Source organism: Solanum lycopersicum, chromosome 10 (assembly GCF_036512215.1).
Source record: "Solanum lycopersicum chromosome 10, SLM_r2.1".
In the NCBI taxonomy this organism is placed as follows: Eukaryota; Viridiplantae; Streptophyta; class Magnoliopsida; order Solanales; family Solanaceae; genus Solanum; species Solanum lycopersicum.
Genome location: NC_090809.1, coordinates 60,851,535 through 60,993,721, shown reverse-complemented (window position 1 = coordinate 60,993,721; position 142,187 = coordinate 60,851,535). Strand labels below are relative to the sequence as shown.

Here is a 142,187-nt window from a genome sequence, read left to right as displayed (position 1 = left end):
GTGCAACCGGGTCAAACACTCGAGGGCAATGTCCTCGGGTAGACCCGGTAATAATTCAGTGAACTTATTTTGATTCATTTTTTGAAATTTTTTTCAATTGAAGAAGATGAAGTGATGCAGAAATTTGGGGATTTTACGTTGCTATTTATAGTTAAAAAAATTAAAAAAACAATCACCGATGAAATGCAGTAAGATTATTACACGTGGCAATTATCGATAAGATCATTGATACTGACATAAATATATAATGGGCTCGTCCACAGGATAAAAAAATTCCATTTGATGTTCATCGATATTAGCCACACAATAAATTATTATCCTTTTAAATTTGTTCGTATATTTTAATTTAATCAAACGCTAATATATAAGAATGATAATGAGGCGTGATAAATATAAAATGGGATGTGTTTAAGATTATAAGGAATGGAAGTGCAAATAAAAATAAAAATGAATTTTACAAGACAAAAATATGTATTTAATTAATTAAAAATTAAATATATTCGATCAAATTAGAATTTATCAAAGTGTGCTAGTTTTTGGTTTAATATAAGTCATTTTCTTTTAATTTGTTCGTTATTTTATTTAAATATTTAAATCAAATGGTAACTTTGATAAAATATTTGTTAATCATATAAAAATATATTATTTTAAAAAATTATGTTAATGGTCATTTTGAATCATGCTAGATAACTATAAGAGGACATCTGAATGTTATGATTACATTCGATGTTCGGATAACTGAGGTTCAATAAAATTTATAAATTTCATATTGAAGATTTCTAATAAAAGTAATTCTCTATCAAAATGATACAAACTCGAAATTTCTAATTAAAAATAAAAAAATATAATATTATGTTTGAGATTAAATTTATATTAAAACATAATTAACATAATATAACATTTTGTCAATACAAAACAAAAGCAAATTGGTGTTAGTTTCTTATTAGCCAAAAAATGTAAAAGTTTATAACCAAAAAGTAAAAAGTTGATTTTCAATTAACCGACTATTTAAACTTTATTGAAAATTCAATTTGAATTATTTGAACAATGTAATATATTATTTATGAAACATATATTATAAAACCCTATATTTAATTTTTATATTTTAAAATACATGCCACGTGGCAGATAAACTTTATATGTAATAATTCAAATTGGTACTTCCTAGTCATTACCTCTTTATCTCTAAGAGAATGTATGGCCCACGTGGGTTCCACTTTGTCTCTAAAATGGTATGTAGCGGGATGAATACATAATTAAATTTTATTCAAAAGAAAAAAATCGAAAAATTTATGATAGAAAAATATCTTCCTTATTAAAGGAGATACTAATCAAAAATGATTATTCATGTATGTGATTGAAAAATAAATATAGATTCAAAGTTAATTGAAAAATAGTTATTTTTTTCGTATTCATGGTATTGTTAATTTTTAAAGAGGTTCAACATTTATGATATCGTCATACGTTTCAAAATCTATCGATATTATTAACTTATTTCAATTCAAAGCTCATGTGGTTATCATGATATATTCACATATTACATTTTTGATAAATTCTTAAATATTAATAAAATTGAATTTAGTATGAATTTAAATTAATTGATTCAGTGAATTTCGAATCTCGAATTTTAGTAAAAGGGGGATACTGTTCCATGTTTTGCAATTATTGATATTAATAATCTATTTAAAAAAACGAACCTATACATACACATAATCAATGAATGGTTTCTCTATTTTTATGTTAGATGTTTCTAATATATGGCCCACAAATTGACAATACCATTAATTAAATTTACAGGTTCGATGTTTCTGTATTCAATATTTATTTTAAATTTTAATTAAGTTAAATTCATGTTTAAGAGTTTTATTTTAATAGATAAAGTGTTTTTCGTTAAGAATAATTAATTATTCGTTAAGGTTATATTTAGTACAGTAATAATGACATATTCAATTTAGAAAAAAAAATAGCGTTTACATACTTTAGTCATATCTTAAATATAGAGAAACTTTTTTCGAAAAATTTATCGACTAAAGAAAAAAGCATACAAAAAATAATGTAATAGAAAAGAAACCACATACACTATTTTTTTTTAATGCAATGTAGACGTTATGCCTATAGTACAATATAATTTATTGATTCATTTGAAGCAAGGTTGATTGATTTTGTATTTACTATTCTTTTGTAATAATGTGTGAGTTTGTATGTATTATATCTTCTCTATTTTGTTTTATGTATCATTATTTAGTAGAAAAAAAAAGATAAATATATCTTTAAATTAAATATATTTTGTCATATTTTTAGGATATTTTTGTTTTTATCGTTCAAAAATTATAGCATATATATCCTTTATATTGAAAAATTATTACATATATATCATTTATATAATGGTATACACATGTCATAATGTTATTCATCGATCGATATTTATTAAATATTGAATAGACCGATAAAATTGTGTCATGTATCTCTATTTGGTCTTCCCTTAGAGTGAAGGACATTTATGTTCTAGTTTTTCTATGACAGTGACACCAATATCCTAAAAGTATGACGGAGAGTATCTGCATACCATTTACGATAGTTCCGAGATATGTTTATCTTTTTCCCCTATTTTATTTAATACGAAATTTAAGAATTTTTTTAAAAAAAAATTCGTAATTTTTAAAATAATTGTTAAATATTTGCATAGTTAAGAGTCATTTCATTAACATAATAAAAGAAAAAAAATTAAAATGAAACTATTTCTCATTATGGTAATATGACTCTTTTTAGAGCAGTAACTTTGAACATAAACTCATAGTTCAAATAGCAATTTCTAATAATACCATAGTTATTAACTGCATTTAAATGGTTTGGGGATCAACAAAGTAGATAGATGCTAATAAGATTTAATTTTAAAAAATTTCAACATATGAAGTGATTTATTTCGTTTATTGATTTTACAAGATATGTTATTATTAATTTTTTTATCGTTGACCGATAGAATTTTGTGATAATATCACTTTTAGCAAAAATTTATGTGCTCTATTGTTGATTGACAAAATTATTTGATATCTATCTCACTTAAACAAAAACTTCTAGAAACATTTAGCATGTTTTTTTTAAAAAAGAAAATTATAACATTTAGACCTATAGTCAACTATCATATCTTTTTTTTTTTAATTAAAATGATATCTTACCTATGCTTTTTACTTGGATGTGATGTTAGGAGGAACCCACTTATTTACAACCTTATCACAACCATATATCATAAAATCATATTTATTGCTTTTACTTTTTAATTAAAATTTTAGGGCCCATTGTTTGGCAAAAAGACACACATTTTTCCTTTTTTTCTTTAATTTTTGGGGTATGGAATCTTAAGTGTCCAAGATTTGAAAAAATCAGAATTATTGAGGGTAAAATAGACCAAAAAAAATTATTTCAAATTCTAGTTTTTTTTTGTGAAACTATGTGTTATAATTTGGACAAACACTAGACAACTTGCAATGAGAAAGTAGCAACTTGTATGAAAAATCATTAAGGTCAATTTTCTGTTGAAAAATTATAATATTTGTATATCTCTAATATGTGATGGTATATATACTTATATTATATAATTATAATAAAAACTTCATATACGATACGAGATATTGTGAAATTATTGAGCGATTATATATCATTATTATTTATCATATAAATGTTAAAAGTACAAGTATCTAGACTAGAAAGACCCATAAGTACTAAGTCATTTTAAAAAGGATAAATGGTGAAATTTTTCTAAGATATAATTTTTATTTTTATTTTTATAAAAATTGATACAATTTATGAAATTGATTTCCTATTTCTATGAGAAAAACACCCTAAAATATATTACTTGATATTTCAAACGTTTGAAGATAAAATTTGATTGTTTATACTTTTTACGTTTCATATTAATTGATTATTTTATCTTTCACACGTATATTAAAAAATTATAAATAAAAAAATAATTTTATCAACTCATTTTTTAAGAATTGTTTTTGAATTTTACACACTAGTGTTAACACTTGAAAAAATTAATAAATGAAAAAAAATTAATTTAACATTTTTCAAATTTAATAAAATAATCGAAACAATTATTTTTTATATAGATCAAGTAATATGAAACCAGCGAAATATTTATTTCACCGAATGGTCTATTACATTAAAGCCTCTTTATTTTGGAGGATTAATTAAATCTCTAATGATGGAACCCCATGTGCTACTTAATTTTTTAAAATATAAATTATGTCTCTACTTGATTTTTCCACAAGATAAGACCCCAACAATTTTTAGTCCATAGTTTTATTTTTTTTTTAATACTAGATTTTTCATTCTTCTCCTTGCACTAATTTAAACTTTACTATTTTTAGTAAATAATTGTGGAATTTAAAAGATTTACTATGACAGGAAATTGTCAGACATTCGACATTTAAAGTTTATGAATTTATTTTAATAATTTTACATTAATAAATAATAATATACCAAAATAGATGTATATAGAATGTGAACAAAAATATCTTTCTATCTTAATTATAAACGTGAGGTCTGTATATATTTTATCTGTTTCAAACATCATGATTATACAATATATATTGTTTCATATCGAATTCAAACATAAGTTATTGAGTTTTCGTAAAATTAATAACAAATTTTACACGATAAAATTCAATCATACTCAAAAGAAGAGTTTTGATTCTGCGGAATCGATGCGTAGGCCCCACATTAAGGAGCAAGAAGGGATAAGACAATGACACGTTTGGCTACAATGTGATTCACTAATTGGACTAAACAATGGCCAGTTGAGTTGCTTTGTCGTTAAATTTGGGATATGACTTGGAAAGTTGCTGGATTTTTGTAACCAAGTCAAGCACTCAACTAGTTTTTTAAAACTCTTTTTTGAGTCATCCAATACCATGTAATTTTATGTCTCGATCTCTGATTTATTTATTCGTTAATTATAAATAAAGAACGTCTCAGATATTTTTGACATTATATCAGATTAAGATAAACACTCCACTAATTTTATAGAACTTTTTTGAGTTATTCAATACTATGTGGTTCCATGCTTGGATCGCGGACCTGTTTACTCGATAGTTCATTTAATGATTATGATTATTTGTAAAGAGTGTCTTGAATATTCTCAGTATATATTAGATTAAGACAAGCACTCAACTAGTTTTATAAAACTCTTTTGAGTTATTCAATACTATGTAGCTCTATGCTTGGATTGCTGATTTATTTATTTAACAGTTTATTTAATGACTATGATTATTATAAAGATAATCTTAGTTATTCTCAATACATATTATATCAAGACAAGCACGCTCAACTAGTTTTATAAAACTCTTCAGAGTTATTCAATACTATGTTGTTCTATGCTTGGATCGCTGACTTATTTATTCGATAATTCATTTGGTGATGATGATTATTATAAAGATAGTCTCAAATATCCAAAATATATATATCAGACTAAGTTAAGCAGTATTCAACTAGTTTTTAGAAACTCTTTTGAGTTATTCAATATTAAGTAGTTTCATGTCTAGATCGCTGATCTATTTACTCAACAATTCATTTGGTGACTATAATGAAAGAGTGTCACAAATATACCCAATATATATCACATTTAGTTTAGCAATGCTTATCTAGTTTTAAAAAACTCCTTTGAGTTATCCAATATTAAATAGTTTTATATCTAGATCACTGATCTATTTATCAACAATTAATTTGGTGATTGTAATGAAGAGTGTCGCAAATATTCTCAATATATATCACATTTAGTTAAGCAATGCTTAACTAGTTTTTAAAAACTCCTTTGAGCCATTCAATTAAATAGTTTCATGTCTAAATCACTAATCTATTTACCAACAATTAATTTGGTGACTGTAATGAAGAGTGTCGCAAATATTCCCAATATATATCACATTTAGTTAAGCAATGCTTAACTAATTTTTAAAAAATCTTTTGAATTATCCAATATTAGATATATAGTTCATGTCTAAATCTGAAAATGAGTCTCAAACACTCTTAAGATATATCATTTTACAATTAATCTCTAAGTTTCAATCTTAAGTAATTCTAATTTATTTTTTTAAAAGAAAAAAACATCACTTGAAAGGATTGTGTTTAGTAATTTCAAATTTGAAGATAGTTTGAGACTTCTAAATTGTGAGATTACACAACTACGATTTAATAATATAAAACGATTAGGATTAGGTACTTTTTTTTAATAGTATGGTACAATATAATTAGGATAAGGTACATACAATTTTTATAATTAGAAACCTCTTTATGCTTCGTTTAATATATTAAATTATTAATTACCTTTATAATTTATGATATTATACTTATTTGCTATAATTTGGATTCTATGTTTTTACTTTTTGCTTCTTTTCAAAATTATATATACGGTTTTATTAATTAGTTGCCAATTTTTAGTTTATATGCTTTTATTCAACGCTTTAAAATATATTACTTAAGTCCAAAATATATTGAAAATAATATCTTTATCTCCTTGAGATATAAATATAATAAGCTAAAATCGACGTATACTCTGATTTATTTTTTTCATATCTCACATTTTGACGAACTAAAAGAGCAGTACTCTAAATATACTATTATTGTTTATTGACTTGGAGTCTAAATCAATATAATTTTAAAATACGTAACTATTATTTAACTCTTAGCATATTATCCTTGATTTTCTAATATCCACAGACCATGGTTTTGTGATATTAGAAAAAAAAAATCATGGATCATCCCAGCCAAACTATAAAAGATAAATTTGAAAATACAACATCAAATCTAAATAAATAATAAAAAGACAAAAATAAATAGTACTAAAAAGACAAAAATTTTAGTCCTCATATAATGCTAGAGGACTAAAATTATTCATTAATATTTAAAAGGGAGATTTTTTTTTCCTATTTAATTATATCTTGAATTTATGGCAATATATATTTTACTAATATCTTTGGTTCTTTAATTTTCATCCGAACAGTCTCTATCCTTCTTAGCTGTCTCAGAACCTCAAATATAAATGGAGAAAAAAAAAACTATACTTATTTTATACAAAAAAAAAATCAAATAAAAGGGAGGAAAATCTATTAATAATAATATATCTATGTAATTTCGTAAGTGAAGTCAAACGAGGATAGAATATATATAGATCTTATTCATATTTTTGTGGAATTAGAAAAATTTCTGAGAAACTCTCGATTTAAAAGAAATATAATAAAAACAAAATTGAAAAAAGTATCGATAATAAATTAACAAGATAAGCGTAGAAAATAAAAGAATGGATAAAATTAAATATGAAGAGTGAGATGTTACATGAATACTTCTAAATAGAAAAAAATGAGAAGAGGAGGTTAGCCCTACTTGTTCCACATAAAAGTAGTATTATATTTGAATAGTTATCTACTAAATATCCTTTTACTATTATTTTTTTATTACATATTTTTTCTTATAAAATCATGTTTTTAATAAGCTAAACATATATTATGCTTGTCAAATATTTTTTTAATTTTCTTTTTGATCTGCATCTAGAAGTATCTCAAAATCTAGTATATTTGTGCACTTTTATCTTAATTTTTTTTTTCTCATATTGTCCATCGTGAAGGTCAATTCTCACCTTATCCTGTTAACTTTGTTCCTAATCAGTATTGCCTTTACATATCTTTATCATCCTCATCTTTTCTATATTTTTCTGTGTTTTTAACTGTCTAACTTTCTATTTACAACGATGTTGGTTTAATTAACCTTTAAGACTCGATGACACATTCTTAACACATAGTACCATGAATGTGAGCCTCCATTTACTAACCCTCTTCGGTATGATGTATGACATTGTCGATCTTTGCTTTCACCTCTACATTATATGTTACATTGTTGAACTTGCACTCTGAATACTATGTTTTTGCCCTGTTCAACATGAGAGGACGAAATTTTAGAGGTCAACTACTAATTCATCAAACTCCTCGTATATTGATCAATACTGTATCATTTACAAATAATAAACGAGCAAATTGGTCATTATGTGTGAAGTGTCTTATAAGTCAACTAGTCAATGAGATAAACTATACGAAGCTATATGTTATCTTTCTTCAAATTAGTAGTCAAATAAAAATTGCATTTTGCTTCTTTTGGATTTGGATGGATCATTTCATTTTCTTTTGAAATCATCAATAATATATTTGAATTTACCTCAAGTGCACTACAAATTAATAAAAATTTTATTAATTAAGTGCTAATTAATTAGACTATTGTGTTACTTGTGTTTGTGTCATTTTCTTCAATTAATTCCCTCTTCTTACCCATTTGTCCCAAATCTTTTGCCAATTGCCACTCTGTACATCTAAGTCTTCGACAAGTAACAAAGAAGCCCTACATTGGTCGATAATTGTATTTATGTCTTTTCATTTTACGTACATTTTCAAAACGAAAAGAAACTTATTTTTTTCGAGAAAAAAATATTAGATAAGAATTAAGATGAAAATATTAATTTCTTTCAAGTGTATGAAGAAGGGTGGGTACCAGAATATACTTTAGAGGTAACTATGATTTACGTTTTGATTTTAAAAAAAAATGAAATTCGATTTTTCTTGATCAAATACAATAGAGAAGCTACGTACTAAGAAGGGATATCAATTATCCCTACCCAAGAAATAATGAGATTAAAATCCAATTGAGTTAAGAGAAAAAAAAGATTATAAATTACAAAAATATACAAAACGTAAAAATTATGATTTTCGACTTTAATAAATCTAAAGGGGGTGTTGTCACATTCTTGGTCAACTCTAATAATATTAATTAGGATGCGTGAATCGAATTGAAATATGGATAACATCGTTATTATTTGATTTATTTATTTTATTAATATTATTTCATATAGTTTTGGACATGTCACAAATGACTACTAATATTATGAAAGCTAACTAGGGGCCCTATCGTTATCTTTGAGAGTCCGGAATTTAAAAGGTATAAAATATTAACAAAAAATTTAAAATAGTATATAAAATTTTATATTAACTAATTGCTGGAACAACAACAATTTACTCCACCGGAAAAATCAAAATCGCTGTTACTGCAGCAATTTTGCAAAATGTGATTTTTTTAAAAAAAAATTCAAATCGCTACCAAGGCAGCAACAATGATTTTGCTTTTTCTGATAGAGTAAATCGTTACTATTCCAGCAATTTTACCGTTTTTATTAATATAAATATTTTTTACCATTTAGACTTCGAACTCCTATTTTTTACGATGTTCATTATTAATTGAAGATGCATGAATAATCAACCTACATAGATATTATACTATTCAAATATTGAATGGTCCCATAAGTAGCATGGATTAATTTTTCTAAATATCATTTCATGCTTAGCCTCCAATTAAATGTGTGGCACACCAATAATACAAGAAATACCTATTGATATATTCAATTCGATACCGTCAGATAAGTAGGCAAAGTTAGATTACAATTCAATACTAATTTATTAGAATTCAGTAATTTTGACCTAAATTATATATTTATGCTAAAAAATTTAATGTAATTCATATTTATTTTTTTCAAAATAACTAAAATCATATAAAGTTTTTTCAAAATAATTAAATTTTATAAATTTTAAATTCTAACTATTTATATGTAAGCACCAAACTTAGGCCCCTAAGCATTATAAATTTTCAGGCCCTCCCTTCCCCACTCACAAAATGATCTTCATATATATATATATATAATTTTAATAACTTCCATTATTATACGTACTATATTTATATGTTATGTCCTTTTTTGGGTGAAGGAAATTAAATTCGTGTGAGGCCTAATATTAATATATTTGGGAAAATTTTAATAAAAATGTGAATATATTTAGAATGTGTTCTACTACATGTGCTTATATTGTTGTATTAATTAATAAAATGAAAAATAGACGTATAAGTATAGACTTCTTGTAAACGATTGGGGTCGAGTTTAGGGTAGTTCAAAATCGAATCGAAATTGATAATTATAATCGAAAAAAGTTATTGGTTCATCGATAATGGGTTATTTAATTGCAGGATTTTGATTTTTATTTTTAATTATTGAATTATCGGTTCTTAAAAAATTGAGGTTTATTCTTAATGCATTAATGGATAACAAATGGTAAAATAATAAAATTATATTTATTCCATTTGATATATAAAGTCTTTGACTTAAGATTTAGTTTCATATTTATTTATTTTTGACCGTCTTTAACTTTTGATTATTCTACAATATGTTAGTGTTGATTTTGGTTTATCACCATGTTTTCAAATAATTTTCAATCATTTATTTTTGTCAAATCTTAACTATCGATTTGATAACTGAATCAATAACAATCTAATAAGTTCTTAATCATTTAGCATGCCTACAAATCAATAACTAATAAATCAAATTGATAAATTTTAAAATTGAACTGAATCGATCAATACGCACCCGAAGTCGACCAGCCAGCCGCCCATAAATAAGGTTAAGTGCTAACGTCCATACTTTGGTCACTTTCATATTTAAACTTTTTGCGTGTTCGATTTGACACAATACATAATGAATTTGTCTTAAACTTTATGACAAATTGCATAGTTGAAAATTAGATGAAAATAAAATCCAAAACTTAGATGGATCATGAATCATGAAGAAGAAAATATATAATATTCCTTTAAATTGTGTTTCATGCCTCGTTGAAGTTTCACATTTACTTGTGAAGGGAAAGGATATATATAAAAGGATCGGGGCGGAGCTATGATTCTGATCGATAATAATAGTGTTATTTGATTTAGCGATTTGTTGTCAATGTTTCATTTGCTTCTTTAGCTTAGTAAGACTTCAAGTACGCTATTGTTATAATTTTTTAGGATTAGAACAATTTTTACTCCGTATTACTCACAAAAGCTTATAAATAACTTCAACTTATATTCATGTCAAGAAAACTCCTATTTTCAAATATTATTTTCAAGGTGAAAACAAGTATTCATATTTTTTCTTTCTTTCAAATTTCACAATTCTTATGTACATTTACTTATATACATAATTTTATTTTGATTTAATTCAGATCACAAATTTTAGAAGCTTTAATAAAATACCTTCGTATAAACGAAGACTTTGGAGAGTATTATATTTTAGTCTAGTATAGTTAGTTGACGTACCAAGTTAATTAAAGTTGTAAGAATTACGTATACTCAAAGTCCAAATAATGGTTATAATAAAATAAAGGTTCCTCAAACTTTGCCCCTTTTTTGGGGATAAAATGAACATGGACAATTGGGCTAATATGACAAATTATGTCAACTAATTATCTTTAGTATAAAAAAATTGTCAAAGTATCTATATATATATTTACCTAAAATGTTTTTAAATAAATTAAGTATCAAATAGAATTTAAGTGTTAATTGTGTGATTTGCATTTGTCTTTTGAATTTATCTAAGTTTTGTAATTTTAAGTGTTGCTACTATAAATATTTGAAATTTAAAGTGTTGCTAACTAATTTTTATGGGAAAAAAAAAATATAAGTCATAATGCATCCTTTTTTCTTCTTAGAAGAATTATTTGAACTTTTGACTTTATAATATATTACTTATATAATTAGTTAAGGTTGATATTTATATATGTTAATAAGTTCGATCAAAGCTGAATTCATTTGTATAGCTACGATTCAAGATTATCGCAAATAAAATTATAATCAAATTATTTTAAATTGCTTATTTTTATGTCATTTATTAATGATTATACAATTCAAACAATTTTAAATTTATCTCAAATGAAAATGAATAATGCCTTGTTTACAATAACCTTTCAATACTTATTTTATTTATTAGAAAATCATATATAGGCCAACAAAAAATAAAGGCTTCTAGAAGAATACAAATATTATAATTTATAGGACCACTTTTCTTTTGGCTCTTTTAGATAAATATCAAAACTTCACTTGTTCCAAAAGGTAACTATATATATACATTTATATTCTATTTTGTATATTATTATACACTTGCAACTATACCAAAAGATTATGTTACAACCCCACCCCCACCCCACACCCCCACACCCCCACCATATATATATATATATATATATATATTTGTATATATATAATATCTACTACTAGACTTGTGATACACTTGCACATGCCTCCATCAATTGTCAAATTGAAATTAGAGTGTCACACAAAATAATTATTGCCTTTTTCCGATCTCGATAAAATTAACTAATGAAAATATAATCAGTATAATTTATTTGAGTTTTAATTAAGTATTAATTCAAACGTCTATTTTAATTCATCCAATTTAGTTGATTTAAATATCAATGATAAAGAATAATTGTTATCTATTTAACTAAATTATAAATAAAGAAAATAAAATTAAATAGAAATTAAACGAATTGAATTATGCTATGTTTGTTAACTCATTATATTATTTTAATCCGTTTGAAATTTAAAGTAATAAAATCCGCCAAGTTGATGATATCTTACTTTTGATATTTATAGCTTTTGGTGCTATCTATTTATTATAAATAATATATGTCTCGTTAATTATTCTATTTTAAAAGAATGTAACTAATTATTAAAGAAAAAGTATTCCCACCATAATTTAAAAGCTCATGCCTTAGGCCTGCTTTTATAGGGTTTATGTTGCTTCATGCGTTTCTTCGTTTATTTTTAATTGTCATAATTTTATTTTTTAAATTCAAATAATAATAATAATTTTGATAAATATTTTACGATATCATCATATTAATACGCTAAATAATAGAATTTATTATACTTTTCATATATTTTTAGATATTTTTTTTTAAATAATAGAATTAATATAATTTAATTAAACTTTAAAAATTAATTAAATTAACTTTTGAAAAACACGATACAACAATTAAAATGGACTATGATAAAAAGAAAAAGTCCAATATTTCTAGCACAACTTGAAAATGATGTAAGGTTTATGAAAACTACTTTATTTTATTATCAAAACCTTCTAGACTCTTTCTTTTAGTTTATTGAAAAAATACTATTATTAGATTGGGTCCACCATAAGAGATTAGATTATATCAATCCATAAACCAATTAATTATTAATTAATTAGTACTCATCCTAAAACCCTAGTATATAAGATTAAAATCAATATGTGATTTAGTATTGATTCATATTCAAGATTACAACAATAAGAAATTGACCCAATAATTAATACAAATTAAATTTATTGTACATGAAGTAAGTTATATTTTTGAATGTTTGCCTACTAATAGGGATTTTCGCTATTGCGATAACTGTGATTCAAAATCAATCACACTATTTTAAGTCTCAATGGATAACTCTAAGGTTATATACTTCTTTTGTCTAATAATATTGAAGTATTTATATTTACTATTATTGTGTTATGTAGAAAAGTCACTTGTAACGTTACATCACCCAAAAATATTAAAATCTTAAGATTAAATTGACAAGCAAAATATAGGTCATTCTCCATACTTCTCTAGAAAAAAAACAAATGAATGACATACACTAAAGAAATGGACAAATTTTAAAAGAAAAATTTTATTGATAGAGACAACAAAGATATATAAATAGGGAAAATCATTACATGGGAAATGTATTTACTCATACTTAATTTTTTTTTTAAAAAAAAGGGACTAATAGCCTGCAAATCGCATAGAAAATATAAATTATACTGGACAAATTTTATGTGACAGATTCGAAAAAGAAGTCAAGTAAATCGAAGAACAATGTGTAAAAAATATTCATAGGATTATTTTATTCAATTCAATAATTAATCATATTTCTTTATTAGTGTCTTATTTCAACTCGAAATATGAATACAAGATTAATAAGAACTATATGTTTGAATAGTTTTTAAATAGTTTGCATTATTATCAAAATATGTTTCTTTTTTTTTTCTAGTCACAAGAATTATTGAACATTATATTGATTTTTTCCAATGAGCTCTAACCCCAATGTCAATGACCAGCAAAAAAGTGCACTGATTTTTCAACACTAATTAAAGCTATATATATATATATATATATATATATATATATATATATAAAGTCATTGATATTGATTTAAGTCCAATAATATTGGATATGTTTTTGTTGTGTAAATCTAAGTAAAACTTAAGTATTAGGGATATAAATGGTCGAATTTGCCCTTGAATTTTGCAAATCATCTAATCACATATGAAAATCTTTAACTCTATTCTAGAGATTACACATTTTTTAACAGACGATGAATTAAGTTAATTGCGTTATTTTATATAGTTCAAAAACAATTTTAATGTTTTACTTTAGTACGTATACCTATTAGATTTGAATCGAAAGATAATTTTTATTTTTTTAACGAATTAAAAGGAAAAATATATTTACATAAATTTAGACCAATGAAGTAATATTTTGTAAATATTAATGTTGTGCAATTTCAAGATTATCCAAAGAACAAAGAGCCAAATAAAAAATCCTATTAAAGTGACTTATGAAAGCAACCAAAAGTTGAATTGCTTGTTAAATGCAAATGGTAACAAAATGAGACATATTATTTAAAGAGTCAAAATTAAATGATTGGATTAAGATAAGATAAAAATGGTTTATGTGTCACATGTTTTAGTTATACCAGATTTACATCATGATGTTTTTTTACTTTGTTATCTAAAGCTACAAAAAAAAAAAAAAAGAATAAACAATTAAGTGATAGTAACATGTTTTATTAAAATGATTTCTTTAGTGCAATTTGACTATTTCCAGTAATAATAATATGACAAACATTATCGTTAACTGAGGTGGAATAATGATTCTGATTTATTTTGTTTGACATAACATAAGATTTTATCGAAACAAGTGAATTTTGCTAAACGGTAATAATAACATATTAAGTGTAATCGGAAATTGAAACATAACAAAGGCTTTTGAAAGGTAATTACAGGAAATTAATACGATATTTTGAAATATAAGAAACGATAGATATCAATAGAAATCAAAATATAATTATTAAAGCAATACTATGATAACTAGTACAAGACAATCGCCGGCCCACTGTAAAAGGCTTTATGAACCTAAAATTAATGGGCCAGATCCAGATCAATATTGGTCTTGGGCCCAATAAATAAAGATATGGGCTGCTCTGTGGACCCTTATCATTAGTTTAGTAGTAGTACTACAACCCAAATTCCTAATATTTCTAGCTACGGAATCAAAATATGTGGTGTCGTGGATGAAATTGTTCCACCTTTAACTAGAGATCTCGAGTTAAAACCCTGGATATGAAAAATGCTTGGAAGGGAGCCCTACGTGAAGAATCCAGATATAGTCAAGCTTTAATGTGAGTATCGGACGCTGGAAAAAAAAACATTTCTAGGAAACATGGTTGTTGATTAACAAATGATCAAGCATGTTATATTTGGTTACTAAGGCCAACACACTAAGGAAACCAAGATATATGCACAAGGATCGAGGATTATCTGGCTATCGATCAATGGTGGAGCTCTAACGAAATTCAAAATATAAAGAAGAATACACATATAAAAAAAAAACAAATAGATTTAACTTATAATATACGTGATCGAGAGCCGAGGACGCCAAAAACACTAAAAAAAATGCGTCTGCCGGGAGTCGAACCCGGGTCTATTGCTTGGAAGGCAATTATCCTAACCGTTGGACTACAAACGCTTGTTGATAAATTTCTCAACAAATCTTATTTAGTTATATAATATTTTTGCCTTGAAATCACATGGATAATATAATCCTTTAAATAGTATTAGAATTCCATTTTTGAAGAATCCGACAAGAGTATAATGACATCATTTTTGGATAGTCTGAGCAACACACTCACACTCGTAATCCCAAATGCTTCATAAGCTCAAATGCATCAAAACATTTCTGCAAGAGATTGTTTTCATAGCTTAAATCCGTGACCTCCTGATCACATGACAACAACTTTACCAGTTACGTCAATAAATGAATATCAGCTGCTCATGATCTATATTTACTTACCTATGGATACATAGAGGAAAAGGTTTGACTTATGGCATTGTTTTGCAAAATTCATTAAACGGCTTGGTCCACCGATGTTTATATCAAGTGCAACAACATACCTACAAGTTCATCAAATTTCACTATATATTTTTTTTCTGAAATATATGTGAGTATTGGTTTGATATAAGTGAGGAAATTTTGAAGAAAAATGAAAGTTTGGTTTATGTATATTTAAAGGAGACCAAAAGCTTTCTTTTTGCCACCAAAGATTTCTTTCACATTTAACCAATGGCTAAGATAGTGGCTAACTTTAAGGGTTGATCGGTACGATGTATTAGAAAAAATAATATATTTATGAGTTATTATGGTATTTTGAATTAGAATAACAGGGCCTTGTTCTCTACCTATCGTAACAATAACAAAAGTCCATATCGAAATTCATTATCTCATTTTTTAAACACTAAAATGGAGACTTTTAAGAAATCTATGTCCTAAACTTGCACGCTCTATGTTTTTCGTCAGCTTTCCTTCTAGTAAAAGATTAGCTTGTACCCTCCTCTAACTCCGTGTCTAGGGATTCCTGGCGTGTGAGTTGAGCATATTATTGATTGCTAAATGATATTATTTAATTCTTTGTTTGGTAGGATTTTCAGCTTATGGATAACTAATTCATATATTAGTTATGAATCTTATTCACTTTATAATGCATACAACTAATATTTCTTTCGTGTCATATTAGTTGATCATCTTATTAAAAATAGTTATCGATATTAGTTGATAATAAGCATGAATTAGATTTTTCCTACATTACTCTTGCAATTAATCCTTTTTTAAAGTGTTCACATTTGTTTATAAAATTCTCCAAAAATTTACAAGGGAGATTAATAGGCGTGTAAAGTAAGATGATCAACTAATATGAAACCGAGAGTATATAGTAAAACACATTATTCTTTACAAATAGCTCATTACAACTTTTATTAATATATGAATTAGTATGGAAAAAGATACCATTGTCCTTGATATATTCCACCAAATAGAAGATAAGAAACAATTACAATATAATATAACTAGTCTCAATTTTACTAATCTCAACATAACTAATATATTTTATTCGATACTATTCTTAAACATCTATTCTAAGCGACCCCTTATTTTTTGTTCTTAATATAATTATCCACTTGTGTATAACAAAGTCAATAAATATAATGTACAGGAAGAAGAGTGTGACAATGTTGGGCAGAAATATATGCTAAAAACTACCCAAGTGCTAGAGGGTTAAACTAAAAATTATATTGCAACCTTGAATAAGAAATAATTTAACTATGAAGTTTTGTACTCTTTTTTTTTTTATGAATTTTTTTTAATGAATAAACTAGAAATATAAACAATGAAATTGCCAACAAGATTAATGAAGTTAGACTTTTCGATTAATTCCACAAAATACATGTCATTTCTCACAATTAATATGTACACGATAATTCTGAACAAATGAAGAAAACACTTAGTGAAAATTGAATCTAAAATCTATTAAAAAGAGGTATAAAGTGTCAATATTTTTCAAAGTAACTTACTATTCCTTCCGTCCAACAATAGTTATTCACTATACTATTTTGGGATGTTTAACAATATTATCCATTTTATGAAATCAATCGATCATTTTACACTTACTTCTAATTTACCCTTATTAATAATTATTGTAATTTCTCTATTAGATTTTTCAAGACATTATATTTGTATATTCAAAGAATGATATAGTAAAATTATTCTTATATTTATAATTTCTAAAGAACTATACGAATCAATAGTGAACAAATATTTTTAGACAGAGGAAGCATGAATTTATTTTGTCTTAAAACCATTATTGTTTTAAGGAAGATTATTATTATATAATTGAACAAGATTTGTTGAGAAGTTTATCAACAAGCGTTTGTAGTCCAACGGTTAGGATAATTGCCTTCCAAGCAATAGACCCGGGTTCGACTCCCGGCAGACGCATTGCTCTTTTTATATGCCATTTATGTCTCGAAAAACTATATATTCCCTCGGTCTCATTTTATGTGACACTTTTTGAATTTTGAGATTCAAACAAGTCTGTCTTTATTACCTTTTTATGCCTTTTTCCTTAAAGATTGTCGTTACGACTTACGTTCCGGCGACGCATTGCTCCTTTTATATGCCATTTACGTCCCGAAAAACTATATACTCCCTCAGTCTCATATTATGTGACACTTTTTGAATTTCAAGATTCAAACAAGTCTATCTTTATTAGCTTTTTATGCCATTTTTCCTTAAAGAATGTCGTTACGACTTACGTCCCGAAAAACAATATACTCCCTTTGTCCCATTTTATGTGAAACTTTTCAGATTTCGAGATTCAAACAAGTCTATCTTTGACCGTAATTTTTCATAGATCTTTTAAATATCAAACAATATACTACTCCCTCCAACCTATTTTATGTGGCGCTTTTTAAATTTGGAGATTTAAACAAGTCCATCTTCGATAATAAGTTTTCATTAACTTTATAAACTTTTTGAATTATTTATTATTGTGACTTATAATAATTTTTTACGTAATTTATAAATATATAAATTTCATTTTAAAAAATTAAAAAATTCATATTTAATTTTCAATCAAACATATTTGACTGTTGAAAAATTACTTTTAGTGATTCTTTTCCTACTTAATTCTACTTAATTTTTTTTTTTGTGTGTGTAGGAGACATTAATTGCAACAAGATCAATGATTAGTCTCCTTGGAATATATGATTAGCAAATTATACAACTAATGCAGTACACTTTCATGTTTATGGCAAATATTCACCTCATAATCTATATGCTACTCATACCCTACAATTTAACGGTAAATATATTATTACTATTATTATTACTGTTGTTGGTGTGCAATGAACCTCTTGTGCCTTTTTCACGGGTGGTTGAACGTGATAGGGAGCCTAAAACAAAATTTTAATTTGAGGCCTAAAATATAAAAAAACTTTATATATATATTTATTTAAAATTTATTTTTCTTACTTAGGTAAAAATTATTAGTACATAAATATTATTTTTTCAGTTATTAGTTTTAGGTAAAATTTTATCAACTCAACATTGAAAAAAATCCTTTTAGTGAGACAATTATTATATGAATTGTTAACATAATTGTATAAGTAATAAATTAGCAAATATTAAATAAAGATAAAAGTCAGAACCATATAATTTGATGCAAGAAACTGATGACTTTTTATACCCCATTTTAATATGCTTGTAGCAATGCTTGAAACTAAAATTTAAGAAGAATTTGTAATTCATTTTGTTCAACACTTTTCACTGTTAATCTTTATTTTTAATAAAGTACAAAAGATGTTAAAGTGAATAAAATGATATATCTTTTAAAAAATTATACTTTTTATTCTAAATAATTATTTTTTATATAAAAATTTTAACACATAATTTATTTATCGCACTTTCTGGCCCCAAACATAGATAGAAGTTTTGCAATGGAAAGGTTGTGAATAGTTCTATATATAAATAGTCCTTAACTTCTGAGACATAACATGAGTCTTTTATGTTATACAATAATTATCCTTAAGCATTTAATAATGCAACTACAATCCAAGGACCCCTTAGCCTACTTATGATGATTATGAACAAGGATAAAGACACCTTAACCACCATTGAACATTTGAAAAAAAATAAATATATAAATAGCAATGAATACAAAATTCTCATACATTAAAAACATAGTGTACTACTCTTTTAACTCCTCCGATCGTTATATTTTGCTTATTGAAAGTTAATTTACATTTAATTTATTTAATATTTTTAAAATTTAAATACCTAAAATTTATACTATGATACTATAAATTACAATTCTTCTTATATTTATATGATTTAATATTATATCTAAAATAAAAAATTTATAGAGTTTGTCTATTGAAAAAATGAAATATGACTAGTATATATTATATTGAAAAGCAAGGGAGCACAAGTGAAGACTAAATTAAAAGATTGTACTTTTTGTTACCAAACTTTGTTGTCTTATTTATAGTTTTGGCTTCAATCATATTGTACTTTTGTCACCATCTTTATGAACCCTCCAAATTCATTTTATTAAGGGGACCTCCACCTTATTATAAAGAACAAGTCAAGAGTTCAATATGTGGAGGAAGTGAATTGTAAAAAAAGAAAAGATATATAAAAAATCAATAATAATATTAATGGATTCAAATTATAGTAAAAACAATAATATATTATTAGTGATATAATTTAATATTTGAGATTTTTTTTCTCTTATGATGGTGATTGACTTATATACCCATATATTACATTTAAGACCGAACTGATAAACAGATTCGTAAACTTGTTGTATTTTCCCCTCGGGTACCTCAACTATGTCATTTTCCTATTGAATTATTGAACCATACATAATTTATTCCTTTTAAACACTGTTGGTTGATTTTGATAAGTTTTTCTATTGTAAATGTCTTCAATTATGTTCGTATTGTAATGATTTTGATTGAAGGAATGAAGACAAACTGTACGAATCTCATTTCTTTTCTAATATGTTCAAACGGCTTGAAGTAAAACACAATTATTCTGAAATATTTTCACTAACAATTGGACTAATGAGTTTTGGACAACATGCGTATCCTCTATCAGTACCCCTCACAAAAATCTGATTCCACATCAACCAACGGTGTTTGTTTAAAAGGAACAAATTATGGATGGTTCAATGATTCAATAGAAAAATAGCATAATTAAGGTACTTGAGGGAAAAAAACCAACAAGTTTAGTGATCTGTTTATGTATTTGGCCTACATTTAACATTTAGATATTATTTGATTGTTAAGACAAAAAAAAAAGTTAGAATTTTTTGTTTTACGCTCCTATAAGTTAAAAGAAAATCATTTAATTTTTAAGATCTCAAAATATATATTCAAGTTCATAAGAGCTAGACTATTTTTAATCGAGAAACCATTTACCGTATATATATTTTCGCGATCTATTCCATATATTTACTTTAGATATTCACTTAATATGCATATGATATAAAATTTTGAATCGAACTTTGATGTTATTGATTACTCGTTTTTATAAAAGTCAATATTTTGAGCTAGAATTTTGTACATATATATATATATTCAGAAGTGGGGGACGGAAAAATAAATTAAATTTATCATCTACCATATGTTTATATATACTCTCTTAAGTCAACATCTAATATTAAAATCAAAGAAAAAAAGAGGACCACTTTAACAGTGACATGAAGTGAAATTAATTAAATAGGGGAATATATAATTCATGTGATCGTCCTTTAAACTTGCAACTACCATAAGTTTTTTACTATATATATTGTATACCAAATGCTTTTATTAGATAACGATATTTAACATCAAACTGTATATATCATAAAATTCTCAAGAGTTTTCAAAGTTTGATCTTTTTTTAGACTGTAATAATTCCTAGTAATGCTTTTCTTATATATATATATATATAATATGTTTGGATATTGATAATTTTGATTCGTTAATTTTGTAAGTGCAATCATACGAGATCATTTCCTTGTTGTTCGATCGCTTATATATTATTAAAATGGGATGATATATAGCATGTTGCATTTTTCTTGCGTGGGAAATTATCATATAGTCTATATAATCTTGTTTTTTTTTTAAAAAAAAAATTATTATTATTTATGGGACCATGCATTTTGGTGAAAAGAACACAAGAAAGTAGACAATAGTAGTAAAGAAGCATCACCAACTATAAGTACATGGTCCTGGCTATACATATAGATTATAGACCCACACAAGAAAAATATATATATATATATATATATATATATATATATATATATATATATATATATATATATATATATATATATATATATATATATATATATATATATGCAGGTTGCATAATTAATTCAACCCAAAGTTTGGTCCCAAGAAATTATTAAATTATTTGAAATGAAAAAAACACTTAAATTTATTCTTAAATATCAATATGCGATTCACACAAAAAATTAGAAATAGACCTAATTAGATGAGTACTTGATTAACGTTACTAGTCAATTATGTAAATATTAGCTCATGAGATGAAAATTGGTTAAGACAGTATAAAGTGTCACATGGAGGATTGAATATCGAGAAAATGGAATTAAATAAATATTTATCATCTCGATAAAAATTATTATAACTGAGTAAGTAATTAAGAGTCCACCTTTGTGGGTTTTGTGATCATTTAACATTACTTAACATAATGAATTAAAATAATTTCGATTGAAATTATTGACAAAAAAATATCCGATATATATACAAATCCACTTGTCACTAGCTTTTTAATGGGAAACCCTAACATCAATAAATAACAATTGTATAGAATAAGATTTCCACAAGATATGTGATTGGCATATTGTCTGGTTACCATGAATATACAAATTAATGTATTGAAAAGTCAGTTCCCAAATTAATACATCTGACTACTTCCTTCATATATCAGTCCCACCCCCAAAAATATACACTAACATGTAATATATACACCTAACACACAAATAAATATGTCATTTAACTGTGTACAACTAGACACTTCAACATTTATAAAGTTAAACAATTACAAACAGAGGATAGATCTAGGTGGATGTTGGTGGGTTCGGACGAATCAGTATCTTTTTCATAGATTCTATATTTGTACTAGAAAATTAAAGAAATATATATGTATATTAACTCGTGAACTCCTAACAAAATTGACCGATAGTTTAGTTGTAAGAAAGGGATTGTGAAAATGTCTTCCACGCTAGAGTTGCGGATTCGAATCCCACTATCAACAAAAAGTTTTACGAAATTTACAATCTCCAAACTCCACCCTGCGTGCACGACATAATACAGGTTGAACGCATGTGTCTACTCATGTTTAACTTTATACAAATTTAAATATCTCATTGTACATGCATACTAGTGTTAAGTTCATAGATATCAGTTGAAGTCAAGTTATCTATATATTATATACTTCTCTAGTTGTGCTTCAACTTTATATATTCTCTCTTCTAAACCCTTTCTTCTTTATCCTTTCTCTCTCAATATACTGTATCTTCTTTTACACATGGAGAAAACCAAAGATAAAGAAACTCAAGATTTCATGAATGTTGAATCTTTTTCTCAACTTCCTTTCATGAGACCAACGAAAGAAAAAGCCGCGATTAGGCTTTTTGGTAAAGAATTACTAGGTACTACTATTCGTCATGAAGATCAATCAATTGAGATTCATGATAGTGTTGGAGATACTACAGAAATCAACAATAACAACAGAAAATTTGAATGCCAATATTGTTGTAGGAACTTCCCAACATCACAAGCCCTAGGAGGACATCAAAACGCACATAAAAGAGAACGTCAACATGCTAAGAGAGCTCAATATGCAAAATATCAGTACAACGCTTATTTTAATTCAGCGTTGTACAATACTAGTAGTACAAGTAGTACTACTAGTGGTGGTTTGTATGTGAATAATAACGGCCATAGCCATTATTATTCACAACAAATTAATCGCGATATAAATGAAAATCACCGTTCATTGTCAGCGTTATGGAGAGTACCTCATGTTCATCATAGTAGTATTAGTAGTAGTAGTAATTCTTACTCTCCTAATAATGTTTCTAATTTTGTTAGGCCAATAGTTTATAATAATGTTAATGGAGATTTGAAGAAGATTAACACAAAGAGTAGCTCAATTTCTTTAACCAGATTTGGGTATGAATTGAAGGAAGGAGTACATCAAGATCATGTAAGTTTAGATCTACACTTGTAAAGAGTACAATCCAAGCTATAGTATCGACTCTGTTTCAATTTGTTCGTCAATTTTGTTCATCTTATTTATTTATTTTTGGACCTCTTTAATTTAGACTAAAGGCGTTTTGATACATTATATTATACGTATTTTAGTTTAAGATTATAATAAGATTTCATTATCTTATTTAGTTTCTTAAACTTCATACTGTTAAATTAAACTAAGATTATATTAAGTATCTTAACTTGTTCTTAAATTTCTTTTTTAGCACTTCAGCATAACCTTGTTTTGTTTTAATCCTTTTTAACTCCACTTCTAATGTACCATTTTAATTAAAAATATTTATGATAAGTACGAGGTATCCATGGATTAGTTTGTACATTGCAATTACTATTTGTTAATTATCTTCAATCAATTAATAAAGTGGAATTCCACCATTAAAGTTTTGGAATAATTCATTTGGGATACATACACTTAATTTTTAGTTAAAATCTCTATAAGATGTGAATTCAAATTCAATCGTTTTCAATATGATATCAAATATCGAAGAAAAAAAAAAGTACTTTGGTAGCATAAAAGAATAATGTTTATAGAAATTCACATAAATTTTAAGCCATATATCTATTCCAAGTCTCTCTCAGCTTCTATTGTCCTTGTTCTGTATACAGGGTGGATCCAATGTTATGATATTGAGGTTTATCTGAACACAATACACTTGACATTGGAGTTGAGTATGTAGTGTGAATTCATGACTTTAAAAATATAAAACTATTCCCTTTCGCGATGTCTCGATTTATGTAATGTGCTTTTTTCTTTAGTTTGTCTTAGGGCCCGTTTGGATGGGCTTAATAAAAGCAGCTTTAAAAAAGTACTTTTAAAAGTGCTGAAACTTATTTTTAAAATAAGCAGTTATGCGTTTGGATAAAAGTGCTGAAGTTGTTATGTCAAACGTGAAAAGGGAAAAATGGAAGAAAGAAATGTTAGGGTTATATGGGTAATTTGGAGATTGTATAAAAATATTAAGCACAAAAAGATAAAAATGTGGTCAACTTAAAACAGCTTATAAGCTAAAAAAAAAAAACACCCCTACCCCAGCTTTTAACTTTTGGCTTAAAATAAGTTTTTTTAAACTTAAAATAAGCTATTTTGAGTATTGCCAAACAACTAAATAAATCAAAAACCAGCTTTTAAGTCAGTTTGACCAGCTTTTAAGCTGAGCTAAACAGGCTCTTAAAATGAATATTCTATTTCTATATTTAGAAATAGTCCAATTTTAATTAAATTCTTACTTATCTTTAATGAGATAATTTATAGTCAGACAAATATTTCAAATTCGATAAGTATTGGTAAATCTTCTATATATTTCATTATAATTTCTATGATTCAGATTAATATTTACTTTTAATCAAAGTTAAAATACAGAATTCCTAGTCCTCATAGATTAAAGGTGAACACTCACTGTTTATGATATGAATAATATATCATAATTTTTAATCTTGTTTGCTCTTCATACTTTTACACCTTAACATCAATATATTTCTTTTTTAAAGTACTTCGACTTAGTCAAACAATACCACATGAATCGAAATGAATAATATACTCTACATGAAGGGGAATGTTTTCCCCTTCCTCATAGAGAATTTTAGAATATAATATATATATATATATAATTTTGTGTCCTTCAACTCATGTAGGCAATAGTCTAAGAAATTGTTTGCTACTCTATATTAGGAGAGGAATGGAACACCACTTTAGTTCTGCATTTTTCATAAGAGGTATGAAAAGGGAAACAACAAGGAAAAAGCATAATTGGTTGAGATTTAGGACAACCTAGCTAGAGCATTGATGAAAGTGAACTCATTTGAAGACATTGTACCTACATATTCTTATTCTTTTTAGTTTCTGGTGTTCAATATTTATATTAAAATTTGATTAAATTATCTGAATTCATCGTTTTCGGAGGTGATGCTTTCAATAAGTTTTTTTTTTTTCTCAAAAGCTCGATGGAATCCGAAATATATGATTAAAGATGAAGAAATCTGAATCACTCTGTCACAGCCCGTAAATCGTACCTACATGTTGCTTTCAAGTTTCAATACAATCAATGCATGTACATCAAATAATTGATGACACCTCTCTCATGCTTTGGACCAGCTCTTTGAGTCTTCCATTACATTTTTATCAAATCTCAAATTTTCAATTTTCTTTCTATTGAGCTATAGATAATGTAAAAATATTTTATGTTATACCATATTGAAAATAAATTTTGGGTATATTATGACATTGAAGTTCAATCTATAATTACCATAACCACCACAACTATCCAATGGGTCCACTAGTAAATGCAACGTGTTAGGACATTGAAAATTGAAATATACATATAAGGACATAGATCTATGTAGACAAGATGATTAAAAGGGAACAAATGAACAAATAATTTGAATTTTGAATTTAGGACCACACACTACACCATAGAACAAAAAAACTTAAATGTATAGAGACATGAGTTTTAAACATTATTTTTTTTAGTAAATGATTTTCTCTTTTGAGATTTTTTTCTCAATCCCAACCTCAGACTAGTCAATCGAATATTGATTAATATGTAATCGGTTGAACACTATTTAAAAACAACTCTTCTGCTTCAAAATGAACTGTTCCAAATAACTTATAGATCTTTTAGATCATATTAGTTCAATGTTTGTTAGTAATGCTCAAAAATACATAATTAAATAAATATTAGACTCGAGTCTAACAATTTTCAAAAAAAGTAGTTTCTCTAGAGCTATATTTGCACTACTTATAAAAATAAAGCAACAATCTAAATGGCCATTCTCACAAATGCCCCCATTCAAATTTGTGGTATTTTCATATCATAATATCTCATAAGTTATGTCTTAAAAGGTAAAATGCCCTTGACACCAAAATAACAAACAACTCTTTCGCGACGTAAGTACTTTATATGCTCATATCATAATATTCCACAAATTATGTCGTGAAAGACACAACAAGTTATGTCTTTATTCAAGATACATTATATTCAAGATACATTATAGGGCAAAAGACAGAAATCACATACTTTTAAGATAAAATTACTATTTGTCCCTTATAAGTTTATAATTACAAAAATTCCTCAAACTGATACAATAATATAAGCGTTGATATATTAATTTGATGCGCGAGATACATTAATCGTTAAGTAAGATACATTACATTTTATACATAATACACAAATCTGATCTACGAGATACATTAATCTGATGCGCGAAAATGAGAGATTTTGGAGATTTGTAAAACTAATAGGAGATAATGCTAATAAGAAGAGCTTAAATGTGGGATTTTTGTCTTTTTTCCTATATTAGGATTATATCCAAGTGGACTCGTATTAATGTGAGATATCGGGCTGAAAGTTCTGAGGGCAACCCATTCACAGAGATGAAGCCCAATTAGTGAAAGAATAATTGGGCTAAACTACTAAAGCCCATATATAATCCGGCCCAACCCATTAAAAGCCCTATATACATTCGTCTCTTCATTTTGATTTTTAGGGTTTCAGTCGCTTCCTTCCCGCATACACAGTCACACACTGCACTCACCGGAGAAAGGCGGAGGAAAATGCCGGCCGGCCATGGATTGAGGTCTCGTACGAGAGATTCATTCTCTCGTGCATTTAGAAAGAAAGGTACAATTCACCTTTCAACCTACCTGAGAATCTTCAAAATCGGTGATTATGTTGATATCAAAGTGAACGGTGCAATTCACAAGGGAATGCCGCACAAATTCTATCATGGCCGTACCGGACGTGTCTGGAACGTCACCAAACGCGCCGTCGGTGTCGAAGTTAACAAGCAGGTCATCTCTCTCTTTTTACATACCTGATTATTTTTAGCTGCGTTTATATGAAATTGAATGAATCAATCAATGCATTTGCTCTTCAATTGTTGATTTGTAGCTTAAATTAGCCATCCGTTCGTATCAATTTGTGTTAAACTATCATGATCTCAAACAGATTGAAGTAACAGTATTTTCCGGAACAATGTCCAATTATATTGGTAACTCAGTTGAATTACAAGCTAAGCTGATGACAGAAATAACAGTAGAAGATAATTATAGAATAGGCAAATTCGTATGAATGAATTGAACTTCAGCTATTAAGAGCTTTCAGAGCCTTGAAGTGAAGCATTTTAATTTCCAAGTAAAATCAATGAATGGAGCTGTGTAGTAATGCACACTTACAGAAAGCCTCGAGCTTTGTTTATCGAATGTTTACATGGATATCAAATGCTGAATTGCATTTACAATGGTGAATATAAGGTTTTCTGATTCATTCATATTTAAGAAATCTCATTTTATTTTGTAAGTATCCACAAAGCCAGAGTGAATTTTTTTAAAAAAATGGAATAGTAAAATGTGAAGCTTGTGAACTCATAGAGCAAAAGGTTATCAATGTATGTATCAAATTGTCGAGATATATAGGTTATAATTATGTCTTGAGACATGAAATCTTCGTAGTTTCTACTTAACTGGAGCTTTTCTGTATATAACCGAGTCATTAGAAGACCACCTGCAGATGTTTTTTTGTTGAAATGATGAATTTTCATCATGTCTTTTCTGTTACGTAGTTTCGAGTATATCTTTATGTAGAAGTGTAATGGATTGTTAGTTGAATTGGATATTTGTTATTTGGTCCTCTAACATTAATGCATGGGATGCCTGTCTAACGGTTTTCTTTCTTGTTCTGGATCTCAGGTTCGTGATCGTATCCTAAGGAAGAGGATCCACGTTAGGATTGAACATGTTCAAGCTTCTCGATGCACCGAAGAAGTCAGAGAAAGGATCAAGAAGAATGACCAGATTAAGGCTGAGGCCAAGGCTAGAGGAGAGATTGTCAGCACAAAAAGACAACCCGCAGGACCCAAACCAGGATTCATGGTTGAGGGCGCTACGTTGGAGACAGTTACCCCCATACCATATGATGTGGTTAACGATTTGAAGGGAGGCTATTGATTTTACTCTGTTTATGCGCTGGTGATCGTTTACGATCTTTTATGAAATTGAAAGACAAGATTAGTTTTTTTTTTTGGTGTCACCTCAGACTCCGCATTTTATTTATAAATTTTGTTTACAATATGAATTGAAGCGTTCGTTGAACTTGATGCAAGTGCAGAAGTATCTATAAGTACTTGATTCTGTGCATTAATCCATAGAGTTTCCAGTTGAGCTATTATATTTCCTGTTATTATTTCATAACTTATAGAATGAAACTTCGTCGATCGACTTACATTTGTGTTAAATACATTGCTCTCAACATGTAAACTTCCAACATGTAAAATCGTTGGTATTCATAGCCACATATCACAAATAATCCAGTATTGGTGCAATTCTTCCATCTGTTGAAGCAGATTTGATTCAGAGTGCATAACCTTAGTGCTTCTTTTACAATTTAAGTGGCCTGGTTGATACTCCAAAGTATAATTTTTGTATTGCCTATGTATTAGACTCAGGTCCTGCTGGTTTTGCAGTGAGAAGTGGTTGCAGTGCCTTGACGACTATCGTCATATTTGGTCGAAAATCTGCCTCATATTGTACACAGAGTGCTGCAACAGCTGCCATCTGAGAGGAAAATATACCGTTAAGAGTTACATTGTCAGTGTAAATAAGTTAAATCTGTTTACAAAATACTAGCAGCAAAGATGAGTAAGAAAACCTTAGCAATTGCTTTTGCTGGATAGTCATTGTTTAGCTTTGGATCGACACATTGCTTCACTTTGTCTTCACTCAATCTTGGAGTTGCCTGCAGAAAATTCGAGTATGAATCAGCCGACGGATGGTATAGATAGGTTCGATGACAAAGAGGTAAAGGTAAGAACCTACCCAAGTGACAAGACTCTGTTGTCCTTTGGGCATTGTATGATCTACTGGCTTTCTTCCCGTCAGGAGTTCCAAAAGAACGACTCCAAAACTATAGACATCGCTTTTCTGTGTTATCTGTCCTGTCATTGCATACCTGCACAAAAGCTTGATCTTTATATTTGTTATATCTACTTGTGTTTTATGTTGTTATCATGGTTCTTGTCAGTACTAAATATCCTTTTTGTGTATGTCTAGTATATCTAACGGAAACAGCCTTTCTACTTCTGAGGTACGTGTAAGGTATATTACACTCTACCCTTGATCCCCAGAACTCACATTGTCGGACTATACTGGATATGTTGTTGTTGTTAATGCAAACTCAGAATGCAGCAGGACTTACTCTGGAGCATGATAGCCAAATGTCCCCAAAACTCTAGTGGAATGAAGACGAGCTGCTGTATCGGAAGTCTGGTTTGTCAAGTTGAAATCAGCAACCTTAGCTGTAAAATCATCAAAGAGAAGCACATTGCTGGATCTGACATCGCGATGAACAATAGCTGGCTGAATTTTTTCATGTAAGTATTCGAGGCCTTTTGCTGCACCAAAAGCAACTTTAACTCTCTGATTCCAGGTAAGAACTGGACCAGGCTCCGCGCCTTGGACACCTTTTCTACCTACAACAAAAACATCCAACATTCAACTAAATTGCCTCAACAAGTCATGCATTCATAATTATTTTTACTTGACGGAACGATTTCACATACCATGTAATACATCATGTAGAGATCCCATGGCTGCAAATTCATATATCAAGATTCTATTGTTTGCTTCTAAACAATACCCCATAAGATTCACAAAATGCTCATGCTTAAGCCTTGAAACCATTGATAACTGCAACAGTCGACGAAAAAACAATCAGATTTCAGGTATACTGAACATCCTTCCTCGGAAAATTATACTGTATATGTTACTTTTTACACATATACATCAAACTTTGAACATCTCTTATTGAAATTTCTGGCTTCGTCACTTCACCTGTGCTGTAAAGTCGGAATCTGGTTCTGGTGAAGAACTAGTATCCAACTTTTTGATTGCTGCTTCCTGTCCATTGCTTAATTTAGCAAAAAATACGCGTCCATATGATCCCTCTCCGATCAAAGCCTTCTGACCAAAGTTTCCGGTCAGTTTATTCAGTTCGTCCAAGGGTAAAACCGGTATTTCGATAGGTAAAACTTTCTGTGGAGTTCCATTTCTTGTACCACCCCTTGGCTCTGCTCTATCACTAGCTACGATACCAAAAAAATGAACTTAAATTTAATCCATCATATTCTTATAGTCAGACAAATGTATAATATATGTATACATAGTGTATATCAGCTCGTTTGTAAATATTTTTGACTGAGTGAACAAATGTGTAACTTCCCCTAACAACCACCTAATGCTCTAACTTTCTAAAAAAGCAAGTAATATATAAGACGGCGTGTCTTTTTGTATATATTGATTTGGTGTAAACATCGAGTACAGATAAAAAATATTTCGAGTAAAAACGTACCACCACCAGCGTAGGGATTTCCAGCTCTAGGAGGTACTGTATTTTGGTTAGACGGCGGACCGCCGCTGTAAACGTCTTCTTCTCTACCTCCACAGCAAGACATTTTTTTTGTTCAATTATGGAAGGTTCAATATCTCTTCCAAAAATGTTGGTTTTATATATCAATCCATATAAATTTCAACAATGTAATTGAATTTTATATGATGCACAAAAGAATTTCCTAGGAAAAAATTAGAAAATATTAATTAAAACACTTTCAACAAAAAAAAAAAATTGAAACAATACACAACTATTTTGTCTATCATGAAAATGAGGACAATATCGTATAGATACCTATCCACCAATTCATCGTCAATGGCGTAGTCAGAAATTTAGATAACGATATTTCACACGTAATTATAACTCGATGAAACACAATATTTTATATTGATAAATATGAGAGATGTTACATACCAAAAATCTTAGGGAAAAGAAGAGCAATTAATGATCACATGGAAGAATTAAGAGATTTGTTTCATTGCTGCATTTCTCTTTTCTTTTTCTTTTTTTGGTTTTTGTAATTTTGATAATTTTCTTTTCTTTTTCTTTGTGTTGATGGGGAAAAAAAAATTAATTTTCTATGTTTAAAACGGGAAAGTCGCATGAAGTCTTTAAACCATTAAAACCAACACATTTTTACGTATTAAATAAAATAATTATAGTACGTGATTCCCTTCTCTTTGCACGTCCTATATTTTCAATTATTATCATGCACTTTCGTTTATCGGTATAATTTCATAGGTAAAGTAGTATGCAAAGATTTTACCCTTGTGTTCAACTATATCAAATATCTGAATCGTTAAATCTCTTTATAACAACGTACAAATATTCCTGGTTGCTATCACAAAATGCTATTATAAAAAACATATACTTCATCCGTCCACTTTTAATTGTTGTGGTTTCTATTTTTAGAGTCAAACTATAAAAACGTCGACATTTTATGATGTATTTTATCATATTGATATGCAAAAAATTGCAATTTATAGTATTTTCATTGACTTTCAAAAGACGCAACATGACAAATAAAAGCGAACAGAGAGAGTAGTATAATATAACATGAAAAATAGTTCCAACTAAAATGATCATTTTAGTAAAAAATGTTGTTAGAAAGGATTATTGTTATAATGAGGTCTGACTAGTTACAATCGAGGTTCATAATTTTTCTTGTGTTATCAAGGTGGGGAAGGGAAAAGCTCGGGATTGGAAAAAAGGCGGTGCTTATTTTCCAGATACTGTCATTGCTTATTGACCATTTCTTTTATAAAGAGAACTTTGCTGAAAAAATCAACTTTTTAGACTGAAATGAAAGGTTAGAATGACATATTTTTTTTTTCCAAATGAACAAATCAAAACTTTAGTTCATTCAAATTAGAGTACTATGACTTCCAACTTACATATTTTGGTTTGTGTTTGGTACAGGGGAAAACGTGTTTTTCCCTCGTACCATACACAACCGTTCTCTTCAAAAGTGATCTTCTGAAGAGTCGACACTATACAATAGCTTAGGCACTCTCTTTCCATATACGACCTATGACCTTCAACGTAAGCTCTTCTCCGTTCCCACCTGAGAAGAAAAATGCTAAGCTTCTCGGAATAATTAGTCCATCTTGACAATCGCGGACTTTACCATGACTGTCTCGTATACTCCTAGGAACACCTTGCCATGTTAACTTACGGCCATAACCACCAACTTGTAGACTATAGTTGAACATTTTGGCCTCGTTGTCCTCTCCCATGAATCGCAGAAAAGCTATGTATACCGGTGTCATACCTAGTGAAAACGCCTCAAAATGTAAGACAAATTGTCTTCCAAAACAGTCGAAAACCTGCATTTGATTGAAACATGTTAAGTGTACAATCACAGAACCATAACACAAGATATGTGAATCCGTCTATCCAACAGATTTCAAAAAGTTCATTTTCGAGTACTCCCTACAACTAAGAGATCAATCCGAGGAACATTGAGCCAGAAAAATACTCTGTTTGAGCATAACTATAGCTGTTAAAAGTAGCAAAAACTTACTGTTAGCATCCATATTGCATTGTCAACTTGTTGTGCATTTGATTTAACATATCGATGATTGAACGTGCAGCCACTATGCATATCAACTTTGTGATCCTCCTTGAGATGCAACATGAGTGTTGGAATGTCCCCTTTTATCGAGCATTCTGATCCCGCGTAAGGACAGTGGTAAGGCCTAAATTTGCAATGTCTTTCGTGTTTGAGCTTTCGATAGTAAGGTAATATTTTGTGACAGCCAAGATTTTGATGTCTGCAGGGCAGTTCAAGTGACTCTGCTACTTTCTCTAAGGCTAAACACCTTATGTTTCCAAGTTCAACTTTGCAAGTTGGACAGAAATCTGTTGCTTCAATTTTGCAGTTTGTGCATAGTGTATGACCATTTGGACACTACAAACAAAGATTGTGAGATGAAAAGAATCAATATAAAAAATGAATTTCGGTTATATTTTTCTATCTGTCAAAGTATTGCTGGTAGAGTCACTCGATATATGTGATAACAATTATATTAGTACTTGGTGGACTAACAGTCGAGGTGCACACAATAACGCGATCCACAAACTGACATGTGAAACTCACTCTTTACTTGAGAATATAGAGGGGAAACATAGCATGTCACAAGAGTGAGATGAGGTTTGGAATCCGAATGCCAGAGGGACGCCTAGCGAGCCGGGCTTTTAGTGATGAGGCCTTATAATTGTGAATTACCAAACCCTACAACATCCTGAGTAAATGGTAGTGTATATGTTGTCCCTAATTTCCAAAGGTACCTATAAGAAAATTACACTATAAAGAATTTATTGTCAATTATGTTGTTCAGACTCTTTAAATTAAAACATATTGTCGCGCCTATGTCTGATCCTTTAAAAGACAATATTTTTAAAAAGTACAAGCAACATAGTTAATCAATTACTTCATATGTAAACTAACAACAACAATAGGATTCTTCTCATCTGTCCTGATCTTGGTGAACGGAGTTACCTGGTACCTATTGCCGATAGGAAGTGACAAGTATCGTATGAAATTAGACGAGGTACACGAAAGCTGGTCTAAACACCACGATGATTAATAAGAAAAAAACAATAGAAGGAGTAGTAATTACCTGGTAAAATGGAGGATACATGAACCTTCTACAAATTGGACACTCAAGCAACTCATGGATTGAACACTTTTGAAACTTTTCACCAATACATGTAATACTTTTCTCTAGCTCATCATGTATATTTGTTGTATCAAATCTTGAAACTTTTTGCCATGATTCTACAAGTTCTTTGCAACTACTAACACCACCACCAGGAGCCATATTTTGTAAAAAAATAAAAAACTTAGACAATATTACTTTAATTTAACATAAATTAAAATAACCAAAGATTAAATACTTATAAGTCCAAATCTATGGTAGAAAAAACTTGAAAGACTAGAAAATCAAAAAGAGGAAACAACGTTAATAATACGCTAAGAAAGACCATATATACTTGTGGAAGTCCAGATGCTCACTTTGACTTGGTATATAGTTGGAAAAGACTATTTTAATATAATAATAATAATACTAACAACTACGCCCCAGTCCCAACTCACGAGCAAATTAGAATCGGCTATATCAATGTACTAAAACAAAGTTTTGATATATAGACGTTACGTTGAATCATTTCCATATCTTCGTGTGTTTATTTATTTATTTTTTGACTCTCCCTGGTTTTGCTACTAACCGGTTACATGAATCCTTACTGACTATGTTAGTATTCAATACAATTAAATTCATCTCAAAAGCCCTGAGTATGGAGAAAATCTTGTTGGGAGCGTCACCCCGAATGGGCCATGCAGTGTGCGATCTGAATTTAGTCGGAGCTCCAATATGAACTTCGAACACCGAGTGAAAAACCAAAAGAAAAAATAATAATAACAGGAGGGGGAGGAGGGGGGGGGGCACCATTATCTATAATTCTATCGTTAATCGACTATATAAATCTTTACCGATCATGCTACTCTACGTAAATTCATTTAATGTTAAACAATTTTTTTTTAAAAAAAAATGTATATATATTGTATGTTTGAATCCTCTTGACATGATTTTCATATTTTCATTTTTATATTTGACATTCGCATTGAAAATTTTGGTTTCTCTATAAGTAAAATAAAATAAAATGTATTTCAACTAATAAATATCGTCTATATAAATCTTTTTATTTCCTTAACCATGAAAAAAACAAAATCAGAAAGTAGAAAAAAGAATACTATTAATTATTGGGTGGGGACTTGGTCTGCTATTATTTATATTCCCTCTTGTATTTTTCCTATCTGGGTAGATGAGGTAGGTACAACTTTGAACTAATTTAAACCAAATAGATTCTTTTAACAAACAACCCAATGGAAATTAAATTAGAAAATAAAATTAAAAAAAAAGTTTTCAACATATTTTTTATTATCTCAAATAAATACACAAACGACCAAAAAACAAAAATTTAGATGCACTCATCTGTATATGTTTAATATTTCCATTTGGCAAAAATTATTTTAAGAAGACAAAGACTTTGAAGCAATGCTAACAAAGGTTAAATTAATATTATATTGTAAGCTATAGTGAAGTCAGAAATTATGTAAAAAACGTTCAAAATGTAATATACATTTACAAAAATATTTTCTTACCTAACACTTATTGGGACACCACCAAACTATAAGGGAAAATTATGCGACTTAGGTAATTCAGTCTTTTTATTATCCGTTATAATTTTTAAAAATTACATATATAATATCGTGATAGTTTGAGATTTTCTAACATGTATGTCTTGAAATAAAGATATTATCAACATGCAGATACAATGTATTCACTATATTTTGAAACCAAAATGCTGCTATGTTTCAATTTTCCCAAACTATAAAAGAAATGAAATAGTCATATATATATATATATAAAGACATAGTATATTATCAACATGGGTTACTGTGCAGTGATGAGACTGTTTTATTCGTAATCAGAAATTTCGAGTTTGAGCTTTGAATATGAAGAAATTTCTGTTAGGAGTGTCACATATAAATGAGCTCTGCAAATTTGTAACCTAAATTTAATCGAGACTCCAATACGGCGCAGAAAGTATATCCACGTAGAGACAATTTAATGAATTGATAGCCCAACCAGCAATCATCAGGACCACCCTTTTATGTTTTTCCTTTAATTTAATATTTTTCAGTACTTATAAATGAAAAAGGACAACAATAAAAACAATGTTTTCAGTTTTATTTTGTCATCAAAAGCATCTTTCTTGGCTTTTTGTAACCAACTAATTTTTTTCATGTTGGAAATTCAAAATAGGTTTTAAAACTCACAAAACCAAAATCCTATCCTAACAAACTAATATTCTGAGAGCAGCATACCTCTTTTTCGTAACGGTGGTGTTCAGATAAGTTTGCATGTCTAATACTCAGTAAATACAAGATAAAGATAAAATAACGTCAATAGCGTTTTTGAAAAATAATCACGACTTGTCGTTAGAGGTAAATTCCATTAAACTAGACTTGTAAGCTTGACATGAAAAATAGAGGCAAACAAAATTCAAAGGTCGAGCCTCAACCAAAAAAGTGGGACAACCACAGGTAACCAAATATGAACTGATATCATAGGCACTTTGACATCGAAAGAGGTGAAAGAAACAATCCATAAAAAAAATTGATACTACTCACTAAATTTTGTGGTTAATAAGATTTGTAGTTTCACAGGTAAAATTTAAAACTCCGTAGCCACAACTACTTTGCAATATCTTGCGAGCAAAGATGAGTAGACCTCACTTGTGGGGTTACACTGTTATTGTCGTAATTAGGAAAGATAATCCAACAAAATGGGGCATATTTGTAAGCCCATATAACCAAGAACATGATTGAGTTATATGTTAAATCAACCAAAATATACACAAAAAGGATGTAAATTGAAAGGAGAGGACTAAAACTCCTATACACATATACAACAACTTGCTTATTTTCTTACTTTCTGCCCCCCTCTCGGTGAGGGAGGGGACGAATTGATGGCGCCCATGGGTGAGCTAAAGAGGTCTGAGAGTCTTTTTTGGGGCACTGATCCATGAAGAACCCGCGATTGCAAATCTCCACAATGCATTAACATGTTCTGGCAAAGCATACTCTATACCGACTCTTGGACCAACAAGTATATGTTCTGGTTCTGGACCATCTAAGAGTTCTAAACCGCCTGTCCTATGCATAAGAATACGCGGGAGATTCATATAAGAACACACGATCCTAAACGTTGTAAGATGGAAAAACAGAATGCTTACCGGCTGTGTATAGAGCGTGGCTAGACCATTCTGTTGATAGTCCTAATGCTTGACCAACCTACATAGAGACACAAAGTAACACTGTCATGTAAAAGTAAGGTTGCGCTAACTTGTAACTATCTTAAATAAAAGAAGTCGCAATTAATGCATCTCATATCTTTTTAAGAAGGCTTGTCGATCCTTCTTCGTTATCTTTATCCATGACATCTTTTTCATTTTGAGGCAGAGCCCCCTAATTTACCAGGTTTTTGCATACCTTTAGTCTACAATCTCTCATATATCTCGAGAGCCAAGAATGACTTTCATCGTAGACTCCATTATTCATAATTCTCTTTTGTGAGATAGTTGGTACTGTTGTTTGTCATGGCTCTGATACTATGTTGTCAGGAAGAAATAACCCAACCAAGGAATAGTATCCACGTAAAATCAAGGAAACCAAATCTATTTAATGCGGAGAATATAATACATTCGAGAGGAGCAATATAATGCCACTATAGTGAGAAATTTAATATAGCTCTATAGCTAAATTCTCAGAGCTAAACTCTTTTCACATGGGATCTAAATCAAGTAAGGCAAATAAACTTTCGGTTATCTTTAAGAAAGGCTTGATCAATACAATGACATTAAACAAGCAACTTAGCCTATACCCGACAAAGATCATAACTTACCTTTCCGGGACCTGCAAGAAGAACAGGTTTCTCAGTTTTTAAACCCCGACGCTGCTGAATAGTACCTAGACCTGCAGAGTGAACTCCATAATTATTGAAAGAGAACTCTAAAATAGCATTTCAGCTTTGTATGTTAGAGATATTATACTAATCCAATAATGCAGGACTTGAGAGGAAAGATCATCATCTTTTTTCCCCAGAAGGGGTAAAAAGATCAACGTAAGTGGGGCAGTCTGTGTCAATGCTAATGTGTTCTATATAACTTGTTTGCCATTTAGCATGCAAGCATTTTTTTTTGTAAGGTCCATTTATCACGCAACAATGGGAACTCCAACGCATGAACCATAATTCTAGAGTACAAAAAAGTGATCATTTTAGAAGTATCAAGTCGAACTCGGGATATTAAAATAGCCATATGATGTAATTCTTCCCTGGCCATACCTCTAACTATCTTGATATTGGTTGGTGATATCAATTAAAACAGACAGATATTAGTTAATTTAGAAGAACCCGACAAGAACTATAGCTGCTGCGGTAACTTTTCGATGGATGCATTTAACTACCCTATACTACCATCTAATTGTTTTCTGAGGTGCACTAATGCCACAATGTAAATTGGTCAAAATGGGAATGTTGCTTCAAAGAGTGAAAAGATCACTATGAGAAAGTGGGGTACTTCGGAAAGTGCATGCATCGACTTGCAGTGGGACTCAAAGGATCAAATAGAGCATATTAAAAATAAGGAAATATGGAAGGTACGAGAGTTTGTAATTCAATTTACCGTAGATGGGAGCGCAGGAACGAATCAAGACAGCTGCTCCGGCTTCTTCCTTGTCTGCTACAACATTGAGCATCATGTGGAGACCGTAGCATAGGTAGACATATGCATGACCACCAGGACCAAACTATAGATCACAAATCATTAGAAAATTTAGAAGACACGCACCGATACACCCATGCTAATCGATGTCATTACTAAGAAATGAACAAATGTTCAGTTACAAAGAGCACCTTGAAATGTTTCACATGGCTCCAAAAGGTAAATACACCAGAAAGCCACCGACTATGCTCACCAAAGATTATGTCCAACTCAGGATAAATTTGTATTTAAGATATAGAGCTAAAAAATTGCATAAGATCGTAAAAGTTTTCTTCACGCAACCAAATCTATGAGATTGATATCATTAAGTCACACTGTAAAACAAATCAACTTTCTACTTATAAGCAACTATAACCTACCTTTTCTGGAAACTCTAAAGACACGTGACAACATCGATTTACAAGTTTGAATTAAACAGTGTGTTAACCTTCACTATAGTTTAAATAAACCAATATCTAGCATAGGGCAACAACAACATTTTCTTTGAGTAAACGACGCCATTACATTATATTTCATGACAGACGGTCGACATCGCACATCATATCTCCAACTCTTACTTAATAATAATTTCTGAACAACTATTTATGCAATAGAGCATAGCCCATCTATGTTCATGCATAAATTTTAGATTATAAAATGAAGAAAGAGGGAAAAGATTTAAACTTTGAAGGAAAATCATTCATTCAGAAACTCAATAAAATTTCTTGATGCTCTCCTCTCTACTTCACTACAACACAATACTCTACTGCCCTTCTTCACTACAAGATAGGAAGAAGCGCTGATTTGTACTAATGCAAGAACGTATTTATACTAGAAACTGAAAAACTTATTCCTATATAATTTTGACAACAAATCCTATTTAGAGATTAACTAAGTAAACAAACAAATATCATATCCTAAACAATTTTGGTTTCCTACAACGTTGAATTGGTTTTCCAACAAACTTGAGTGAAACCGATCATCCAAAAGCTCAAAGCTTTTATAGAGTGTGGCACATGCTTACTATATCCATTTCAATTTGTTTGTCTAGTTTTGACTTGGTACAAAGTTTCACTCCTAAAAAAGAGTAAAGAAGACTTTTTTATGATCTTCTCAAACATGTCACATGGAAAGTTAATTCTTTTTTAAACAGAAAAGTAAGACAAACAAAGTGAAACAGAGTGAATATTAGTTATGTCTGCAACTAAAAACTTAACACACACTTGTTCACTTCTTCACAACATTCACCGCTAATGCAAAGTTAATGACACAAAAATATCAGCTTTTAGAATCTTACAACAGGGGCAGTCCTTGCTGTTTTGCCAAATCGACCATGACAAGCTGAATCATTTGGCCTATAAGCTTCCACCTATCAACAAGAACAACAACCCCATTATTCAAGAACAATGAAGCAGCACAAACACATTCACCAACAACATTAAAACCTCAGAACAATAAAGCAGCACAAACACATTAAATCAATAACATTAAAACCTCAGAACAATGAAGAAGCACAAACACATTTAATCAAGAACACCAGTAACATCAAAACAATAAAGCAGCACAAACACATTAAATCAACAACATTAAAACCTCAGAACAATGAAGAAGCACAAACACATTTAATCAAGAACACCAATGACATCAAAACAATAAAGCAGCACAAACACATTAAATCAAGAACACCAACAACGTCAAAACTTCATAACAATGAAGAAGCACAAACATACATTAAATCAAGAACACCAAAAACTCAGAACAATAAGCAGCAAAAACACATTAAATCAAGAACAGCAATAATATTATGAGACCTCAGTTATCTGAAGAAGCACAAACACACATTAAATCAAAGAACACCAACAAAATTAAAAACCTCAGTTATCTGAAGAACAACATCATCCCTCCTAAGGAACTTGCCAAGCAAACGTGGGGCAAGATCAAGAGCATCAATTTGGTAAAAATTTCGACTCAAGATTGGATTTTTATCCAAGAAAGCTATAAGGGTAGTGTTAATTTGAGGTATTGGGAGGTTTTCTTCAGATTCTGAGATGGGTTTTGTATATTCTTTTGATTTTTGCTTGTTTTTGAATCTTTTGGACGATGAAACTTTGGTTTTGGTGGCAAAATTTTGAACAGTAATATTGTGATTTGAATCGTTTTTTAAGCGATGGGTTTTCTTCATTGGATTAATATTAGCATTGAAATGGCAGATTAGTGTGCAACTTTGACAAGAACCATAGCATAGGGTCATAAGCTGAGTTGAAAAAAATTGTCAACTTGGGGTTTTACAATTGTTACAAAATACAAATTGTAGTAAACAAGTATTGGCCTTAGAAAGTGAGTTTTTATTACATATGGTCCACCTTAGGTGCGATAAGCTCGATTCGAAAGATAAATTTTTATTTTCGTCATTATAAAATTTTGAATTTGAGATTATCATCATAAAAATCTTAAATTTAAATCACTGGAACACTCCCGAAAGGTCATACTACTCTAAGTTAAATAAAAAAAACATGAGAAAGCACATTATTTGAATTCTCCTTCTTTTTTCCTCTATGAAATTGAAACAAAAGAATTGCTCGAAAGAATTGACCTCGAGCCTGTCCTACTCATTCTCCCTTTCCTGTTCCTGAAGGATTAGCTAACAAACAACAAAAGAAAAGTAATATATTCTAAGTTAAATGACAAAAACAAACGATTCAAAATCTCCTCTTTTTTTTTAACGAAATTGAAACAAAAGAATGGTTTGTAAGATTTGTTAACTAATAAACAAAAGAATTGCTTGTAGGATTAGCTAATTAATAGTTCAATTGAGAATTCTGTGCATACATATTTCATAAAATTAAGAAACAAAAGAATGGTTTGTAAGATTTGTTAACTAATAAACAAAAGAATTGCTTGTAGGATTAGCTAATTAATAGTTCAATTGAGAATTCTGTGCATACATATTTCATAAAATTAATCGAGATAGCATCGATTCAATTACATATATAGATATCTAATAAAATTAATCGAGATAGCATCGACACAATTGACGGAAAAATGCAAAAAAAGAAATCGTCGCCTGAGAGATTCGAACTCTCGCGGGGAAACCCCATGTACTTAGCAGGCACACGCCTTAACCACTCGGCCAAAGCGACCTTTGTTGCTTAGAATTCATTAGTTTTTTTTTAATATAAAGTGTTATCAATCTCAATTTGTGGGACATAATTTAACTGAACACGAAGTTTAAGAAATACGAAAAGATATTAAAGTGATATATCTTTTTAATTAAACATTTCTTACTCTACTGAATCAAAAGACATGCACTTTTATATAATCAGATATTTCAGATTCAAATAACAGACATTTCTTTCATTTACATAGATAAGATATTCAATGAATTAATTTAATTAACTGTCATATATCTAGTTGTGGTGCTTCATGCTTGTCTCTTGAAGTAACTTCTTGAATATAGTCTTTGCTAAAATACATTTTATTTTTCGACATAAAACTTTTAACACGAATTAAAATTTTATCAAACATCATCAATCGATAAATAAATAAAAGTTTGAAAAGCAAGTGTCATTCCCTAGTTATTTAATCCATTACTTCAAATATAATATTATTGTAAGTGCTCTTCCCATTACACACATGGTTTAGTTCATGCCTAGGTTGACACATCTAACACGACATGCATGGGCATGCTAGTTTATTTACAAAATTATTTTCTAATTTTTCATCTGATATTTAATATTTTTTTAAAATCTCGATCAATTAAATTTAAATATGCTTTAAAGAGTCTCATGTTAAAGTAAAGTCTTTCGCAATAAAAATAACTTTATATTTAATAGGAGAAAAATAACAACTTTTTTATTTTTAAAAAATAGACATAATATAATATCTTTTAAAAAAAATTATCCACACCAAATATGTTATCCTACAGTATCTTTTATCTTAGTTTAGAGAATACACAATATATTGTCGTTATTATTATTTTTGAATATAATATGATAGATCTGAATTTCTTTTGAGTCATTTTCTTTTATTGTTTTCTAGAAATTGAATTAAATTTTGTTAAATTAGTCAATGGAGGAAAATTAGGTGTATTAAAGAAACACTTGTCCTTAGATCCTTCTTTTGTCATTTTTATCAATTAATTAATGGTGGGGTATTTTCAAAATCAATTTTTTTCCCTAATATGAAATTTTTCTGATCATGTGGTTTTAATTGATATTGAGTGATGTTTCAGAATTTTAATTACGTGTAAGTTTTTATTAACAAAAATTGTTTTATTTGGCTACTAATAATGTCACAAATCATTATCCTATGTTGTTATAAATGATGTGCATAAGTATAACTAGGCACATTATTAAGAAAGGAATTTAATTTGACGTAATGATATATTTATAAGTAATGGGTTTAATTAGACATAATTATTCATTTATAAGAAAGGTTTTTGATTTGACATATAATGTTTGTACAATATTACTTAAATATGTTTAAGTGATAATTAAAATTTATAAGCAAATAGACATAGTTTTGTATTATTGATTTGACATGAACGGTAGGTTCAAGAGTCAGAGTTAGAATCTATCGAGCAACCGTAAATTTGGTAATTTTTGTTTACATATATCATATTATAATTAAGAAAATTATTTTTAAACCGTATATGTATATATATGATTAATTCTTCAAAATCATATCACATTTTGAAGATGATGAAATAAGATGAAATGAGATGTGATTTTATAAAAATATATTTATCTTGAATATGTTATTTATTTCTTTATATTTCGATCAGCAAAAAGATAAACAAAAAACAATTTTTTTATTATTTCCTCAAACAATTTCTGTGATTTAGCAAAATAACGAAGTATTATTTTTTCAATATATATTAGTAGTATAGTTTTAGCACCGACAAATATGCCAAAATAAAAAATGAATTATGTGGCATTTAAAGTTTGTGACCCTGGGACAGATCATACAAGGAGAATATTTATGACAAAATAAATCAAACTTATTTTTATATATATTAAAATAATTTTTTATAATTATATTTATCGATAAATAAGATTCGAAAAAAATAGTTAATATGAGTTTTATTCTTATTTTATAGAGTTGGAAATATTATTTTTATAAATTCAAATTCCCGTAAGGATCGTTAAGCAATTTAAGAAAATGTAAAAAATAAATTTTGATTAAAAAACTGCTCATGCGTGTACTTATTTCATATGATGTGGACTTTAAACTAATAACAACAAAAATAAAGTAGAACAATAAACAAGTGTAATAATTAAATAATGAAAAAACAAGTACGTTAGATAAGACGTGTTTAATCCAATATGAATTATGATAAATAATGAAAAAACAAGTACGTTAGATAAGACGTGTTTAATCCAATATGAATTATGATACGCTGATAAAATTATTTTACTTTTAATCAAATATGTTAAATTCGAGCTTTGAATATAAAAAAAATCTTATTAAAATCGTCGTCTACAAATAGAACCTACGGTACGTGATCAGATTTAATCAAGATCCTTAAAAAATTATGTATCGTATAATGCCAAATTAAGTAAAGCCAGAGCCACAACCAACATATACATACACGTGTAAGCATTTTGTGATTTATTTATATTTTAATTAATTAATGCTAATCTTCATATATTAGTTTTTAATTTTTAGTGATTTGGAATTCTATCTCCGGTATTATCTCTGATGGCAGCCGGCGGCACCGGCAGTGGCATTATTGCTATTAATCTCAAAACAAGTGGCATTTTAACTCAAACCGTAAACACAACATTCTCACAGTTCCAACACGAAATTTATGTGAAATTAAAATTTTAAAAAACATTCCTCAATTTGATTAATATTTCACAATTAGTCCAAAAATTCTTTTTAATTAATTTTTTTCTCGTAAAAGCTTTTCCTTCTTTACCCTCATATGCATAAAATTATCATTATTATTAATTTTTATAATATACATTTGAAATACAAACCATATCATATAAATAGAAAAAAAATAATTTAATAACAAACTTTTTACTTAACGTTTTAAATATGATAATGTATTACTAATATAGTAATATTATTAATATTATTATTTTGCTTTTTATATATATGATATTTACTTCAAAATTGGACTAATTAGAATTCTTGGCTAATCAAATCTCATTAAAGGAAAAGAAAAACAATCAACCACTTTCTAAGCTAAATCAAAATTTTAAAAAGATTCTGACTTTTTTATTTTGATAAATACAATCTCTTCAAAAATAACTCAAATTTAGAAGAAAAAAAAAACAAACAAAAAACTTTTAACTCCTATAATTATAAGTCCTAAATTCAAAACTCGATCGTTTACTTAAGTATAATTTTCTTATCAAACGACTTGAAAAAGAGATAATAACATCATATTTCTCAATCACAATCTCATATTTTTTTTGTTATAAATGAGATAAGTATTAATAAAGTTAAAGATAATAATATAATAATTTTTTCAAACTCTTAAAATTTAATCATTTTTTTTCCGTTACTCACTTATATTATAACTCTCCTCTATTTGTTTCACATTATAACACACATTAAAAAGAGCCCAAAAAAAATAAATCTCTCACACTTTTCCTTTATTGAATTTATTTTGAAAAAAAAGAAAAAGAAAAAAGATTGTTTCTTGAATAGAGTTTCAAAGCAGAACAACAATGGCAGAAACAGCAAAATATGAAGCTATAAATGGTGGAACTCTGTTTACAGACATGAAAACTCAGTTTTCTCTTCTCAAAACTAAAAGAACTGTTGGTTTTGCATATGGGTTTTTGTTTATTTTCATTGTTGTTACTACTTTCTTAGCTTTTACTCCTTCACAAAACTCTTCATCACCATGGTTTTCTAACATTTTTTCTCTAACCAAACAAGAAGATGTTGTTACTACTACTTCTTATAGATCTCAGTTTTCTTCTGTTTTCTCTAATCTTTTTCCAAAACCAAGTTTTGAGCAACCCCATTTGGATAAAAAGGGACTAATTGTTGAAAAAAGTGAAAATTATACTCAAAATGATGATAAAGGTGGAGTCTTGGAAAACCCCTTTAATTCTTCTTCTGTTTTGAGTGATAAAGTTGGAATCTTGATGGGAAATGAGAGTGTAAATCAGAGTTTTGATGATAAAGATGGGATCTTTAAGGCAAATCAGAGCTCAACTGAGGGTTCTAAGTCTGTTGCAGCTGTGAATCAGACTAAAAGTAGAGATTTTGATGATAAAGTTGGAATCTTGAAGGGAAATGAGAGTAAAAAAACAGCACCAAAGTTGTCTTCCAAGGGAAAAAGTGCAAATGTGGAAAAGAAAAGAGATGTTGATTTGGTTAAGTCTTTGTTGAATTGTGATTTCTTTGATGGGAATTGGGTGAAAGATGAATCTTACCCTTTGTATAAACCTGGTTCCTGTTCACTTATTGATGAGCAATTCAATTGTTTTCTTAATGATAGGCTTGATAATGGTTACTTGAAGATGAAATGGAAACCCAATGCATGTAGTCTTCCTAGGTATGGGCTCTTTAATGTTTCTTGTTTTTACCATCTCTAGGCATTGTAGCTTTAATTGTCTACTTTGAATATGCACATCTAAACATCTCAGCTCGTCTCTATTGTGTCAGATGATCACTCCACATTACAAAATGAAAAATTTACGTGTCATGTCAGTGTTAGGTGTCCACAACACACAATGGGGATAAGTTTGAGATGTGTAGATGCACACTCTTTAAGGTTCGAGCGCTTACTTGCCCGGCTAAGGCGAATTTTGAGTGTCACATACTTTTGATCAATTATGTAATGCATATGTTATGTATATTAAGATTGATAATCTTTGAATTGTTGTGATGGTTGAATTTTGGAACTTATTATCAGATTGAATGCTACTCATATGCTGGAATTGTTAAGAGGAAAGCGTCTTGTTTTCGTTGGCGATTCTTTGAATAGGAATATGTGGGAATCCCTTATTTGTATACTTAGAAACTCTGTAAAGAATAAGAAAAAGGTTTATGAAGAATCTGGAAGACACCATTTCAGGACAGAAGCTTTCTATTCGTTTATATTCGAAGTGAGTATCTGATGTAGCCGGATTCATTTCTAGTATTAGAATTTCATCGTCGATGTGTTTTGATTGTTTGTGTAAAATTTTCAGGAGTATAAATGCAGAGTGGAGTTCTTTGTGTCTCCATTCTTGGTTCAACAATGGGAAGTTGCTGATAAAAAAGGAGGTAAGAAAGAAACGCTTCGACTTGATCTGATCGGAGAGTCTGCTGATAAGTATAAAGATGCGGATGTCTTAGTCTTCAACACCGGCCATTGGTGGACTCATGAGAAGACTTCGTTAGGGTAAAAATCTTTTATGTGTCTTTCGACAACACATACTCGTGCATTTTTATGCTTAATTAACTTCTAACATTAGACAATGCTGATTTTTTTTTTTCAGGAAGGACTATTATCAAGAAGGAAATCACGTGTACAACGAACTAAACGTTCTAGAGGCCTTTCGGAGAGCATTAACAACATGGGGTAGATGGATCGATGCTCATATCAATCCCAAGAAGACGTTTGTTCTCTTCAGAGGTTATTCTGCTTCTCATTTCAGGTAATAATGCGAAATTCAAAAACTTGTCGATAGCTCTAGATCTAGCTCTTTACCGTGTAGTTTAAGAGAAGGACTAGTTTATTGTTATCATCACTTTGCAACCATATTCATCGTAAACTACTATCGTAGCATTGTTTTCATCGCCATTTAGATTAAATTTTATGTACATCCACAGTGGCGGGCAATGGAATTCTGGCGGGGCGTGTGACAGTGAAACAGAACCAATAAAGAACGACACGTATCTGACTCCGTATCCATCCAAGATGAAGGTACTAGAAGACGTCTTCAAAGGGATGAAAACTCAAGTCTCGTATCTCAACATCACAAGAATGACGGACTATAGAAAAGACGGTCATCCATCAATATATAGGAAACCAAATTTGACGTTAAAAGAGAGGAGATCGCAATGGAGGTATCAAGATTGTAGCCATTGGTGCCTTCCCGGAGTACCCGATGCTTGGAATGAGCTCTTATATGCTGAACTTCTGGTAAGACTACACCAAAAACACCAATCGAAAAAGTCATAGGTAAAAACAAACACCATGTTGCACGGACTCTTCAAAAATGTCGTTCAGGTGCTTGTCTAATCCTCAAAAAACTTCATTTTTCGAGAATCTAACACGGGTGCATTGACATTTTTGGAGTATACGCGCAACATAGGATGTACAAACACACATATACATACAAGGTGTCCATGTACATTGAAATAATAACTCAAGCCTATACAAAAAAATGTGTTGGTTTTTCGTTGTTCTCGAAGTTACATAGAACAAAAGGCTTCGTACACATCAACCTCTCCAGATTTGACTTTACTTGTGGGATTACACTGGTATTATTATCGTAGTAAATATAGTATGTGAGAGAGGAAGAAAAAGTTGAATTTCCCTTGAAAAAGGGAATTTTTTTGTTTAATTATAATTCTCTCATGCTATTAAGTATTTTTCAAGTCTCAAGGGCTTGAAAAGTGTAAATTCTTCAATAATTTATTTTATTGCCTTTTTTTTTTTTGAATATTTTAAGGTATGATAATTTATTATTCTTATATAGATCATGTTACGCATAATAATGTTGGTCGATAATCGTGAGTTTATTTAAATATTATTGTATCTTGTCTAAAATATATGTGTTTAAGCTTTTTCATTAAAGTGGGTTAAATTAATTAATTGATTGTTGACTATCACACTAATTATCTTTTGATACTTTTGATGAGAGCTTGCGTTTCGCGTTTAAAGATATTTGAAACCAATTATGTACGTCTCGATCGTTTATTTTTAGTTGTTTATTATTTTAAAAAATTATTTTTACCCCTTTTAAGCTAAAATACCAAAAAGTTTTTCTTTTTCTTTTGTGTTTTATTTTAGCATTATTTTTTATTTTTAGAACATTAATAAACATGATATATTTTTCATATCAATACTTGTGTTTTAACGAACGTGTAAAATTTAAAATGAATAAATAAAAGCAAACAGAAAATATTAGATTGGTTTTATACTTTAGTCCTTTTTGTTGTACTTCACATGGGGATGTTTCGACTATAGAGTTGTCACTACTTGTTTTGAGAAAAAACCATATGTTGTACGAAGTCGGTGTTTATATTTGATGATAAAGTTAAAACTTTTATTGAACGATTAAATATTTAAAGAAATCATGTTATTTTTATCATATTATATATACATAAAATATAATAGAGTTTAACCTTAATTGATATCTATTTTTTAAGTAGACATTTAAAATTTACGAAGATATGTAAAAAAAAAAAAAAAAAAAGGGAATGCTATAGGACTATAATTATAACATTTTTTAGTCACGGGTGGTACGATATACTGACGATTGTAATTCAAAAGTATTTTGGAGCTTCTAATTCAAGTTTTTGGATCCTTTCTTGGATCCCCACTACTTTTTTCTCACATAATTTTCATTTCAATACATGTTGATCTGATATATTTCTTTTACTAGAAAAATTAATTAAAGGTACATTTTATTATTATTTATTTTAATTTATATAATACATTATGATTTTAAGAGTTAAATAATTTAAGTTTGATCAGGAAATGGGCATGAAATTTTCAAAAAAGATTGAAATGAAATTATATGTTTGTAAACTATGTAAAGATTACTATAAGTTAAAATAATTCACAATCTAAAATATTTAAACGATATATGAAAAAATTAGGATAAAAAATAGAGTTGTTTGAATTTCGAAATGTGACACATATATTGAGATGGAAGGAGTATTATTTTAGAGCAAACGGCATAAATTCCACTAGTTTAGGTCATAATACTTGTATTTCACGATAATTTTGAATATTACTTCATGTACCATGTTTCGTTCTCTTGATACATATATTTTAAAAGGCGAGATACATGTTTTATTAATTTGCATTAAATAGTTCTAATTGATTTCCTTAATTAAAGAAGTAATTGACTACTCTAACAGATTTTCAGTATCCGAGCTATTAACTGTATCATATTTTCCAAAATTATAGATTTCATAAAATCAAAACAATTGTAAACTTCACCTTCTCGGTAGTAGATCGTTTTTATTTCTTTCCTTAATTACATGTATCTATGTTATATTATATATATATATATATATATATATATATATATATATATATATAAACATATATATAAAAATATGAAAATTTTACACAAATCTCATAATGTGTATAACTAATTACATCTTCTCCCTCCTATTTTTCAGATAACAAAAATCACTTAAATTTGGTGGAATATAAATATATTGCATTCTAATTTTGGGACATCACTCAACGTATTTATACATAACATCTTAATTTCGGACACAAACTTTATTTATGTTAAAGTAGGAACAAAATCTAAATAAGGGCCTACAAAGTGACATTTGCATAAATTAGCCCAATTATTAATGATATAACAGGCCTCAAAAATTATTTCAAAGGTGGATCAGAAAATCAACATTTTTGTTTCAAACTTAATGGGCCTAAAAAAAACTAGCCCACTGGAGCCTTATGAACTTATGATATATGTGGGATCTCACCGGTAGGTCTCAATGATTTTTATCGGGTTGGTTTGATTTATGACTAGTTAAAATTGATAACGATAAAAGTACAATATACACACGAGAAACAACTATTTCAATTAATCGTACTAGAAATCAACCAATTTTTCGATCTCTACCATCATAAGATAAATGTATTTCAATCTTTTTTTTTTTAAATTTATTTTTATGTTTCAACATTATTTCAAAACTTTTGCATGTGTAAGTCGTATATAACTACGTAGATTCATCAGTTTAACACGTCTAACATCTAGAGCCGTCAATATGGGCTAGGCCTGTTGGGCTGACCTGGCCTAACCCGAAATTTTATAGGGATGAGCTAAGATTTTTGTAGCCCATTTAAGAAAAGAGCTTTTTAGCCCGGCCTGAATAAACCTGCTGATTTATGGGGCTTGAGAAATGTCGGTAGAGCCGGCCCCGTGGGTCAATAAAAATTAATTAAAAATATAATATAATATTAAAATTAAAAATTAAAAAAATTACAAACTCAAAACAATTAGGTTTATATTTCTATTTAAAGATTTATACTTTTACTTGAAAAAAAAACTTAATAAATATTATAAAGATAATTTTATTTGTGGATATGATTAACAAGTAGTAACATTAACATCATGTAATTTTGTTTTGTCGATATTTAATTTAATTTATAATTTAATTTAATAATTATAAAAAATATAATTTTTTTAAAAAAAGTGGGTTGACCCAGCAAGCCTGTAGCCCACGTACTTGTGGGTTGGCCCAGCAAGCCTGTAGCCCACGTACTTGTGGATTGGACGACCATTTTCTAGCCCACAACAAAAATATAGCCTGACCTAAGTCGTAAAATGTCAAAGCCTGTATAAATTAAGCCGGATAAGATAGACTAGCCCATATTGACAGCTTTACTAACATCTACAAAATCAATATACAATATAACTTCAAATAGAATGGTCACACATTCACAATTAGATAATTAAACTTTAGAATATTGGGATTGAACATAAGTAATTAAACTACACTAGTAACATTTTTTAAACCACCAAAAATATGGTGTATTAGATGGGGTTGCTTTTTCTTTTAATCAGACATTTCGAGTTTTAAATCCTGAATACGGATTTTTTTTTTTTTGTTGGAAGCGGTTCCATACAAATAAAAATATAAAATCCTACATAACGTGAATCCAAATCTTAGTTTGATTCCAATATGAATATCACACGGACTTAACTCAAAACATATTATTCTTTTTACACCATCCGTATATATGAAACTTAAATACTACTACTATGTATCATTTTCTTTTTTTTGTCTTTGGTGGAGGGTAATTAATAAGTGTCTACGATTTCATGATTTCAAAAAAAAATAGCATAAGGTTGATGTCACATTTATGCTAGAAAGCAATATCTTGTGAAGTAATAATAAATACTACTGTAAGTTTGTTGTAATACGTACTGTACTCTTAATTTATCATTAATGGCTAGAGGGGAAAAAAACTCTCTAATGTACCTCATAAGAGTCATTATTAATTCTCTTTACTATATCATTTATTTATTTCTTTTTAATGACTATAGTTTCCAACAACAACTTTATTAAAAAAGAATCTAAACTTATATTCCCACAATTTTTTTCCCAATCAAATTTGTTACTTTTTGAACTATATTGTTTTAATTAAAGTACTCATGTTTGTTAGTTGTTTAGCATTTTGTAAGTGTTGAGAGGGTTAATGGAGATGAAGAAATTTAAGAAAGCTTACTATCTATTATTAGAACTGTTAATATGGGTTAGTCCATCCCATCCGGAGTAAATCATACAGGCTCAGATATTTTTCGAATCAGGCCGGACTAGCCCATTTTTTGTGTGGGCTAGAAAACAACCGGCCCAACCCACAAGTACATGGGCTACAGGCTTGCCGGGCCAGTCCTCTTTTTAAATAATTATATTATTTTTAGAATTATTAAATTGAATTATAAATTATAATTTAAAAATATTATTATAAATATCGACAAAACAATATTACATGACGTTAATGGTACTACTTTTTAATCAAATTCACAAATAAAATTATCTTTATAATATTTATTAAGTTTTTTTTTACCAAGTAAAAGTATAAATATCTAAATAGAAATATTAACCTAATTATTTTGAGTTGGACTCTTTTTAATTTTTAATTTTAATATTATATTATATTTTCTAATTAATTTTTATTGGTTCACGGGTTGCCCCTACCGATATTTCTCAAGCCCCACAAATCAGCAAGCTTATTAAATCACTTTTCTGAAATGGCCTCCAATAATCGTAGCTCAGCCCTATTAAATATCGGGTTAGGCCAGGCCGACCCAACAGGCCTAACGGCTCTACTTATTATATATACATAAAAGTAATTTTAGACAATTTGGTACTATAGATGAAAGAATAAAATTTTATAGCAGTTGTTATGCCTTATGTCTTCCGTCCCCTCCTATATAGTTATGTATATAACTTAAATTCTCGTTAAAGTTTAAGTTCTATAAATTGACGATACATAATTTTATTTACACTATTTCTTTAAATATTATCTACAATAACATATAACTTTTCATATCAGACGATTCAAACCTATTGAGGTTCAAATCAAGATATAAAGTAAATATTCTTATCATCATATATCTCATACACAACATTAATTGAATAAACATCTTTTTTGTATAATGTTTCTTTTAAGTAATCACATTTAGCAAATTAAAAGTAAAGAATATGTCTCACACATCCAAATATTAGCAATATTACTTAATTTAAGATTATTCATCAAATAAAATTAAGGAAAATAACTTATTTCTTTCTTCTAATTAGTAAAAAAAACATCAAAATTCCAAGCAATAAATATTTTTTTCCCTCTTAATTAATTAAAATTCCTCCCAAACTTCTTTGCCTAGCTAGTTCTAAACTCATCATCACAAAGTATAGTTTATAACAAGAAAAAAAAATAACAATAAGCAAAATGAAACACCTAAGTCAAAACCCTAATAATTTTAATTTGTACACTCTAATTTTGTCATCACACTTATCAACTTATGATTATGAAGTGCCACCGCGTTCGAGGCGGCCACGGTGGTGGTTGTAGTCGTGGCAGGTGTCGTAGTAGTGGTGGTTGTGGTGACAGAGGTGGTAGTAGCAACGCGTTCACACGAAGGACACATAGTGAGAGTTGTGGCAGGAAGTTGCATGTAAAAAGGTTGTGAAGATTTTAAAGCTCTTAATTCTTGAAGCTCTTTATGCAGCCTTTTATTCTCTTCTGTCAATGTCTCACAACATTTCTTTAAGTATTCACAATCTACTTCTGTTTGCTTCAATTTTGTCCTGAAAAATTGAAAAATTAAAAAAAAATAAAATACTTACAATGTACTTATAATCGTAAAAGATTTTTTACACTATCAATATATATAATAAATCACATTATGTGTACTCTTTTGTTTCGACTAGGCTCGAAGTTTAACAAAAATAAAATTAAAGCTTTTTAGAATTTATCATCTATAACAATCCTCGTAACCTTCTGGTTCACGTGGTCGAGTTACAATTATTGATGATTTGATTATCTTAGAAATTCAATATTATGAGTATGATTTATATACTATATATAAATTTAATTAATTAATTACCTTGCTCTTCTATTTTGGAACCAAACTTCCACTTGTCTTGGACGAAGATTTAATTGCTTTGCTAGAGCAAGCTTCTGTTTCTGCAATTATAATTTTTTATATTTCAGAACACAAATAACATAATGTTCTACACTCTTTTTAAAAAAAATACATATCATAACATCTGCTAGTCGAGTTTCTTATACAAGGTCAGAGCAAGTGACGAAGATAGGATTTTCATTAAGGAAGTTTATAATATGAAGAAGTAAGCACGGAGGTCAAAGATGATTCAACATCTCTTACAAATATATATATAAAATATAATTTTAATCATGTATAATCAATATAATTTTTCATCATAAAAAATCAGATAAACCCCTCGACCCTACCTAGCCCTGCCCCGACTCAAAGCTAGTATACTATATGAACTCTATATAGTACCTTCAAGTTAGTATGCTATAGTATAAAAATGTATTTTTCCTAATTACATAAGGTCTAGAAGGAAAACCTTGGCATAGTGGATTATTTCGTTATAACATGATCAAGAGGTCATAGATTTAACTATGAAAACTATTTATTGTATGAATATATATATATTTATACTTCGATCCTTCCACAAATTTTGTGCATAACAAAAACTTAGTACATCAGACTACACACATAGTATTTATTCTACATCATAAAAGTTACTGAATTTACGCGATTATGTAAATTAGTACACCTCTAAGGTAACATGAATATTATAAAAGTCAAGACATGAAATCAAAATAATGATTATGAAGTTTGACTTACAGGATTGAGAGTGTTGTGTTCTTTGAAACTTTCTTCAAGAAAAGCAGATTGTTCTTTTGTTAGTCTAAGTTTTTTTCTTGCTGATGCATCTAACTCTTCATCACTTATTCTTGAACAGGAATAATTATTGCCATTACCCCATCGATTATTATCGCGATCGCGTTCACATTGATCTCTTTTCGTATTTATTAATTTTCCGTTTCTATAAATCGGAAAATTCATTTGAAAATTTGATATTTCACTGTTCGGAGACGATAGCGCCGCCCCTTCCTCCGCCTCCTCCGCCACCACTAACTGCATCCGGTTCGTCATGTCCAACGCCGGTCCATTTGTTAAACCGGCCGGTTCATGAGTAGCCACTGTTGAATAGTTAATATTATTAGAAAATAAAGATATCTATTTCAAAGAACAAATCAAATTCTATTTACATCCTTATCAAAGCATGCTCTATAAATAATAATACACATAATTTAAATGATTGTTTATTATGTCAAATAATCTATTTTTCAACAAAATGTTCTATACACCTCTTTCAGAAATAATTAACCTTTCTACATCACACAAAATAAGAATAAAATTTGTATACACCTTACTTTTTTCGACAGAAAATCTTACTGAATATGTTATTATTATTATGTTCTATATACAACACGCTCTCTAATCTTTCTTTTTTCCGGAATACTTTCTTTTTATGACATTTTTTTAGGAAAACAAGTACCAAGTTCAAAAAGCATTCTAAAGTCATTCGAAATGTCAACTTGAGATCTTAATTCAACCAAAAAAAATCAAAAATGTAAAATAAATTAATGTTTGAAATTATCCAAAAAGGGATCTATCACACTAGCACGATTTTTTTAAAACTTTCCCTATATAAAATAAGAATCTTAAGTTCAAAATATTGACAATATTAATAAGATATTATGTCATCTAAAAACTAATTGTAGATGATTATAGTAAGGGGCATATGTATTATAGCTAAGTTAAATTACACTAATAATGTTAAAAGTTTATTGTACTATTAGTATATGAGCAATAAGATTTATCTCAACAAACCAAAGAAAGTTTGTAAGATTGATGTTTTAATTTGAATAATCTTTAAATACAAAAATAAATAACCCCTATAAGTAAAGGACAAAGAGAAATCATTATAGAAAACATAAATCGCTAGAGAGAGTACACGTCTATTTACTTAATTATGTCTTCGACAGTTCAAAAACATATGAAAGAAAAAATACTCACAATTTTGAGAGAGCCAAGGGAAGGAAAGTTTTGAACAAGTGTTGTAAGAAACTCCATGAGAAAAAGGGATGAGATCAAGTTGAAGTGATGGATCTATTGATGATGACCTAATTTCTTGATGTTTTTTTGATCTTTTTTTTCTTTCAACTTCATTACATGACTTCCCTAAAACCATGCAAAACCCTACATCTTTGTTAACCTTATTCTCATGTAAAGAAGAAGAAGATGATGATGATTTTTCAAGAAACAATATTGGTTTTGGTGTATTATCCCCTCCTAAGCTCAAAGCTAACTCCATATTGATAACTTTTTTTGAGGAAAAACAAAAAAGAATAGAAGCTTTTGAAAATGGGAAATAGTTGTGTTGAAGAAGAGAGAACCTAAGGGTCAATTTAAAAGAAGGCATTGTCCAAACCCTCTTTAATACTATTTCCAATAGGTGTACTTTTCTTTTTAGATATCTGGTATCTGATATCCGTATTAAAGTTTATTTTAAATTCAGATTTTTATATTACAAAACTTATTTTTAAAAATGATATTTTAAATAATTTTTATGCTTAAATATAAAATATCTGATTAAATATCATGTATTATGTAGTTGCTCAAAGTAGAAAGATTGAAGGAAGAAAAGTTCAAAATTAATTAATTTTTCGTTTACTTCTATGTGTCAAACACATATGGAACATTATTTTATTAAGTACATGCATAATTTTAAAAAGAAAATAACCATTTTGAAATTTATAATTTAGAAGAAGTCTTTAATGTTTGTATGACGATAATTATTTGACAAAAGATTAAATAAAAAATTAAAGCTAAATTATTTATAATTATAAAAATATATAATATGTCACATAATGAAGAATGTTTATTTAATTTTCTTAAATAGATAAATTGACCGACAAAATACTAGTAGTTAAATTAAGAGTGCACGTGAAACGACATAAATATACAACGGTTTGTACTTGTGACACTTTCCTAGTTTAAATTTGAAATTTAAATTTTATGTGTATCTAATAATTATATATACTAATACTTAAATTTTATAATTAGTTAGTCGTTCAATATATATAATATTTGAGCGAGTTATATTTTTATGAATTAATTTTATCATATTTATTATTAACTGTGATTCATGATTGTGCGCGATTTGGTTAAGTGAATGGTTAATATTAGTAGTTAACTTAACAATGAATTTATTTTAATTTACTTGTGCGTGACAGGAATTAATTATAAGTCATTTACACGTTTTATTTCAATTTCATTATCAAATTATATATAGACATTTTTGTATGCATATTTATCATGTAAAATCTATGGACCATGCATATATTGCGTACAAAAATAAGATTACAATTATGAAAATGTGATTTTGATGAGGTCCAGGCTAGTGTTTGACTTTAATATTAATTACTATTCCTAAAATAACCTCCTCCTATCGTAAAAAAATATTTATCACGTTTCATTTCTCGTAATTTAAATTAATTGTGAGTTGACAAATTAAACATTTTTAAATGTTTTATTTCATCGTTTGTGGGATAAAAGTCATGTAACGATGGATTCTTTATATGAACTAGAACAATTTTACTCATGAACTATAAAAAAACGTACGACTCTCTATTCTCATAACTCTATTCCTAACATTTGATACCTCGAGAGATAGTAGTACTTACCTCTGTACCACACCGTTTTAAATTATAATTACAATTATTATCTTTTAACTTGAATTCAATTTGCAATGAGAAATGATTAGATTGACACCACAACTATAAATTTAAATGTGTGATTGTAATAAGAAATATTATTATAAATAATTATAATTTATAAATTATGAGACGCACTCCCTATGTATGAGGAGTTTAATTATAGTTAGATGCATTAATGGAATCGTATATTTGCTGCTTAATTATACGGCTATCAAAATCATAGAATTATTATTTTTATATATATAAAAAAAAAGTGATATAGCATGACTTAATTTAAAGCAAAAAATAATTAATTTAATAAGCGTTGTTAATAACGATTATTGCATATTTAATAAGAGTTGTAAATATTAATCACGTTTAAAAATATAGCAGGGGCCAAAAAAATAGGTAGCCATAATGAAAGATGATTAAATGATCAAATCATTAAAGGTCAAAATCATCATTGTTTACAAATTTTAAACGTATTGTTCACCGTTAATTAATAATTAATAATTAATATTTAATAATTTCTGTGATTTTGATTTGTATTTAATTATGATTGATTGTGTAAATTAAGATGGTGACTTAAAGTATTTTATTCCGATGATTTAAATCATGAAGAAGAAAAAGATACGTAATTTTTTTTTTAAAATTGTATGAACACATTTTTTTAAAAAGATTTTTTAGTGATAAACATTTTAATACGAAGGAAATAATATTTTTAATTCTTTATCAAGGATTCGACGGTGGAAATAAAAGCGTGTAATTCAAGGGAAATTGTTTATAATTTACTTGCTGTCTTATTTTAATTGCCGTTTTAATTCTAATTTTTTTTATAGGAGTAATAATTATTAATTTTGAATTTTAAAATTAAAGCAGACTATTATTTTTCATTAAAGTCTTAATATTAAAAAATAATACAGGGTATTTAAGAAAAAACAATCAATCTACCTTTATTAAATATAGATAACCTACTAAACTACATTTTACATTTATCATTATTATTTTTAATTAGCAAAAACAACTGATAAAATGAGAAGAGGAAATAACATTTAAAAAAGTGATTAAAAATACTTTGCCCCCTAATTTGACACCTCTCCCCGACCATATATTTTATCTGACCACATTTTGCTATTTCCAAAAAATAAAATTTGATAAAATAAAATAAATTTAAAAAACGAGGGATTAAATAAAATTTCTAGAAATGTTAAATATCCTATTATTACTTACTTCCCATTATCACAACGTAAATGATTAAAAGCCTTGTTGACGTTTAGCTTTAAAAAAACTACAATTGCTGTCTCTTGGAATCCAATGATGATATATATATATATATAAATATATATATTTATTTAATGGTTCGCTAGCTTATCGACTGAACAATCGTCATTTATTTTTGTGATAAGGTGTTGTTGAATTTCTGTCATATTAAATTAGTCATTTTTGTGAAATTAGGTTTTACGCCTAACTCACACCCCAAAAGCTAGCTCAAAGGGAGGAGGATTGTCCAAGCCATATAAGGAGTTCACCCATCTCATTAACCACACCGATGTGAAATTTGCCCAGTGCTTAGCATCTGGTATGTGGACAATTTTGATTTTGGGGATCCCAACATCGGGTGAGACGGGCCCTACTCTGATACTATGTAGAAATTAGGTCTTAGGCCTAACTCACACCGGCCCCAAATGCTAGCTCAAAGGGGGGAGGATTGTCCAAGCCTTATAAGGAGTTCACCCATCTCTTTAACCATCGATGTGGGATTTTTGTCATTCTTTAACACCCCATCTCACCGCCAGTGCTTAGCATCTGGTACGTGGGCAATTTTGATTTTTGGGGTTCTAACATCGGGTGAGACGGACCCTGCTCTGATACCATATAGAAATTAGATCTTAGACCTAACTCACACCCAAAAGCTAGTTCAAAGAGAGGAGGATTGCCCAAGCCTTTTATGAAAGACGTAAAATGAATCATGTCAACTTGAGATAATAAATTCATGAGCTTGTCTTATTTCATCGCTGAGGAATGAAGGAAGATTTGAGAAGACTTTCATCTTTACTTTAATTCTGACGAGACTTGTAAATATTCAATGCGAGTAACTATTTTCTTTTTCCGCCGCGTACTATTGGTTAAATATGGTAATTTATTGAGGGTTAAAAAGTACAGTAAAAAAATGTGGTCCATATAACACTAGGGGGAGTAATTTCCATTGAATTTTAATTGAGAAACAAGAAAATATGTGAGAGTTTAAAGAGGGGGGTGGATGGTCCACAAAAGCATGGGATTTGGCTGATTGATTATATGAAGAAGGGTTCATCAAAATATTGTTTTTGTTCTCGTATTAAAGTCGGATTAAATTTTGATACATGTATTACAACTTGCAAGACTCATTTTTAAGGATGATACTCTTAACATAGCACTCGAATTAAACTCTTATGATTATTAAAACCCGATTAAATTTTGATATATATGTTATAACTTGCAAGGCTCATTTCTAAGGATGATACTGTTAAACATAGCGCTCGAATTAAAGCCTTATAATTAGAGAAATTTTAATCATTTTATTACTATCATCGATGAAGAGTCCTTTAATTACGATGTGATACCCGTATAATTTATTTTTTTTTTAAAAAAATACACATGGCCAGGAATATAGGTCAGGTTTGTCATGCTTTTAGGATCCTTGCAATTATTGAACTCATGCATAGTCTTTAATGATAAGAATGATAAGTTCCATATTTAAATGGAACAATATATTTCATGTATATATATAGATGGAATTATTGGAAATTATTAAGTATGAATGGCATAAATAAAATCATAAATGTAACATGAGATTAATTACTACCCCTTTCTCCTTCTCGAGGAAAAAAAAAGGGAAAATTAAATAACTAAATAATCAATTTAATTTTTTATAAAATTATAAAATGTTGAGTTAAAATTACTGAATATTATCGAATTCATCAATAGAAACACAATTTCACCGTTAATGATCTAAGCATTTTGTTTAATCAAAGTACCATTCTAGTAGTCTTTTTTTAATTAATAACTAAATAAAACTATTTATTTATGTATTATGCCAAATTTCTGGTCATAATTTAAGCAAAAGTGTAAAGTTAGCTAATAAAATTTAATTGATTTTAATTAGAGGGATTTTGCCCCCTATATAAAGGGCCAAAACTAGGGAGGCGCCACCCTTTATTCCAATTTGCTATGTATTATTAATTCTAGCAATTTATAAAGTAAATTATCTCTACAATAATATTATTTGTTTGAATATATTTTCTTAATATTATAGTAAACTAATATAAATATAATGTAATATAATATGAAGAAATTCAGTAACAATTTTTTAAAAGTAATTATAAAGAATAATTATTATAGAGAGATATAATTATAATTCATTAGCTTAAAATGAATACATTTTTTTTTCTTAGAAAGAAAGGAAAAAGAGTTGTATATTTTAGTAAAGCAATGGTAACAAGTTATGTTACATTAAAGTCTTCACACCTAATTTTTTTAGGCATAATTATCCATTTAGATTTAATCATTGCCTAAGATCATATATAATTTGAGAAGAAAGAAAAAAAAAATACTCAAACATAGAAAATAAAATATATTGTGATTGATTAATCATATATATATAATAATCTTAATGTTAATCACATTTGAATGAAATATGTAGAGGTCAAAAAAGGAGGAAGAAAAAATGCAATAATAGAAAGGACATTATAATAATGAGAGATACTCATGATTAGTGAAATCTTTTCCTCAATGATTTTTTTTCAATATGGTAAAATTCAAAAACAAAAAAAAGTGAAAATATCAATTTATTTTTTGTTTTTTTATTCGCTATATTATTTAATATCTTTAATTCTATTAAATTTATATTTATGTTAAAAAATTCATAATTAGCTGATTAAATTTAAATTCGCGTTCAAAATTTCCACATCTGACGTAAAATACTCTCTAATAAAGACGAGCACATATTTAAGGAGACTCGAACTTAAAACCTCCTGTACCCCGAGCGGAAAATGTGAAATTAATAAATGTGAAAGGGCATGTCACGTGAGTGACGCATGCAATAATTAGGTATAGAAAATATTGCACCTAAAAGATGACATATTTTTTTTATATAATAAAGGGTAGAAATAATTATTATATACTGAAATACTAAAGTTGTGATGGGGATAGTTGCATCATACACAGCAGACAAATTCCTTACTAGTAATCATTTGTATATATTAGGTGTGTGTTAGAAAAAAAAAATGAGTGAGATATATATTTATTTATATGTTTAATACGTAGTAAAAATTAATTAGATATAATTAAAAACTACTCTACTAGATAATCAAAATTTGAAGTGTTGTTTAAGTTTGTTGAACTACTCGAAAGGAACGAAGATATGATGTGTGTCAGTAGATCGAGAGAATGTAACTAATGTAAAATGTTATCAGTGAATATTTTCTATTTCTGGTATGAAGTATTTTTCATTTTTAGGATCTTGATTATTTATATTAGGATCAAATAATCAAGTGTTATATGAATTTTTTTTTACGAAAATAAAATATTGAATCATCAAAAATCGTATTGAAACAAATAAGATTTCTTCTCTCTCGTGAATAAGTTTTGAATATAAAAAATAATTATTTATGTGATATAATTTAAATTAATTAAATTGTCTAATTTTTTTTAAATTGTGTGAGCAGAAAAGAAATAGTCAATCATTCTTTCACTACTTTAATCATATATCTCAATTCTATAATCATAACATGCTATAAAGCATGACTCCAAGAGTGAAAAAAATTCACTTTATATGCATTAAAATACATACTTTAAAGTTTATAAAAAGATGTAATATGTTTTATATCAATTATGTTTTAGAATGATTTTTTTTTTCTCTTTTACCCCTCCCTAAACCCTAATATCTGAGTTTACGATTTTACCCTTCAACTTAAACCTACTATCTAAAGATAATTGTCTACAAAGGGCTAAATCCAAAGCAAATAAATGAGTGATTAACTACTTAGAAACAACATAATCATAGTAGTACTAGCAATTTCAAAATCTTGTAAAAGTATATATACTAGAAAGAGACCAAACAAAACTTAACAAGTACTCCAAAACTTCTAGAATTGATACCTATGTCTCAATATTTTGTCAATTGACAAGTCAGATAAAATAGTCTCTCTAGTTATATATCTCAAAATGATAATAATAAAGATCGCATATATTCTATCCTTTCCAGATCTATTTCATCATCATCCAACTCATGAATTGCAAATTTTTGAGTGCCTTTTGTCTCTTAATTTGACAGCATTTAAACAGCATCCCAAGTTCATAAAAGTGAGATATATAATGAGTAAATCTCATAATGATTAGATAAGGGGAATTAGAAGAGCATGACAATTAATTAATCATGTTGTCTCTTAAAGAAAATACAATATCCTTCTTATATTTATTTAAAAAAGAGGTGGATGTCTTTTCTATAGTAAGCAAAGAAACATCACTTTTCTCAATTGGTTATAGTAAAGTCTTGATTATTATTATTACATTAATCAATTGCTTTATCACTTATCTTAACAATAATGTTGACAATTATGCTAAAAGTTGTTTTCCTCTTAGTTAAATGATTCAAATCATGAATTAACTTGTTTAGATTTTGTCTATTTACCTTAAATCTTATTTACTTTCTTTTGATTTTGCATCACTAATCCAATTAACATCAATCTAATCTCTCTACAACTAAATGACTACTTTTTTGAAAATAAAAATTTTCCGAATAATTTCGCCCATGAGATTTTAGGGAGGGTAGAATTTACGTAGATTTTATTCCTGTCTCAAAGATAGAAAGGTTGTTTCCGATAGATTCACTGCTTAAGGAAAAAAAATTTAAAATAGTCTAAAAAGAGAAGTAATTAACGAAAATACAAGAATAACATAAAATAATAACAATAATACTCCCTCAAATTCTTTAGTAATTACTTATCCCTTATTCCTAAAATAAAATTTTCTTTTTACTTATCATTTTTGACATATTAAGAATTTTTTTTTTATGTTTTACCCTTTTAACATGTTTTACACTTGGTTTTGTGAGTGTGTCTATATATATATATATATATATATATATATATATATATATATATATATATATTTCTTATGTATGATGTATATACATATAAATACAAAAAAAAAAGAAATTGAAATGATATGGTGTGACAACCCCTTAGTAATAAGTATGTTTGACTCTTTGTTATTGCTACTTACATTTTCCCTCCTAATTAGTCCCACCATTGAACTTATAAGAGATAAAACAAAAGGCAAACTTATTTATTCAAAGGACTTCAAAGACTATCTTTAGGGAATGTTTGGTTCAAAATTTAGGTTATCTTGATAGTATGATTTATTAATATTATAATTAAGATAAATAAAGTTATTGCCATATGATCATGATCTAGTCACGTATTTATGAAATTGTAAAAACAAATTCTTACAAAGATACAAGGTAAGAATGCGTAGGATAAACTTTTATGGTATGATTCTTCGATGTAGCCAAACGACCCTTAATTTTAATTAGTTGATTGGCAATTTGAATGGTCATCATTCAATCAATACCAAAACAAACAAGTAATTTTCAAGATTTCAAGTGGACTATAATTTTTTACATAATATTGATGAAACAAATTAACAAACATGGCCTACTTAAAATGATCATTTTTTTGTTATAATTGATGCATGAAAAAACCCTATAATCATTTCGATTGTGGGTGCATGATTGAAAACAACTTCTGATATTAATTGAGAAAAAATCATTTTTAATTATATTTTTTCCAATTTAAATAGAGGCAATGATGAAAAATGTTTGACCATTTTTTGCTTTAAGTTTACTCCTTTCCTCCTCGTGTGGTCTACTCAATTATGAAGTTTTTTTTTTTTTTGTGAGCTAAATTAAAAGTTATTTTCACTTTAAATTTTATAAATAATATATAAATATTTCATGCTAGAATAAAGTTTCATCATTAGAATAGGGACAAATAAGCCCAAAACACAAGAAGAAAATGGACATTATTAATGGTTTATAATTAACCAACCTTATTTGCACAAGATAATTATCCAAGGCACTAAAAAGAAATTATGAATCCCCATAATTTGAAACTTAAATCCTCTAGAAACATGATTTGGAATTTCAAATTAACTTGTTAAGTATAAAACTTGATCAAAACGTTTATATTTTGAAAAAAAAAAAACAAACCATATTCATTATTTTCAATTTTGCAAAAAAAAAAAAAAAGATTGATGCTTAGCATGAAAAGATTGTTCGTATTATGTGAAATGATTATAGTAAAGAATTACTAGTTATCAGTATTACGAGTGTTGATTAGTGGATTTTTATAATATCATGTGTATTTGAAAGTTTGCAATCACAAATTTTTATTTATATAAGAAACATGGAGATATGTGATTTATCAATATGACGTGTTAGGATATCTCAATGTATTATTTATGAACTATGGGTTGTTCACTTGGAAAGATTGTTTAAGTATTGGAGAAATTCACAACTTAACGAAATCCAAATTGCATATAAAAACAAAACTTCGACTACATATTAATTTGATTTCATACGCATGTTCAAACGCAAGCTTAACACACATGTGATGGTATTGGGCTGTAAAAGTTGGGCCGAAGAAGTAGAGTAGAGGTTTTTGGTCTTGTTGGATCCTAAATTTGGGCTTTATTGTTTATTGGGCTCAACACAAAATTCTACTTTGTCAAAGATAGGGCCCATTGAGTTATTGGGCCCTTTTCTCTTAAGTATTAATCAACGGCCCAAGACAAAAACAGATGGGTCCAAGTACGGTATACGGTTATCATTTTACAATTCCGTGTAAGTAAAAAATGACATGTAGAATGACATGTAGAATGACACGTAGTATAAAAATGACATGTAGAATGACACGTAGGACATGTGTGTCTATTTGTTCAATTTTATAAAAGTTTAAGTGCCTACTTGTGCACATTCAAAGTTGAAGAGCATAAATGTGATTCAAAGTCAAGTTAAAGGACATATTTATGTATTATGCTTAAAAAAAAACTACTCTCGAGACATCTAATTAATAGTGAAAGAGTACTTATGACTCTACTACAACCCTTATTAGTTAACAAAAGATGTTTAATTGACCATTTTTTACTATATCTGAACACGCCACGCTACTCGCACGTGCCACTTCTCATACCACATCTCTCTATCTTTTTTTTTTCTTTTTCTTTTCTTTATATCCTAGTGGTCTCATATAGTCCTCTCTTATAATGTTTGTGTGGTGCAACAAATAAAAGTTAGTGAGAGAAAAACCCCAACTTCAAGAGAGAGAAACAAATTTTCAAACACAAATTTTTCTTTTAAGATCATTTTTTGAAATATAAATATATATTTTCTGGTATTTATACCCAATATATATATATATATATATGTATATATATATATATATATATATATAGTAGAAAAATTATTTAGTTAATTTTTCCCCTTTTTTTCTCTTTTTTTTTTTGTTTGAAATAATGAGAATAAGGAAACGTTTTCCTCCTCCGTCAGATCCCCAACTAAACACCAAAAATGAATCTCTACCGTCTGATCTTCCAAATCTAAGTCTTCCACAGCCGTCTGATCAACCGGCAACCGTCATCGGAGCTAAAACAACCACCAGCTGGGTTCTCTTTGGTGGCAACAACAATAATCCACCAAAAATAGAAAAAAAGGTTAGTTTAAATTTAATTATTATTAACATACTTTTTGTTTGCATCCATGATACAACGACTATAACAATAATATATTCAGTGTAATTTTATAAATAAAGTCTGTATAAAATGTATAGAGACTTTATTTCTACTTATATGAATGTAATAGAATTGTTTTTAACAGACTAGAAAAAAAAAATAATATGTGTTGGTTTGCACTAATGATGTATGGTAGTACACAAAAAGATTTTATAATTTTTTGGTGCTAATTTTTGTGATTTAATTTGATTTTGTAGGATGAGGAATATGAAGATGGGAAATTATGGAGAGAGAAAAAAGAGAGTATTGATAGTAATATTGACAATGATAACAAGTAAGAATAATATTAATGCATAAAAAGAATTGTTCTATTTAATTCTTATTTTTTTTCATGAGAAAAAAAAGGTGAATGATTATTTTTTATAATAGAAGAAATTAAACTAGAAATAATAAAAATACTGTTTAGGTTTTTATTCACATCCAATGATTTAATTCCTCATCTCATCTTAATCTCTTTTTTTAAAAAAAATTATAATGGTCCCCATTTATATTTTAAAACATATCACACGGGAAAATTCTGAATGTTGCACTGTGCACCTTTTTTTTTTAAATAATATATATATATATATAGTTTGGGAATTAATTAACATACTATTTTTTTTGTTTTTGTTTTTGTTCTTGTTGTTGTTGCTTCTTCAGGAAAGCATTAAGTTTTTTGAGTACAACACAAATAGGTTCTTTGCTTCATCAACCATCATCTTCTTCTGATCTAGGTGAGTTGCTTCGATTCTTCAAAAACATATTGCATGTTGGGTCTTTTAGAAAAAAAATTATTTTTGAAGGTTACGTTGACGCAACGATATTTTTGAAGATTAACTCTTCAAAATATATTACGTGTTGGGTCCTTCTTAAATAGAATATTTTTTGAAGTTTTCGACGTAGGTGTAGTAATAGTTTCGAAGATTCTAGCAACATAGCTAAAATCAAGACTTATATTATTCCAATATCGAATGACGTTGCTCTGACTCTTTAAAAAATAGTGTGCTAGGTCCTTCAAAATAGCACTATTTTTCTTTTTAAAGATCTTTGATATGGGTGCAATGATATTTTTTAAGATTTTAGCTACATAGCTAAAATCAATTCATATGTCCCATAATTGTATGTTGCTTAGTTGACTCTTCGAAAATATTGTCAATGTATGATTGAGCCCTCCAAAAGTACTACTAAGATGTAAAGATATTCGGACTTCTACTAAGAAGAGTCATTTATAAATGATTTGAGATCGCAACTTTTTGAAGAAAATGTAACAGTATTTTTGGAGAGTCATTCATAAATGATTTGAGATTGTGATTGTTCTTTTATCATATGCTATGATATTGAAATTGTCCATGCACATATATAATAGATGGTAGATGGTGTGAAGAAGATCATAAGGTAATTCCATTGAAAAAGAGATCAAGAGACAACTATCACCACCACCATCATCACGACACAAGTAATATTAACACGATGAAATCGAAGACAAACAAGAAATGTCCACAAGAAAATGGTAACGAGGGGGAGCAAGAACACGAGGAACATTATCAACGAATTAACAGTGATCATAAAGTTGAACACGTAAACAAAAAGAACAAAAGAGGAAGTGTTATATTAGAGGGATCAAGGTGTAGTCGTGTTAATGGAAGAGGATGGAGATGTTGTCAACAAACCCTTGTGGGATATTCATTGTGTGAACATCATTTGGGTAAAGGAAGACTTAGAAGCATGAATAGTACTACAGTTCGAAACTCGATGAATAATAAGAAAAAGAAGAAGAAAGGAGAAGAAAAAGATAAGGAATCGTACGCGTTGTCAAATGATCATGAATATTATGATGTTGATGATGATAATGATGATGACGATGACAAGAAAAAGACGAAGAAGAAGAAGGTGAAGAAGCTTGGAATGGTGAAAGCTAGATCTCTGAGTAGTCTACTCGGTCAAACAGATAATTCAGTTGCTATGATGATAATTGATAGTAATAATAATAATAACGGGTAGCTAGCAAATTATGAAGATGACGATCAGGTATTATTTTATGTACTTAAATGTTATAATTAGTGGTCGTGTCAGATCATTCAAAATGTAATGTTATGCTTATGCAACTATGTTTAGGGTTCAACATGCATGTGACAATTATGTTATTATTGAAGGACTCAAGTAACTAATATAGCTAATTGGAAAGTTTTTTTTTTTTTTTTTTGGTTTGATATTTTGTACAAGATGTAGCTAAGACAGTTTGCTCATATAATATATTTTTTTTTAATTGCATGAATTTTGTTCATTTGCTTTTATTTTATTTTATTTGCTCACTTTTTAATTTATTTACTTTCTCTACTCTTTTTGGAGCTATTCTTGAGTTCAGCTTTATGCTGGCAACAAGTTAGCCACCACATTTGTGATTCCTTATTGTTATTAAAAAAATAAAATGCTAATTAATCTTAACACATAATAATAACAACTTTGTTTTATTTTATCATCAATAAAGAAAATTAAAGAAATGTGAAGATAGTTAGTTGCTCACATGTGATAAATATTTTTTATACTATGGTCCATTTGATTTGTGGACTAATTATATTCCAATATTCAAAGTTAATTCTTTTGATATTTTAAATTTAATGATGGATCATATGAATCTCAAACAAGTAAGAGGTGATGATTAAAAATATAAACTATTAATTTTTATTTCGAGTTTCACATTCTAATTATTAATTTTTCTTATATGAGTTATCACAGTCTATAATCAATATTTATTCGTAACACATCTTTTTGAGTAGAACGATGGTGAAAGTTTATGCAGGAAACTATCAATAGTTGGGCTAATAAGCTTTGAAGTGCCTTTTCATATCTAGATGGTGCTAATTCAAGTAGAAGAATAAAATAACTGATAGTTAAAATATAAAATTCGTAAATAAATAATAATTTAGATATATTTATTAAAAAAATTAATTTGACCTCCACATGGACAACTAAAAACATTTGATTTTTTTTTCCAGGATATTTGTCATCATATATATTAAAAAAATTGTGCATGTGTTTTCTCAATTTAAAAACTTAACACACTTTTTTTTTGGTCTCCACCTGCCTTGGAAGGAAATAATGAAGATGAGAGTTTTCATCTTATTTTAAACAATATATTAGTATCTCTTTTTGTAATGACCTAGCTACTATGGCTAATGGCAAATGACATATTTTTAAACTTAGTCAAACATTTTGACTTTTTATAATCATGAGCGTTAAATCGATTTATATATCGATATTAAGAATATAGTATTACTATATATTCAAGCCTTTTTTTCATCAATAATTTGAAGCAGAATTGAAACTAGATATAACTAAAGAAAATTAAAAGACTATATGTACGATAGGAGAGCATGGTTAAGTAGATAAACAAAAGCACTCTCTCTATATATAGATCCAGCTAGTTCAACTAGGTTTAAATATACTTTGTCATGTGAAGCCGCCTTAAAAAGAATAATATATACACAATATTAAGTAGATATTTTGAAAAATTACACTAAAATATATGGTTATTGTTGGTTTGAAAAGTGACTTATCAAAGATTAAAAGGACAAACAAATGCATGGGACAACTACTAAAATTAAAGAGAGAAAATAATAAAATGTTTGTAACTATAAAGTTAGCATTCATATTCTTAATCCCTATTTTTATCGATACCAATGATTTCTAGATTCTTCGAGACAATTCATTAATTTCGATCGTTTGTAGTTTCACATATAATATAGTGTGTTTGTAACTACTTGCATCTTCTAGCAAATAGTCAAATATGGTCATTTTCTTACGAGTTGTTTCGAAATTTAGTAGCTAAATTATACGTACTGGTGTGAAAAGGGGCACACAAATTTAAGCAACTTAGTGGAACTAGACTATTTAACTTGCCATCTACGCTCTCCTAGACGCGATCATAATATATTCATAATTATACATATATTCATATCTCAGCTCTACGTAAAACACACAACGATCGACATTCACTATCATATAACATTAATTGTCCATCTTATAGCTCTTATAAAATACAAAATAAAATTTACAAACTACTTTTTTTTTTAACCAAGTTCCTAAACATATATATAAATAAAATTAAAATGTCTAGCTAGCTGTTTTCATGCTGCAAAGCAACCAAATTATACAATTTGCTTTGTGGATAGTAGTTAAGATGATGGCATCCAATAGGATTCCAACTACAATACAAGGAAGGATCTATAAATCTATTATAAGTTTCACAATAGGGAACCCCCCCCCCCCCGCCCAAACACCCCACACACACACACACACATATATATATATATTAAAAGTATCAAAATTCAAAACAAACAAAAAAGTGATAAAATAATGGGGTCACAATATAACTATGAGATAAGCTTAGCTTGCATGAATTGATGACTTATCACATAGGTGAGAAAAAAAATTGTTTTCCAAAATGGGACCTTTATTTTTGTTGGCCTTTCATATCCCCCCACCCACCCATTCATTCACATGCTAACTAGATAGTGAAATAAATATAATATAATTTGATTATATTTTAATTTAATTTGAAATAATAAATATTTTGGATTAAATTTTTTTAATAATCATGACAAGTAAAGTAATTAATCCATATGAAAACAAGAAAGGAAATTTACAAGCACGCAGGTGTGGAGCTAGGCGTTCAAGTAAAATTCAGTTACTCTTATCTGAATAATGCATTTGAATTAAGAAGTTTGAAAAATCCAGTTATTCACACTAGAAGTTGATCGATTTTTTAACTTTAAAAGTCATAAGAATTAAAATTTTAACTTCGCCGCTGATTATAATTAAGGTGACAATCATTCCCTCATCAAGAAATACTATATTGTTTTGGTTCCAACTTCCAAGTAAGGAAAATTTCTTAAGAAATCCAATAGAGAAAAAGTGGAATAATATGTGTTAAGTGATTGTAATCCAGACAGGGAATACATAATTAATTATAAAACCAATTGGCAATTTTTCTAATTACACGAAAATTTACGATGGTTATTTTTTGAATAGACTTTAAGATAAATTTATAAATTCGATCGAAATATGTGTTTCATTTGAATTAAATTTAAAATCTTTTATTTGGAAAATTACTTGCTTAAGTAACTCGATCACTCTTACATGTAATAAATACATACTATTTAGGTATATTATATACTGAAAAGGGATAAAACTTTATCCTTGAACTATAGGAAAAGGTCTAAAAATATCCTTCAGTTATGTTTTGATCTTAAAATATCCTTTCATTCACTTTTTGGCTCACGTATACTTCTTTCATTCACTTTTTTGGCTAAAAAATGAATGAAACGTATTTTTAGACTTTTTCCTATTATATATTATACTTTTAAGTCCTAATATAAACACTCGACACGAAAATGAAAAAAAAGTAAAGATTGACCAAATACTATTAATTGCACCTTTATATCTGAGTTGAGATTCTCCCGAAATTACTATATATGTTTATACAAAATAAAAAAATTGAATATAATATATCCTGGTTTCCATTATTTGAAAAGGGGAAAAAATAATAAAGAAAAAGATTTATCTTTTGGTTGATCAGAAAAATTTTCACAATATCGGAATTGAAATCTAATTTCACCAATAATTTTGGGGCACATCAAATCAAAGTCTGCTTCGATTAACGCAAAACCCTAGAGGTAAAAAAAAATCTGATTTTTGTTTCAATTGTCATTCGATTCCTTCAAAATTTCAATTTCAATTCTTGTTTTTCCGATATTGCTTGTTTTTATTTGCCCTAAGATCCATTTTGAGCTGAAAATGACCCGTTTATGAAGAACCCAGAAAAACACCGACATTTTTGGGTATGCATAGATTTTTTTGACTGTTTTTACTTATTTGGGTTTGTTATCTGCATATAGGTAGGTGTTGTAAGAGGTCGAGGTAGATCGAGGAAGAATTGGGGAGAGGTAATTAGATAGGTCGTGATATGTTTAGCTTACCGAGGATATGATTCTAGATAGGAGAGTATGATGGTAGAAGATTTGGGTAGGTGTGGTTAGATAGGTTTGAAGAGAGGTCGAGGTAGATTGAGGAGAGGTAATTAGACAGGACGTGATACTTTTAGTTTACCGAGAATATGATTATAGATATGAGAGTATGATGGTAGAAGATTACGGTAGTGTAGTTAGATAGGTTTGAAGAGAGGTCGAGGTGAATTGAGGAGAGGTAATTAGACAGGACGTAATATGTTTAGCTTATTAAGGGTATGATTCTAGATAGGAGAGTGTGATGGTAAAAGATTAGGGTAGGTGTAGTTAGATAGGTTTGAAGAGAGGTCTAGGTAGATTTAGGACAGGTAATTAGACAGGACGTGATATGTTTAGCTTACCGAGGATATGCTTCTAGATAGGAGAGTATGATGGTCGAAGATTAGGGCAGGTGTAGTTAGATAGGTTTGAAGAGAGGTCGAGGTAAATTGAGGAGAGGTAATTCGACATGGCATGATATGTTTAGCTTACCGAGGATATGATTCTAGATAGGAGAGTATGATGGTTGAAGATTAGGGTAGGTATAATTAGATAGGTTTGAAGAGAGGTCGAGGTAGATTGAGGAGAGGTAATTAGACAAGACGTGATATGTTTAGCTTAGACCGAGGATTTGATTTTAGATAGGAGAGTATGATGGTTGAAGAGTATTAGATAGGTTCAAAGAGAGGTCGAGGTAGATTGAGGAAAGGTAATTAGACCGAACGTGATTTGTTTAGCTTACACCGAGGATATGATTCTAGATAGGTGAATATGATGGTTGAAGATTAGGCTAGGTGTAGTTAGATAGGTTTGAAGAGAGGTAATAAGATAGGACGTGATATGTCTAGCTTACCGAGGATATGTCTAGCTTACCGAGGTAATAAGAATTCTTTTAATTCTGGCCTTAAACATTTTAAGCAGCACAATAGTGAGTGATAAAGTTCCTGAGTTTGTTTATTGCAGAGACAGTGATGGATGATCCATTTTCTGTGAAATTTTAGGATATTTGGTACTGTATGTTGTCTAAGTTAATAAATACAAATTTTTTAACATCCTATATTTCTTCAAACTTGATTTGCAATTTGAACTATTTCGCTGTCACAAAGTAGAGCCGTTTTTCCTCGGTGACGAGTTGAAGTAGCAAAAGTAAAATAGATAATTCTTTTTGAAAGGAGAAAGAAGGATAATTTTAGTACTATGAGAGTTATAGGTGAATGAGGGTAGAGATTCCTCAATCACTATTGAGGATTAAACTAGAAATGTCCATGTGAGGTGGCACTCACCTTCGGATGTTTTTACTAAGGTATTGAGTCTGCAGTGTTTGAAGCCAGATGGCACACTTAAGGTAGAAGAAGCTTCTTAACTATATTATGTAGACTGAAATAGAAAAGCAATCGCTATTTCTTGTTCAGAATTCTGCTCTTAAGTCATCACCTCACCTGTTTCCTGCAAAGTTTTGTTGACAAGGCATGTGCACTTTCTTTGTTGAACTGCTGGATTTGTGTCTTTTTAGTAGTTGTCTGATCTGCGGGTTTTTTTTTCTCAAAAGATATGAATAACTTGTAGCATTTACAGGGAATTTATCAAGATGATCCCAGTTTGCCCTTTTGCTGGAGCTTCCAGACCCGATGATGCAACTCTTAATAAACCATATGACGAAAATAAACAACAGGCTCAAGAGAGCAAGCCTAAAAAAGAATCTGGAGAAGTTGCTACGGTGTCACCTAAATGCCCCTTTGGATATGATTCAACTCTTAAGAAACCTTGTGACGACCAAAATAAACAACAGGATGGCCAGGAGAGCAAGCCTAAACAAGACTCTGGAGAATCTGCAACTGTGTCACCTAAGTGCCCCTTTGGATATGATGGCCAGGAGAGCAAGCCTAAACAAGACTCTGGAGAATCTGCAACCGTGTCACCTAAGTGCCCCTTCGGATATGATGGCCAGAAGAGCAAGCCTAAACAAGACTCTGGAGAATCTGCGACAATGTCACCTAAGTGCCCCTTTGGTTATGATTCTCAAGCATTTAAACTGGGTCCTTTTAGCTGCATGATATGTCAAGCACTTCTTTATGAGAGCAGCAGATGTGTGCCCTGTTCACATGTATTCTGCAAGTAAGTGTAAATTAATAACTCTTTTACGGTCTTTCTACTTCCACATGCGCCACTTCCCTGTTTAAAAGCAAGAATAAAGGTAAAAAGAAGATTCTTCTGGACATTTTTCAGTAGTACATCTTTTTGGTAAACAGGGCATGTCTCTCCCGCTTTAAGGACTGTCCATTGTGTGGTGCTGATATTGAAAAGATTGAGGCCGATATGAATCTTCAGAATGTTGTCGATCGCTTTATTGAAGGGCATGCAAGGATTAAGAGGTCTAATAATGAGCAAGAAGATATAGTGGAAAAGAAAACTGTTATATACGAGGATGCATCTTTGGAGCGTGGAGCTTTCCTGGTTCAACAAGCCATGCGGGTATGTTTACCATAAATCTCATTAGTCTCTGGTGCAGAAATGTCCGCAGTTTCTCAGACTGACTTAGCTGATTCATATTGTCATCACTCTTTCTTGTATAATCTGAGACTAGCTAGTGAATCACATTTCAGGGTTTACACTAACTTTTGGCTCAACTTGCAGGCTTTTCGTGCCAATAATATTGATAGTGCAAAATCAAGATTTACTATGTGTGCAGATGACATCAGAGAACAGCTTCAGAGAATGGGGAATACATCAGAGTTGTGCTCACAGCTCGGAGCAGTTCTTGGTATGCTTGGTGACTGCAGGTATGTCTCTATCAAAGTCTCTTCTTGAATGAAAAATATGTCATTCCCTAAGTCATTTACAAGTGTTATCAATGATATTAAGTATTAATTTTATAAGTGATTACAGAAGTTTTGGACATTTAGTTTGTTAAAAGAAATAACTTGAGCTATACTGTAGTCGAGCTACAGGAGATGCTGTATCTGCAGTCGCTTACTTTGAAGAGAGTGTCAATTTCCTTTTGAAAGTACCCAAAGATGATGTAGAGGTAACTGTTAATGATGTTTCACACACACATGTATTATATTTACATATGTATGTATCTAAATATATTTTTGTCCACTAAGCAGTACACCTAATTTGATTTTGCTATAAGCTATGATGATATAATGCATATCGTTTCATATATGAGTGTGCTTTCTGTAATTCCTTAAAAAAATCTTTGCAGATCACACATACACTTTCTGTTTCACTAAACAAAATTGGAGATCTTAAATACTATGCCGGTGATTTGCAAACTGCCAGATCTCATTATTTTCGGGCGTTGGATGTTCGCCGCAATGCCATCAAGCAACAGTCTGTGCCATCTCAGGTTTGTGTACCTTTCCTAATCTGATGAACATCACTATTGGCATTGCTATTTGTTGGAAATTTATAAATTTATGGCAACGGTCCTGTCAAAGAACCTGGGGCATCTTGATATCTAAAAGAATCATTCCCTTACCATCCTTGGCACTTGGGAATTTTTCATTATTATTCATCTTGTGTTTAAATGCTGATGATTCCCACATTTTACCCTCATTTATTTCAACATTTGTGTATGGATAAGATGTTGCTGATGGTCTTCGGTGCTTAGGGGTGGTGGATCAACATTTTACCCCCCGATTACCCTTTGTCATCTCTACTTTTGCCTAAAGCTGTGCGTGGCTTAGGCTGACGTCATAGGTCCGAACAAACAGAAACCTAGTGTTTAAGTGGAGAAGGGTAGAGTAGCTGGCTATTATCCATGCGCATCCGGGGATTTTTTGGTTAGAAAACAAACTGGCCAGCCCTCTGGGGACTTTTGGTTATAAAACAAAATTTTCTTTTTTTCCTTAAAAGCCTAACGCTTGATCTGTATGCTGGAAGAAACTTTTGAAATCGCTTTTTTTGGATGTTGGACCAGAGTCCATACACATTATGCTGGCATGCCCCTCATACAGAGAATACTTGCTCTGCTGTTTATGTTTTGGATCTTATGGGGAAGACATTTCTTTTTCCAAATTAAATTACAGCTGAACAACTTAATACATTTTCTATGCTCAAAACAAGAGAGTACAGCTAACTTTAAGCAACTTATACATGCATGCTGATTTTTATATTCTTTTGTCCTACATAACACCTCTTGGGGTGTAGTTCTTCCCCGGACCTACTATTGGGGATGCTTTGTGCACTGGGCTGCCCTTTTTTGTTCAGCACGTCCCATTTTTCTTTCATTGAAACTCAAAGCATTGGCCTCTCCTGCTTCATATAATTCTCTTCCGTTACTCCAGGTAGTCGATGTAGCCATTTCCTTAGCCAAAGTTGCTGATATCGATCGAAATCTCGGGGATGAGGATACTGCAGTTGAAGGATTTCAAGAAGGCATAAAGTTACTGCAATCCCTTGAACTAAAACCCGAAGAAGTTAGCCTTGAACAACGGGTAATTCTCATCTGTCCTCCTTTTAACTCATCTTATACTTCACTGTTGTATTCTCTTATCCAGCAAAGCTGATTTTGGTCCTGTGTCTTCTTGCAGCGGCAATCAGTGCTCGAGTTCCTCAACAGCCAACTTGAAAAGAACGAAACTTAACTCAGCTGCCCGAATGAAGTCCTTTCCTACATAGTTAAGGACGAATAAGAACAATGTGTGTTCTCTCATATAGTTTGGTGTAAACACTAGATGCTCGGTTCAGAGGCAACCTGAGATAAACTTCGATGTAATCGCCGTAGAATAAGTGAGATTTTTAATAGTAATATGCCTGTGGCAAAGTCAATATAGTCCTATGTTCCAAAATCTCAGTATCTTGTGTATGTATCTTTACCACAAGTTGACAATATTATTAAGTTATTGGAGGTTTATGACAATGTTATAAAAGTATAATGTGTGCTTCTCAAACTATGACTCTTAAGATTATTTTTTAAATCCTTTAATTTTTAGCTATTGGCAACTAATTCCACAGTTGAAAAGGAATGTATGTCAGTATCATGAGATTATTGCCTTACTCTATATAGAATAAGATTTACCCAAATAAAATAGAATTAAGAAGCACAATATTCAACTTGACCTTTTCTCTTAGATCTTTTCGTGTTAGAGGATCTTTTAGAAATAACCTCTTTTATATTTATGAGGTAAGAGTAAGGTTGTACCTCGTGAACGCTCTACCCTTTCCGGACCTAGTAATGATTCTTAAAAGTAAAATCACTAGAAAAACCTGGAGCCTTATCTCAGTATTGACATAAGATATATACTTTATAAAATGTGTTTTAAGTCTTCTATGATTAGATTATATATGATGAAATCATTAGGTTAGGAACTTCTCCAGCTATAATCTCAATTATCATAATTTAATATCTTGAGAATTAGTCAACCCTTTTTGTTTTGTTGGAGAATACTTATTTGCACTCGATGCCTACATTAAATTAATCGATTAAAAAAGAGTTTTTGAATTGGCGAAGCGCAAAGGAGGACTGGATAATGAGAATTAAACTCAATAGCGTGGAAGACTTCCACTCATATCACTGAAATATAAACGTTGACCGTTAAACCAAAAAAATATATGTATAGATCATGTTCATGAATTAACGAAATACGAAAAAAAAAAAAAAGAAGCTCCATCTGTCATTGTCATTATATTGTTAATAACCAACTTCTCTCTCTTTGGAAGATGGTACACTTGACAAACATAACAATATGAGAAAAGTAAAAAAACTAAACTAAACATGCAGACCAACAACAAGCTTATAATAAGAAATATTAAGAAAAAAAAAATTAGTGTAAACACCAAGGAAGTTTCTTCTTAATCCAAGTCAAACAATTTGATCAAATCACTTAGAAACTTTCACCATAAAATGGAGAAACAAATTCTCACTACAAATCTCCCACATTTTCCTTCTTGAGGCAAGAAAAAAACATAGTTTTTGTTATATGTTGATATGTATTATCTAGGCAAGATTAGTTATTTAACTAACTTTGTTCATCTTTTGATCATATTCATATTTTTGGTTCTTAGAGTGGATTGTCTGAGTTTCAATTACCAAAATTTCACCAAGCAAAACGAAAATGATTTCATAACTACTGAGCATTCCTACATAGAATTTGGAGCTATCCAAGTAACTGGCGATGCTCGTGGTACTTCCATCAGTAATTTGTCTGGAAGGATATGGTATTCACAGCCTATGAATCTATGGAACAGAAGGAAAAACAGAACAGCCTCGTTTAATTCAACGTTTGTGATCAATATCAAACCTGAGAGTGATCCATGGGGTGAAGGATTGGCTTTCATATTGACTAAAGAAAGTGGTTATGAGTCAATCCCAGATGAAAGTTATGGACAATGGCTTGGGATTGTGAATGAAACTACTAATGGATCTTCTTTAAACAACATATTTGCTGTTGAATTCGATACAAGGAAAAGTTACCTTGATGATCTTGATGATAATCATGTTGGCATTGACATAAACAGCATCAACTCTGTCAATCAGGTCTCGTTGATGGATCGTGGTGTTAACCTTTCACGAGCTGTTGATGTTATAGCAAGTGTCCAGTATGATGGAGAATCCAACATCTTGAAGGTCTATACATTCATGAGTAATGAAACTGGAGTCAATGAAAGAAATCCCATCATTTCCATGCCACTTGATCTTTCTAGCTATCTCCCCGAGGATGTTTTCGTGGGATTTTCAGCTTCAACTGGGATATATAATCAGCTTAACTGCATAAAGGCATGGAATTTTACAAGCACAGATATTGGGAACAGTAATGAAGTTAGCTTGTTATGGTTGTGGATCTTGATACCAGTAATATCGGTTCTGGTTGTGTTCCTTGGTGGGGTTTTCGTATATTTCAGCTGGTGGAGAAAAAAGAAGAGGACGCAAGTGTTAGATCAGTCGGAGAATATAGAGATTCAGATTCAGAATTCAGCTACTGCACCTCAGAGATTCCAGCTGAAGGACTTGAAACGAGCAACGGGGAACTTTGATCCGAAGAACATTCTTGGAAGAGGAGGATGTGGAGTAGTCCTCAAAGGGATGTTAGATCAAAAAGAGGTGGCTGTGAAGAGATTCTTTAATGATTCAAGTCAAGGGGCAAAAGATCTCATAGCAGAAGTCACAACTATAGGCAATCTCCATCATAAAAACCTTGTCAAATTGATAGGATGGTGCTATGAGAGCAATGAACTCCTTGTGGTCTATGAGTTCATGCCAAATGGGAGCTTAGAAAAGTTGATATTTTGCGAAGAAAACGGAAAAGGTTTGAGTCTGAATTGGGAAATAAGGTATGGTGTCATCTGTGGGATTGCTCAAGCACTTGATTATCTGCACAATGGATGTCAAAAAAGAGTACTTCACAGAGACATCAAAGCCAGCAACATCATGCTTGACTCAGAACTCAATGCTCGTCTAGGAGATTTCGGATTAGCTAGGACAGTTCAAGTGAATGGAAAGACTCACCATTCAACAAAAGAGATTGCTGGTACTATAGGCTATATGGCACCTGAGAGTTTCCATATAGGTCGAGCCACAGTTGAAACAGACGTCTTTGCATTTGGAGTGCTAGTTCTTGAAGTTGCTTGTGGTCGAAAACCTGGAAATAGACGATATGAGGAGAATAATTATACCAACAGAGTCATTGAATATGTATGGGACTTGTACAAGATTGGAAGGATCATTGATGCCATAGATGTCAGATTGGATAGAGATTTCAATGAAGAACAAGCCGAATGTGTGTTAATATTAGGTTTGGCTTGTTGCCATCCAAATCCTTACGAAAGGCCAAGCATGAAAACTGCTTTACAGATTCTTACAGGGGAATTAGTTCTACCAGACATCCCAACTGAGAAACCTGCATTTGTATGGCCAGCCAAAGCTCCATCGTCCAACGAAGCTTCTAGTGATTCTCTCCAGGAAGGCCAACTTACACCGATTACAGTACTCAGTGGCAGATGACTGCAGAGTATGAGGAACCTTTACAAGGTTAGGTAACTCTTTAGGAGGCAAAAGATACCTGTAAATTCACATATGTAAAGGCATGAATGTACTTTCTTTTTTTCTTTCTGTGTATGTGGTGGGAAGTGGGAGATTCCTTCTTCCAAGTGTTCGTATTTCTGCACTGTAAATAGTTTTCTATTTAGACTATTTCATAATCAACTTTACAAGTAAAAACTGAAAACAGAAGCAGCACGCATTGCAACAAAGGCAGCTTAGCTACTTGTTACTCCTACAGAACATGAATGTTGTACCAAAACCACAAAGAAGTTATGAAAATGAAAATTTCACTATCAATCACTAGAAGATCCATCATCATCTTCATGTTCTATCTCGAGGAAACTCTTTCGTACTCCATCGAGAACAGTTTCTGTGGATCGTTCATGTCTGCAACGTCCATCGTTTAGTACATGATCTGACTGGCAGTGTGCTAGTGTAACACCTAAAATCAAATAAGTTTAAAGCAATCATACCAAATGATAAGCCAGCAAATAGTATTAAAAGAAACTAACATTTTTGTGCTCAAATATGATGTCTTTAATTTTTGACTTTGTTGTTCATTAGAACTTAAACTGACACTTAAACCAATTTTTCCTATCCTTCTGTCAACAATCTAGAGGTATTGAATTCTCCTCTACTAATTTTAATCAAGCTTAGTCTCACTTCACGAAAATTCCGAGCTAAAAATCTAAAGATATGGCACATAGCCGAACTCAACCTCAAAACTAGCTCATGGGAACGATTGTGTAAGTCCATATGATATCTTTGCATAGTATCAGAGCCAATTTCATCCCGTTTGCGCTTCCAGTCTACATTCCAGTTAGGCCTGAGCATGAATGGGGTGTTAGAGTAGTTAAAAGTCTCACATTGGTTGGGGAAGTCGGCTTATATGGACTTGGCAATCCTACCCTCATGAGTTGGATTTTGAGATTAAATTAGACTCATATATAATATCTTTATAATAGACATAACGTTTGATTCCGATAGAGCGTAATAACTTAATAGAGAAGGGGAAATGAAAAATGTTTCTTAGTTTGAGTACATAAAAATTGAGACCAAAAGTATACATAAAATGAATCAACAAAGCTTTTTATCCATAATCCAAATCACAACATTTTTGAAATACAACTCTTCTACATAAAAATATTAATGGTAAATTGACATTCTTTTTTTTTAATCATACCAATGACCAAATATTTGAGATTGAAACAAAAATAAATCAAAAGGAAATACAAATGAGAAGCATATTATATGCAACCAATCGACAGGGAGCTGCTCTGGAAATGCAAGTTTGTATATTTCTTCACTTATCTCTTACTCGACGTGCTGTATTTAGAAGCATTTCCTGTGAACGATTGAAGGTCCAGATTCATCATACTCTGCCTTAGCTATCCACATCTGTACCATGAAAAAAGAAATCTCGTAAGTAAATATCTTACGCGTCCTTGACAACTGTTCATCACATTCCTTTGAAAGAGTTCAGCATTTAGCATAGGAAGGGTTGGTTAGCATTTGCTCTCAGATAATTCAAATTTCTCAAACATAGTAAAGTCATAGAAGCAAATTGGTTTTTATGTTAAAGCAATCTACTGCTTATGAAGATAGTGAATAAGCTTTAAGATGTGCAACTTTGAAATGAATCAGACCACAAAAAGTTGATAGATTTTACGTACCTGCTGGAATGTGCTGAGGGAGGCCAAAATAGATCCTCCGATCCAGACACTGTACTTCCTCTCAGGTGGGGCGACAACCTTGATCTTCATGCTACTAGGAGCTAATGCAGTAATTTCCTTGCTCATCCTATCAGCAATACCAGGGAACATTGTGGTACCACCACTGAGGACGATGTTTCCATACAGATCCTTCCTGATATCAACGTCACACTTCATGATGGAATTGTACGTGGTTTCATGAATACCAGCAGCTTCCATTCCGATCATTGATGGTTGGAACAGCACTTCTGGACAGCGGAATCGCTCAGCACCAATGGTGATAACCTGTCCATCAGGAAGCTCATAGCTCTTCTCAACAGATGAGCTGGTCTTTGCTGTTTCAATTTCCTGTTCATAGTCAAGAGCAATGTAAGACAACTTCTCCTTCACATCCCTAACAATTTCCCGCTCGGCTGTGGTGGTGAAAGAGTAGCCTCGTTCTGTGAGGATCTTCATGAGGTGATCTGTGAGATCACGCCCTGCAAGATCAAGACGCAGGATGGCGTGTGGGAGGGCATAACCTTCATAGATGGGAACTGTGTGGCTGACACCATCTCCAGAGTCCAGCACAATACCTGGCATAAAAAGAAAATCCACAGTCAGACGCATGATTTTATATTGAGGAACACGAAATAACTTAATAAGTAATATGTTTTCACTAATTCTGTTTTACCTAATAAACAGGACTCAACACAATGTTTCAACAAATAATCAACCTTATACTTCAGTGGAAATGCTGGTTTCGCGCATTCGACAAAAATATTTGTAAGTGGTTGAGCGAAGGCAGAGCTTACCAGTTGTACGTCCACTGGCATAGAGGGAAAGAACAGCCTGGATGGCAACATACATGGCAGGGGTGTTGAAGGTTTCAAACATGATCTGAGTCATCTTCTCTCGATTGGCTTTTGGGTTAAGAGGAGCTTCTGTGAGGAGAACTGGGTGCTCCTCTGGAGCCACACGAAGTTCATTGTAAAAGGTATGATGCCAAATCTTCTCCATGTCATCCCAATTGCTAACAATACCATGTTCAATCGGATACTTCAAAGTCAAAATACCCCTTTTGGATTGAGCCTCGTCACCAACATAGGCATCTTTCTGGCCCATGCCAACCATCACACCAGTGTGACGAGGACGTCCCACAATACTAGGGAAGACAGCCCTTGGAGCATCATCTCCAGCAAATCCAGCCTAACAATTTCAAGACAAGATTCACAGTCAGTATTCAGAACAAATAAGGCCAATGCCATCTTTAATGAGACCAAAAGTTCAGGAGAATCCAGTGAAATATCATAGTTACCTTAACCATTCCTGTTCCATTGTCACAGACAAGAGGCTGAATATCCTCACCTTCTGCCATCTTTTATGTGTTCTGGAATTAGATAACAATATATTCATGTCACTAAAACCAAAAACGTACATAGATTTCGTGTAATATCGAAGATCAAACACCACAATAAGTGAGAAAATCCTAATCCACAGAACAATAGCAATAAATAGAGCTAAGCTCTTTCATTTATCTCCAACAGAATAATGGTTCTGTAACATATAAAGATCTCATGCAATTTGATTGGATGAAATCATATGATTGGATTACATCATATTTATGTTATAAAAAAAAATTTCAAAAATAAAAAATAACGGAAATGCCAATTGAGGTGCAAGCTTAATCAATAGTATATCTTTGAAAGAACAGATTGAAAGAAAATAGATCTACCAAAAAGAATGGGAAAAGAAAAAACAAACCAAAAGCAATTAAATAAAATGATTTCTAGCTTTTGACATTTCACTCAAATGGAAGATACCCATTTTCAGATCGAACAATCCACCTTCAACAGTCAAACTATTATCCTTTTCAAGCAAAATAAATCAACAAACAAGAAGGATGAAAATTACCACATACACTAACCAAATCAATGATCAATCCAAAGAAAAGGAAAAAGGTGCTTGGACTCTCCAGAAATGTTGTCGTGCCTGTGTTGGATCCTCCAAAAATACACTACTTTTGGAGGATCCGACACACACCCTTCAACATTTTTGAAGAGTCCAAGCAACGTAGGAGGAAATAATAAGATTCTTTCTCCAAATTAACAATCTTTATTAAGAAATATTCACCGCCATTATTGAGAATGAGAGAGATTTAGAATCACATACATTACCAAATCAATCAATCCAAAAAGAGAAAAATGGTTGCTTGTACTCTCCTAAAATGTTGCCGCACTCGTGTTTTGGATCCTCAAAAAATACACTACTTTTGGAGGATTCGACAAACACACTTCAACAATTTTTGAAGAATCCGAGCAACATGGATCCGTAAACCACAATTATTTTTCCAAATTATCAATCTTTATTAGCAAATAACCACAAAAATTGATTGAGAATAAGAATGATTATAAAATCACATACACCACCAAACTAAATGATCAATCCAAAAAGAGGAAAATGTTGGACTCTGCAAAAATATTGTCCCATCAATGTTGGATCCTCCAAAATTACACCCTTCAACATTTTTAAAGAATCCGAGCAACATAGGTTCGAGAACCACAAAATTATTTCTCCAAGTTATCAAACATTCACAAACATGGATTGACTATAAGATATTTAAAATCACACACACCACCAAATCAAAATATCAAAGAAATGACACCCAGAATATTCTTCCTCCAAAGTATCAATCTTTATTTAAAAAACAACATCCACAAACATTGATTGACAATAATAAAGATCTTAAACTCACATAGACCACCAAATCAAAAGATCAATCCAAAAGAAATGACACCCACAAAATTCTTTCACCAAAGAATCAATCTTTATAGAGGAATATCCACAAACATGTACTGTGCATAATAAAAAGATCAAGATTCAATAGTAAAGATTGTACCTTTAATGAAACTTTCACAAAAAATAGTATTTGTTGCTCCTTTGTTTCTTGTTTTTTTCGAAAGTGGGAAAAGTATATGTTAATAACAAATGAAAATTGAGCTTAAAATGAGGCTCAAATTCCAATTTCTGTTGAGGAATTTGTTCGTTCGTTGGTTATCATTATATCAGCAAGTGAGTGGACCTCATGACAGCTTCATATTCATGGTGGATATACGCTGTCTGACTTTTGCCTTGATTTATTTCATGTTATGACACATTTACCCCTAACAATCTCGTAAATCGTGTCACCTTCGTTTCAATTTATTTATCTGACTTTAACTTGATATGGACAAAATATAAAAAGGAAAAATGACGGAAAGCTCACCTTTAAGTTTTTTTATTACCATTATCCTCTATTAGTTTTACAAATCATCAAAATCCCTTATTTTCAGTATCAGCGCATCAAATTAATGTATCACGCGCATTAACTGTATCATGTATAAGATATACATCAAACAAATGTATCATGTATAAAATGTAATATATCTTACTTAGCGATTAATGGATCTCGCACATCAAATTAACGTATCAGCTCTTATATTATTATAACAGTTTGAAGAATTTCTGTAATTAAAAACTTATAAAGACACATGATAATTTGCCTTAAAAGTATGTGATTTCTATTATTTGTTCATAGAAGAAAGTAAAGAAGACTATTAAATCTTCTAATGTTATCCAACTGATATACATATCTAATTCACATATCTCCACTTTCTGCCCTCTCTGGCTCAGCTCTCTCCCAATCTCGCTCGTCACTCTGGCCTAACACAATTTTTATACAAACTGTCACGATTTATACGATTTACATTTTTCCATAACAAACATAATTTGGCTGTGGAACACAAATAGAAAAGTTATAGCTACATAATGCTAATACAATTTTATGTTTGTTATCCCTAAGATTTACTCTTATTTTATTATTACCTCATTTATAAAAAAATACAATATATTCTTATATTTCTATTTTACACTCTCTTTTTTAAAATAGCAAATCACTAGTTTATAATAGAATTATAATTACATGAACCTTTTTATTATATTTAAGATCATAAATTTTAAAAAAAATAGTTTAATTAAATAATTGGTGTTCAAAATTAAGAAAATGCATGAGACATAATTGGCCAAAGTAGTGTAGGCAAAAGGGCAAATTTGACATGTGAAGGGTGACCCCAACATTTTTTTCTTTTATTTTCATAATATATACTTTAATATATGTATATTTTTAAAGCTCTATTGATTTTAACTGTCAATAGCATCATGGGGTAGGTGAGGGTAATAATGACACGTTGTGGGGGACTATTTGGAAAAAGAATGTAGGGATGCCTCCTACCATTAAGGATCGATAAATGGGACGATTTGATCGGTTATTTTTATAAGATATATTATATTAGATAGCGGTATGATCATAGTTGTCATATAGTATAATAAGTATAGCGATTTGTATCTAAGTTCAAATAAGTAATTCGTAAGAATGGTATATATGTAAAATTAATAAATTCATTTGAAAAAATTTGAGATTTCTTAGGCATTTTATTTCGATAATAGCAAACCTCTCAACATGTTCCTTTTTTCTATGAGATCATTTCATGTGCTCGTAAGAGAAATTATGATGACTGAATTCGGAGTATTTGTTGGACAATCACCTTCAAATGACCGAACTTTCATAAATAATAAAGGTGATAGTAGTGAAAGTACCTAGACTATAGCATAACATGAAAGAAAATACACGATTCATAAATTTTAAATTCTGATTCCGATCATCGAAATAAAAATCCTCGTAAGAATTGGTAGGTGGACCCTTGCCAGCAAAGAATTATGGCCCCTACCACCTTCAAAGAGATCATGTTGGCCTCTTTCCCTCACGTGTGGGGGTGGATGTCCACTCACATTATATTCACAAATTATTGTATACTACTATTTATATATATTTATATATACCTCAATCGATACGATAAGACACGTTATATTTTTATGAATTCAATTTGATACTGATAAGTTTGTGCAAAATCTATCGTAATATGCGGATGTTATTGTAGTAAAATTCACAATCAAGTCGCGATCATCACTTATGAGTAGCTAGCTAGGGTACTTACGCTGATATACCTAGGTCGATTTGGAAAAACAATATATACACTATTGATCGATCAACAGAATTTCAAACTTATCCAATGATTTTGATTCTTGATCAAGACGAATTCAGAATCTAGAATCAATATATCATATATATATATATATATATATATATATATATATATATATATATATATATGTATGTATGTATTTTAATTTTTTTAATATATGTATAAATTATTTAAAGACCAAAGCTTGCTTATAACAGAAGAAAAAATATAAAAGGGTTACATCTTTTTATGATCTGGCATATTTAATTATAATATGATAGAAAAAATTAAAGAAAATGGCAATCCTTTATTGAGCAATAATGTTGAAAGCTGGATTTCAAAGCATAATATAATATAATCCTTGAAGAAAATAAAAAATATATCCATCTAGTTTATATGTTTGTGGGGAATAATAATAATTATTATTGATATTATAATTATTATTATTTTATTTATTTATTCTTGAAAAAAGTAATAGACAATTCATGTGAGAAAATGAATCTTAAGACGTGCATAGCTATATGATTGTCACTATCAAATTAGCCCTTTAATTGATACAACATATATGTAACCACCCCTTTCCACTTTTTGATAACAAACTTTCTTTTTATTGGTCCAATCGATACGAATTCAGAATTTAAAATTGCGTATATATTCAATGACATTTTTTTAATAATATATAGATTTAGATTGAAATTATTGAATTCTATCGTATTTTTCCTTACCATGCATACTAATACCCTTTGTATAAATGGAATAGTGATATAGGATCGGATCCTAAAGCCTTACTTATCGATTTATTTTTCTCAAACCCTATATATTCAAAGATTAATACTGAATAAAATTTAAATTTTGAATTTTTTTTTTCTTCGAACTAATTATTCACTTTGATCTTTTTGTTAAGTGGTTAAAAAATAATCATGAAAGAGTTAACCAATCAAGTATATATATACACATTAAATTCCAAAATTGTTTCTTGTGATAATTTCAAAGTGGTCATTATTATAAAGTTTATATGGTGTAAATTTTATGTTGACTGTCAATTTCAAGTGTCAAAGAATGATGATTAAATTGAATCTATTAGTTCTTAATTAATTTCTCTCTATAAATAATAAATAATTTATTTATTTATTTTTTTCCCTGCCTATAGATTAATGATACTCATGCATATGATCACATATATATATAATATACTAAATCATACATAACATGATATAATTGAATTATATTAATTTTTATAATAATAATAAAGTTGTTTTGATGTTAATTTTTTTTTGTTATTGTTGATTAAATCTTTGGACAAATTATAATGTTGTTAGTTATAGTGGAGGTTATTTTTTTTATACACATAGACGTATCCTTTTCTTAGAAGTGAAGTTCCTACTGTTAATTTGACGTAGAAATTTAGCAAAGAGCTCATGCTCTTTCTTTGCAAAAAATATTTTGGAAAAAATGAGAAAAAGTTGAAAATTTTGATTTGTTAATTTATTTATTTTTTTAAAAATAAATAATCATATATTAAATTATTTTGATATGAGTCAGTATTTTATAAGTTTGATTATGATTTGTGTGATATGATAAGTTGATAATAACAATTTATCCGGATTCGATTGATATATAATGGGAGAATCATGACTTTGATAGCGGTGGAAATTCTTTCATGTTTGAAATAAATGAAAATTGTCTAGCGTGGACTGAAAACGAGTCTTTAAATAGTTAGTAGTTATTAGTATAACGCATTTTTAGCCTTCTAGCTATTAAATTAAATTATACTTTCAATCAACTTATAATTTATAATTATATATGAATATGTAATTAAGCATCTTCGTATGGTATTCAGAATTCGTGACATTTTTTTAATAAACTTCAATCGACTATTAAAATGCGAAAAATTATTTTTTTGTACGGTAACTTTTGTGTACACCAAAACATGCACTCTCTTAGGAAAGTCTCACTACGGAAGAGGATACAACACTTCCTACCAAACAAAAAACGATTTTATTCAACGGCTCAAACCTAAGACTTCTGGTTACTTTCTCACTTAGTATTGTTTTATAATTATTCTTTCAAAATCATTTTTGAATATTGGCATATCATTACAAGTTCTGGGCTTTTCAGCTGGGCTTGTTTCTTATAGATTGATGAGCAAGCCCAAAACTATTTGAGAGTCCTCTTTTATTACCAATTCTTCAAGAAAATCCACTTGCCAACAACATTAATGGTGTGTTCGATATAAAGAAAAATATTTATCAAAATCGTATATTTCATATATATATGTGTGTGGTCTACTGTATATGTATCATAATGTATGTGTTTTTAAAATAGAAACGGAATGTATATGTGACCAAATATGTTTGTGGGCACGAGACTAGAACTTTAGATACATATACAAGTGTATATATGCTATAAAATTGTCATATGTAAGCCGAGCTTAGATAACTTTTCCTTTTTTTTGACTCATCGTTAGGTGTTTCATTTTATTTTTTTATCGAGGTTAAACCTAAATCTATGCTTGAGAGATGGTCAGCAATAATATATTGATTCTCGAGAAGAAAAGAACCGTGGTCTCTCTCCCCCCCCCCCCCCCGCCCCCCCGCCCCCCCTCAAAACACCTCGATCTCATAAGAAAATCGAAGGTTGAATATCACCTGAATCATCCTAACTATCCTTTTAAAGAGAGATTTCATTTCAAAAGGAAGGAGAGTACATACGCTAATTTGCTAAAGAATTATTCAGATCTCAAGATTATGCGCCAATAAACACATTAAATTATTTATGTAGATGAAAGACATCATGATTAAAGTTAATTATATAAACGGTAAGTCAATATTATTTATTCATATATTTTTAATAATAGATGAATCCTATTATTAGTATCTCAAAATTAGAAGAATAACTTGTTTATAATATATTAAACGGAAAAAAAATAATAATATTTGCATCTATTTATTTATTTTGGTTAATAAAATAAAAAAAATTAAAAAAATTTAGAGGTGAGTGGTGCAGATGAACCCCTGAAGAATTTCAGTTTTTTTAAAAATTAACAGCAGAAAAATTGAAGAGATTTTTCTGTTCCTTTTCAATGGCGATGTTAATTCAAAACTTGGCACCACCGTTTGCATGCCGGCGTTCGCTTTATACGTCGTCGTTTCTGCTCCCTATCACAATTTTCCCGGGAAAATACCGAAATGTACGGAAGAAATTGAGGGTTTGCAGAGCTATGACTGAGCAGACGCCGGCAGAAGGACCTTCTTCTCCTTTTGTTAAAGAAATTCAAAGACTTTCAGCTAAAGAATCTCTACTTCTTGCTGTGAGTTACTGTACCTTCTCAATTTCCCTTTTTGGGTTTTTTTCCCTTTCATCTAGCTTAAAAATATGAATTTGGTTCTTAAAAGTTTCAATATTTAGCCTATTTAGCTGTAGAAATTTTAAAATTCGATATTTATTCAGTTGCAGAGTCAGAAATTTTTAATAAGATTGTTATCGTACTTTAACTAATAAGGGGGTTTCAACATATAGTATTAAAACATATATAATTTACATAAATTCGATAGTGTAAAAGTAAATTACATTTTAATAATGTTAAAAAACTTGACTTTTAGCTAAACAGTGTAATTTTCGGACGATTTGACACCACTCAGTATAAGGTGGCTCCGCTTGTTGAGTGAAAGTAGGTAGTTAAAGGACTATGTGTTTGACTTATTTACGTAATGGGTGCTTGAGAATACGGGGAACAGAAAAGCTTTTTCTCAAAATTTGAGACGGAAGTATCTAAGTGTTATAATTCGATTATCTTAATGAAATTTATTAGCAAGTTGATGGGCTGTGGATGTGTTGAGTCATTGAGAAAGTAGTTTAGTTTATAATCCTATTTAGGTTCTTGTTGATACAGAAACGAATTGTTTGATACAAGCGCACTATTGATATTCTAAGCTATGTGTCGAGTTAAACTATGTTTGAGACAAAAGGAAGTAGAATATGAAATCAATGTTAAGTCCTTTAAGCACTTGTGTGTGTTGTTCATTCTGCAATAGTTGAAAGATGCTGGAGGTTTTGAGGCAGTGATCACTGGGAAGACGAAAGATGCTCAGCGCATTGATGTGAACGAGAGGATCATTGCCCTTGAGAGGCTTAATCCGACACCACGACCCACAACGTAAGGCTTTCAAAATCTGATTGAGCAATTTCATTGTTCAAGCTTCTTGATAAGTTATTTACTTGTATTTTCAGCTATCCAGGTCTCCCTTTTTGGAAGGTTTATGGAATTTCGAGTGGTTTGGAACTGCAAACCCGGTGTTCTTGGCTACCAGACTTTTATTTGGGCAAGTATCTATTTTTGTTTTTGTTGGATTACATCCACTTGTGTTAAATATCATGAGGTTTAGAGAATTCGTAGTTTCAGAACCTCAAGTTTGCGCTAAAAGACTAACTATTAAGTATTGGAATGAAAAATACTCAGACATAGCGCATTTAGCTATCTTTTACGGAACTTAATGTTCGAATGTTGAGCTATTGCAGGAGAGTTCCATCGACATTGGCAAATTTATCAAAATTAGATCTGCTAATCAGAAATGGATATGGGACTGCTATTGCTCATGTGAAACTATTGAACACGGTAATTCATCTATGTGATTATATTTCATATGTAGAACATATACAATAGTCAAATAGAAAAAAGAAATTCTCTTTACTAATTAGAAGGTGGAAGGAAGAGAGTGCCAGCAGATGCTAGCATGAATTCTAGTTTTTCCCTTCCTTTGCTTCATATATCATTGGTAATCGGTGTTTCGTGTAAACTAACACCATGGAAATACCAAAGAGAATTGTTTAGGAACTAGCAAATAGTAATGATGGAACAAGTGAAAGAGTAAAGACCAATTCAAGTAGTACTAGACATTTGATGGATGTGAATTGTGATGTTGTAAGCTCATGCTAGCCCTCCTGAGATGGACAATGAAAAATGTACTAATGCATAAGAAAAATTTGATGCTCTTGACACTGATGTCTTAGACTTACTGTTAGGAAACGAAGAAGCAGCATAAAAAATTCCGATGTAACAACTGGTAAACTAGGTTCTGAAATTACTTTCATTTGCATATCCTGTAATTCCATATCTTCATCCTGAAGGCCATATCTGCTTGTAAAGCCTTTTGACAGAAAATAAAAGGAAGAACATGAAAAAGGTTGATAGGGAGCATCCAGGCAAACACATGTTGGATTTATTGCCACTGCCGCTGTCTTTTATTTGTCTATGAAGTTAATATTTTATAATTGGTGGTATCATGTTCTGTTTGCATGTAGCTTACCTATTCTACTGAGCACTTACATCACTTCACTAGCAGCGGATAACTCTGCCACCAAGGATAGATAGGAAGATGAGAACAAGTCACCTAACTATTTTGCGGCACTACTGCTAGGGCATATGAACGTATTACCTTACTAAATATGTTTTTATAGTTTGAAAAATTTAAATTGGGTTGAGTATGGTTTGATTCACACTAACCCTGAACCTACACGCTAATGCTCACTGCTCAGTTAGCCTGACACTCAAAGTGTGACCCTATTACAAAATTATGAAGAAATAGCTAATCCTGCTAGGTCTAAGCAAGTTAGTCCAGCTCAGCTCAATCTTGTCAAGGCCACAAGGCGCTGTGTCGTACATTTTTATTTAGTTTTTCTCATCATTATTAGATAGTTGCATACACCCCGATCATGTATATTTAGCAGGAAATAAATACAATGATGGTGGAATGCAGATCGAAAATAAGTTTGTTCTCTCCAGCAAGTTTTCTGTTGAGGGAGCTTTTCGGATGAAAGAGGAATATGTTGAAGGGATATTTGAAACTCCAAAGGTAGACGAGGATATCGTGCCTGAGCAACTAAAGGGTGCTTTGGATCAAGCTGTTAACACTCTCCAACAACTTCCTGTTCCCATCAGAAACACTGTGTCCCGTGGCTTGAAAATTCCTCTTGGTAAGCATTTAACATATCTTTAGGATTTAATCTTTGCTATGAACTAAGGACAAAGTCTGAGCCATTATCTTTTCAGCCTTACCACCTCATCTCGCTTAGTCTGTCCCATTTTCATCTCGAATTTTGAGTTCTTCATAACCTGTTAACTGCATTTCTCTTCCTGGTAGCTCATTCCCTTTCAGCTAGCTGCATTTCCAATCAAATTTGACACGCTTAACTTTCCTAAATTTATATTTATGCTTCTATTCTAGTCATATCTAATAGTTAGTACTACTTTCTACAGGCGAAGCGTTTCAAAGACTTATTATAATTTCCTACCTTGATGAAGAGATACTGGTAAGTCCTTTTTTATTATTTCTAACTTCTATTAGTGGAAAATGCAGCAATCCTTTTATAAATCCCAAAAACAGAGCCACAATCATTAGTCTTGCAAAATCAATACTCCCTAGTCCCTCCGTTTCAATCTGTCTGTCTACTTTTGACCACACACGAAGTTTAAGAAAGTAAAACCAAACATTTGAATCTTGTGATCTTAAACTAAAGATATGTCGAGTATACCAAAATGATATGCTAATGCATTGAACCGAAAAGTTCTGGTGTTGGTTGTTTCATGTTTGAAAACAGATAGCAAGGAACACTGCTGGAGAACCCGAGATCCTAACAAGGTTGGATCCGGTCCTTGATCCTGAACCATTATCGGATTATGAGAGCTGAGAACGAAAAAACCTGGTCATTTCTCTCATCACCCTCAGCTGCTGTATTTAACATCTACATAATGTTGTTATTACATCTTTTTCACCAAGTATTGTATAGATTGAATTTCAAGATAATGAGCAGTGAACGCGATGTTATAAAGATGGTTGTTGTTATAGAGAAATAAAATATCGATTCTGAGAAAAACTTGGCTGTTAACTTGTTATAGTGAAAAAGTTGTTATAGTGACGTTTGACTGTATTAGTATATATCAATACTGATCCTCAGTTGTTCACTGAATTAGTATACATTATTGATGTCAACTTGATCATTAAACCCAATTAAACACTTTATTGTTTGGATAATATAAACTAAAACAAGGTTTAAAATCAAACAACACCCTTATAAGTAAATTTCTTGTAAGACTCTGGTATCAATAACGTAAATATTAATATTCCAACTTGCAATAAAACAAATAAAATTATCCTAAATCGGAAGATCACAGATTCAAACTCTGAAAACAACCTCCTATAAAAACTCACGTCTAACAAGCCTTTGTAGTTAAGTTTTTACTCGAATTTCAACCACGTAACATAATCTCAGCTTTCGTCAATCATAAATAAACAAACAAAAAGTAAAACTCAATTGATTCTTTTCTTTTTTTTGTTTTGTTTTGTTTATCAGTTTATAATTAAGGTATTCGATGAAATTCTATTTGCCGTTTGCGTTGTGATTATTAAATATTAATTATTATTTTATCACTAAGTGAAACTTAATTACGATAGAGCTATCAGAATCCAAACAATCATAATCTAAGACGATAAAATTTTAATTTTTTTTTTTTACTTTCTTAAATTTTGTGTCTAGTTAAATTAACACGCATTAAATAAATCGGATAGAGTATTACATAAGAAAAGAAATGTTTGAAACTTATAATAAAAGTAATATCACTTTCTAATGTTTATTTTGATGGTTTGCCAAATTGCAATTTGCAAATACTTGTTAATGTAAGATGAAACTTTATATTATATTTCATATTATATACTTCAAGAAAGGTCCACATGGAAGAAACAAAACAAACTAGTGGTGATTATAAGTGAAACATATAACACAACAACATAAAAGAAAATGAAAACATATTTATTCAAAAGCAATAAAAAAAAGATGATCCAGATATATACGAAGTCTTACTCCTATCTTATGAAGACACAAGTAGAGAAACTGTTTTCGATAAGCTCTCGACTTATATTAAAAATAAAATGAAAAGTATAATATTAATCATATCTAAATCCAAACATTATATTTCTTTTTTTCAAATATAAGATTGAAATGTAGTGAGTATATGCACTTAATCTTAACATAATTGAAGATACTTCAACATGATTTAATTAGCCAGAAAAGAAGATCAGGAATAATGATCAAGAATTGGATTAACCAATAAGACTAATTAATTAAGTTAAACTCAACAACAACAAAAAAACTAAACAAAGTAATACTACTCATTAGCCTAACACCAATAAATCAAATCTCTCAAGCTATAAATCATAGGTCTAGAAAATCGAACTGTCTCACAAATCATATCGCAATTTACGTATCACTTATTTGAATAGCTAGTGGAGATTCTCCATAACCATCCAAATGATGATTATTAGCATCCACAGGGAGTAATGGAATTTGATTAAAATCTTGCATAAAACCATCAAATTCTTGAAATCCACCCAAAAATCCATCACCATAATTAGCATTTCTCCATATATCTTCTTGTTCTTCACCTTTAATTTTTTCTCTCATAATTAACTCTGATGGATAATTATTACAATTAATTAATTCCAATTTTTTTGGAATTAATTTTTTTGTACTACTAATTCTTGATCTTTTCTTCGTCTCTGATGGCTTACCTGTGAGTCTTTGAACAAGTTCTCGAAAATTTGCTACGTCCGTTTTGATAATCTCAGGTGCAAATATATGAATTATTCGAATTTTTGGCTTTAATTTCGATATATTTTGTGAATTTTTGTTCAAAGGTGTTGATGCACTTGTTCTTGAAATTTGGTTTTGTTTTTGTGTTATGTTGTACATCATTTTTTTTAGTGTTAAGTTTTGTGGAGAAAATGAGATATAGAATATGATTGAGATAGAAGGAAGTTATATATATATATATATATAGGAGAATTAATTTATTTTTTTAAAAAAAAAATAGAGGATTTTTTTATTATTATTAATATTTTTTTAATGTTAAATTTGTTGGACAATAGAGAAAATTTAAGAAGAAAAAAATAAAGATTGTACGTTTGAGGCAAGGATTGGATGAACATAGTACAAAGGTAGAGAGAGTCAATAAATAATTGAACTCAATGGTCCCCTTATGATTTCTTTATTCGATATTCGGTATTTCACGTTAGGGTTTGATGAACTAGGTAAAATATTTTATATGAAAGATGATTAAACATGAAACATTTAGTTAAGGGTAAACGAGTGTTTATTATTTTACGACAATTATTTTTTTTTTATCGATGTCTGATATACCTGCTTTAGGAAGACTAATTTGGATTCACGTAAAAAAATCACATCATTCACATTGAATTTTGGAGTAAAAATATACCTGACTAATAATGACTTTATATTCAGAATTCAAACGTGACTTGTGTAATTTAGGATGAAAAAATACGTATCACATAATTTCATAAATCATAATCACAACCTTTGGTGGTTCACAATCCCATGATCATATATTATATGTTTTAAAAAAATGTCTATATCAAGGAGAAATCATTACTTTAGAATTACAAGAATGACCCTATTCATTGATTAAAATCATATAATTTTATCATATGATGTCTATAATTAATGTGATTTTTTGTATGATTAGTATTAAAAACATAGTGGCTAACTTGTTGAAATATCAAGAAATGGCTTCCACCACTAATTGGTAGTTGGCACATGCATGTAGTATTAAAAAAAACAATTTGTTTTTCTCCCAAATTTGGGGAAATTGACTTTTTAAATCATATTATATAATTTATAAATAAAAGCAGTTAAGATTAGGTGAGTTTAAACTTTGGTTTAATTTTTTCAGTAGTTTTTATACAAACAGATAGAAGCATTAATGCTTAATCCATATCACAAAGTTTAACATAATTACATTCATTCATTGGATAATTTTTACTTTAGTAATTACATTTACAAATTAACGATTCTCATATATTATGTCATTTTAAATACATTCGAAAAAATGTCATCTTAAAAGCTAGAATATCAACACACATCTATTAAATTATCAAAATTTGTAACTTTTTCATCAAAAGGCACATCAACGACACCTCTCTGTCAGAAATTCGAGAATCAGTGAAAAAATATCATACACCATTATTAAATCGATCCGATCTGAATAACTCAAGAGGATAGTAATCTATAACAATAATAACAAAAAGTGACCATGACTAACCCTCCACGAACACCAAGAAGAAGCGCATATTTAGAATGAAAGTATAAAACAATAGTAATATATATATATATATATATATATATATATATATATATATATATATATATATATATATATATATATATATATATTATTTATTATATTATAGAAAATGTATAAGTAGGTAATTCCAATCACTAAATAACACAAATATTCTCATAATTTTGTAACAAGAAAATAAAAGTGGTCATGGCCTGCAATAATTATAGAGTGGCACTTTTTTTTAAGTACATATCCAATTTCTCAGATTCACACATAATCTCCAAATATCTTAGTACAACAATATATGTCTATTTTATTTTATTTTCATATAATATAATTTAAACCCAAAGATACTAAAATATATCACTACTGCTGATTGCTCAACATGTTTTCAATAACCTAATACAAATATTCCAAAGTGCAAATATAAAATAATTACTTTCAGCTATCTGCGATCTGTTTATCTAATTTTGAATTGACACAAATTATAAAAAAATAAACAAAATATTTAAATCTCTTTATCTTAAATTAAAGATATATAAAATAATATACGAAGTATCCTTTAAAGTTGGAAAATGACATTATCTTTTAAAAATGGTGATTTGTATACTAATAAGTATAATCATATTATAATTATAATTATAATCTGAGCTTCACTATAGGCTATAATACTTACTATTACAACTCACCATTTTATATAAATAAAAAACTAATCAATTACTTAATATATTTTTTGTGTGTGTTTGCCATTTTGTGATCAATTCCATAGTGCCGGTTGCATTGTTAAAAATTAATAATCACTAATTAACTAATATCATAATAATTTCTAATGTAACTATCATAATCTCCAATTATTTAATATATATATACTCCTCCTATTATATATTATGCATCAGTATTTTCTTTTATTAATTTTTTTTAAAAAGTATAATATGTAATTTTTTTTTAAAAAAATTAAATATTCTTAATTTACCTTTAGTGACAAATTTGAACACGTGATTTATAAATTATACAAATGCGTTTTTAGTATAATAGCGTTGGTTTAATCATTCAGTTAAACAATATTACGTAAATTGAAACGAAGGGGAGTTATGTACGTACTTAATTGGAAACAGTCAAATCCTTCGTGGATAAAATTGTTTCTTTTGAAAAGTTGAGAAATGAACTTTATATGATGTTTGGATTTATTATTGGAAAGATGAAATAAAAGGATCTTTTTGTTCTTTGAAAAAAAACACTTGACAATCCTTTTCAAAAATGATTTTTTTTTTCATTCGGTGCTCGGAATTCATATTGAAGCTTCGATTAAATTTGAATTGCACAGTGCAGGATCCATTTCGGAGTGATACTCTCAACAGAATTTTCGCCATATCCATAGGTCGAATCCTAGACCTCTGATTAAATTACAGCACTCCCAGTCTCCGACACCACGACCGATGAAAGTTACTTTTCACTAGAAATAGGGTATTATAAAAGTGAAACAAACAAAAGCTATGTTGTCTTTATGAGAGACTTCTTCTAAAGTTATTTAACCCGACATGCTTCTTTAATCGATCGAGATTGCTTCATTCACCACTTCCAATTATATGTACGTTCAAATGAACCTTAGTTAAAAAAAAATTCAAATAATATATTTATGCTAATAAAATTCATTAAATATATATAAATATTAACTCGATTATACTATTATCACTTGTAATCGTTATTATAAAGTTCAGAATCCATAAAGTTAAAAATCCGTAATTGAAAAAATAATAATAATGGTTGGATCTACACGTGCAATATATAAGGGTATCTTTTTATTGGGCCCATGTTGGGGCCCATGAAAATCTTGGGTAACGTCATGTTGGATCCATTAGGAAAATGCGAGGCTCGTGTGCCGGCCCACACGCATGTTGTTTTGTAAGACTCCACGTGGCAAGTCAGTTAGGGTTCCCCATGCGGAAGCGTCTTAATTTACGTGATATTTTTTATTTTTCGAGTGTTTAATAGTTTAAATTTTGACCGATAATTTTCATAAGGAACTTCAATATTGTTTTGAAATAAAAATCTATGTATTTGTAGACTACGTAACAGATACTACAAGTTAACAATAATTGTAATTCAAAATATTTAAAAGATATGTGAAAAATTAATGGTGAAAGATGAACTTGTTTGAATGTCGTAATCAGAGACATGTCATGTAAATTAGAATGGAGAGATTGTCGATAAACTTATTTGAATCTCGAAAGGTGATAATGTTTTTTTAATGTGGGGACCATATTTTCGTGACGTGTCATTCATGACCGGCCGTTGGGGTGCACGATTGTTGCTTACCTGGAATATTATTATTCATACCTTTTTTCTCCCACTCTAATGGCCCTATTGGATAAGAATTAGAATAGACGATTAATAGGTTCTTATTTTTTTTGTAGTGGTAAAAATAGTTCACACTCCTTGAAAAAATTCATTATGTATCTTTGACTTGCCAGCTTATCTCTTTAACTTCTTGTATTTTGATTTATATTAATATTATTTTTTGTATTTTGATTATAATGTTGTTTTGTCGTAATTCAGTATTGTTTATTTTTTCAAAATGTTTTTGATAATATTTTGTCATGATTTCTTTTCTATTCATTGCTTCTTTGCATTGATGTTTTTTTTTTTAAGCTATGGTCTATCGAAAATAACATCTCTATACATGTTATTGACATTTTTCTTCATTTAAGGGACTAAAAATGGACATTCCATTTAATGTTCGTGAAATTAGCTTGAGAATTACACTCTCCGACCTCTGTCCACAATTGTTTATCAGTGTAAGGTCATGCATTCCCCGCAAAGAAAATTTAATACATGGTATATTTTGATTAATATAACCCTAATATAGCAAGAATATCAAAAATCTACATAACTTTTCAATTCAACAAAATGGAGTAATTATTAAGACAAAAAATTTTTTTAAAAAAATTATTTCTTAATTATTTAAATTAACAATAATCTTAGGACATTACTTGCCAAACAAGTGTGAACTAAGGGGGTGAAGTATTTTGATAGCAAGAATGTGGGGTTCAAAAAAGTTATATTTGATAAATATTAAAATTGGAATTTGTAAAAATCCATCCCAACATAGTAAGGCCCAATAGCCATTAGAAAAGATCTATTTTCTTCATGCATTTGCAGAGTCCATTAGAAAATTTAAAATTAAGAGGCACCTCATTACACCAATTCTTTGCCTTTCTTAACAGGAGTTAACATATTCAAACAGGCACAGCTCAGAGATCAAAGGGAATCAGAGAAAATAAACTTCTAAGACAAACATTCATTACTGCAGCTACAATTTCTAATTTTATATAATGTCAAAAACCCTGCCTGAATACTAAAATAAAGCTCAATGAAGTTGCATTTCATAACCTGAGCCCAAAATTTAGAAGAATCATACAATGGGACACACAACTGGGCGTTCTAAAGAGCTAGGTACTACAAAAATTGAAGTGGACTATTACAGTCACTCTCCTGTTTTCCGCAATTCAGCAGCACCATGAGCAAAGTGGCACCTGTCTCCAAAAGTGCAAGATCCTTTAGCAAAATTCTCACACAACTTTGTCTTGAGGTTGTTCATTGGAGGAGCCGCGCCACCAGAATTTCCATGTGTTCTTCCACCGCCACCTACAGGACCAAGGCTGTTGATCAACTCCCTAACCATGGCACTCGCCTGGGAAATTTGTTCAAACGTGCCCTCTAACTCAATGTTTCGGAGATTTGCATCTGTTTCATGATCACGGATTGCCAGCTTGGCTCCTGTCTGCCTACAAATCTGTTTAGAATTCACTCCACCCTTCCCAATGATGGCTCCAGCCAGGGAAGCATCTACACTGATCTTTGCAGTGGCTGATGTACCAAAACTAGCAGCAGATTCCACCCGCCCACCACCAAAACGACCTGGCATAGATCCAAACCCCATTGCACGTGGATCCTCTTGTGAAGGAATGGTAGGCTTTCCAAGTTCCCACTCCCCATGAGCATAATTGCATTTGTCTCCAAATTTGCATCCCTCCGCCGTGCTGAATCTGTTGCAAAGTTTGGTTTTCAAAGAAGGAGCATTTCCATTGGAATAAGGCGGTGCTGCAGCATTTCTCAAAGATGGAGCTGGTGTCAATTTCATCATCTGGGTCGCTGCACTATAGCCACCAGGGACGTAATGAAGGAAATGACAGCTCTCACCAAAGGGGCATCCAGCAGTGCTGCAAGACAAAAAATAAAACATAAACTTCAAACCATTCCAAAACAAAGATTTCCCATCACGATTAGACAGAATGGGCAAATGCAGGCACAGCACATGAACGCAGTTAAGAGTTCCATACAATTGGATTATGATATTTCATTTGCAATACTTTCCCAAACACAACGCAAAAATGCATTGCACAGCAAGGGAAAAGTGAACAGGCCTGACAATTATGATTCCAGGAAAACAATATATACAAGCAAAGACAGTGGGTGTTTAGAGTCCAGAATCCTTGGTTCCAACTTTCAGGAACAGGAAGAGAACCTCTTCACTTTGCTCAACACTATGTAATAAACAAAATAAGATATCCACTTCCAGGATGACATGTGAGTATTGTTGTTCTTGTCGTTGTTTTCTTACCAACACAGAACAATTAAGAATAAATATGATCATTATCAAAAGAAAGACCAGCATTTCTGTCCAACAGAATCCCATCTTTTTGCCCATTCAGCACAATGGGGATGAGAAATATTCATGAGAATGAATGTCTGGATTATGCATAAAAGAACCAGAAGATACTAACAGCTAAAAATGCAAAAAAGAAGGAACATTGTTTCAGAATACAAAAATCAAGAAACAAATCACAGGCACAGCATCCATAAAAGGAACTGTCCTTCAGACACAGTAATTGCACCTGGTTAAAGTGCCAAACTCAACTTCCATTAATCATTTAAATAATTTTGGCTTGTCAACTGAACAACTAAGTAACCAACAAATAAAACCTAATCAGATTTTTAATCAGATGAAAATACGGTATCACATAAACCCAAGCACCAAAGTGACGGCAAAATTTATTGAAGAAAGCTAATCCCAGAACTACAAAAGAAAACAGGGTACACTGAAGAAGCACATCAAACAAAAGAAGCAGAATTGGACCTCACAGGTGCCAGTGAGTACTATTTTGCATCTTACATTTTTTACCAATAATTCACTTACTGGAGGACACACTAAACTGGTTTTCAAGATTAACTTCACTACAAGACTGAGTATCAGAAGAAGTATATCAACTGTGATAGTCATTAAAATGTTAACAACTATCCCTATTAGGCCATAAGAGATAACTTTTATCATCATTATAGACATAATCCATCTAATGCATACCTGTTTTCAAATGTATAACTGGAACGCACACGCCATTACAGTACAAATAAGGTAGAGATTTAAGAAGACTGTTGGTATATTAGAAATCATTTTTCATTTCCCCAAAGTGCATTGTAGCTGGAAATATTAATCTACAGAAACATGTTCACAAACAATTGCATAATCATTAAACATCAACAGCATTTTAACCATTTAACAGCCTCACGAGCTGACCATCATAAATCTACATTTGTTCAGCTTGTGTCACAACAAAAATATTAGCAATTGTAAATGTTGCACTTGACATAACTTAAATTCCATACTAAATTAAAGTTCATTAAGTAGACAAGGATTTGAACCTGAAGAACTTCGTGCATGGCTTTGATTTGCTTCCTACACCACCTGATATTGAGTCCACTTCTGTTGAACCGAATTAATTATTATACCAGTTAGAAATCTTTCTTTTTACATTTATTCTAGACGAAAATTAGACAGATCATATTTCTTATTTCCAGCACAAACAACTTAATATGGTAGAAGTAGAAACTCCAGGAAGTATGAAACTATTTTGTAAGAGGTTCACCAAATCTACTCAAGTCCATCTCATCAGAGATAAAATGGTAACTATATTGCATCAAGAAAATCAGTATATTAATGTTTCCATCATAAGTAAGATGTGCATAAACGGATCCAAATTTTAATTTTGATGGGGTCAACGCTACAATATTACATTTGAACCCATAACAGAAATGGCAGAAACATCCAAGTGTGTAATTTTTGTTGATGATTCTCCACATATTTAAGATTTGTTGAGTTCAGCTGAAACGATGTTAACATGCCTACTTTTCTCTCTCCTTATGCCAACCTCCGTAAACATCTCATACATACTAATTGTTCCATCTACACATCTCCTATGCACATGATATTACAGTGCTTAAATCTCTTATTCCATAACAGAACATTCATTGATCTGTTACTTTGGCACAAACGAGATAAACTTCAAATTCCACTCTTCCATCTTTCTGAGTACACAGAAGTGCAAAAGAAATGCTCTAATAAATTCTACTCATCCTCTCTTATATATTCAACAAAGCAAGAGGATTTTCACCTCATAAAACAAAAATTTGATTTCTCTTTTCCCCTATAGAGTAAATCCTATTAATTTTTTCAGATAATCATGGTGCCTAGGCAACCTTTCGCCTAAATCAACTAATTCCTATCACCTCCCACCAACAACCTATATCATGTAACTTTTGTCTTCACTAAGTTTTGAACCTGAGAACTTAGGGTTCTAAACCACATAAATACAATTAAGTCTACTGATTTCATAATACCAATAGAAATTCAAATGAACACTGCATAATCCACACTCCGCTCATAACACAGCAAATAAAACACCCTAAAACTAACACAAGAAACATCACCGAAGAACTAAACACTAGTAATAAAGTCGCAGAGTAAAGATTTTCATCCATTCTCTAAAAACATAACAAATTTAACACACAATCAACATCTACTATAAATACATTAAAAAAATAATTATAACCATATATAAACAGCTTAATTATTACCTGGCTTATATTTCTTCACACCGCCATTAACATTAGCGCCAACATCATTTCTAGTCCTTTTTCTGTAATCCATAGCTTCAAATTTACCTCACAGATCAACAAAACCAGAAATCACTAACAAAAATCTACTTAAAACAACAAAAATCAAGACCTAGAAGCAAAATCGCTGGGCCAGAACTAGGGTTTTTTTTTGGGTGAAGAAAGGGGGGCGGAGTGAGTGTATATTAGTTTTTCCGGATTTGAAAATTTGGATTTAAATTTAGTTAAGAGTGGGAATTTGGAATCCGCGCGGGATTTTCTGAATTTTTTTTTTTTGAGCGAAATCTTAAATAAGGGAAAGTCACGTGCTGTGATGTGAGAGTTTACGTAAGCACGTGAGTTATTGGACTTTACTCTTTTAGGGCTTTTTTTTTCCTTTTTTGGGCTTATTTGTTGGTTAATAGCCCATAATAAGTAATAGGCCCATTAGTAAGTACAAGTTCAATTAGATTTTGTGCCCATTTTGGATAATTTGCACAAATGTTTTTATGTTATTTGAGATAAAGTTCAATTTAAGATTCAAAAAATACAAGTTTATGTCGAGTGAACTAGATACTACACAACTTATGTCAGACTATATTTTTTTTATAATTACAAAACGAGGCAAGAGTTTTCTCAAACTTATACTGAGAAAAAATCGATCACATATAAGGGCATATTGGCACATATGTTTTCATTACATGAGCAACATGGACAAAAATTGAAGACTACTTCGAAATAGGGTGTAAAGAACTTGATAATTCAACTCGTGTGAGAAATAGAAATAGAGGGTTAAAATGAAATAAATTTGAATTAGAGTGTCAAAATGAAATTTAAAGACGACTTAAAGAGTTTGTGTTTGTGTTTAACCAGTTTGAATGTTGATATCTCATACCAATCCAGTAAACACATACACTTGTCTGAATTACAATAGTTAAATTATGCATTTTCTTACTTGAATATATAATTAATCATGACAAATTAATTTGTATAAATAATATTCATAGGTATGACAGAGTAAGAAGTTTAATAAAATAAAGATAAAGATAAAAAATCATGTCCAAGATGGTTGAATATACATGCAAAAACATGCAATTTTTCCTTAAAAGATGTATAAATTTTCATTAAACAGGTTTAATTTCTCGTGTGAATTTAAAATAACCACAGCATGAAAACGTAATTTAAATGATAAAGATATTTCAAAAATTTAATGTGAACTTCAAATCGAATTTAAAATTCTGGAAATTTGTTTCAAAACATAACTTCAGTATTAATAAATTAATTAAAAAACTTATAATAAGAAGTCAAAATATAAATGATTGGAATAATTTAAATTTGAATTTCAATCAGTTACAGATAGGTGGCCACGAATTTCCTTAGTTGTAACAAATACAAAATTTGAATTTCAAAAATACAAAACATGACATTTCCCTCTAAAATCCTACTTATATCAATCCAAATTATCATATATTTGTTAAATTCCTAAAAAGCCATCAACAACATTTTTTGTCCTTCTGTTTAAACATGACTAGTTATTTCATACAATAAATTTCCAATAAAATAAAATATGTTGACAATAATAAACACAAATTGAAAAGTGAATTTAGAATTTTTAAGGACTCTTTGATACGAAAGAAAGGTATAATTAATTTGAGACTAATTTTAAGGACTCTTTGATCAGGATAGAATTATGAGATAACTTATAATTTGATTGTAGTATTTTTTTTTAAAATTTATATTAAAAAAATAATTTAAATATCAAAAAATTTATTTTACGAACCTAATATCTCGATATATCTGACTCTAAATCTGATAGTACATAATATAATAGGTAATTATTTATATCTATAGATTGAATTTATGAATTATGTCCAATTATATACTTTTCCTTAAATTAATTAGAAATATTTAATGATGATTTGATTAGGGGTAATTTAGTAAATAGACTCCCCAAATACACCAAAAAACCCATTCACCACTGCCAGCTCAGTTCAGCTGAATCTCCGCTCCATTGCAGCCCTTAAACCCTCTTTCTTCTTCAAGATCCAGCTATATAAACCCTAACTTTCTCAGTTCATCACTCATCCAAATCCAAATCGGAGAATTGGGTTTTGTTCTTAATCCATTTTACTGAATTGGGTCTTTTTCAAACAGAAACAAACATGAAAGCTTCAATCAAGTTTCGTGATGAACAAAAGCCATTAATCAGAGCTAAAGTTCCTCTGAGTGTGTTGAACTTTCCGTTTCAATCAGGAATCGTTGCCGGCGAATCGAAGGAGTTATCGTTGAGTCTAGGAACTTTGTTTGATTCTGGGCCTTCGTTCAAAGTTGCTTATCGGCCGAATGATTCGTTCAATCCGTTTAGTTTTGTGTTCAAAACTGGGATTGGGCATTTTGGGTCTCCGGTATCCAGTCCGTTTACCATGAGTGCTGAGTTCAATTTGGTTGGGAATCAAAACCCTAGCTTCTTCATTCATTTCAAACCTCAATTTGGGGATTTTTGTGTGAAGAAGTCGCACTCCTCTTCGGCTCTTACGAAGAGTTTGACCTCGAAACCAAATGGGATTGATCCGATTCAAAACAATTTCGAGACTCCGGTGATGAAAACGGATTATTTCCAAGAGAAAGCAGCGTTTCTCGGCAGCAAAGTCGGGGTTTTCCCGGAGGAATCTGCCGTAGTCGGAGCTGTGGAAAACTTGTTCTCCGGCGCGGTGGTTAGTGCCCGGACTTCGTTCCCGGTGAGAAACCGGGCTGTGGTGAACTTCCGATGGGGCCTCAGGTTTCCTAAAGTTCCTGCAGTGGAGGATCCGGATACAGCTATCCTGGGTAACACCAACTTCCCGTCGCCGGCCGCCATTTCGTTCCGTCATTGTCCATTGTTGGTGATGAATAAGATCGGTATCGAACATTTATCGAGTGATGATCCGAAGAAAGCTAACAATTTGCCCAGAAATGCTGATTTGACACAAGCTTGTTTGGATGTGAAGCAGCAGCTGGAGACCATACAAGCTGAAAATGGATTGTTGAGAAATGCTTTGAATGATTTAAGATCTGAAATCGCTTCGAAAAAGTTCAACTTTCCGACGAATGAATTCAATAGCCGGAGTAACAGAGATGCAGAGAACAACACCAAGGCTAAATATTCCGGTGATCGTAGGAGCAATGGGAAATCAAAGGAGGGGGATGTCAATGTCAACGAGGACTCGAAGAAGGCTTAAACTAGTCGACATTGCTTCGTACTTGAAGGTTTCGATTATTTCAGAATCGTTCTTATTTCGATCGAATTATGTTGTTGTTTATGGTGATCGAATTAAACTGTAATTTTGATATTTGTTTAAAGGGTTTTTGAGGGGTTTAAGGTGAAGTAATATAATAGAAAACATCTTGTTTTATTAAGATCTTTATAGTTTAATATATGGAGGGAAAGTTATGGTTTAAAATCTATGTTTATAAGTTAAATTGGTGTTTTTTGACAACTTGTTGAATTATTATAATTTCATTTATCATAAGTTGCGTACACACCATCCTCCTCGACTTTACTTGTGAGATTACAGTGGTAGTTTGTGGTTTTGCTCCGATGGTTAAAGCACAATATGTGATGTCTAGGTAAGGTAGATCGGGGCATGCCCATTTTATTGTTTCATCAATTCCGGGTGTTGCCCTAATGGTTAGTTTATTTGCCCCGTCTCGTGGGTTTTAGTTTTGTGAGTGCATAAGTGTAGGTCAAAGAACTAGTAGAAAACGAGCAGATCGAGTCGAATAGGAGTCGATCGAAAAGGAGTTAAACAATGATATCTGACTCATAAGTATATCATGAGTTCAAACTCTAGTTAGGTAAAAGGATTCGTTGAAACTTGAATTGCAGCACAGACCCTCGAGTCGATCGAGTTATATATGAGTCAATAAAAAATGGAATTAAACAATGATATAGATCTAACTCATATGCGTATCATGAGTTCAAACTCTGGTAAGGTAAAGGGCTATTCATTGAAATATGAATCATACTACAGACCATTAGACGGGTCTGGATGAATATGACCTGATCGAAAACGAGTTAAACAATGATATGGGTCTGACCCATACGCATATTATGAGTTCAAACTCTGACTACGTAAAGGGTTATTCTTTGAATCGTAGCACTGACCCTCGTGGATTTCTTAGTTATTAATTATGCTATGGTTAGGCTAAACTAAAAGTAACAATTTCTAAGATATCTTAAAAACTTGATATTTAAGTGGAGAAGCATAGAATAACGGAGCCCGTTAATGAGGCCCAATATGTATATCCAATTAATCAATTGAGTTGGATTATCAGTTATGGACATTAATCAATGGGTCTAGTCAATATGTACAAAGCTGGTCAACCCAAAATTGTACTTCCGGTCGATATTTTAAAATCACTATTTAAATCATATTTTTTGTATATGAAAATTTTATAAATTTAATCATTTTGAGATAACTTTAGACGTGTGATTTTAATGTTATAAAAGTTTTATCCGATTCGAGAAGGTCACATAATCGTTTTGAGGCATTATTAATCTTGGATAAGAATTTATAAATTTTACTGTGGAAAACGTCATTTATAATTGAATTAATACATATTGTCGAAAATGACAAGATCTGTTGAAAATCTAATTATACACCAAATAAAATAATTTTCTTATAATCAAAGCTTTAAAAAAAATGAATATATCATAAAATTGCATGCTTTGACATGACTTTTTAAGTACATACAAATTGGCCAACGACTTGAATATTTTATACTTTAATTGTCCTTTCAACAATTTAGAAGGCAAAAAGAAGTATATATTGTACATATACAACATATTTGATTGTTTTTTTTCTTATTTACATTTTACGTCAAAAGATAAAACCTACAATTCAAAGTGCGCATTCAGAATGAATATTATTTTATCTTATATGTTTCAAAAATTATTTTGTGCACACACATATACAAACCTTTTTGGTGAGTATAATTTATGGAATTTGACAAAAATTTTATAGGTGTAAATCATATTTTGACTTTAATATTTCCATTTTTATAATCTTAAACAATTTATTTTTATATTTATAAAGTTGGAGGCCACAAGCACACATTAGACCATTTCCTATTGACCTTCATTAAAGAATTATCCTCAAAATTTTATAAATCGTTTATATATAACAACGATAACACATCTAGTATAGTCTCATAGGTGATATTTCAAAGCGATATAGTGTATGCAAATTTTAAATTTTATATCCATATCGTTACGTAACTTTAGGGACAGAAGGAGTTTCAAATAGACACTTGGCTTAAGAAAAGGCGTTTACAAAAGTTTCTTAAAAGTCTATAGTAAAAAAAAATTATGATGAAAATATTGAAGATAAAATGACACTGACATAAAATATATTAAAGGTAACTAGTGTAAAAAAATAAATTGAAGAATAAGATAACGCTAGCATAATTATAATAATACTGATAAGAAATCAAATAAATATGTGCTCTAGGTTAAAACCAAGCTCTACTTGATAAAATATATTACTTATATTATAATAATTCTGATTGGATTTTGTTAAAAAAAAACAAATATTTGAATATTCAATAATGTCAAAAGCTTTGTGAAAGAATCTGCTGTCACCTCCACATGCTGATTTTTACAAAGAGATTCAAACTAATTTTAGGCTCAATTTGTTTTGTACCAAATACATGGTATATGACTTTTGCATATATATGCTTGATGTAGACCTATAATAATTCACATATTTTCTCCGATGCATTTTAATTATCGTGCTTGCTGAAAATAACTGACACAAAATATAATATGAAGAAGGAATATTGAGGTGGGAATGTTTCTAATGATAGAAAAATAAACAATAAAAATAGGAATATGATTGGAGAATCAAACTAGATCTTATTTTCTATAAAAACAAGTACATGAAAGATGAAATATAAAATGAGTTTTGAAACATAGTCTAGCTCATTCAAGATTCCCATTTTTAATTTGTTTATTAGTACAACAAATGTCATTTTAGGCCTCTAGAAGCATTGGACCAACGATAACGTTATCTATGTGTGATCTATAGGTCACAGGTTCGAGCTGTAGATTCAACAAGCAACTGATGCTTGACCTATCGATCACAGGTTCGAGCTGAGGAATCAACAATGATTCTTGATGTATAGGTCACAAGTTCGAGTTGTGGAATCAACAAGTAACTGATGCTTGATCTATAGGCCACATACTATGGAATCAACAACTGATTCTTGATGTATAGGTCATAGGTTCGAACTGTGGAATCAACAACTGATGCTTGATGTATAGGTCATAGGTTCGAGTTGTGGAATCAACAACTGATGCTTGATATATAGGTCACAGGTTCGACTTGTGGAATGCTTGAAGTAACATTTCACCTATGGTTTACCAAGTTGGCATTTGTTTTCTTCTATTACTAAATTATAATGTTCTGGCTTTGGTTTTGTCAAAGAGATTGTTTATTAGTCCCTGTCAGTATTATACAGTATAGAATAATCAATAAAGCTGGCATTTTTCGTGTCGTTGACATATTGTATATCTTGTTTCTAAAGACTTCTAGATGTATAAAAATTTGAAAAATGTGTATTCAGGAGCTGTCAATCTGAAATATAATACTGCTGCATTTTGAGTTTACTGAATATTCATACTCGTTTTCTTGACTCCGCGTCTCTTGTTAACCTTATCGGATTCATTGAGACACGAAAATTTCAATTGAAATACTCCTTTGAAATCTTGAAAAGTTCAAGCAAATCCACATTTGTTTCTTGATCATAATGAGTATCCAGAGGTTTATTATTACTCAGGGGAATGAGTACTTTTCGAGTGATTATAGCATTGAAGTTTCGAAAAATTCAGCTCAGAACTTAGTTGATCAAGAAATACAGTATCCGTCATATATGGGAACTTGTTTGCCTATTGCTAGTTCATCTTCAAGTAGCATAATCAACTGTATTGGTTCCCCTTCTTCCGCGTTTTTCGCTACAGAACGTTGCCTCGGGTTGACACAATATGATAATCAATATGATACTTCAGAATTGATCAAGAATTGTGATGTTCAAATGTCATCATTTGATCCTCAACAATGTAAAAATGGTATCTTGAAAGATCCATTAGTACAAGCTGAGCCAGATTTTCGACACGAGATTTCTATGCCGTCATTCATCAGGACAGAATTCTCAACTAGTCCGTTTTCTGATGTATCAGAAGCAGAGAAAGAGAGTCTGCTGCATCTGAAAAATGAGTTGCTGGGAGAATTCGATACTTCATATCGAAGGCATCCTTCGTTGCCTTTTCATGGAAATCAAGATTATTGTGTGAGTACTATCTCAATATTTAGTCAAATCTCTCTATAACAACGTTGTTTTCTTCTGATATATTTTTGGCTTCTAAAGCAAAATGTTGTTATTAAGAACCTATAATAAGATTGGTTCCACAGAAACTTGGTTTTTTTTATAGTGAAATGTTGTTATAGAGAATGACTGTTATAGAAATGTCTGACTGTATACCATTATGAATTCTCGTATTTTTGTACCACAAAACTCTCTTGATTTGTGTTGCTCTCCATATGCAAATACGAGGCAACAATCACACTCAGTTTGTCATAACATAATATGAAAGATTGGTTCGCGTGAAAAACATGATTGTTACAGAGATGTCTGACTGCGTACTATTCTGAGTCTTCTTATATTTGTCCCACAGCTATCTCATGATTTGTGTTGCTCTCAATTGGCAAATACGAGGCAACAACCCGCGAGTCCTTCACTTACTTTTCACAACTCTGCATCTTCTGGAGTATTCCATAAGCCTAGTAAGACAAGAATCAGATGGAATGAAGATCTCCACGATCGATTTCTTGAGTGTGTAAATCGCCTTGGAGGAGCTGACAGTAAGTGAATTCTAAACTCTATCTCTCTACAGAATCGATCGTTTTTGCTGTTGACTGTCATTACATTCGTCTTTCAGAGGCTACGCCGAAGCAAATACTCAATCTGATGGACTCTGATTGCTTAACTCTTGATCATGTTAAAAGCCATTTGCAGGTAATCCTTAAACAAATAAGTTGGTTTCACTAATATGTAATGTTCTCCTTGTATAACTGTTTGCATTTTTTTCAGAAATATCGGAATGCAAAGCATCCAGAATCTGTAGGGAAATCCGAAAAGAGAAACAGCTCAGATGCTATGACAGATATCGAGAGCAAAACGTACACTATTTACTACTCCCTCAGTTTTAGTTTCAACTTTTCACGTAACATGTTCTAGACCACAAGATTAAAAGACGTTATCATACATTGTTCCTATGTGTAGTTTAAGACACACAAAATCCAAAAGTACTCTTTTTTCTTTCTTCTTAAACTCCGCGTCAAGTCAAAACCAGACAATCAAGTTGAAACGGAGGAAGTTAACTCTACTATTCGTCGATCACTTTAATTGATGTCCAACTTGTTTACAGTGGAAGAGAAATCAAGGAAGCACTGAAAATGCAACTAGAAGTACAGAGGTGTCTTCATGAGCAACTAGAGGTATGTCATTTGTACTTTGTTATAACAAAATAAGTTCTGAATCATGTTCTCTTCATGTAACAATATAGACACAACGAACGTTACAAATGAGGATCGAAGAACAAGCAAAGAAGTTAAAGATGATACTTGATCAACAACGAAAGACAAACATGACTCTGTTGGGGACGCGGAATTCAAACATTTCATCTCCTGGTGTAGAAATTCTGGTTGTACAAGACTCTGATAATTAGCTTGGTCAAGCAACTTGTAACAAATGTAAAATACAGTATGAAGTTATCCTGAAAAATTAGGTTGTTTATTATCAAACTTAGTATATGTCAATTGATTATGTTGGCTACATAGGTAAAAATGTAATGAAAAATGAAATGATTCATTTAAGGTCCCAAGTATTCAATTGACTCATGGGGTGAAGGATTACAGACTGCTCTTTCACCTCTAGACAACACCCTTGTTGTAGTCTAGGTTGCTCGACCTGACTACAACATTGGGTCGAATAATGCAAGGTTGACTATTTTGGTGGTGGTTCAATATTAACCAAAGTAAGCACACCCTTGTTATCGCGGATCAACGAGTTAGGTCAAGCGTAAACTTGACCTTGATCAAACTCATGAGGTGTGAATGATTACAGATTGCTCACTCACTAATCTCAAGACAACATACTTGTTGTAGTCTAGGTTATCCCGATCTGAATACAACATTTGGTTGAGTAGATTATTCGGGTGGTAGTTTGTTATTTACCAAAGCATTCACACCCCTATTATCTCGGATCAACGAGTTGGATCAAGTGTAAACTGAAGCAAATTTAACCGCAATTTATTGTTGGGCCTATTGATAGGCCCATTTAGTAAATTGGGCTTAGTAATAGGCCCATATCAACCAACCTACTCAAGTATTTGCCTTTTGACAGGACCAAGTCATCAAGCTTAGCAGTAACCAACTCAACATGTGGGACCCATGAACATGTGTGAAGCAGACAGCCCAACAAAGAGAAGGGCATTTTAGTCATTTCCATATCGAATTTAATAATTTAGCCATTGTACATACATTACTACATACTAATTGGGTTCTAAAAAGGATTCAAATATGTAAAGACTATTTATTGCTAATATTTAAAGACAAAAGTACTCTCTAATTTCATGATGATTTATACAAATAAAAATAAAATTAATAAGTTTAAAAATTATTATTTTCCTTGAAAATACTTTCTTCTTAATCGTATTTTGTTACATATTTTTCATGATATGACACATATTATGAATTCTTTTATTTCTCACTCATGTATACTTGTCCATATTAAACTCTTATTAAATTCAAATTCATATCAAAAAATCCCACATATATTATAAGTTATTTTTTCTTAAACAAATATTATATACAATAATTAATCAATCTATATTAATTTAGTTTATGTATCAAGAAATTCACTAAAAGTCACAAGAATAGAGGATATTGATAAAACATCACCAGAGAAATTCATATATAATAACTCTGGACGATTATTAAGGTGATTAAAAATTTACATAAACTCATTAATTTTTATTCATATACGTATATAATTCATTAAATATTTATATATATTCAATTGTAAACCCCTTAATTATTATAATATTAATTTAAAGTCCTTATCAAAACTTATAAACTTCAATTCACCCCCTATAAATTCAATCTATTCCTATTTAAAATATGTTTTTTCTTCTTTTCTTTTTCAATGAACTCTCAATTCTCCCACTCCACTTTTCTTTTTTTTCACACACACACATATATGTATATAATTATTTATTTATTTTTAATTTTTTACCCTAATTTTTGTCAAAAATAGCCCATTGAGATATATAAATTATCTCTTCAACATTTATATATATATATATATATATATATATATATATATATATATATATATATATATATATTATTATTATTTTTTTACCCTAATTTTGCCAAAAATAGCCCATTGAGATAAATAAATTATCTCTTCAACATTTTCTTCTTCTACTACTTCTACTATTTCTCTTTTTTCATTTGTGTAGTCTTCTTTGGCTTTGCCTCTCTGCCTTTAGCTTATTATCACACCTCTCAACTCTCTAATGGCAAAGATTCATATTTCTCAAAACTTCAATCACATGTTAAAGTTTTCATTTTGATCTGTTTTCTTTCTATATTTTTCATTCTTGTCAAAAAAAAAAATTAAAAAAATTCATCACTTGTAAAAATAAATATTTAGCTTCTATACTTCCATCACTTTTCAACCCATCAGAGTCTTGAGATTTTCTTTTGTTTGGATTGGTTTTATGAGATTTGAAGAAATGGGGTTTTGCTTAAAGATGCAAAATGGTGGATGATTCTTGAAAAGTTTGATTTTTTTGGGTATGTTTCTCTTGCTTTTAATTTCAAAAAAAATCATTAAACTAATGTTTGATGATAGATTCTTTGTGGGGTTTTGAAAAAGATTGAATCTTTATTGATTTATTGTACTGAAAAGTTTCATTTTTTAAATTTTTTGTCATCCTGTTTGAGTTTGTATGGTTAAAAAGGTACTGTATGTTTTTATCTTGATGTTCTTGATTTGGTTCTTATGGATATGGTTGAGGTTATATTTTGTGTTCTGTTGTACTGAAAAGTTACATTAGATTTTTTGTCATCCTGTTTGAGTTTGAATGTAAAAAGCTACTGTCTGTTTCTGTTTTGTGTTGTTGATGTTCTTGATTTGATTTTTATAGATATGGCTGGAAGTATCTGTGTTTATTGTTTTCAGATAAATGTTGGATATGGGGAAGTTGTGTTTTGAACTAAATCTTTTTTGTTGTTGCATATTTTTGTCCTGAATCTTCTAAAGCCCACTGGATTTAGTTTGTTTAAGCTCTAGTATTTGTATAATTTATGATGGATTCGTGTTTCGTTTGAATCGTTATCTGTATTTCTTGTCCTGGTATGAACTATGGTCAAGTTGGAGACATAGTTTTGTTTGTTTGTGAAGAAAAGTTCTTAAGTTTTTATTTGATATCAGTTTAAGTTCTGAGGATAAACATCAATCAAAGATAACATTTTTATCGTTATCTAACTCTAATCTGCTGTTTTCATATAATTTACAGGATTTTTTTTCAATTTTTTGGAGTGTCACATACTGGTTTAAGGCTTCTGAGATTTGGATTTATTGAAGTTGTCACCAGCAGAATTTCGAGCTTTGTACAATGGGTAGAGGAAGAGGAAAGGGAAAGAAGCAATCTGTCCGTGAGGATCTCGGAAGTGGTGAAGAAGAGAAGATACCAATCAGGAGAAGGGGAAGACCACTGAAGCCATCAAAGGATGAAATAGGGGAAGAAGAAGAAGAAGAAGAAGCAATGAAAGTAAAAGAAGAAGGAGATGACAGTGAGAATACAAAAGGTTCTGTCATTAATAAAGATGTCAAGAACCAAGGTGTTGTGAATGGAAAGAAGAGGAAGAGAACTTCACAAGTCAAGGAAGTAGATTCGACGAAAGGGGAAAATGGTGTTGGGAACAAAACTAACTCTAATGAGTTAATAAAGTCGGTTGGATTTAGACAAAACGGGAGTAGAAGGAAAAACAAGCCTAGGCGAGCTGCTGAAGTTGGCGTTGAGTGCAGATGAACAGCTCTCTTTGCTATTGAGGACTGATTCTATACTGATCTATATATGCTTTTCATTTTGCCCCTTGTTACTGTTTCTTGTTTTTTGATATTTAGCTAAAACTTGCAGAAGAACTGAATTTGTTCAAATTCTAGTAGATTTCAATGTGCTGCTGCTGCTGCTAATCGCTTAGCAGGTTCCTTGTTTTGCATATGTCATGGAAAACTAAGCAATATTTTCCCGTGTACTCTATTTTTTATCGCCTTTGATTTTATATGTATGATACCCTTCTTTGGTTTTGAATCTGTATTATGTTTTCTTTGAGATGTATTAATCGAATGACAAATGCTTTAGAAACATGACTTAGCTCTTGTTTAGTTACTTCAACTGTCAACGGAACAACTCCTACTTACCGGCTAAGACGTGAGTGAAGCTACATAAAGGCTCGTTGCACAGCTGAATGGAGGGAACGTGCTCGTTGGAGGTTAGAGTCAGTATCATACTCTGATTTGCTTTGTTTTAACTGATTTAATCCTTTGACACTTCTAATTATTTGTTTAAAATGCTCTAGCAAGATGAAATGTGGATGTTGCTTTATACTTCTGAAATCTGTCAATTAAGGATTCTTGATTTGGCTTGAACTTGTGAATTTATAGTTCTTCTCAGTATATGTACACTCAAAATTGTTTTATGGGGACGAATATCTGTGAAACAAGTGATATCATGTTGATCTTATACTCTTTGAAATATGGCTCCTTTCTGCATTTAGACATTTCACATCTTGCCTTGTATAGTGTTAATCGCTCGTCTTTGTTTCTGTGTGGTGATTTTGCATAATTGGAAAAAGGTAGTCTGTTGACACAATGCATCTTGATTCTTACATGTTCAATGCAGTATAGTACTATTTGGATTTCTCCTGAATAATAAGAAATTTCTGAAGGAAACTGATGCTTGTGTACTTGAGAAGAAGCCAAAGGGTGTTGTCTCCATGTACCATTTTTTTGCAGTTGTGCTGAGTCTTTCGGAAACAGACTCTCCGCCTCTACGAAAGTAGAGGTCAGGTCTGCATACACCCTACCTTCCCCAAACCCCACGAAGTAGCTATAGGGGTAAGGTTTTCAAGGTGATTAAGATATTCTCATTACATATAGTTGGTTTAATACCAAAAAATTTATGCAAACTCATTGGTGAACAAACTATTAACCAACCATGTCTTTTTCACCATTCTTGTACTAAAAATCATGAAATTGAAGTCCAAAGTAGGTAGGTATTGCCACCAAGTACGGAAAAAAGGGTAGCACGATGCACGAAACAGTAATCAAGGGGGTATGATGTAGATAGTCGACTACACACATCAATAATTGTTTTCACAGCTTGAATCCGTAGAGTATAAATAGGAGAGACAAACTTAATGCTGCTTAATAATACTGGAACATCAAAGTGGGAAACAAAATAAATTTTAATAAAGTTTGTCTTTAAGTAGATGTGACCTTACATTAAAAGAAAGTCACGTTTTTTTAATGACACAGTTTCTTCAAAGATATATAATATTGTCAAATTAATAGTTTAAATAAGTTTTCATTAACTGTACAATATGGAAGATTCTTTTTGTTTGTTAACTTTGAAAATAAATCTTTTGAAAACGATCTCTCTACTTTCGATAGTGATAAAATTTGTATATGTTCCACCTTGCTCAAATTTCATTTGTGAAATTTTACTGAATATGTTGTAATATGAAAGGTTTGTAAGTTGCAAAAATAAAATAATGATTGGGATCATATACTATTGAATTTAAGATTATTCCAAAGGAACAAATGCCTTTTCTTTTGTTTGTGTGAAAACATCCAATCTTGTTTGTCTAAAAGGTAACAATATTACAAACAGGGATATAATTCCTTGGTTGGGATGATGGTTAAAAGAACTAAATCTATTGATTCTTTTTGTCCATAAAGGACTACGAAATTGAGTAACATAGCGAAGGATGGTCAGTTGAACAAGTTAATAAACGTTATGTAGGTTAATAACCGTCCTCAGTGAATTTTCTAACTTCGCCACTAGTTTGTTTCTATGAAAATGTCAGTCTTCATTGAATTTGATACAAGAAAAATAGGGTTTTCCACCAAATGATGTTCCTCGACTTTTTTAAGTTTTTGATTCCACATGGATGGCTCTTATATAATGTAGTAATATAAATAACGTGATTCATACAACGCGTTTAACAAAAACAGAGCTAGAATTTTGATTTATGAGTTTCGAATTCTAACATGAGATCACGAATACAAAATTTAAGTCAAAGCTACCACCGGGTTCGAACCGAATTGCAGCAGCGCCAGTGTCGAAGAGTGTTTAGCTGCTAGGCAAAAACCAATCAACAATTCTATGAAACACTGTTCACTAATTTACCCAGCATGGTATTCTGCATCTCTTATTTGTATACAGGAACCCAGACGAAGCAAATAACAACAGATTAATCGTCAACTAAAGTTCGAAACCTAGCAAGACAAACGAAAAAAAAGGGGAAACTGGAAACTGTAAATATTTCGACTTCCATATTAGTACAAGACAGTTCAATTTCGAAAAAAAAGTAACACGGTTTCAAGTCATGAGACATTCTGGTTATAAATTGCACAAGAGTTCTAGACGGTAACGTGTCTGTAAGCTGCATGGCAAAATATTACGATACCATCAAACTCTCGGCTGCTATCAAGACCAACAAAAATGGCAGGGAGGAACCTGTGGGGGGATGAAACTGAAATCCACAACGGAAGGGGAGAATTACCAACACCATCCTTACTACATTTGCTGAAACATCGTGCAGAACACTATTCGCCTTGAAGACAGTATAGTTGACGTATATTTCCTGAAGCTGTCAAATATTGGCAGGACAGGGGTTGAGAACAAAATGTTCAAGCACAAATATCAAGAAATGATACATAAACTGTCACCATTACCATATAACCAGTCTTTAAAGCACACATGCAGAGCAGCTGCTACTTCCCGCTTCCGGCTCTCATCAAGGTCGATGTCCTTCAAACTACTCTTAGTCTCCTCCAAGTTCTTGAGCTGAAAGGGGTAAACAAGTATGAAATATGGTCTTCCAAAAGTTTGATGATTCAACCAAAAACATTGAAATGTGTATGGTATATACTACATAAAGGGAAGATCAATAATCATAGTCGCACAAAATGTGACATAAAATGACACAAGTTTAAATTGGAGTCTTAACGCACATTTCTCTGCTGGGATGCCATATAAGCTTCCGGTAAGGGGAATGGATTATCTTTTGTGGACCCAGATTGCTGCCCTTCAAACCAGTTTGGAATCTGTAACCATGAGAAACGTAGATATTAGCATCTAAAAGGAATCCAGTGAGGAACCCGAATTGTTTTACCAACAGAATTTGAGCAGATATTCATTCCATTACCAAATAATAGAGCTCAGCTATAGACACTTTCCAGAACTGAAGACATTTGGAAAAAGAATGGGTACTAAGGGTGTGCTTGGTATGAAGAGAAATGTTCTCTATGAAAATAAGTGGGTTTTTATACTTATTTCCTTGTTTCAGTACGTAAGCAAAACATATTATCCTAAAATATTTATATATAATTTAGAAACATTTTCTGGAAATCGATTTCCTCCGTACTGAACACATCATAAGTGATTGATTAGTTAGAACTCTAAGGTCCTTGTCCCTACTTCAGTAGACATACCAAAAAGTTAGTGAACTGATCAGGGTCCACGGGACTAGCAGACTCTGTTTGAACTTCAGACACACCAGCAGGATGTGACAGTGAATCGTGTGGGTCAATGACGCCAAGTGCTACAGGTGCATCCCATCTGTTGATGGTTGGGTCAATACCAACTTGCTTCAGGTGTTCCTCCAATAGCGAGTAAAAAGTATTGTACGGAGCCACCTGAAAAATCATCAAAAAAAGATGGAGGGGGGAAGTCAAAAATTTCCCCAGAACAAGAAGTCGAACATCAAGATATATACCGTCTATTCAGCAGGACAAATAAGAAGATACTACTAAATAGAATGCACATTATTAGGAAATGCAGAACACCTTCTTTGCTTACATCCGACTAACATTATAAAAGAAATGTATCACCAAGCCCTAGTCCACGTAGCAAAACATTTAGTTCATAATTGACAAACTATTCTAAGAAGAAAAGAAAGCCACCAAGTGGCAAGCAATCTGACAGCATAAACATTACTACAAAGTGAATGCACTACTTCTTAAGAAGCACAAGGTATTTCACAGCATATATTAGATGATGGATACAAATTATATAAGCCACTGGAAAACAATATGCCACCAGTCAATTATGTGATATAAACTACACCAACAATTCCATTTATCACATGAAAAAAAGTATACCAAGAGTCCCAAAACCCAAAAGTTATCTAGCACTCGATTGCACCAAGAGTCCCAACTAAAGTTAACTTAGTATATCAAACTTCTCAATTGCGCTGAAAATTGTCCATCCTATAAACCTAGCACCCTCTTATCTTCATTGTATGTATACAATGAAGGACTTTGAAAAAGATAAATAAGGAAAAGGGTAAAAACTGAATGAAAAAATTTCACTTTTAAAGCCATATGAGATTGCAATGACATTTGATGCAGAGTGACAACGGCAAACCATGCATGTATGAGTCCAATAAGGATTTTGGATATCCATGGAGTAAGCTAAAATTTTGATCAGCAGCACAAAAGTGACATACTTGCAATTTATGGTTATCACCAACAAGAAGTGGTGTTTGGTTAACTCCCAAGAAGAATACGCATTCACGACAATTGGCAATACAAATACGTTTTGCTGCTGCAATCACTTGTACACGCTCGCAGTGCTCAATTCTGACAGCCTGTAAAAGAAATTATACAATTAAAGGTCAAACCAGATAAGTTACAATTAAAGGTCAAACCAGATAAGGTCAAACTAAGGTACAGTGCAGGCTGTTTCGCAAAGAAATAAGAACACATCTCATTCATATATAGTACATGATACATGTACAATAAGTAACAGGTAATGTGGAATTAAATCTACGTCCTACTAGACTTTCTACAATTTCACTACTAACAGACCCTTGAGAAACAAGCAAAATCTTCCTAAAGGTTAGTACCTACCTTGCCTACAGCTCCCAGGACAATAGTTGCATCAGAGCATCCATATACTGTAGCATATTTCAAAGGAGCTAAAATATAAATGACCGATTCATGGCAATTGATAACCTGCAAAAAAAGAAAAAGGATTCAATATCAAGAGTCCTGCAGGAAGTTTGTTTCACCAAATTTAAATCTGTCCGGCCAATAAATTGTCGGGGTACAAGGTAAATCAAGATTAACCGAAAGAAGAAATCACATTCATTAATACCACTTCGAAAAGAAAGGTAAGAAGTCTTAACAGTGCAAAATCATCTCATGCATAATCCAATATTCCAAGCGCCCAACTTTAAGGACTTGAAAAGCTCTTGGAAGTTGAGAGTATTAGGATATTCGAAGACATAAACATATCAGCATGCTACAGAAAAGGTGCAAACAAACTGATCAGGCAATTGCAAGTAATGGGCATGTCCTTCTAGACAAGACTAGCTTTCAATTAGACAACTATAGAGAACCTTATTCCGACCACTTATCCAATATTGCTTAGTTTCATTTTCACATTCTTCTGGAATACTCTTTAATCATAGTCTCAGACACTCTTGAAAACTTGCCTATACTATGGAGTCTATGATGAACAAATTTTTAGAGTCCTTGACCAAATCTTTGATTCTGCTTTAAAGCTGTCAGTAAATACATAAAAGAACGGTCAGAGTTCAAGAGATTTGGTTGTTCACACCAATAGGTTAGAGACTAAAAAGACACAACACAGAGGCAATAATAAAACCAAATAAGTTCATAAAATCCTCTTTAACGAATTCTGCAGGAGGCAAGGTTTCACAAAAGATGATGCAACGTTATAAATTCTCCTTGCTAATAACTTTAAAGTGTTACCACTTATTCAAAAAAGTTAAACTGAAATCTTACCATCTTTACTCCCATTATAAATGAAACTACAATTTAATTGATCAAAAATGTCTTACAATCTTGACCTATAAAGCATAGCCAATGTCAATATAGTAACTCTATGATTTAAGTGAGTTGGAACAAACATAATACTGCAATAACCATCTGAATCGTATTATATAACAGTTTTGCATAAAAAGAGGCTCCATTCTACATTCATAGATGTGCATCCTTCCTATATAAATAAAATTATGGCCATAAAAACTCCTCAACAAGATCACAAAGAACCTAAGTTGAGTTTGAAAGTCAGTTTCCACAATCAACAGTTTTGCATGTAAAGATACTCCATTCAAAAATTTGTAGAATTACATCCCTTTCTATACATATAAAATTATGACCATAAAACTCCACGCGATCATAAGAAAAGTTAAATTCAAGAAACAGTTGGGACAATTATGTAGTGATATTTGCCCACCACTTTCCACAGTTTAGATGAGCCCTTATTAAATTGAGTTAAAACTACAATAAAATGGTTAGCATTCCAAAAGCGTAAAGGCATTAAAAGAAGTTTGACCATATTGTCAACTTCTGAAATAATTTGGCACGGAGTGAGTTTCATAACATAAAAAGAAGACTGCCTAAACACATGTAAATGTCAATTTACATCCAACTACTTCCATAAATGGTGTCCTATAGCTCATCATGCAATGACGTATTACTCATGTCCTGCATCTAAAACCTTTTTTTAAAAGGTAAAATATGCATCTAGAACTTCAATTTACATGCTGCAAACCAAATGTTCTTTCCAGCGACATCATTCAAATATCACAACAGAAACGATCAGAAGTGTCGAGCAAAATTTTGACCTAAGATGAGGGAAGGTTATACCATCCGCAGCCTATAAATTATCTACATAATTATATTGCATAGTTGGTACTTCTCTCTAACATTTCGTACTTTAGAGAAAAAAATTGTCATTCATACTTCAAATATGCAACATTTTTCTTCTTCATTTTAAAAACCTTCTCGTATACTACTTCATTGTCCTTTATGCTATGGTATATTTCGTACTCATTTGGAATTCACCAAATCATGTACAAATTACTCACTATCGTTCGAGCAAAATACCATCCTATGTTCTCCTATATATACATCCAATACATTTTTCCGGGAAATCCACAATCAGCTCAACATGCAAGCTCACAAAGAAATGATAGTGTTGTTCTTGTAACACCTCCCAGATTTTAAGCTCAAAGGACATGTAAGGCTACACAAACATGAAAATAAATCTGGGAGGTGTTTCAATAACAATCCTATTATTTCTTTGTGAACTCGCATGTTGTGGGGCCGCAAGTTGATATCATGGCCGATTTCTCAGAGAAAAATTACCGAATGCATATACGGGAGAATGTAGGATGACATATTGCTCAGTCGGTAATGGGTGAGTAATTTGTACATGATTCGTGAATTCCAACGACTACGAAATATATCATAGCATAATGGGATGAAGTCGTACACGAGAAGGTATTAAATATGAAGGAGAGAAGTTTGCATTATGCATATTGTATGAACGGGAATTTTATTCTCTGGAATAAGAAATAATAGACAGAAGTATCAACTATGCAATATAACTATGTAAAATGTGAAGATAATTTATATGTATGTTGCTTATGGTATAACCCCCCCCCCCCCAAATCATTTATAGCCAAGTCTAATTGTATTTATGAAATTGTACATCTAAATTCCTTCCATGTGATATTAGATCTACCTCGTTCCCTTTTAGCATCTTCACTCACCATGGTTTCACACCTATATAACAGAACATTGGGAGGTCGGCACAGGATATGATCAAACCATTTCAAGCGATCTTCTCTCATTTTATCCTCAATATGTAATACTTGCACCTTCTGGTGAATGTGATCATTATTTATCTCATCTTTTATTGTTTAACCAAACGTCCATCTTAGCATTGCATCTCTAAAACACTCATCCAGTGGACATGGTGTACTAGTGGCCCAACATTCATACTATATAACAATTCAGGCCTAATAACTGTTTTACCAAACTTGCTTTTCACTTTGGTAGACATCTATCTATCTCATAACACCCCAGTAGCACCTCAGTTCATCCATCCAGTTATAATTCTACAAGCAACGTCTTTATCTATCATTCCCTTTTCCGTGGAACAACGAGCCTAAATATCTGAATTATTCGTACTTAGGCACAACAATCATGTCTAGTCTCAACTCAACTACAGTGTTCTCATGTTGACTAAACTTGTCGTACAAATTTTCAGAATTAACATCTACTCATCCTAAATTCGTTTCCCATATATCACATGTCAAATATCTAAATTACCACATAGGGGGCTTTAAGTGAGCAACCATTGTTTTCTCCATACATAGTTCCAGCATACTTTAAGTAATATTCATATTTAGAAGTTATTTATGATATATTGCTATTTTAACATCCGTGCCAGCAACATATGTTTTATTGTCCCACTAAATATTGTATAAATGTTAAATATGCTTCAGGTATTTTACAAAGATCTTACGTTCAGGAGTCAAAAAGTTAACAGTTTCTGCTTTATCCACACACGCGCACAAAAAGAAAAAGCAATTATGCTTTCAGCCTACTCATTACACTGCACACTCCAAATTACAGAGCAGTAGCTTCTGAGGATAGTGTATCTATTGATGGTTCTACACTGCAATCATCACAAATAACAAGTTACTAGTTGCCAATAACTTCAGTACTTCACAATGTGGGTAACAGCATGCTAACTATTTCTAGGGGAACACTGTTCAGACTCTACCAAACCGTGAGCAAGTTTATTCTGATACAATTAAAAGACTACAGCAAACGTATTATAGTCAAATGACCTAAAGCACAACCAGCATAAGCCCATTCTTGCAGACCCCTTCAAACTGATGTCATTAAGATCTTGTAGAACACTAAGAAAGCTTAGCACACACAACGCCAATGGAACCCTCCAATAAGTCTATTGGAGGCTCTGTATTGATGGAATCTCATCATCCATACATAACAAATTCCCGCTCTCCTTTTGAAGGAGAGATCTTCACATTCCTAATCCGATCAGATCGGATGGCTTGAAAAAAGACCCATTGACAAAAGCTCCATAGAATCCTAAAATGAATCATTCAACTCACATTTCCCAGAAAAAGAACACACATCACAAAGTTGGAAGTTACCTTTACAGAGGAGCCTTTAATATCATTTGGCAGCCTTACATATGATGATTTAGAAATTCCTTCAATGGAACTTGGACCTCTAGGACCTGGTGAACTCTTAACTGAACTTGCAGAGACATCAGCCATTGGCACATCCTGATCAGAGGCACTAGTTGGTCCATTTTCCTTTGCTGAAGCCCTCTCGGTTATTCGTGTCAAAGCAGAGGCTATATTTTCTATAAGCCAGTCATGTACTTGAGCTGCAGGAACAGGAACAGCAGGCATCTCTGGATCTGAATTGGCAAAAAATGGGGCATTCTGACTCAATGGGATTCTCTCAGATCCCTTTTCACCAAAATAGATTAGGAAGCCAAGATGCTCCAATTTCTCCATAGACAAGACCTATGTGTCAAGCAACTAGATTAGCTTCTCAGCATACCTTCAAGCCAAAGCTGAATGAAAATAAACAACGGCACGAAATGGATGCATACAGAGGGTCTGTCATTAGGCATCCTCATTAGTCAAGCAACACAAGTGTTCTAGCACGTTTCAGTTTCTTGTGCACTATCTTACATTTTGTATGAGTAAAATTTTTATTTGCGAAAAGAATAAATATTGAGTAGCGTGTCTCGTGAAGTTCACACGAATCAAATTTGACTAAATTTGGTAGGCAACTATCCTAAACATATAAAACAACAACAATGGAAGTATAGCACAGTATTAAATCCACAAACCAGTGATTCGTCACCATCTCCTTCCCCTGACTCTGCCAAAAGAGACAGAATGTTTCCCAAGTGTTTCTGTAAATAGGATAATTGATGAGCCTCTTCATCAGCCTGTGATGGCATGGACCGACGACTATTGCTGCGCACAAGCTGCATTTCAAAACAAAGCTTTTGGATAATACATTACAGAAGAACATGAGAAATTGACAATTAAACTATAATCCATTAAAAGCAACAAACAACACATGCTCAGTGAAATTGTTAAAACTGAAACTAATTGTCAGTGAAGAATAGTTAATTGAGATTCAACATAATAAATCTTAATTTCAACAAACCATGACCTGCGAAAAATTGCTGAACCAGTAAGATCGAAAAAACTTTATTGATCACACAGGTCCATTTTTTTTTCAAAATAAAAAAGGAAAAAGAGGTTTCAAAAAGTATGTACAAAGTTTCCAGTCATCCTCGAGCTCAAGCTAGATCAGCTATCAACACAATAAGGTTATACCAAAAAGACAAATGAAAGATCTTTAAATGCTATCTACATCATTCTTTTCTTTTCTTTTTGAACAGGTAACATAACTTTCTACATCATTCTCACTATTTTGAAACAATTTTCCTCGTCCGACAAAACCAAAAATCAGTCTTTCAACTTTCATATGTCTTTAACTGTTAATGGGGTGATCACAAGGCTCGTCCGAGTGGCTCAGATAAAGGGATTTGTAGACAGCCTTACGTCCTCATTCGAGAGATTGGTGCCTTGGAATTCTGGTCACCCTAAATGGTGAGGGCTTCTCCATTGCTCCAAGGCCCGTATTCCTACATTTGACTCTTATAGTTACTTATAATCATTGATTAAGATAGTTTATTACCATCTTGTAGCCCCAAAAATACCACCAGATTTTAGAAGTACTACTTATAAATTATTACATTCTACAGTTTTTCCGATAATTGATTAAAATACAGAAGCTATTTTCACCTAAATTCTCATCACACTCTGCACTTGTAGAAATAAAAAAGATAAAATGTTATCTAGATAGCATCATGGAAAAGGTAATACTTTGATTAGATAATAAGATGACAAGGTCCAAAAACCAATAACAGAGAGACAAGAGGGGCTTGTCCAAAGGAAAATAAAAGTAGGATTAGAAAAACTAGACACTGTTAAGATCTAATGGACTCAATAATAGATAACTAACGCAGTTGAAAGGCTTTGTAACACAAGTTCATCAGGTCCCTGCTTTTGAACTAAAAGCTAAAGATTCAACTGCTAGAACATTCTCGTCCTTAACACTAAGCACCATGTCGATCAGTACTAAAGATAGCTGAAGAAGAAACAGTGATTTTATCACACAAATGAACCAGGCTCTGGAATCCAATATTCAAAGTGTCTCCAGAAACTGCTCAAATAAAACACTGGAGGAGCATGGGAGGTAATTTAATGAATTACTAGGATACATTCTTGTGCAGCCTCAAAATTACCATCACAAATCAAGGAATAATGAACTAATATAATGCCTTCTCCTGATAAAGCAAACTCCATCGGAAGTTAGAGTCAAAAGACCACAAACTCATACAACTAGACTTTACACCAGGCATAGAAACTTCATCTCAAATTTCCGACTCAACCTGGTAAATCAATTCAATTCCAGCTTGATCACATGTTCAAAACCTACTTATTAAAGAAAGCATCTTTAAGAACAAAAGAGTATCCAATAACTAATTATCACCTAAAACACACTAAAATACAAATGATAAATCTATTCACTTCCCCATTCGAATATACAGACACACAGATTCCTAACCTGCAACGGTGAAAGAGCCGACAAGAAACCATCGAATGCAGAAGTAGAAGGCCAAACATCAGCAACTGCAGCAGAATCCTTATGTCCTTTAGGTAGCAACCTTTTATAACTCTGAATGTACAAAAACATCATCAAATCAAACACGTTTACACCAACGGAACCGATCTCTGACGGCTTAGCAGTGACGCTGGGATCAGAATCGGAATGAAGAACCGATGCGATTGTCTCAATGACGAGACGAGCATGGTCATGGGAGATCTGAAGTGCTTCAGCAATTGCTTCAAAATTAACTCGATGTGTCGATCCAGATGATAAGGACAAGAGTTTATCACGAATTTGAGTAAGAGTTTGGGCTCCGTCGGTGAAGATAAGTTTAGGGATAGGGAGAAGTCCGTGTTCGAAAGGTTCTCTTCGCGGATGTATGTAAACAGGTGAGGTGGACGCCGTTGACGGCGTCGATGGCGGTGGTTGTTCGTCGGATTCCGGCATGGCTTTGTGAGTGAATTGACGGGAAATGAGGTTGAAAAAATGGGAGAGATCAAATGTCAGTGAAAGAGGAATAATTTACCCGGTTCGAGTTCACTTACGGGCCAGATCCAGCCTGACCCGGCCTGGTGACCATAAATTTTTCTTCTACTAATATTTATTATTAAAAATAAAACAAATTAATCAAATTAAAGTAAATATTTTTTGCTTTTTTAATCATTATATTAATTGAAAAGATAAATGTTCACTCATTTGCGGTTAATGAAGGTTTGAATTTAAATCATTCAGACCAAACCGCATTCTATTACCACTAAATAAGTCTAAAGAGGTATAATTCGATTAGATCTAAACTCACGTCTTAAAATCATTCAATGTTATTTATTTGACTATTCATTTGTCGAATAATAATTGTCCATTATACTATTTTGGGATATCCAATAATACTTGTTCACTTTTCAACGAAGAATTTTACACTTAGTTCCCAATTTACCCTTGTTATTAATTATAATTATTTTTAATTATATTTTTCAAGACATTAAATTTATTATATTCAAAGAGTGATATAGTAAAATTACTCTTTTTATAGTTTCTTAAAATATGTGCAACGTCAATAGTGGACAAGTATTAATGAACTGATGGAATATTAAATGTTTAAACAACAAATGATACAATGTTTGATATAATTTAGATACATTAAGTATTAATATAAAGAACTAGATGTTGAAAATAAACAGTCTTAATCATTCAGTATCCAATCCTAGAGATAATATTTTAATTATTTGGATCATTTCCAATCCCATTCTATTATACTCTCCATTTTTTATATTTGGAGAGTGAAATAGAGAATTGTTCTCCAATCACTCACTATAAAACTCTCCATTCTCTATTTATAGAGACGTGAATAGTAATTTTCCGAATTTGAAGAACTACTATTCACCTCTCTATTTCACCTTTTTATTATTTTAATATTATTTGTAACTGACATATATTATTTTCACATAAGACTATTTATTAAATTTCTAATATTTGTAATTCTTTTTAAATACAATACAATATTTTTAAAAATAAATTCTTTAATAGATACTACTTTCATCCCGAATTAATAATTTTTTAATTTTTTTTTCAATATTCATCACTTTAAGAGATAATTTGATGTTTTTATTGATTTTCACTAAAGAATGCACAAAAATTAAATGATAAAATGAAAATTTTAATTTAAATATACCATACATGACATAATAATTTAAATACAAGATAACAATGCAATACATAACATAATGATTTTAGAATCACAATAATAATTTAGTAAACTGGTAGGTCGTTTTTAGATTTAACAATATTCAAAAAATAAAAAAGAAATAGTGTGCAATCTAGAGAATTGTTGTGTTTGTGATTGTGATTGTGCTTGTAGATTTCTTTTTTCGTTTTTTCATAGTTGTTCTTTAAAATTTAAAATAAAATATAATTTTATATTAAATAAAAAATTATAATTTTACATTACATGAAAATTATATAGGGTGATTATTTTTGGGGGGAAAAGGAACAGATTTATATTATGAAATAAGAAAATGAAATAGAAATAGAAATAATAATATAATATTAAGGATAAAGAAAAAAAATCTTTTCTAGAGAATAAATAGAGAATTGGGTTGGAGTTACACGATCTCCAACCCTACTCTTTTTTATTTTTCATTTTCTATATTTAGAGAGTAAAATAGAAAATGTCATATCCAACAGTATTTTACCTTATACTCTTGGTGAACTACTATTCATACTTTATATTTCACTTTTTTAATATTATATTATCATTTCTATTTTTTAGAATTAACATATTATTTTTTATATAAGGATATTAGTTAAATCTCTATTATATGCAATTCGTTTTAAATTAAGACAACATTTTTTAAAAATATTTTATTTTATTTATATATATATATATATTAAATATTTTTTAAATATTTGTCACTTGTGATACAATTTGATGTTATGTTAATTTCCACTATGAAGAATGCACAAAATTTAAATGATAAGCTAAAACTTTTAATTTAAAAATATAATACATAACATAATAATTTAAATATAAGATAACAATAGATACAATGCATAACATAATAATTTTAAAAATTACAACAATAATTTATTAATCCGGCAAGTCGTTTCTAGATTTAACGATATTCGAAAAAGGAATTAGTGTATGATTTAAAAAAGTTGTGATTGTGATTGCAATTGCGGTTTTGCTTGTTGATTTCTTTTTTCAATTATTTGTAGCAGTTCTTTAGAAATTTAGAATAATATATAATTTAATATTAAATAAAAAAAATAAAAAATGAATTTTTTTATATGACATGAAATTATATAAGATGACTATTCGTAAAAAAGAAAGAAAGAAGAAAATTTATATTATGAAATAAGAAAACAAAAAGGAAATAGAAATAATAATATAATATTGAGGAGAGATAAAAAAATATTTTTTAGAGAGTAAAATAGAGAATTTCGTCTAAGTGGTTGTTTGGAAAAATAAAGAACTGTATATTGGAGAGTAAAATAGAGTTTAGATTTGGAGATGTCCTTAGTCGTCTCAAAAAATAGAGAACTTTATACTTTAAAATAGAGTATAGAATTAGAGATGCCTTAAAAGTGCATTCAAATTCAGACGTGTTGATCTAATAAAAACAAATGAGGCCTAAGTGCACTTTATTTTATGTCCTCACTTCATTTGGTATGCATATTAATGATGTTATTTGTTGTTCAGTCATTCATTCTCACGACAAACTTTTTTCACAAAATAATCTAAAAGTCCATTTGAATTGACTTTAAAAAAATAGTTTTTAAGTCAAAAAATAAAAGATAAAATCAAACTTAAATGACTTAAATAAGGGGATGCCGACTTTTAATTTTTAACTTTTCTATAAACTGTTTTAAGTTATTGTTAATTTTACCAAACACTTCTAAATTGTGATAAAAACAACTCATTTAAGTTTGTATTTGTAAATAATTTAACAAGATAGACTTAAAATGAATATAATATCAAATAATATTTGTTCGTCATGTTCACATCACAAATCACAATATATTCTCGTTAATAAGTAAATATTAATGATTTACAAATTTTTAAATAGAAAAAAATATAACTCTACAATAGTTTACTAGTCAACAAAATTAATAATAACTATTTATTTTTTTAAGGTAATCATTTTATATAGTATGAATGATTTATTCACTGTAAACACAACTTTATTCCTTATTTTCTTTTAGAAACTTTCAAACATCGTCAATTAAAATAGATTAATTACTCTCTATAGTTATAATTTGATAATTGTAAATTTGTAGTTACATGTTATATGGAGGATTGAGGCGAGTGAGACTGTGAGAGAGAGGAGAGAGACGAGAGAGGGGAAAAAGAGTGAGAGAAAGGTGAATTATATATGTATATCAATTTAATAATTGTATATTAAACATATGTATTTATATATATGAGAGATTGGAAGAGAGAGGAGATAATAAGCGAAATTGGGAGAGGGAGGAGAGATGCGAGCGAAATTGTCAGAAAGAGGCGAGCGAGAGAGGGCAGAAAGTGGGAGAGACATGAATTGTATGTATGTGTATATAATTGCATATTATACATATGCATATATATGGTAAGCAAGTTTGGGAAAGAGAGGATTGGGAGGACAAAGACGAGTGAGAGAGTGGTAGAGAGGTGAATCGTTTTTGTATATAATTGTATATTCTACACATGTATTTGTATATTCTGACGAATTATACATATTCAAACGTGACTAATTATACAAACTCAAAATCAGCCCACGTAATTAATGTATAATGTTAGTTGTGAGAGGTAATTGTAGCAAACTATAGCTATGATGAGTAATTAAATATTATAAATTTTCTTAACCGCATAATTTTACTATTATGTGAAAGTGATAAATGAGATTTGTCTATATATCACATATATATGTGAACACACTAGATAGACATTTTATACATGTATCTAATGTGATTCACATGTATCACATATGAAAGATATGACAGTCGCGACCAAAATAAGAGGGAAGTAAGTGAAACTTGTGTGTTTATGTTACGTGAATCCAATTAAATATAATATATGTAAAATAAATTATCTAAATTAATCAAACTTTAATACGAACGGTAATAAAAAAAAAGATGCTACCCCCACCAACCACCCTGAAACACACAGAAAAAGCAGTTGTGCCACCTGCTCTGTTTTTCTCTCACACTGTGATGAGTTTTTTTGCAGTTTTTTATTCTATTCCTTTTTTTTTTCTCTCTAGTAGTCACTACATAGTACATTCTCCACCATTTTCATATTATACCGAAAGAAAACCAAAACCCCTTTTCATTTTTCTTTTCAAAGCTACAAGTTTTCAGAATCTTTTCATAGTCAGCATCCATGAACCCACATGGTATATTCATTTATTTTATCATATAAAGATGATTTCTTTGTTTTTTTTCTGTCTAATACAAATGTGCCTTTAAAAATTGCTGTTTTTTTGGGTTTTTGTTCAATGCTTGTCTGGTTTTACTTTCATGGTGTTTGTTAAGCTGTAATGTAGTTGTAGTTTTCTGCATTAAAGATTCTATCTTTTTGTAAGAAAGTGAAAAGGGTCTTTCTTGATTGAGTTTGTTAGACCGTCTTCGTATGAACTTCTTTGTTTGTATTGTTGCTATTGTTATTTTGCCTTTGATTTGATTTCTGTGGTTTCTTAGCTTTTTGTTTCTGATTTTTGATGCTATGCAGGGTGAACAGCTTTAGGTTTTTCTTGATTACATCTTTTTGGCTTGCTTAAGACTGTTGTTTAGCATTAGAATAGTTTGAGTTGTCTCTGCTGAGATTTGTTGATCTGTAGTGGAGAAGTAGTATTGAAAATGCAGAGACCACCACAAGAAGATTTTTTACTAAAAGAGACCAAACCCCACCTTGGTGGAGGGAAGGTCATGGGTGATAAGCTTACTAGTACCTATGACTTGGTTGAGCAAATGCAGTATCTTTATGTGAGGGTGGTGAAAGCAAAGGATTTGCCAGGGAAGGATGTTACGGGTAGTCTTGATCCTTATGTTGAGGTTAGGCTGGGAAACTATAGGGGTACAACTCGTCATTTCGAGAAGAAATCGAATCCTGAATGGAGTCAGGTGTTTGCTTTTTCTAAGGATCGGATTCAGGCTTCTGTGCTGGAGGTGAATGTGAAAGATAAGGATTTCATTAAGGATGATTTTGTTGGTCGTGTTATGTTTGATTTGAATGAGATCCCTAAAAGGGTTCCTCCGGACAGTCCTCTTGCTCCACAGTGGTATAGATTGGAGGATAGACATGGTAATAAAGTCAAAGGAGAGTTGATGTTGGCTGTTTGGATGGGTACACAAGCTGATGAAGCCTTTCCTGAATCTTGGCATTCAGATTCTGCAGCTGTTACTGGTGCCGATGCTCTTGCGACTATAAGGTCTAAGGTGTACCTCTCACCAAAGCTGTGGTACCTTAGAGTTAATGTGATTGAGGCTCAGGACTTGATTCCCGGTGACAGAAGTAGGTTTCCAGAGGTTTACGTGAAGGCCATCCTCGGAAATCAGGCGTTGAGAACTAGAGTTTCCATGAGCAAGACAATTAATCCCATGTGGAATGAGGATCTCATGTTTGTAGCAGCAGAACCATTTGAGGAGCCATTAATTTTGAGTGTGGAAGATAGAATTGCACCAAATAATGATGTAGTACTTGGAAGATGTGCTATTCCTTTGCAGTACATTGAAAGGAGGTTGGACCACAGACCTGTTACCAGTAAGTGGTATAATCTTGAAAAGCACATTATCATTGAGGGAGAAAAGAAGAAGGAAATCAAATTCGCAAGCAGGATTCACATGAGGCTATATTTGGAAGGAGGGTACCATGTGCTGGATGAATCAACACACTACAGCAGTGATCTAAGACCAACTGCAAAGCAGTTGTGGAAGTCCAGCATTGGTGTTCTAGAATTGGGTATTCTGAATGCTCACGGCATTTCGCCGATGAAAACAAAAGATGGACGGGCTACAACAGATGCCTATTGTGTTGCCAAGTATGGGCAGAAGTGGGTCAGAACTAGGACAATTATTGATAGCTTTGCTCCCAAGTGGAACGAGCAATACACTTGGGAAGTATTTGATCCCTGCACTGTCATAACTATTGGTGTTTTTGATAATTGCCATCTGCAAGTTGGAGATAAGTCTGGTGGGGCTAAGGACTCGAGGATTGGGAAGGTCAGGGTCCGTCTTTCAACTCTAGAAACGGGTCGTGTCTACACACATTCTTATCCACTTCTGGTCTTACATCCTACCGGGGTGAAGAAGATGGGTGAAATTCATTTGGCTGTAAGATTTACTTGCTCATCATTATTGAATATGATGCATATGTACTCTCAGCCACTGCTACCCAAAATGCACTACATTTATCCTTTAACTGTTAGTCAGCTTGACAACTTGAGGCATCAAGCCACTCAGATTGTCTCTCTGAGGCTAAGTCGTGCTGAGCCGCCTTTGAGGAAAGAGATAGTGGAGTATATGTTAGATGTCGGTTCTCACATGTGGAGTATGAGGAGAAGCAAAGCTAATGTTTTTAGAATCATGGGTGTTTTAGGTGGATTAATTGCTATTGGGAAATGGTTTGATCAAATTTGCAATTGGAAAAATCCCATTACGACTGTTCTGATCCATATCCTGTTCTTGATACTAGTTCTATATCCGGAGCTTATTCTGCCAACCATTTTCCTCTATCTCTTCTTAATCGGAGTTTGGTACTACAGATGGAGGCCTAGACATCCTCCTCACATGGACACACGTCTTTCTTGTGCTGATAATGCCCATCCTGATGAACTAGACGAGGAGTTTGATACTTTTCCTACTTCACGTCCTCCTGATATTGTTCGGATGAGGTATGACCGTTTGAGAAGTATTGCTGGAAGGATACAGACTGTGGTTGGTGACTTGGCTACTCAAGGGGAGAGGCTGCAGTCTTTGTTGAGCTGGAGAGACCCTAGAGCAACCGCGCTCTTTGTTATTTTCTGCTTGATTGCTGCCATTGCGCTGTATGTCACGCCCTTCCAAGTTGTGGCTCTCGTGAATGGATTTTACGTTCTGAGACATCCACGATTTCGCCATAAGCTACCATCTACTCCAGTAAACTTCTTCAGAAGATTACCTGCCAGAACAGACTGTATGCTATGAGCTGTACTGTTAGCTGCTGTTATCCATTTTCCCTTTGTGTCTCTTAGTTGATGAAATTGATGTAGAAATAAGCAAGGCTTTGGGTTTTTTCTTCTATGAAACTGCTTAGATGTAGTGAATTTTCTATTGAAAGATGGCTGTTAGATGCAATTCCATATTCTTTTTCTGAACTTTCTCAATGATTAGTCAATGTATTGCTCTTTTCATTAGTAATAAAATTTTTTTTTTGGTGAGGTGTACAATAATAAACATTCACGCATAATTTCACAAGTGGGATCTGGAGAAAGTAGTGCGTACGCAGAGTTGCGAATGTAAAGAAGTTGTTTTCTATAGAACTAATTAGATGCCATTTGAGTACCTAGCTTTTTTTGTGAAGATTAATATTATTTATTTCTCAATTTCTTAGGGTAGGTGAAAGGACATGTTGATATTTTATGAGTTTCTCATAATTTTACTAGATTTGGTGTTGAGAATGTCAAGACATTGATGTTTTAGATTTGTAACATATTAATTATTGTATCATAATTAATTTAATGTGGAACAATTGTGTTCACCATTGTAGTATAATGCAAGTTGGTGATATTTATATTATACAACTTGATAACAAAACAATATAGAGATTCCAACAACCTTTTGTTATGCTTTATATATGATGTTGGATCTGGAATATTAGTATAATAATAGTAGTACCTATCAAAGCAAATAACTTATTGTAAAAAGGAAATAAAATACATTTTTCTATATATCTACCTTTAATTTCGAAACAATAGTAAAATTTATCTCTGTATAATCTATAGGTCAAATTACGTAATCAACAACGATAGTTACATCAAGATAGAAAGCATACAATCATACTCCTTAGGAATGCAACCATAGACTTAGCATATTAAAGAATAATTGTGTTGCGTATTTAATTATTCCATCATATACTTATATTATCCATCGGGTAATTTATTCCACCAATATAGAATAGAAAGAAATCGCCTTATGTTTACCCGCACCACTAGAGTTATCATTTATATACATGATACAACAATTTTAAATGAGAGAGATATTCAAAGTGTATCCAAAGAACAAAAGATACAATTCAAAACCTTTGGAACTTGAAATGTCGCTTTATTTGAGGCTTTTGAGCGAAAGATCTATTGAAAACAACCTCTCTGCCTTCACAATATACGAAAAAGAATGCATATAGACTCCACTTGTCCGTAAACGACTTCTCTACCTTCACGATATAAAAAAAAGGAAGTGTATAGACTCCACTTATTCGATTATCCGAATATTCTCTTATTTTGCCTGTGTAGGTGCACTAATTTTCCAGATCCAACAGCATTATAAATAATAAAAAAACATAGTTGCAGGATCTTTATATTGTTGTCTTTATAAGCAAACAAAACATCACCAGTTTAAATAATGTCAACTTGCAATATACAAACAATACTAAGTACAATAATTCTCTCTTTACATTGAATATTTGTAGAAACATCATTGTCAGACATTCCAAAAACACAAAAATTGTTTCATCCTTAAGGAAAAACCAGCTTACCAAGAAATGAAATTGATCCTGAATGCTTGCACCTCCATTCCGATAACAACATATCTAATGTAATCATGGTGTATACACATACCTTGCCACTAACTTCGAGAAGATAGACAAGTTGTTTCTGATAGAACTCTGAAGTAGTGTAAAGCGTTTCAAAGCAGGTATGCATGGGAATACAGTAGCGAAGATGCATGCAATATTGAGTCAATAAAAATAGATATTTTGAATGAATTAATCATGGAGCATGTTTTTCAAAATGAAAACATCCACAAGACAACAAATATAGATTTGCATCAAAGCAGCAAACTTCCAACAAACTTAGAATGAATAAACAGTAAATCTACTAGATCTAAACAGTTCAAGGAGATCTTACACACAAAAGCAGGACCTAACATTCACCAGTAGGTGCAGGACAAAAAGAGCCCAACTCATTTACATCAATTCGAGACACAGAGAGAAAAGCACATAGGATGATAACGATAACATAAGGCAAAGGTATGGTTCTCATAGCATACAGTCTGTTCTCGCAGGCAGTCTTCTGAAGAAATTAAGTGGCGCAGATGGTAGCTTGTGACGGAACCTTGGATGTCTCAGTACATAAAATCCTGACAAGAGTGCCACAACTTGGAAGGGTGTCACATAGAGCACAATGGCAGCAATCAAGCAGAAAATGACAAACAGCGCGGTTGCTCTAGGGTCTCTCCAGCTCAACAAAGACTGCAGCCTCTCCCCTTGAGTAGCCAAATCACCAACCACAGTCTGAATCCTTCCAGCAATGCTTCTCAAACGGTCATACCTCATACGAACAATATCAGGAGGACGTGAAGTAGGGAAAGTGTCAAATTCCTCATCCAGTTCATCAGGATGAGCATTATCAGCACAAGAAAGACGAGTATCCATGTGAGGAGGATGCCTAGGCCTCCATCTGTAGTACCAAACTCCAATTAGGAAGAGATATAGGAAAATGGTTGGCAGAATAAGCTCCGGATATAGAACCAGTATCAAGAACAAGATATGGATAAGAACAGTTGTGATGGGATTTTTCCAGTTGCATATTTGATCAAACCATCTTCCAATAGCTATTAATCCACCTAAAACACCCATAATCCTAAAAAAATTAGCTTTGCTTCTCCTCATACTCCACATGTGAGAACCAACATCTAACATATACTCCACTATCTCTTTCCTCAAAGGTGGCTCAGCACGACTCAGCCTCATAGAGACAATCTGAGTGGCCTGATGCCTCAAGCTGTCCAGCTGAGTAACAGTTAAAGGATGAATATAGTGCATTTTGGGTAACAGTGGCTGAGAGTACATATGCATCATATTCATTAACGATGAGCAAGTAAATCTTACTGCCAAGTGAATTTCACCCATCTTCTTTACCCCAGTAGGATGCAAGACCAGCAGTGGATAAGAATGTGTGTAAACACGATCTGTTTCGAGAGTTGAAAGACGGATTCTGACCTTTCCAATCCTCGAGTCCCTAGACCCTCCAGGTTTATCTCCTCCATGCAGATGACAATTATCAAATACACCAATAGTTATGACAGTGCAGGGATCAAATACTTCCCAAGTGTATTGCTCGTTCCACTTGGGAGCAAAGCTATCTATAATGGTCCTCGTTCGGACCCACTTCTGCCCATATTTCGCAACACAATAGGCATCTGTCGTTGCCCGATTATCCTTTGTTTTCATCGGCGAAAGGCCCTGAGCATTCAGAATACCCAATTCTAGGACACCTATACTGGACTTCCACAGCTGCTTTGCAGTTGGTCTAAGATCACTGCTGTAGTGTGTTGATTCATCCAGTACATGGTACCCTCCTTCTAAATAAAGCCTCATGTGAATCCTGCTAGCAAATTTGATTTCTTTCTTCTTTTCTCCCTCAACAATAATGTGCTTTTCAAGATTATACCACCTACTGTTAATAGGTCTGTGGTCAAACCTCCTATCAATATACTGCAAAGGAATAACACATCTTCCAAGTACTTCATCCTTGTTTGCTGCAGTAACTCTATCTTCCACACTCAAAATTAATGGCTCCTCGAATGGTTCTGCTGCTACAAACATCAGATCCTCATTCCACATGGGATTAATAGTCTTGCTCATGGAAACTCTGGTTCTCAATGCCTGATTTCCCAGGATGGCCTTCACGTAAACCTCTGGAAACCTACTTCTGTCACTGGGAATCAAGTCCTGAGCCTCAATCACATTAACTCTAAGGTACCACAGCTTTGGTGAGAGGTACACCTTAGACCTTATATTTGCAAGAGCATCAGCACCACTAACAGTAGCCGCATCCGAATGCCAAGATTCAGGAAAGGCTTCATCAGCTTGAGTACCCATCCAAACAGCCAACATCAACTCTCCTTTCACTTTGTTACCACTTCTATCCTCCAACCTATACCACTGCGGAGCAAGAGGACTGTCCGGGGGAACTCTTTTAGGGATCTCATTCAAATCAAACATAACACGACCAACAAAATCATCCTTAATAAAATCCTTATCTTTCACATTCACCTCAAGTACAGAAGCCTGAATCCGCTCCTTGGAAAAAGCAAACACCTGATTCCATTCAGGATTCGATTTCTTCTCGAAATGACGAGTTGTACCCCGATAGTTTCCCAGCCTAACCTCAACATAAGGATCAAGACTACCCGTAACATCCTTCCCTGGTAAATCCTTTGCTTTAACCACCCGAACATAAAGATACTGCATTTGCTCAACCAAGTCATAGGTGCTAGTAAGCTTATCACCCGTAACCTTCCCTCCACCAAGGTGGGGTTTGGTCTCCTTTAATGAAAAATCTTCTTGAGGTGGTCTCTGCATTTTCAAACCTTTCCACTTCTCCACCACAATTAAGCCAAATGTCCTAAGTAATATCTCTCAGAAACAACTCAAAACTACACTACTACTCAAGAAACTTCATATACAACACAATCTAAGTTTGTTTTACCCTAATTCTAACTTAAGGTTTAAAAAGAACCTCATGAAGGACAACCCCAAAAACTCCCAAAATCATTCACAACCTCAGATCTGGTTCACCTGAATGCTTAACCCTGCAAAACCCATTTTTATATATGAAAAACTAAGCTTAAAAACCATATAAAATAATAAAAAAACATTCAACAAACTCAATAAAGAAAACACCCTTCTCCCTTACCCATAAATATAAAAGGGAAGAAAATAATTTAAACTTCTAATATTAAGATTATAACAATATTACAGCTACACCTACCAAGAATGTAAAAAAAATTGAATTTTTCAAGAAGACATTAAATAAACTTTTCAACATGAAATAAAAAATATTCAGAAAGAGAAATGAATATACCTTGAAGGGTTCATGTGAGATGAGAGTGAAAGATGGGAATTTTGCTGATAAGGTTCTAAAGATTGGAATTTTGAGGAGAAAAAGCAAAAGGGGTTTGGTTGCTTTTGGGTATCAAAGTGATGGAGAATGGTATAGTGAGGTCTAGATAGAAAAAGTGAAGAGACAACAACAAGGGTAAAGAAATATAGAGAGAGAGAAAAAAAAGGAAAAGAGTAAAGTTAGAGAGAGAAAAGGATTGAAAAAGACAGAGCAGGGTGGTGGGGGTGAGTAGTACTCTGTTTTCTTGTGTTTCATCAATGGAGGGGACATAGTGGGGAAAGGGTGGGGGATGAATATGCTGATATTTCTTGTTTCGGAATTCGATATTCATATTAAAATCAGATTTATATCGAGGGTAATATGCATCTAATCAAAGGTGTTTTTGAATTTAAAATATTTAATTAAGAATAAAAAAGTACTTATCCCTATCACTCTATTACTTCCTCTATTTCAAAAAGATCATCTCTATTTCATTTTTAGTTTGTTTCAAAAAAAAATATTTCCTTTCGTTTTTTTGTAACATTTTAACTTTAACATTTCACGTAGCATGTTTAAGACCACAAAATTAAAAGGTGTTTTGGTACATTTGACATAACTTTAATTTAAAACCACAAGATTAAAAAGTCTTTTTTTCTTAAACTCCGTTTGAAGTCAAACTAGGTCATCCTTTTTTAAAACGAAGAAATTACAATTTTTATTAGTGTCGTGATCCGATATTACATTGAACCTAATATAGATATATAAACTGCATTTTCGTGCATGTACAGTTATATTTAGGCTTGACTAATTGAAATTTACATCGAAAAAATCTCAAATAGTAATGGCGTTTGGTAGGTTTTATTGTGAATTTGAAATTCTTTTTTATAAAAATTGATTAGTTATTTGATTTCCATATTAGAGTCTGACTATTCACTAAGTGTAAGGACTTATTCGAAAGAAACGAAACGTTATCTATTAAAAACTTTTTCATGTCCAAAACTTGAATCTGAGACCTCTAGTTAAAGAAAGAGTCATCGCATCCACTTTCAAAAGTGAAAAAAATATTTGAAAAAATAAAATTAAATTTGATCATAAATACAAATTAGAGTTTTTTTTAAAAAAACATAATTTAAAATTATATTAAACTATATTTAAATTCAAATATTCTAATTAAAA

The 142,187-nt window shown here is 30.9% G+C and overlaps 20 protein-coding genes and 3 non-coding genes across 26 annotated transcripts in view; 12 read left to right on the top strand and 11 right to left on the bottom strand.

Moving 5' to 3' along the window:
- Positions 1-209, bottom strand: part of LOC101266280 (F-box/kelch-repeat protein At1g15670) — a 1,579-nt gene extending 1,370 nt beyond the window's left edge. Inside the window, exon 1 of the mRNA XM_004249248.5 lies at positions 1-209. This exon is cut by the window's left edge and continues 1,370 nt beyond it. Coding sequence (XP_004249296.1) covers positions 1-78 — 78 coding nt within the window. The 5' untranslated portion in view covers positions 79-209.
- A 15,372-nt stretch (positions 210-15,581) lies between these two features.
- Positions 15,582-15,653, bottom strand: TRNAG-UCC (transfer RNA glycine (anticodon UCC)). Its single transcript has one exon. It is a non-coding gene; the product is annotated as a tRNA-Gly (tRNA).
- Positions 15,654-17,882: 2,229 nt separating this feature from the next.
- TRNAG-UCC (transfer RNA glycine (anticodon UCC)) lies at positions 17,883-17,954 on the top strand. The gene has a single exon. It is a non-coding gene; the product is annotated as a tRNA-Gly (tRNA).
- A 5,103-nt stretch (positions 17,955-23,057) lies between these two features.
- LOC101265975 (zinc finger protein 8) lies at positions 23,058-24,445 on the top strand. Its single transcript, XM_004249247.5, has 2 exons — positions 23,058-23,738; positions 24,410-24,445. The coding sequence occupies exons 1-2, from the start codon at positions 23,058-23,060 to the stop codon at positions 24,443-24,445; spliced, it is 717 nt and encodes a 238-aa protein (XP_004249295.2).
- Positions 24,446-27,255: 2,810 nt separating this feature from the next.
- LOC101265689 (large ribosomal subunit protein eL21z/eL21y) lies at positions 27,256-28,965 on the top strand. The gene is made up of 2 exons (XM_004249246.5): positions 27,256-27,590; positions 28,488-28,965. The coding sequence occupies exons 1-2, from the start codon at positions 27,354-27,356 to the stop codon at positions 28,743-28,745; spliced, it is 495 nt and encodes a 164-aa protein (XP_004249294.1). The 5' UTR covers positions 27,256-27,353; the 3' UTR covers positions 28,746-28,965.
- Positions 28,948-31,773, bottom strand: LOC101265383 (probable protein kinase At2g41970). The gene is made up of 8 exons (XM_010313852.4): positions 31,597-31,773; positions 31,144-31,363; positions 30,627-30,877; positions 30,356-30,482; positions 29,992-30,265; positions 29,613-29,745; positions 29,446-29,532; positions 28,948-29,351 (listed from the first exon to the last, which is right to left on the bottom strand). Exons 2-8 carry the CDS (start codon positions 31,244-31,246, stop codon positions 29,226-29,228), a joined length of 1,101 nt encoding a protein of 366 aa, XP_010312154.1. The 5' UTR covers positions 31,247-31,363; positions 31,597-31,773; the 3' UTR covers positions 28,948-29,225.
- Positions 31,774-32,579: 806 nt separating this feature from the next.
- Positions 32,580-34,702, bottom strand: LOC101265083 (E3 ubiquitin-protein ligase SINAT2). The gene is made up of 3 exons (XM_004249244.5): positions 34,305-34,702; positions 33,206-33,592; positions 32,580-33,008 (listed from the first exon to the last, which is right to left on the bottom strand). The coding sequence occupies exons 1-3, from the start codon at positions 34,503-34,505 to the stop codon at positions 32,685-32,687; spliced, it is 912 nt and encodes a 303-aa protein (XP_004249292.1). The 5' UTR covers positions 34,506-34,702; the 3' UTR covers positions 32,580-32,684.
- Positions 34,703-36,917: 2,215 nt separating this feature from the next.
- LOC101264772 (DNA-3-methyladenine glycosylase) lies at positions 36,918-41,331 on the bottom strand. 2 transcript variants are annotated; one of them, XM_004249243.5, is made up of 6 exons: positions 40,886-41,331; positions 40,310-40,381; positions 38,935-39,058; positions 38,154-38,224; positions 37,486-37,543; positions 36,918-37,400 (listed from the first exon to the last, which is right to left on the bottom strand). In XM_004249243.5, exons 1-6 carry the CDS (start codon positions 41,261-41,263, stop codon positions 37,237-37,239), a joined length of 867 nt encoding a protein of 288 aa, XP_004249291.1. In that variant the 5' UTR covers positions 41,264-41,331; the 3' UTR covers positions 36,918-37,236. The 2 variants fall into 2 exon arrangements, with proteins under 2 accessions (XP_004249291.1, XP_010312152.1); XM_010313850.4 differs by having other exon boundaries at positions 36,918-37,405; positions 40,886-41,325.
- A 739-nt stretch (positions 41,332-42,070) lies between these two features.
- Positions 42,071-42,152, bottom strand: TRNAS-GCU (transfer RNA serine (anticodon GCU)). The gene has a single exon. It is a non-coding gene; the product is annotated as a tRNA-Ser (tRNA).
- A 3,409-nt stretch (positions 42,153-45,561) lies between these two features.
- LOC101264473 (protein trichome birefringence-like) lies at positions 45,562-48,638 on the top strand. Its single transcript, XM_004249242.5, has 5 exons — positions 45,562-46,531; positions 46,892-47,084; positions 47,169-47,362; positions 47,460-47,618; positions 47,794-48,638. Exons 1-5 carry the CDS (start codon positions 45,693-45,695, stop codon positions 48,143-48,145), a joined length of 1,737 nt encoding a protein of 578 aa, XP_004249290.1. The 5' UTR covers positions 45,562-45,692; the 3' UTR covers positions 48,146-48,638.
- Positions 48,639-53,385: 4,747 nt separating this feature from the next.
- Positions 53,386-56,694, bottom strand: LOC101264164 (homeobox-leucine zipper protein HOX11-like). Its single transcript, XM_004249241.5, has 4 exons — positions 56,280-56,694; positions 55,041-55,399; positions 54,270-54,349; positions 53,386-53,970 (listed from the first exon to the last, which is right to left on the bottom strand). Exons 1-4 carry the CDS (start codon positions 56,683-56,685, stop codon positions 53,643-53,645), a joined length of 1,173 nt encoding a protein of 390 aa, XP_004249289.2. The 5' UTR covers positions 56,686-56,694; the 3' UTR covers positions 53,386-53,642.
- A 9,567-nt stretch (positions 56,695-66,261) lies between these two features.
- LOC101263858 (uncharacterized) lies at positions 66,262-69,040 on the top strand. Its single transcript, XM_004249240.4, has 4 exons — positions 66,262-66,712; positions 66,988-67,064; positions 67,430-67,503; positions 68,136-69,040. The coding sequence occupies exons 1-4, from the start codon at positions 66,515-66,517 to the stop codon at positions 68,768-68,770; spliced, it is 984 nt and encodes a 327-aa protein (XP_004249288.1). The 5' UTR covers positions 66,262-66,514; the 3' UTR covers positions 68,771-69,040.
- Positions 69,041-72,253: 3,213 nt separating this feature from the next.
- LOC101263558 (catalase chaperon NCA1-like) lies at positions 72,254-77,651 on the top strand. The gene is made up of 8 exons (NM_001324470.1): positions 72,254-72,444; positions 74,350-74,889; positions 75,024-75,246; positions 75,409-75,554; positions 75,712-75,799; positions 75,980-76,123; positions 77,064-77,213; positions 77,310-77,651. The coding sequence occupies exons 2-8, from the start codon at positions 74,363-74,365 to the stop codon at positions 77,361-77,363; spliced, it is 1,332 nt and encodes a 443-aa protein (NP_001311399.1). The 5' UTR covers positions 72,254-72,444; positions 74,350-74,362; the 3' UTR covers positions 77,364-77,651.
- Positions 77,652-78,447: 796 nt separating this feature from the next.
- On the top strand, positions 78,448-80,920 carry LOC101262971 (clade XII lectin receptor kinase). Its single transcript, NM_001320994.2, is given in 1 exon segment — positions 78,448-80,920. A coding segment is annotated over 1 exon segment (2,013 nt). The 5' UTR covers positions 78,448-78,706; the 3' UTR covers positions 80,720-80,920.
- Positions 80,921-81,774: 854 nt separating this feature from the next.
- Positions 81,775-85,481, bottom strand: Tom52 (actin). 2 transcript variants are annotated; one of them, XM_069289680.1, is made up of 5 exons: positions 85,205-85,349; positions 83,768-83,839; positions 83,265-83,658; positions 82,432-83,045; positions 81,775-82,156 (listed from the first exon to the last, which is right to left on the bottom strand). In XM_069289680.1, exons 2-5 carry the CDS (start codon positions 83,825-83,827, stop codon positions 82,091-82,093), a joined length of 1,134 nt encoding a protein of 377 aa, XP_069145781.1. In that variant the 5' UTR covers positions 83,828-83,839; positions 85,205-85,349; the 3' UTR covers positions 81,775-82,090. The 2 variants fall into 2 exon arrangements, with proteins under 2 accessions (XP_069145781.1, NP_001332770.1); NM_001345841.1 differs by having other exon boundaries at positions 81,812-82,156; positions 85,349-85,481.
- A 4,965-nt stretch (positions 85,482-90,446) lies between these two features.
- LOC101262674 (probable plastid-lipid-associated protein 13, chloroplastic) lies at positions 90,447-94,382 on the top strand. Of its 2 annotated transcripts, none has more exons than XM_004249236.5 (7): positions 90,447-90,819; positions 91,544-91,665; positions 91,748-91,831; positions 92,028-92,124; positions 93,266-93,482; positions 93,766-93,818; positions 94,107-94,382. In XM_004249236.5, the coding sequence occupies exons 1-7, from the start codon at positions 90,592-90,594 to the stop codon at positions 94,194-94,196; spliced, it is 891 nt and encodes a 296-aa protein (XP_004249284.1). In that variant the 5' UTR covers positions 90,447-90,591; the 3' UTR covers positions 94,197-94,382. The 2 variants fall into 2 exon arrangements, with proteins under 2 accessions (XP_004249284.1, XP_069146406.1); XM_069290305.1 differs by having other exon boundaries at positions 90,455-90,819; positions 94,074-94,382.
- Positions 94,383-100,909: 6,527 nt separating this feature from the next.
- On the bottom strand, positions 100,910-104,854 carry LOC101262368 (zinc finger CCCH domain-containing protein 14). The gene is made up of 3 exons (XM_004249235.5): positions 104,554-104,854; positions 103,342-103,402; positions 100,910-101,861 (listed from the first exon to the last, which is right to left on the bottom strand). The coding sequence occupies exons 1-3, from the start codon at positions 104,624-104,626 to the stop codon at positions 101,126-101,128; spliced, it is 870 nt and encodes a 289-aa protein (XP_004249283.1). The 5' UTR covers positions 104,627-104,854; the 3' UTR covers positions 100,910-101,125.
- A 1,649-nt stretch (positions 104,855-106,503) lies between these two features.
- LOC101262064 (uncharacterized) lies at positions 106,504-108,011 on the top strand. The gene has a single exon (XM_004249234.5). It carries the CDS (start codon positions 106,734-106,736, stop codon positions 107,787-107,789), a length of 1,056 nt encoding a protein of 351 aa, XP_004249282.1. The 5' UTR covers positions 106,504-106,733; the 3' UTR covers positions 107,790-108,011.
- A 3,168-nt stretch (positions 108,012-111,179) lies between these two features.
- On the top strand, positions 111,180-113,483 carry LOC101261766 (myb family transcription factor RLI1). Its single transcript, XM_004249233.5, has 6 exons — positions 111,180-111,897; positions 112,283-112,469; positions 112,547-112,623; positions 112,699-112,787; positions 113,036-113,105; positions 113,174-113,483. The coding sequence occupies exons 1-6, from the start codon at positions 111,358-111,360 to the stop codon at positions 113,333-113,335; spliced, it is 1,125 nt and encodes a 374-aa protein (XP_004249281.1). The 5' UTR covers positions 111,180-111,357; the 3' UTR covers positions 113,336-113,483.
- A 1,589-nt stretch (positions 113,484-115,072) lies between these two features.
- LOC101261472 (uncharacterized) lies at positions 115,073-116,992 on the top strand. Its single transcript, XM_004249232.4, has 2 exons — positions 115,073-115,469; positions 116,195-116,992. Exon 2 carries the CDS (start codon positions 116,294-116,296, stop codon positions 116,708-116,710), a length of 417 nt encoding a protein of 138 aa, XP_004249280.1. The 5' UTR covers positions 115,073-115,469; positions 116,195-116,293; the 3' UTR covers positions 116,711-116,992.
- Positions 116,993-118,903: 1,911 nt separating this feature from the next.
- LOC101261178 (uncharacterized) lies at positions 118,904-129,040 on the bottom strand. The gene is made up of 9 exons (XM_004249231.4): positions 128,419-129,040; positions 126,623-126,763; positions 125,910-126,290; positions 121,819-121,923; positions 121,416-121,556; positions 120,400-120,603; positions 119,920-120,012; positions 119,641-119,752; positions 118,904-119,555 (listed from the first exon to the last, which is right to left on the bottom strand). The coding sequence occupies exons 1-9, from the start codon at positions 128,905-128,907 to the stop codon at positions 119,512-119,514; spliced, it is 1,710 nt and encodes a 569-aa protein (XP_004249279.1). The 5' UTR covers positions 128,908-129,040; the 3' UTR covers positions 118,904-119,511.
- Positions 129,041-133,135: 4,095 nt separating this feature from the next.
- On the top strand, positions 133,136-136,365 carry LOC101260884 (FT-interacting protein 3-like). Its single transcript, XM_004249230.5, has 2 exons — positions 133,136-133,328; positions 133,664-136,365. Exon 2 carries the CDS (start codon positions 133,792-133,794, stop codon positions 136,114-136,116), a length of 2,325 nt encoding a protein of 774 aa, XP_004249278.1. The 5' UTR covers positions 133,136-133,328; positions 133,664-133,791; the 3' UTR covers positions 136,117-136,365.
- Positions 136,366-137,858: 1,493 nt separating this feature from the next.
- Positions 137,859-141,363, bottom strand: LOC101260588 (FT-interacting protein 3). Its single transcript, XM_004249229.5, has 2 exons — positions 140,994-141,363; positions 137,859-140,721 (listed from the first exon to the last, which is right to left on the bottom strand). Exon 2 carries the CDS (start codon positions 140,489-140,491, stop codon positions 138,164-138,166), a length of 2,328 nt encoding a protein of 775 aa, XP_004249277.1. The 5' UTR covers positions 140,492-140,721; positions 140,994-141,363; the 3' UTR covers positions 137,859-138,163.
- Positions 141,364-142,187: the final 824 nt, after the last annotated feature.

Excerpts from the sequence above, each read along its gene's own strand:
- LOC101265975 (XM_004249247.5), top strand. The coding sequence starts at position 23,058 with ATGGAGAAAACCAAAGATAAAGAAACTCAAGATTTCATGAATGTTGAA. Across the intron at positions 23,739-24,409 it reads AAGGAGTACATCAAGATCAT|GGTGGATCCAATGTTATGAT; the intron begins GTAAGTTTAGAT and ends TTCTGTATACAG.
- LOC101262064 (XM_004249234.5), top strand. The coding sequence starts at position 106,734 with ATGAAAGCTTCAATCAAGTTTCGTGATGAACAAAAGCCATTAATCAGA.
- LOC101260588 (XM_004249229.5), bottom strand. The coding sequence starts at position 140,491 with ATGCAGAGACCACCTCAAGAAGATTTTTCATTAAAGGAGACCAAACCC.
- LOC101261766 (XM_004249233.5), top strand. The coding sequence starts at position 111,358 with ATGAGTATCCAGAGGTTTATTATTACTCAGGGGAATGAGTACTTTTCG. Across the intron at positions 111,898-112,282 it reads ATGGAAATCAAGATTATTGT|CTATCTCATGATTTGTGTTG; the intron begins GTGAGTACTATC and ends TTTGTCCCACAG. Across the intron at positions 113,106-113,173 it reads GTCTTCATGAGCAACTAGAG|ACACAACGAACGTTACAAAT; the intron begins GTATGTCATTTG and ends GTAACAATATAG.
- LOC101265083 (XM_004249244.5), bottom strand. The coding sequence starts at position 34,505 with ATGGCTCCTGGTGGTGGTGTTAGTAGTTGCAAAGAACTTGTAGAATCA. Across the intron at positions 33,593-34,304 it reads TGTATCCTCCATTTTACCAG|TGTCCAAATGGTCATACACT; the intron begins GTAATTACTACT and ends CTTTGTTTGTAG. Across the intron at positions 33,009-33,205 it reads ATGCAATATGGATGCTAACA|GTTTTCGACTGTTTTGGAAG; the intron begins GTAAGTTTTTGC and ends AATCAAATGCAG.
- LOC101265689 (XM_004249246.5), top strand. The coding sequence starts at position 27,354 with ATGCCGGCCGGCCATGGATTGAGGTCTCGTACGAGAGATTCATTCTCT. Across the intron at positions 27,591-28,487 it reads GTGTCGAAGTTAACAAGCAG|GTTCGTGATCGTATCCTAAG; the intron begins GTCATCTCTCTC and ends TCTGGATCTCAG.
- LOC101262368 (XM_004249235.5), bottom strand. The coding sequence starts at position 104,626 with ATGGATTACAGAAAAAGGACTAGAAATGATGTTGGCGCTAATGTTAAT. Across the intron at positions 103,403-104,553 it reads TGTGAAGAAATATAAGCCAG|AAGTGGACTCAATATCAGGT; the intron begins GTAATAATTAAG and ends TCGGTTCAACAG. Across the intron at positions 101,862-103,341 it reads CCATGCACGAAGTTCTTCAG|CACTGCTGGATGCCCCTTTG; the intron begins GTTCAAATCCTT and ends TTTGTCTTGCAG.
- Tom52 (NM_001345841.1), bottom strand. The coding sequence starts at position 83,827 with ATGGCAGAAGGTGAGGATATTCAGCCTCTTGTCTGTGACAATGGAACA. Across the intron at positions 83,659-83,767 it reads ATGGAACAGGAATGGTTAAG|GCTGGATTTGCTGGAGATGA; the intron begins GTAACTATGATA and ends TGAAATTGTTAG. Across the intron at positions 83,046-83,264 it reads TGCCAGTGGACGTACAACTG|GTATTGTGCTGGACTCTGGA; the intron begins GTAAGCTCTGCC and ends TTTTTATGCCAG.
- LOC101261472 (XM_004249232.4), top strand. The coding sequence starts at position 116,294 with ATGGGTAGAGGAAGAGGAAAGGGAAAGAAGCAATCTGTCCGTGAGGAT.
- LOC101264772 (XM_004249243.5), bottom strand. The coding sequence starts at position 41,263 with ATGACCCTATGCTATGGTTCTTGTCAAAGTTGCACACTAATCTGCCAT. Across the intron at positions 37,544-38,153 it reads TTCTTGCAGGTCCCGGAAAG|GTTGGTCAAGCATTAGGACT; the intron begins GTAAGTTATGAT and ends GTCTCTATGTAG. Across the intron at positions 37,401-37,485 it reads CCACGCTCTATACACAGCCG|GCGGTTTAGAACTCTTAGAT; the intron begins GTAAGCATTCTG and ends TGCATAGGACAG.
- LOC101263858 (XM_004249240.4), top strand. The coding sequence starts at position 66,515 with ATGAGAATAAGGAAACGTTTTCCTCCTCCGTCAGATCCCCAACTAAAC. Across the intron at positions 67,065-67,429 it reads AATATTGACAATGATAACAA|GAAAGCATTAAGTTTTTTGA; the intron begins GTAAGAATAATA and ends TTGCTTCTTCAG. Across the intron at positions 67,504-68,135 it reads ATCATCTTCTTCTGATCTAG|ATGGTAGATGGTGTGAAGAA; the intron begins GTGAGTTGCTTC and ends CATATATAATAG.
- LOC101260884 (XM_004249230.5), top strand. The coding sequence starts at position 133,792 with ATGCAGAGACCACCACAAGAAGATTTTTTACTAAAAGAGACCAAACCC.
- LOC101264473 (XM_004249242.5), top strand. The coding sequence starts at position 45,693 with ATGGCAGAAACAGCAAAATATGAAGCTATAAATGGTGGAACTCTGTTT. Across the intron at positions 46,532-46,891 it reads AATGCATGTAGTCTTCCTAG|ATTGAATGCTACTCATATGC; the intron begins GTATGGGCTCTT and ends ACTTATTATCAG. Across the intron at positions 47,363-47,459 it reads CATGAGAAGACTTCGTTAGG|GAAGGACTATTATCAAGAAG; the intron begins GTAAAAATCTTT and ends TTTTTTTTTCAG.
- LOC101264164 (XM_004249241.5), bottom strand. The coding sequence starts at position 56,685 with ATGCCTTCTTTTAAATTGACCCTTAGGTTCTCTCTTCTTCAACACAAC. Across the intron at positions 55,400-56,279 it reads CCCTTGGCTCTCTCAAAATT|TGGCTACTCATGAACCGGCC; the intron begins GTGAGTATTTTT and ends ACTATTCAACAG. Across the intron at positions 53,971-54,269 it reads TTCCAAAATAGAAGAGCAAG|GACAAAATTGAAGCAAACAG; the intron begins GTAATTAATTAA and ends TCAATTTTTCAG.
- LOC101263558 (NM_001324470.1), top strand. The coding sequence starts at position 74,363 with ATGATCCCAGTTTGCCCTTTTGCTGGAGCTTCCAGACCCGATGATGCA. Across the intron at positions 74,890-75,023 it reads TGTTCACATGTATTCTGCAA|GGCATGTCTCTCCCGCTTTA; the intron begins GTAAGTGTAAAT and ends TTTGGTAAACAG. Across the intron at positions 77,214-77,309 it reads AAGTTAGCCTTGAACAACGG|CGGCAATCAGTGCTCGAGTT; the intron begins GTAATTCTCATC and ends GTCTTCTTGCAG.
- LOC101261178 (XM_004249231.4), bottom strand. The coding sequence starts at position 128,907 with ATGCCGGAATCCGACGAACAACCACCGCCATCGACGCCGTCAACGGCG. Across the intron at positions 121,924-125,909 it reads TTAAAGGCTCCTCTGTAAAG|GTTATCAATTGCCATGAATC; the intron begins GTAACTTCCAAC and ends CTTTTTTTGCAG. Across the intron at positions 120,013-120,399 it reads ATCAGTTCACTAACTTTTTG|ATTCCAAACTGGTTTGAAGG; the intron begins GTATGTCTACTG and ends TCATGGTTACAG.
- LOC101262674 (XM_004249236.5), top strand. The coding sequence starts at position 90,592 with ATGGCGATGTTAATTCAAAACTTGGCACCACCGTTTGCATGCCGGCGT. Across the intron at positions 91,666-91,747 it reads CCGACACCACGACCCACAAC|GTCTCCCTTTTTGGAAGGTT; the intron begins GTAAGGCTTTCA and ends TCAGCTATCCAG. Across the intron at positions 93,483-93,765 it reads TGGCTTGAAAATTCCTCTTG|GCGAAGCGTTTCAAAGACTT; the intron begins GTAAGCATTTAA and ends TACTTTCTACAG.
- LOC101265383 (XM_010313852.4), bottom strand. The coding sequence starts at position 31,246 with ATGTCTTGCTGTGGAGGTAGAGAAGAAGACGTTTACAGCGGCGGTCCG. Across the intron at positions 30,878-31,143 it reads AAATCCCTACGCTGGTGGTG|CTAGTGATAGAGCAGAGCCA; the intron begins GTACGTTTTTAC and ends TTGGTATCGTAG. Across the intron at positions 30,483-30,626 it reads ATTCCGACTTTACAGCACAG|TTATCAATGGTTTCAAGGCT; the intron begins GTGAAGTGACGA and ends CGACTGTTGCAG.